The sequence below is a fragment of the Mus musculus genome, chromosome 4, assembly GCF_000001635.26.
Source record: "Mus musculus strain C57BL/6J chromosome 4, GRCm38.p6 C57BL/6J".
In the NCBI taxonomy this organism is placed as follows: Eukaryota; Metazoa; Chordata; class Mammalia; order Rodentia; family Muridae; genus Mus; species Mus musculus.
In genome coordinates this window covers 41,654,327-41,790,671 of record NC_000070.6, presented here as the reverse complement: position 1 = coordinate 41,790,671, position 136,345 = coordinate 41,654,327, and the positions used below count along the sequence as shown (strand labels likewise).

The following is a 136,345-nucleotide window of genomic DNA, read 5'->3' as shown; positions in this document are numbered from 1 at the left end:
CAGCAATGCTTTGTGCTTAGGAAGCTTCCTGGGTGTGACCTCCAAGGACCTGTCCGGTGGGAGAGGCAAGTCTGAGTTGCTAAGGTCAGATAGAAGGTCAGATTCTCTTTCCCTTGTCTGGGGAGAGAAGCCATCATTATATCTGATATACATCAGCCAATAACCAAGCCAGACCTATCTGGGCAAGCCTTTAAAAGGAAGTTGTAGGGGAATTGTGTTCCCCCTTCCCGCTCCAAGTCTCAGGCCTCTCCATCTTTGCTGTCCCAGACAGGTGTTCAAACATCCAGATGTCTGAGAGCTCAAGTGTCAGTAGGAGAGGTGGCAGGAGGGAGTCACAGTGGGGTGAAGAGGAGGGGCAGAGATCCTAGAGCGACGGGAAGCCTGGTGGCCTCTTCCTCTTCTCCCACAGACAGGTGTTCAAAACCTCAAGTATCTCAAGTCTCAGAGTCACAAAGGATGGGACAGATGGGAATAGTTTCCAAGAACAGTTGCTATGGAGTGAAAATTGTTTCCACCACTTGTGGGAAATTACCCACCCATTCAAGCATCCACACATACACTTACCCAGGTGACCTCCTTTCATCCACCACCCCCATACCCACTTCCCTGTACCAATCCATTAATCCCTCTGTAAAGTCACCCAGTCATGGACAACTCTGCCTCCCACAGACAAGAGGTTAAGACATATGGGGAGGGAGATGTTGCCTCAGATCTTGCTCAGGTCTCAGGGGAACCAAGAAGCCAGCTTGCTTTTGAAGCAGACACAAATCCTCCCTCTGGTGCCTGTAGCCCCAGAGAAATATAAAGAATAGAAGAGGCAACCATGGGAGCCCTGCCCAAGGTGCTACCAGGACAGAGGCCCTGGGACATTATTAACCCCATAGCAAGTCCTAGTGTCTGGACCTGTGTCACAACCCAGTCTCCCCCATCACTGAGTGACTCTGGGCAGGTTCCTTCAACATTCTCCAACCCAGGATTTCCATGCCATGTGTCTGATTGCAGGAAAGGGGCGACTTTTGAGTCCTTCCAAAGACATAACTCTTGGATCTTCAGATCTCAGGCTAAGCTTCCAGCCTTGTACAGGCTCCCCCAACATCCAACATATCCAGAAATGTTCCTGCTTCTTAGCTCCCCAGAGGCCATCCTCTGGAAACTAAGGGGAGGCTAACACTAAGGAAGAAAGAAAATCTAGGAGCCAATGGCACACACAATGTGGTCTCCTGCTTGACTAGGAAAGCCTAGGAAATCAGAAATGTAGGCAGTGAACACCCCATTAGAAAGAGGCACACAACCTCCCTCCCCACTCCTTTAGCTACTAGCTTCCACCTTAGCTTCTTCTGTTACCTACAGCCAAACTGTAATGACACCTTAGCACTGGGTCTTGCTCTCTCTCATCTCTCTAGCAGCAGGGTGGGGTGAGGGGCATGCCTCCTCCTGCCCAGCTCCTCAGCACAGTGGCCCATCTGTCTCCTGCCTCTCTAGAGCTCACCGATGAGGATTACATCTCCGTTTGTCCCAAGTTCTGCTTCCTGTCTGACAACGGCAAAGTTGCTAGTTCTCTGGCAGGTAGCATGGACTCCTAGCTCCTCAGACAGGCTAGTGGCTTGTTATACACTCTATATGGAACCTTCCTCCCTGGGCACACGGCACCTACTACACAGGGCATGACATGGGTTGATGCTCTAAAGACTCATAGCCCCTGAAGCTATCATCTCCCTGCTCTCCCTGCTCAGGGAGCTCCAGCCTTTCAGACAAAGTTTCTTGCCATTAACGTCAGCTGAGAATCCCCAGGGAGAAGAGATTGGGTTTTATCCATCTTCACTGCCAGCTTTGCTTTGCATGGCTGGCACAGAATAAGCCCCAACATGTAATTAAGGAAAACAAACAAATTGAGAATAGTCCCTTCCCAACGCATGTGCACACTCACACAGGCACACAGACAGACAGAGAGAACACACAGCACACAGAACATAGAGCACACACCCAGTTCCCGAGGCAGTCGGAGCTGCCTCTGTTGTGGAATAGAGTGCTTGGCTAGAGTCAACTCCAGAAGGTTTTGATAAGCTGATTTCAACTTCTCGGCAAGCCCCCACCCCATGCCACCCACTTCTACCCTCCGGGAAATTCAGAATCAGCAGAAAATCTTGGAAATGGTCTCATAAAAAAGGCAAGTTTTCCAACTGGGGAGTTTTCTCCAAAACCAGGCATTTCTCTAGATACCAACCTTCCTAGGTGTCCTCTTTCCCAGGCTTGGTCTATGTGGATGAACATGGCTCTGTAGTGATAGCTAATTCTCTATGGGAGCTTTCTAGGTGCTGGGAACTGATGTAAGCACTAGGACCGATCTCAAGCCGTAGGTGGGAAACATGAGGCACAGAAGGGATGTAAGCTGCCCAAGCTAGACAGCTAGGAAATGTCAGAGCTAGGGTTCCAGAGGGGCAGTGTGGCTCCAGAGTGCTACAACACATACCGCCTTTCTGAACTGGCCCATCCTGGAGACAAAAAAAAACCCAGAACAGCAAGACAGGACCAATCTGAAGGTATAACCATTACTTTCACATGGTGAGCATGTAGCAGTTCAGGCCTTCATCTGTGTTATATCATTGTGCCCTCAAATAACTCATAAGGTAGGTATCATTCCTGCCGTTGTGCATACACGGAAACTGTGGAACAGAAAGGGGGCATGGCCTCTCAAGTCCACACAAGCAGGAAGCAGCAGGCCGAGACTGAAGCCCATGTGGGCCTGTTCAGTAGTTGTGATTGATGTCTAGTTGGAGTGGAAAGACTTGGCTTTGCTAGGAAGACCTGAAGTGGGGGAAACAGGAAGAAGTGAGTCTGGGAGACACAGGCAGTGCTTGAACTCAGAAACAGAAATGGCCCCTGGAGAGCAGCCAGCCTCTTGACACTCTCCAGCCAAAGGGCAGTGAGACTCTCCAGAGCTTCAGTGAGGGAATCTGCTCAGGGTTCAGCTGTCCCAACGTCAGCACAATGGAATGTGGGGCTAGAATGTGGTGCTCGCCCTCTCCTTATTCCCAAGGCCAGGACCTGCTGAGGCTAAAGGGAGAGGAAAATGGAAGAGCGGGATTGGGGAATCCAGGGGACTAGGGGTTCAGTGTGTATTGTTTCTAGAAAGGGGCGGCAGCCCACTGGTGGGACTGAGCGTGCCTACATGCTAGCCTGCCAGGACCGGGTCTGAAGGTCAGTGGATTGGCAACATCCCTTGAATGATACACTTGCAAGAACCATTCTACTTCCTGAAGGGTTTCAAGCAGGCAGGCAGAGGGCAGGATGCAGGAACTACCTCTGAGGACCAGGGAGACAGTATCCTGTTTCTGTGCCTAGGACCTTGGACTCTTTTCCTTTGGCTCCAGTGGGAAGAAAACGAGCCATCCTGGCCCCCAACCTGGTATAGGTGGGAAAACTTAAGACCAGATGCAGTGATGTTAGAGTTCTAGGTCAGTTAGACACCCCTCCCCACCCCACCCCACCCCACCCCAGTGCTTTGGATCTCAGACTCTCCATACCTGGAAGTCTGAGCCCATTTCCATCAACACCCCTGTCACTATAATCTCATGCCCATCAGGCAATCAAGTATCCTCCCCAAAAGAAAGTCAGCCTCTCTTGTCAGGATCCCAACACTGTAAAGAACTCAGTGATATAAGAACACCTATCCTTGACAAGAAGTCCCAACTCCTGTTGTATCCTCATCCGTGACAGCACCACCATTAACGTCAAGTTCTCGTCATTGTCACCAGGCCACCACTTCCCTCAGTAACACACAAGCCAGATAAGGAAGGCCAGAAACTCTGTTCCACTCCATGGCCACCACTTTAGCAACTATATACATGACACCTCCTAGTGTGGCAGTGTTGTGGGTCAGAGCTCGTGACTCTCCATGTTAAGTAGGGCCTCTGGGAGTCTCAAAGCTGTCATCATAGGGGGTCCCATCAAACCTCTTCTCATTAAAGTACTGCTTTGCCACTGGCTGCAACCCACCATACTTATTCATGCCAAGCTCTCTTCTGATTACTGGCAACCCATTAATACACTAGATGGATATGGTCTCAGGCCTCATGGAGAGCCCCCTGCTTTTAGAAAGCAAACAAATGTATCATTAGGACTCTTACATGCAGGTCACTGATGCTCACTGACAGAAGTAGTGATGGGGAGGTCCTGGGAAGATGCAGAAACCAGCAAGATGAGGGACCGCAGGAGGACCACTCTCCAGCCACGCAATACAACTAGGACAAACATGGATAGTTCTCTGGGACAGCATGGTGCCTTGACCATTCTCCAGTCATAGTTTTAGACAAAAGACAGAGTCCCTGGGGTGAACTCACTTCCCATTTGTCTTATTCTTGATCTACAGTCAAAGAACTAAAATCCAGTGGATTCTCTGCCCACTGGGAGGAGCTTCCAGGACTATCCACATGAGCCTCCTCTTCTGTTCTTCCTAGGATGGACCAGGTCACTGATGATATATCAGGTCCAGAGGGTGGCCAAGAAGTAGCTATATGTAAGGAATATGGAGCTTGTACTTAAGCATGAAACTGGAATGTTTGCCCTTGGGATTATGAGGCCCTTTAACAAAATAAGATAGTATTCGAGTAGGAAGAGGAAAGGAACAAGGCTTGGGTGGGAACTGGACCTCCCCTTCTCCTCTCAATGGCTTGAGTATGGTTTCCTATGAAACTTGTGTAGAAACATAATCCTCATGGACAGATGAGAAGGCAGAAACAACCAAGCTAGAGTGTTGAGGTGAGGTCCTTGTGACATGATTAATCCCAGCACTCGGGAGGCAGAGGCAGGTGGATTTCTGAGTTTGAGGCTAGCCTGGGCAACAGAATGAGTTCCAGGACAGCCAGGGCTACACAGAGAAACCCTGTCTCAAGAAAGAAAGAAAGAAAGAAAGAGAGAGAGAGAGAGAGAGAGAGAGAGAGAGAGAGAGAGAGAAAGAAAGAAAGAGGGAGGGAGGGAGGGAGGGAAGAAGGGAGGAATGAAGGAAGGAAGGAAGGAAGGAAGGAAGGAAGGAAGGAAGGAAGGAAGGAAGGAAGGAAGGAAAAGAAAGTCATCACTAGATGTGAACCATTCGCCTTGAATAAGAATCATAAGTCACAAAATGACCTTTCTTCAGAATTTAACCAGTGTGTGATAGTGTCCAAGATGCAAAGAGCCCAGACTCAAATTTGCCCTTCAAGTTGTTCTGAAAACATGTTTTTCAAGATAGGAAGTCACTCCATTAGTTTGGTGTGTTGTTTTTAAATAGATAGACCAGGGCAATAGCTCAGAGGTAGTACATGTACTTAATGTATCCTCAGTGATAGATAGATGACAGATTAGATAGATTATAGACAGACAGACAGACAGACAGACAGACAGATAGATAGATAGATAGATAGACAGACAGACAGATAGATAGATAGACAGATAGATCCTCCACTCGTATAGATAGCCAGACTACCATCTGTCACCTCTGAAATAACAGCTTCGACTACCATGTAAGATGGACATTATTTCTGTCACCACTTCTACCACCTCCAAAACCAATTCTCTGCTAACCCTGCTCTTTTTCACTGGGTCTAGCTTCAAATCCTGGGCCTTGAAAAGTCCGTCTGATTAGCAAAGACTGTGCTGTGTCTGTGTCTCCATTGCAGAAGGAACTGGAGAAACGAGTCTGTGGCCTTGGGGTTCTAGGGTGCAGTAAGCAAGGTTAACAAAGCAGGACATTCCTCAAACATCAAAAGGTGAAGTCTGAGCAGTGAGACAGCGTGATGTCTCAACAGTTGGCTGTCCAACATGGACACATCCCTATCTTCCCCATCCTTGACTTAAAATGTTAACATAGTATCTATCACCTTTGCTTGTACAACTCAAAACCACCTTCCCCAAGACAGACAACTCAAAACATTAGCAACTAGCACATCTTTTAAGCTCAGGTTATCATTAAAACACACACACACACCATAGACAAGGCAGCTTAAACAATAGAAATTTATTTTTTCACAATACTAGACTCTGAAAATCCAATATCTGGGTACCAATGTGGTCAGTTTCTGGTAAGGGCTCTCTTTCTTGGTGCCTTTTTCGTGTGTGTGTGTGTGTGTGTGTGTGTGTGTGTGTGTGTGTGTGTGTGTTTGTGCAAGAAAGAGAGAGAATACTTTCTTACAGGGCCATGCTCCCACTGTATTACGGCTCCTAGTTTTATGAGTTCATTTAACTCTTTTCTATCTTTGAGACCTGTCTCATTTGCCCAGGATCACCCCAAACTCACTATATAGCTGAGGATGGCCTTGAACTACTAATCCTTCTGTCTTCACCTCTTGAATGGAGGTGCTTAAAATCCTGTCTTTAGATATGGTTGTGGGCTGGAGAGATGGCTCAGGGGTTAAGAGCACTGACTGCTCTTCCAGAGATCCTGAGTTCAATTCCCAGCAACCACATGGTGGCTCACAACCATCTGTAATGGGATCTGATGCCATCTTCTGGTGTGTCTGAAGACAGCTACAGTGTGCTCATGTACATAAAGTAAATAAATAAATAAATAAATAAATAAATAAATAAATAAATATTTAGATGTGGTTGCACTGTGAATAAGACTCCATTATATGAATTCAGGTGGGCATGATTCGGTCTACAACAGTATCTAAATCCCAGATCTCAGGGTGGCATTCTTCCTCCTCTTGCTTTCTTGTGATCCTATCTCTCTATTCTGTAACCACCAACCTGCCTCTGATTGGCAGGATAGATTGAGTTACGCTGTGCTTACAAGTGACACCAAAACCCGAGCACTTTAACAAAACAAAATTCTGCCCCCCACACAAACACTGAGTGGCTCTGGGTCCAGGTAAGCACTTAGTACATCTGTGCTCCATGCGGCAGTGACATCCGAGCTGCTTTGCTCTCGGCACACACATCCCCATCCCCGCTCCCACCCATCTCAACACACATCCATGATCAGTCAAGGAAGGCGAGGATGTGGGCAAGGGAGAACACTTTCTTAAACATTTTTGATTGCAAGTGACATGTGCCACTTCTGTCCATGTTTGTTTTAGTGGAAAAGTGTCACATGACTTTGAGAGCAGAACTCGGGGAAAATAACTAAATCCAACTCTTGGTGGGAGGAGTAACGGCGCCATAATAAGCTACAATCAAGAGTGGAAGAAGGAGGGTGAAAGAGGGGGGGAAGCTAGCAAGCACAGACTGAAGGGAAAACTCATTACAAAAAGCTACAGTCTGGCAGGATGGGGTGACACACACCTTTAATCCCAGCACAAATGAGGAAGGGGCTGGCAGATATCTGAGAATTCAGGGACAGACTGAGGCCCTGTCTCTTTAAAAAGAAAAGCTATCTATAGGTCTTAGCTGGTCCTAGGGTTTAGTTGGTGTTTGCTATTCTCTTCTGTTAACCTTTAATTGTGTGGCAATTGACACAGACACTTCAAGCCCTTCTGACCAATTTCACTATTACCATTAGAATAAAATGCCTCAAGGGACCCCTCTTTGAGGAGACTTAAGCTATTGCCTAAAGGAAAAGGCAGGAGGGAGAGGGGAGAGGGAGAGAGAGAGGGCAAAGGGAGAGGGGAGAGGGTAAAGGGGAGAGGGGAGAGGAGAGAGGGGAGAGGGGAGAGGGTCAGGGGAGAGGGGCAGGGACAGGGGAAAGGGGAGAGGAACAGGGACAGGGGAAAGGGGAGAGGGAGAGGGACAGGGGAAAGGGGAGAGGGGGAGGGGGGAGGGAGAGGGAGAGGGAGGAGGGGGAGGGGAGGGGGCTGGCCTGGCTGAGGTCTAGGAGACTAGGAGGGAAATCTATAAAATGGGGGGGGGGGGACCTAGGAGGCCTGAGGAACGTGACCCATGACTTTACAGGCTACGGAAAGGAAGCGGGGATTTGATTTGAAGTACTATGAAAGATTTTAGCCAATGAGTAACATGATCACGTTTAAAGTTTTAAAAGACCCTTTTGGTGGCCTGGAAAATGGATAATATAGAAACAAGTGAAGAGTCAGAGTCGTGGCCTGGAAGGAGATGATCCTGCCTTAACCCAGGAGGAAGCTGTTGGAAACGAGTTGGGGTTCTAGACGTAGGTATGAAACGCAGCAACAGATTGAGCGGAGAGGTGCTATTTATGAAGCATAAAAGGAAAAGAAAAACCCAGGATGACAGCAGGCTTCAGTCCAGAGCCCCTGGAGGGATGGCAGAGGGGCGGTGACATTCTCTGAGCTGGGTGGCTGCAGGAGGAGACAAGCTAGGAGGGAAGTGTTGCGAATCTAGACGTTGCTTTTGGAATTAGACTTCTGTCAGAATGTGCAAGAAGAAAACCCAAATAGGCAGTTGGCTCCACAACCTGGAAGCCAAAAGTGGATCTCTATTTCCCCCGGTTCATCCATCTGTTTCTTCCTCAGCAGTTGGCTGAAGTCATGGATTTCTTGCTCTTAACTTATCTCCGGGGTCTGCGCAGCCTCTCCTGCCCCTGTCCTGAGCGCATCCCTGCCTCCATCCCTGTCCAGACGCCCCCCCCCCCCCGTCCCCGCCCTTTGCAGGGCAGTTGCAGCACTGAACCCACCGCTCTTTAAAAGTCCAGGCACTAGCTTTTTAGCCTAGCATCCAAGGCTGCACACTGGCGTTGGATCAGCCATCCCCTTGCTTCACCCTCAGGAATGTGACCAGAAATAGCTCCCTCAGCCCCCATGTCCCGCAGCCTCTCTCTTTCTCCACCGCCCCTCCCGCGACTTACCACATTGGGATAACTATTCCTATGTGGTAAGTAATTCCTTTGTGTCTCTGACTCTTGGTGCTTGCTGTTCAACCTCCCTAGACTTCTCAGCGCCCCACTCATTTTCAAAGCTCCCTCCTTCACGCGCTCCCCTGCCTCTCTCTAGTTCTCCAGAACAACACCTTGCTAGCTAGCAACGGTCATTTCTGCTTCGTTCCCAAGGGCCCCAGTTTCCTGAATTTCTCCCAAATGAGTTCAGTCCAAGATCAAGCACCTCGGGGCTCTGAGTAGATAGCAAGTGCTAAAAGAGGAAGAAATTAAGAAACAAACTCTGGCCATGAGCTACTTCAGGTTCCAGAGGGATGGGGGGGGGGGCGGGGGGCGCTGTGCTGTTGCTCAAGACTTCCCCCATCCTGGTGTCCCAGCTCTCCTGGAACTCTAACAACGTCCCGCCCATTCAGGGCCTGCGGAGCCAAGCGCTGCCCCTGGGCCTGCTCCAAGACCCTCTGGACAAGATGAGATTTGGAGAAGCGCAGGAAGTGAAATGGACCCCTCCCCAGGGCCGGGGACTTTCAGAAAGCTGAGTCACTTGCTTTCCTGCTCAGTTCTTTCTGGAATATTACATCTGTGTTCAACTAGAGCCCAATGCTCCCGGGGCCAGGAGCATCACACCTCATTTAGCCCATTCACTGGACTCCCTCTGCGGGCCTCAAAGTTGAGATCTTAGGCCAGGCCTGTGTCCTCCTTCTCCTAGGCATAGAACGTCCCCTGCAGGTCCCGTGAAGCTGAGTTCCACAAAAGAACAAATTGAAAAGAGCATCCCCAGAATTTATCTCAAAAGACACAAGCCAGGAATGGAAAAACAAACATCAGTTTTCCCCACTCAGCTAAGAAAACCATAACCGTGTAGAAGTACAGAGTAGGCACATATCTATAATACCAGCACTTAGGAGCTGAGGCAGGAGAATTATAACTTTGAGGCTACCCTGTGCTACATAATGGATTACAGATAAGCCTGGCTACAAAGTGAGACATGTATCTAAAAAATAAACACACACACACACAATTCTTGAGCTGGAGAGATGGTTCAGAGGTTAAGAGCACTGGTTGTTCTTCCAGAGGTCCTGAGTTCAATTCCCAGCAACTATCTGGTGGCTCATGACCATCTATAATGAGATCTGCTGCCCTCTTCTAGCCTTCAGACATACATCCGTGCAGGCAGAATGCTGTATACATAATAAATAAATCTTAAAAAAAAAAATCCTTGTCGTGCTGGTCACTAGGAGTGGGGAAAGGAGAATGGGAGGAAATTAAGGTCATTTAGGGACCAGGTGCTAGGAAGAGAGCAGAGAATGGAAGATAGCCTCACAGAGAAGTGGGGGTACACATGATCAAGGCACAGCACATACACGTGTGAAGGATTAATTATAGTGAATGCTATCACATTCACCAGAGTTGTGGTAACTAAACATAGAAAAGAAGAGCCCAAGGAGGTGGATCATGGCCGTGATCTCAATGCTGAGGAGAATAAGACAGGGAGCTGCTAAGTCAGGAGAATTAGAATCGTCAGGAACTGCTCAGGACTACACAGGGAGCTTCAGGTTAGCCAGACCCTGAGCGAGGAGAGAGAGTTAGGGGAGAAAGAGAAACTCCCACACAAATATACAAGTGTTGACACCTTCAAAGGACCCTAATATGTTCCATACATATGTACATATTCACAATATATACATATACACATGTATATGCATATATATAAACTCACTATACATATATGTATATAGTGTATATATGTACATAAATGTAATGTATTGATTCAAGGGATTTATACATCTCATGCCAGAGATGTATAAATATATAGTCACAATACAGACTTACACAGACATGTACACAAAAGCACACACAATCACAAAAGGACAACTCTCTTTTCCTAAGAGGAATGTTTGGAGGAATATTTTGAGAATCTATTTAGAAAGCACAGTAATATACCAACTTAATAAATCGGGCAGTAGCCGGGCGGTGGTGGCGCACCCCTTTAATGCCAGCACTTGGGAGGCAGAGGCAGGTGGATTTTCCAGTTCGAGGCCAGCCTGGTCTACAGAGTGAGTTCCAGGACAGCCAATGCTACACAGAAACCCTGTCTCAAAACACCCCTCCCCCCCAAAAAAAGAAAGAAATCAGGCAGTCTAATGGAGCCTGCTGGCTGGATCAGGTTGTCTAATGGAGGCTGCTGGCTGGACAGCCCTGTGTTTTGCTCAGTACTCACTTGGTTTTAGGTTTGGAGCAGTGCCGATAAAAATCGAAATAGATGCCTCAGAGGCTAAACACATTTACTCCTCTTGCAGAGGACCCTGGTTTGTGTCCCAGCATCTGCATGGTGGCTCACCACCATCTGTAACTCCAGTTCTTGGGGTTCTGATACCCTTTTTCTATCCTCCATGGATATGGCATGCATGTGATACACATATATATGAAGCAAAACATTCATATACATAAAATAAAAATACATCCTTTAAAAAGGGCTGGGGTAGAGGATTATTTTGCTCTGGTTATTGTTGTTGTCTTTATTTGGTTTTTGAGACAGGATCTCACATAGGCCAGATAAACCTGGAACTCGCGATGCATTTGAGAGTGAAACTGAGCTCTCCTGAGAAGCTTCTCCTGCTTCTCCTGCTTCTCCTGCTTCTCCTGCTTCTCCTGCTTCTCCCATTTCTCTGCCTCCCAAGTACACGGTACTACAAGCTACCATGCCTGACTTGTGAGGTGGTGGGAACCAAAACCAGGACTTCATGCATACTAGGCAAGCACTGGAGTAGGAATATTTAAAATGACAGACATGAGTCAAGGGCCCAGTGTTGGACAGTTCCAAGCACTCAGGAAACAGAGTCAGGAGGATCAAAAGGCTGTCTTCAGAACTGGAGAGCTGGCTCTGTGGTTAAGAGCACGTACTGCTCTTGCAGAGGATCAGAGTTCAATTTTAGCATCCAGGCCAAGTGACTCACAACCGCCTGTAACTACACCTCCAGGGGATCTGATATAGTATCTGGGCCACAAACACACACATACACACACCAATTTTTTAAAAATAAATCTTAGAAAGGAAGAAGATGGCCTTCAACCCTGATTGAATCCAGGTGAGCCAGTCAAACATAGGAAATAATTTAGTAAGCTGGGACTCGATTTGGGTTATTCATAGCCCTCCCCTTGTAATAACGCACTTGGTAGTTTAACTGCTTTACCTGTGTGTACTGGACATGTGTAGCCCTCTCCAAACAATGCACTTAGCAACTGCAGAGCACCCTCAGAGCTCCACCGGTACACCTCCCTCTCTGAATAGCAGATGTCTCAGCTCCTGGTAACAATCAAATTTAGACTGTTCCAATTCACTCAACTGTATCCCCAGTGTATCCAGTTTAAAGGCAGAAAGGCTGATCTAGTCTGAATCAGTCTGCGGAGTATGTGGAATAAGTTAAACCTTGTCTTCAAGTAAACTCTGAGGGAGAATGCCCTATTTACCATCTTCTTCCTGTGTGCAATGAGATGTGAAATGATTAAAATCAGGGCATTATGGAAAGGCTCATGTATATAAGGAAAATGATTATATAGCCTAAACTCTCAGTAACAATAGAAAACCACCCCACTGTACCGCTTGTGACCAAACTCTTCATCTTTAACCCCATAAAAAAGAAGCCACAAATAAGAATTAGACCCTTCAAGAACACCAAGCTACTCAACCCTAACAGTCCCTGACTCTTGCCTACTCGTGGGACTCTTTCCGTCCTACTGGGTTGCCCCATCCTGCCTTGATGTGATGTGCCTGGTCTTATTGTAGCTTGTTATGCCTTGTTTGGTGGATGTCCCTGGGAGGGCTGCTCTTTCCTGAGAAGAGACAGAGCAGGGTGGATCTGGGGGAGGAGGGATAAAGGGAGAGACTGGAGGAAGAGAGGGAGGGGAAAGTGTGTCCAGGATGCAATATATGAGAGAAAAATATTGGGGCCCTTGTGGACCTTCACTCGTGGCTGGCTGCCCTCTTACAGTGTATTTGGATCTTGTCTACTGCTTTGTTCTCAACCCTTGCTACTTGTACAAACCTGGGTGAGTGCCCATCTTCAATTCTTTGGATAAGAAGCCAAGGACCTGGAAGGACCCGGCCCAGACCCTGACCACCAGTAATATAAGGATGCAAATGTTTTCACCTCTGCATTCTATCACCATTCCCCACTTAATGCCTTTTGTGGATGGGGTCTTATTCTTATTGTAGATGGCCGTTCTTGTCATTTACTGATTTCCAAGCAACAGCAAGCATGGCCCCTAGACACCTGAGGTCTGAGGGGTTGTTTTAGATCTATTTTTAATATTATTTTAATTGTGTGTACAGGGTGTTATGGACATGTGTGTTCTGATGCCCTCAGAGGTCAGAGGCAATGGATCACTTAAAGCTGGAGCTGCACCCACAGGCACTTGTGAGCCCCATCAGACATGGATGCTGAGCACCAAACTCAGGTCCTCCGCAAGAGCAGACTGCAGTCATCTCTCTAGCTCCCCTATTTTTTATTTCTCTTTATTTTTGAGACTTCCATACAGGCATAAAATGAAATATGATCATATTTATCCCCATTCCTTCTTCCAACTCCCCCATATCCTTCCAACACATCTCCCTCCCAACTTTTTTTTCTGTTTTCTTTTTTGATAAACCACTAAGCCCAGTTAGTGCTGCCCATATGTGCATGGGTGTGGGGCCATCCACCGGAGCATAAGAAACTGGCCAGTAGCCACATCCTCTAAAAAGAATGATCCCTGCCCCACCCCTCAGCTATCAACTACCAATAGCTCCTCGGTAAGGGGTGGACCTAGAGTTCATCTACCCCATCTATGACAGAGTTTTGGCTAGCTGATCTTGTGGAGGTCTTATGTAGGTAACCACAGCTTCGGTGCATTCATGAATAGGCTAGACATGTCATTCATGGTGAGAAAACTGCATTTTACAGCATACCTCCCCATCCCCTGCCTCATCTACTGTGATCCCTGAGACATAGCAGGGAGAAAAGGGTTGATACAGGTGTCCTGATTATAACTCAACAGTCAGTCTATTTCCCGTCTAAATTCTCACAGTTACTGGTCTAGCATCCAAACATCAAATCTCATGAGAAGCTCTGGTTAGTTGCTCAGGCCTTTAATCAATCACAGTGTCCAAGGATTGGCATACTGGAATCACAGCAGTGTGGTTGATAGCCCCACCACCACTACTATAGAAAGTGGCAAACGCTGTAATGCTTCACTGGAGAGGCTGAAGCATAAAGAGTGCCATAAGTCCAAAGCCAGCCTGGAACACATAGCAAAACCTTGTCTCAAAAACAGTGAGTCAGAACCAGGCACAGTGGCACAGGCCTTTAGTCCTAGCACTTGGAAGGCAAAGGTAAGAAAATCTCTGTGAGTTCAAAGCCTGATCTTTGTAGCAAGTTCTAGGACAGCCAGGGCCACACAGTCAGTCCCTGTCTTTGATGATGATGATGATGATGATGATGATGATGATGATGATATAGTAGTAAAAATAAATAAAAGAGAAAGAAAAGTGGCCTGTATGAACAGAAACAGCCCTCAAGAAATCTACTTCATAGAGCTATCATAAGACAACTTAAAATATTTAGTATGGCACCTGGTACTTAAGGATCAACAAATATTAATGTCATATCTGATCACCTTTAGAAAGGTAAAAGAAATAATAGAAGAGGAAAGAAGGTGGTCAGTGGGAAGAGAGAGTCTGAAAAATGCAGACCACAGTTAAGTCCATCAGATTATATATCCCAAGGCTGAGAAACAAAAAACAGCCTAGCATCCCACAGTAGGCCTTGCATCTCACAGTAGGCCCAGTGTCCCATAGTAGGCCTGGCATCTCACAGTAGGCCTGGCATCTCACAGTAGGCCTAGCGTCCCACAGTAGGCCTAGCATCCCACAGTAGGCCCAGTGTCCCACAGTAGGCCCAGTGTCTCACAGGAGGCCTGACATCCCACAGTAGGCCCAGTGTCCCACAGTAGACCCAGTGTCCCACAGAAGGCCTGGCATCTCACAGTAGGCCTAGAATCCCACAGTAGGCCTGGCATCTCACAGTAGGCCCAGTGTCCCACAGTAGGCCTGGCATCCACAGTGGGCCTAGTGTCCCATAGTAGGCTACCTAAGCGACTCCCACTCTGAGCTTTCTGGAGTCTTCTTCTCCACGTGCCCTTGGATTATGGATTCTCACTCACCCTCTCACTTGTTCCCAAGCACAGCCACAGGACATGCTAGCAAGGAGTTATCTTGAGACAAGCAGACCAGAACCAGGAAAGCCTCCCATGCTATGGCACGGCAGATCCCATCACCTCAGTATAAAATTCAGAGTGGCTTCCCTTCTTGGACCTCTCAACTGCCATGGAATCTGAGAAGTGACTTCCTCTACCCTTGCCCCGCCCCTGTGATTGTGCCCCCAGAATATGAGGGGCAGTATCTTCCCTCCTCCTCCAACCCTCACAGATCTCAGAACCATAGGTCTCTTTTCTGTTGCTGTCATAAAACACTGACAGAGTGACTTAAGGGAGAAAGGGGTCTACTTTTACCTCACAGCTCACAGCAGTCTGTCACAGCAGGAACGTGAAGGCAGAGGGATGTTGCTCTTCACCCTGACTCCCAACCTTGAGAATGGCAATTTTTAAAGAAAATATATTTTATTTTTAATTATGAGGGGGTACATGCACATGAGGGTTAGTGCCCTTGGCAGCCAGAGGCGTCAGCTCCTCCTGGAGCTAGAGTTACAGGTGGTTGTGAGCAACCAATGTGGGTGCTGGGAACCAAATTCTGGCCCTCTACAAGAAGCTAAGCCATCTTTCCCACCATACCTCTTACTCAAACTCCTGACTGCTGTGGTTGTCAGAACTGAAACCAAGCAAGAATTAATGCTGCTACTAAGAAGTCTAAAAGGGAGCTGGAGAGATGGCTCAGCGGTTAAGAGCATTGACTGCTCTTCCAGAGGTCCTGAGTTCAATCCCCAGCAACCACATGGTGGTTCACAACCATTTGTAATGGGATCTGATGCCCTTTTCTGGTGTGTCAGCTACAATGTACTCATATACAAAAAAAAAAAAAAAAAAAAAAAAAAGTTTAAAAGGGACCCTCCCCCTCAAACCAGGAAGACAATGGGGAATCCACCCGATGAATAATCTTGTTAACCAGCTTACTGCATTCATTTCTGACAGCTCCACCCCAAAGTTAGCCTCAGGCTTCATAGGTTTAAGAGGTGTCTTCACAATTGTTCCACTCTAGATGTCCGTACATGGTGTGAAAAAAAAATTAGATGATTTGGCCAAGGCCACTGAGCTAAGACATTTCCATACCTTAGCCTGCTCTAGGCTGTGTTCTCGCTGCTGGCCTATTCCTTCTGGTCTGAGGTCATTCAAGAACTGGGCAAGGAAGAAAAACAATTGGCAAGGTAAAAGCCAGGCAAGTGGGGGCACTGGGGAGAGAGGCACAGTGAAGATGATTCCCAAAGCACTTTTACTGCTGTCTCCAATCAAGGTCACAGTCTACCAACCTGCCTAACTCTAAAATCTGGCTCCATCCCAGAAAAGAGGGTCCTGCGTGTCTGGCATCTTAATAAACACAGACTATGCCCCTTAAGCAACAAAAATACAGTGCCACTTTTTAACGTTACATTTTGATCCCACCTCCTCTGACGAAAACCTGGTTCCTCCCCTTCCGGGTGATACGCAAGCCCCACCCATAGAATGCGAAGGTATCCCTGTGATGTAATTGTTAACGGTCCGTTTCCGGGGCGGAGCCAGGGAGGGCGGGGAGTTTAGGCTGTGCCGACCCCTGAGCCCCCCTTCAGGTGACTCCAGCCCCTCAAAATCTCCATCCAGGGCCTAAATGTCCCAGCTCCCCTGCCGCTAGACCTCCCTCTTTGGTGACTCCAAGTTCGGGTCCCTAGATAACCCTCCTCCTAACGCTTTAACTTCTAGTGATTTCCATAGCATCCATCCCATCCTGTCCCGATGTGACAATTGGCTTCCGGGGGTGGGGGCCACCTGCCTCAGTGTACCTGAGGACTATTCAGACTCGTCCTGGAAATGATGGCGAAGGGGACTTGCGACTGGGAATAAGTGTTCCTATCATGCTGTTCCACAGGAACCGTTCGGAGCCCCGGACATGTCGCGATTGAGGAGATACGAGGTGGCGCTGGAAGCGGAGGAGGAGTGAGTGGAGGCGGGAGAAGCGGAGGAGGGATGTGAGGCCGGGGGTGGGGGGAAGGTGAACGTCCCGGGGCGGGCAGAGCGGGCCCTCGAGGGGCGTGGGCTGCTGCTGTCCAGCCCTTGGGGGCGGGGCTTTCTGGAGGGCTCGGTTCCAGAGGTGAGGTCTGTGGGTCAGCCCCGCCCCTCCCGGTCCGGCTCTGCCTTGTCTTTGCAGGATCTACTGGGGCTGCTTCTACTTTTTTCCTTGGCTGCGAATGTGGCGCAGGGAGCGGAGGTGAGGGGGCTGCGATCTCGTGGGGGCATGAACGAGGTTCAGTGTCGGTGGACGGATGTGGGGGAGTCCAGGCGCCCCTGCCCCGCCTCATGTCATTGTCGGGTCGCCCTACAGCTCGGCGCACCCCCGGGAGCAGAAGCTGGAGCCTCTGCGGGGCCTAATGAGCTGTTTGTCGAGCGGCCTGAGGCCTGCTCCCCAGCGCTCGGGTCGTGGTCTCCTCTGTCGCACCCCCACCGCTGCTGCACAGACAGCCGGTGCATTAAAGATTTAAAGTCACGCCCACTGCCTCCCTGACTTTAGCGCCGCAGCCGCCTTTGGTGCTGGGAATCCCACTCCACACCTGCTGTTTGTTAACCCACAGGGCATCCCTCCCTGGTAGGAAGCCTTTGCATGTGTAGGACTCCATTGCTCCTAAGGGTCAGGCTTGTAATTACTATCAGTGACTGGCTCTCTGCCACGCCCTCCCCAAAAGCACCCACACTGAGAGTAGGCCACATCTTTCCCCCACTTATCAGTGTTCCCACAACTTCAGCTGTTACCACCTAACTCTAGCCATAACTTTGCCAGATGTCTGGAGAATCCTCTTTTCCTGGGAGTGGATATAAAACATTTTAGCCAAAGTTGAGGAGTCTGCTGTCAGTGAGAGGAAGGACCAGTTTCTAGAAGCTGTCTCCAGCAGTGTACCCCAGGAGAGTGACAAGGGTTGAGGGTCCAAGGTCCTTTCTATAGTTAAAACCCCAAACTGGCTCCCCCAATCTGATCCCAATTTTTTGTTTTTGTATTTAATTTTTTAAGTGTGTGTGTGTTTGTAATGTGTGTGTGTGCCCACCACAATGCATGTGCATGCAGAGATCAGAGGATATGACCCTTTGTGAGGGTTTTTTCATCCATATGGCTTCCCGGGATGGAATTCAGGGTTTCAGGCTTGGCACCATGGCCATCCTGCCAGCCCCATCACCGTTTTAAAAAGTCCTTGGTATCAGCAAGAACTAGCAGTTTGCTAAGAATCCTGCTACCCTAACCCCATGATTACTTTGTCCACCGAAATCACTCTGGAACCCGTTAACCCTTACAGTGGGTGAGAGTCAGACTGTCCTCATAGTGTCCACCACATAGACACACTGACTCCCATTCCAGAACAGGCACCTGAGGATTATGCTATGGAGACAGCCTGGATCCTGGCTGAGCTCAAAGCTGACTTTTAGCCTGGCACTGCCTCTGTCATAGCACACTGTGCTGGAAAAGAGGACTTGGCCTCCATATCTTTGGAGAAGCCAAAATTAGGAGAGAAGGAAGCCAGGAAAATGTTTCTGCCTTCCAAAGATCTCTGGATTGACAAACCCAGGGGAGCTCACATGGCAAGCAGTGTAGACAGGATGGTGGAGTGGGGTGAGCGGGGCAGGCGAGGTGAATTTCCTTAGAATTTCTTTTTTGGTGAAACACCCAAGCCCTGGGACAAAGATCTAGACCGGGCGTAAGAGAGAAGCTTCGGGTACCAAAACTTGAGGATGCATGGCCTCTGGCTCGTGGGTGACCTTCAAGTGTGCAAACTTTTAGCCATTCCCTCACAATTTCTGCATCGAAGACACCTTCAAATGCTTTGACTAGCCCTGGGTCCACATCTTCCCAGACTGTCATAAGACCTCTGAGAAAATGTCCAAAAGGTGCCTATGAGTCTTAACCCTGGTCAGGAGGAAGCAAGGCCTTTTCAGTTTAGCCAAAGAAACTGCTCGGAGGCAGTGGAAGTCCTATCCCAAGATCTCTACTCCAGAGGATGGCTGGCCTCAGAGCAGGAAATTCAGTCTCCAGATAAGGGATGGATTCTTGGTGTTATGACTCGGTTTATATTTTAAATCCAGAGCAGAACTTGAGAATTGAAATCCCCAGATTAGGAGCCTAGGCCATTAGCCCAATAAACACACCCCTACTCTAGGCCGTTTACAACTTTCCAGAAAGCATTGACTCAAAATGAATAGGAATTTTGCATACAGATCCAGGTATACCCCAAGGCCCCACTGCAATAAATTTGGATTTCCACATTGATTCCACCGAACCATATTAGTACATACTTATTTCTGATGGAAGGAAGCGTAGGGTGGGTACAGGTGTTTGGGGTTTGGGGAAATGGGTATTTCTGAAGCTGGGTTCGGAAGGGTATGTTCCTTCAAGCCCAGAATGGAAAGACGGTAGAATTTGAATCAAACGAGACGACCTAACTTTGTTCTTGAGTCCGATGTCTCCAACAAGCCAGAGACTAAGTCTGGAAGCCCCCAGCCTCCCACTGAGAAGCTGGCATCCGTGGAACAAGACTAAGCAGAAGCAAGAAGGTGAGATTTGGGAAAGGGGCTTTGTCTTCTTGGAGTTTTGTTGATTTGTTTGTTTGTTGAGGCAGGATCTCACTACGTAGCTCAGGCTGGCCCCAGAACTCACTGTGTAGACCAGGCTAGTCTCAAACTCACAGAGATCGATTTGCCTGCTGAGTACTGGGGGACAAGACGTGCTACCATACGTCCACCCACTTTCACCTGTTTTAACACCAGCAACCTGGCACCAAAGTACTTTTATTTCTCTCCCGCATCTGCCTCAGTTTCCCTCCTTAATGGTAAACATCTCCCTATTACCCAAGAAGAGTCTGTTTTAGGGTCCCATCAATTTCTCCTGATTAGAAAAATGCAGGGCGGGGCGGGGCGGGGAAGGTAGTAGGGAGGAGAAGATGAAGGCAGGTCAGTGCTGGCCTGCCTTCTGTTCCTACCCACTCACAAACTCCCATCAGAAGTGTGTATGTGTACTAATATGGTTCAGCGAGATGATTGTGGAAATGCAAATGGATTCCAGTGGAGCTTTTAGGTATAACTGGATCTGTGTCATTTCTGTCCGCGAGCACACATTCATGGGCGTGACTTCATGAGTTACATGACCAACATATGACTGTGAATGTGTGGTTATGGGTGTGAGCATAAATGACTATCAGGAGACGCCACCGTGAACCACGGCTGTTCTGAGCTTCTGTAATGTCAGCCCCGGATACTATTCGCTAGCTCTCTCCATTCTTCTCCGTTCAGGGCTTAGAAGCCCATGGGGAAATGGCAGTCCAGGCAGGGGATTGGGTCACTGACAACAGGCCAAGAGTTAGAGCTCAGCTTCACAAGATAAGCAAAGCATCACCACCTGTGTCTGACTCACCTAGTGCCCGAGGCAAAGCACAGCTAGATAAAAGCTGGGGAGCAGGGGAGAAAGAAAGGAAGGAAGGAAGAAACCTCTAGGCTGAGTGAGCATGATGGAGGGGCTCTCCCCCGCCAGCAGCCTCCCGCTGTTACTGTTGCTTCTGAGCCCGGCTCCTGAAGCAGGTAAGTTCTCAGAGGCCATAGAATGAATGCTGAGCGAGGGGACTACAGGGAACAGGGCCCAGAAAGTTGGACCTCTAGCTATGTAATCAGAGCAGCTTGTGGGTCCAGACCTCTCTGAAGTGTGGCCCTATTGTTCTCCAGCCTTGCCTCTGCCCTCCAGCACTAGCTGCTGTACTCAGCTCTATAGACAGCCACTCCCAAGCAGGCTGCTGAGGAGGATTGTCCACATGGAACTGCAGGAGGCCGATGGGGACTGTCACCTCCAGGCTGTCGTGTGAGCTCTGCCCCCAACTTTGATACCTCTAACTCTGCCCTCAGTCCGAACCCCCAATATTCATCCCTAGCCCCTTTACTAACTCTAATACCTACCCGGATTTTCATCTGGCTTTTACCCCTAGCCCCTGAACCCTACCTAAGCTCATCCCCCAAATGTGAGCCTAGCTTTGGACTTTTCCCTTCTCAGGCTTCACCTGGCTCGGCGCAGTGTCTGTGTTCATCCCCAGAACCGCAGCCTGGCTCGGTGGTTAGAACGCCAAGGGAAAAGGCTCCAAGGGACTGTACCCAGTTTAAATCTGGTACTACAAAAGAAAATGTACTCAAACCCCCAACAGCAAAACTAATAAAGCAACATTAGACGACAATCTCCAAAAACTTCCGTCTCTTTTATTTCAACTCTTCACACTTCCCAGAAGGGCCAAGCCCAAGACCGCACACACTCTCCAATCATCTGTACACACATGCAGAGAACTTTTGCTCCCTGTCTCACATACACACACGATCACAGGAACACAGACTTCTGTACACATTCCTCAGGTGGACTTCCACCTCAGGACATCGGAAGTCCAGACAGCCTTCAGCCGGCAGCAAGTTTGGAGTATAGGTGTCAAAGAAAAGAGCTCAGACTTTCAGCTGAGACCTCCATCCACAGGGATCCACTGCCCCGCCTCTTTCTGCCTGTCCTTTTAACCACCCAAGTCTGACCGGGTTACAGATGAAATCAGCTGAAGTTCTCTGGGGTCCTCTGCAGGTTTGGAATTCCTAAAGGAACAGAGAGCATAACAGGAGGACTGGATCCAGACCCAACACAGGAGCCCGCTTCTGAGGGAGCCCTAACACTGAAGATAAGGCAGCAGATGAAGTTCTGGGGCCAAGGGTAGGGGTGGCAAACAAGCATGATGACCTGTGTTCAGCCCCCAGGACTCATGCAAAGGTAGAAAGACTCCCAACACATGACACGTGTGTGTGCATACACATACCATACACACACAACAGTAAGATTTAATTTTTTAAATCTGGGAGAGGAGCAAGCATTGATCCAAGACATTTAAGTGGGGGAAGGGTAATATCGGTTCTGACGCCCTAAAAATGAAGGGAGCTACTATAAGTCCCAATCTTTTAAATGGGAAGAGACCCATTTCTGAGAATAGGCACTTGGGAGGAAGACCCAACTCCAGTGATTCCTGGAACCCACAAAATTAATAGGGTGTCCGGTTCTTAAGTCAGACACTCAACCAAGCATTTAGATTACCAAGTGCTACTCACCTGGAAGCTTTTCCACCGGGATCATGGGTGCCAAGAGCCCAGGTTTTTGCGGTCCATCCTTCCCACTCCGTCTCAGCCTCAGCCTGAAGCATAAAAGAGCAGCTGTCTCCCTAATACCATGTCTCGTCCACGAGGATTGATTAGCAAAGGAAGAGGAATCATGACAGAGAAGACAGTCGGGTGGGGAGACGTGGTTCCAAACTCCAGCAGGCTCAGCGGGCAGTCAGCAGAGGGTGGGAATGGCTGTGGTCCCTGGGCATCAAAGTGGCTGCGGGGCAGTACAGCTAAGGAACCAGTGGAACTCACTCACCAGAGCCCCAGTGCCAGAGCTCCAACAGCCAGGCCAAGGCAAGAGAAGATTCCCAGAGACGCTAACACAGCTACTTGCTCCAAGGGGTCCCTGTGATCTAAAGAGAAAGGCCACATGTCCCTGGGAGAGCAATGATGCCACCTTCTGTCTAGGACTTTAGTCCTCCACATGCTCTGTCAATCCATCAGACTTACCAAGTGGCCTTGGGTCCGGCTGCAAGGAAGGCCTTGCAGGAGCCGGGCTGTCCTCCTGAGCTACTACTGCCTCTAGCTGCTGTCCGTGTCCCTGGCTCCAATCAGGTATCTCATCCTGCAGGGGACCTGAAGAAAGATGAAACCTGAGAGGTGCACACAGAAGCCTCTGCCTTTCTAGGGCAGGAGCAGGGCTAGAACCTAAAGCTGAGGTAGGGGCCTAGGAGGCAGTTTCAAAGGGTGTGGCCAGCTTCTGGGGATCCGGCTTGTAGACTTGCAGACACAGGGTCTAAATGTGCAGAGGTGGAGACGTGGAGACGAGGGACTAAAGTCAGAGGAGGCTGCAGACCAGCAAGGCTATTGAATAGGACAGCAGTGCTGAAGGCCCCTAACAAGGGGATGTGTAAAACTGTCCAGTGGATAGTTGCTTTGGGGTGAGGGCCCCACCCTTTGTCTTTGTTTCTGTCTCTCACCAGTGCTAGGAGTACCCCAGGCCTCTGGGCTCCAGGCGCTCCAGGTGCCAGCATCCAGAAAGTCCCTGGCACTGACTCGTACCGCGTGTGGCAGCCCAGCCACAGCATCTGTTATCACTTCCTCCAAGCCAATGGGCTCCACCTGGAGGTAAAGACGGCTGTTCAGGGTGTGGTCCCAATGTAAGTAAAGAACCCGCCCAGCCCCGGCCATCGAAGAGTAGCCCTCTCCCACGCTGCCATCCCTGTCCACCTGCAAGGGAGGGTCTAGACCCCACGTTGGGTGGCTGATGGGACAAAACCTAGGTCTGGGATTTGGAAAATGGAAGCATGTAGAGGTTACTTAGAGGGCCTGTGGTGTCAGCCAGTCTGTGTTCAAAACTCTAAGTGACTTACTGAGTGGACTGTGGGCCTCCATGTCTCAGCTTCCTCGTTTGTAAATAGGGGTGACTATACCTAACAGAGATAACCTGTCAAATGTGTATTGAGGTACCCTGTAGGCAGGCAGCTCTGAATGCAGATTATAAACTAAAGGGACAGCTTCCTAGGACAGATGCCAAAAAATCTTTGACATTTCTGGATGTGGAGATAAAACTATTTTCACCTAGACACAGGAGTATGGATACGAGGAGGGTCTTCTAGGTAAAAGGTATGCCCTTTCCTAGAAGTTATTCTCTCCCACCCCTTCTCTTTCTTTGTGTGTGGGGGTGGGTTGTGTGTTGGTGTGATGTGGTGGTGTTTGTGTGTGTGTGTGATGTGTGTGTGTGTATGTGGTGGTAGTAGTGGTGGGGTATGTGTGTATGGTGGGATGTGTCACAGCATACGTGTGGTGGTCAGAGGAAGAACGCAGGATTAAGTCTTTCTGCCTTCTGCACTGTTTGAAGACAGGTTTTTTGTTGCTCTCGGCTAGCCCATGAACTTCTAGGCATTTTCCTGTCTCTGCCTCCCCTCTTGCTGTTGGAGCACTCAGGTTACAAACTCTGCTATTTCACCTGGCTTTATGTGGACTGAGGATTCAGACTCAGGTCCCCTTGCTTATAAGTGGCTGTTCTGTAATACACTAAGCCATTTTCCCAATCCCTCCAAGTGATTTTTTAAAAAGCCATTTCTATTTTCCACAGACAGGCTTGCATTATGGTTAGTTACCCAGGACAGCAGTCCTACCCGCTACAACTCCAGCACCCAGCTCAACACCTGGGGAACACATATATAGAAAGGGAATCAGGTCTTCTGAGACCAGCCAGTGCCTAGAAGCGATGCAGAATATCTGATCTCTTAACACCAGAGACAACACTAGAAGATGAAGACCGAGACACACTGCAGACCTCACCGTGGACCAGGCTGGATGCTGTGCTGGTCGGTATTGCAACCGGAACTTGAGCAGAAAGTGGGGTTGGCGACGCCAGGAGGCAGGGTATGTCCAGCTGGCATGCAGGCGTCTCGGGTAACCAGGTACGGATTCCACCCGCAGTCCTTGGGGTGGATCAGGACGCACTAGAGATAGCCAGACACAAAGTTCAGGGTAAGTGATGGGTACTCATTCCTTCCCACAGTGTGTGTGTAAAGGTGCTTTTGTCAGATCCGTCCCAGGAAGGAGGGGAAATGTCGAATTTGATCACTCATTGAGCCTCAGGACCTGTCTGTCATTATTATAAGCAGCAATGCTAAAACAGAGTTTTGATAGCTTTGAGTGATAAGCAGATTTTTCTTTCCATCCACAGAAGATTCGCTGGCCCAAATTCCAACCTACATATACTGCCTTCTTCCCTCCCACACTCAGATTAAGAAAATAAAGGGGGGGCAGGCTTTCCCCTAGGCGGGGAGAGCATGAGAACGGGCTGCCTTCAGCATAGACAGGGTCCAGAAACAGGAGTGAGCTAGGCAGCTGGGAAGGATGTGTAGGTAATGACGGGAGCCTTTAGGGTACAGAGCCATCTGTGACGACTCTGTCTTTATGAAAAGGAGAGGACCAGTTGGAAGCTGGGGCAAGGTGAGTGTAAGTCTGTGCGGAGTCTCTGTGACATGGGTCTGGAAGGAGCCTGGGGTACTCACAGATGCTCTGTAATCTCACATCCAGTAGGCACGTGCTGGCACCCAGTGGGTTCACCTCGGTCACATTGATCCGGTACTCACTCCAGAACTCTGCCCCATGGACCACACATCGGGAGGCCTCCAGAGGGTCCTGTGGACACGGCCAAGGCCCGGTGGATGGACTTTCCCTAGAATGGAGGATGTCGTCTTGGGTTTTGGAAATAGGTCACAAGTTAAGAGTCCCCAGTCTCTCTGTCATGTCCTACCTCTGACTCTCAGCTCCTGGCAGCGTCTTCTTCCTGGTAAAAAGGTTACCATCTGAGGTTAGGAGGGAAAGAAGGCCCCTACCTTCTCTGAGAATTTGTCAGAACCTCCCTCCCTGCTTCCCATACCCATCTCATGTCAGCAACCCCAATTCCATAGGCACACATACCAAACACACCCACACATACCTGTAGGAAGTAAGGTAGCGGGTGGGCAAACCGCTGACCTGGCCTGGACTCCAAGTACAGGAGAAGTTTTCATAGTCTACCGCTTGGCAGGAGACTTCAGGACGTGCTGGGGGAACTGGAGACAGAGGGCACAGCTGGAGACCAAGACATCCCTAGCTCCATCCTATCCCAGAGGGCTTGCACGAATCCTAGGTCCCCTTGGGGAATCCCATGGCCCCTCACTGCCACCTTCCACTAACTCACAGCCCAGCTTCAGGGTCACCATGCCCCCTGATACACCATCCAGGGTCTGGCAGACATAAGTGCCTTCATCAGGGCTGTCCACCTGGGCCAAGACCAGTCTGTGTCCTAACCCAGAGTCAGGTCCCTGGAGCAGCCTTGAATCTCCATCCCGAAACCAGGACACTGGAGTCCTGGAGGAAAGATGAGGAGATGAGTCAGAGAGAGACGAGGTTGGGCTGTACAACTGTTCTCTGAGCACACTTGCAATCAAACCACGATTCTGTGCCTGGGGTGGTGGTGTGTAAGAATCATCCCAGGAGGCTGAAGCAGGGGGTTCATGAGTTTGGGGCCACTTGGAGCTACATAGTGAGTTCCAGATCACTCTCAAATGCCAAGATAAATAAACGAATAAAATAAAAACAAGAAAGAAAGGAGACTAAGCCCAAGCCCAAATTCCCTTCACATAGTCCCTTGTGGTCTCCCGTGGCCTTCTTTACCTTATCACCCCAACTTCCTCCTGCACAGGCCGCATTCTCTTCTTTCTGTTCCTTAGCACTGAGGTCACCCCCACCTCAGGGCATCTCCACAAACTGCTGCCCGTCAGGAGCTACCCTAACCTGGCCATTGCTGCTCCTTTTTGACCAAGTTTCTTGAGTGCTTGCTGCCTGCCTTCCCCACTAAGATGAAAGCGCTTGAAGGCAAGCGTCTTGCCTTTGTCGTGTCTCAGAGCCTACGGCAGGCCCGGCACTTAGCAGGTATTTAAACATACCGGCTGGTTCACTGAGGGATGATTTTGGGTACTAAGGATCAAGCCACCGCCCACCCCCAAGGCTTTGTACAGGCCTGGCACCAATGACATCCCCAGCATTAGCAGCACTTTCTATTGAATAAATACATTTGGAGGGTTAGGACACACAAGCAAGGATTACAGCCAGAAGAAGCGAGTTTAGGAGGGAACATAAGAGCTGGGCAGGGTCAGGAAAGGATGAGATGAACAGACAGGTGGACACTTACCCAGCACTCACTCCGGGGCAGCACAGCATCACGGGCCTGCCAGGTTGTCCATACTGGACCCCTATAAAAGGCGGTTATTACCTCTTTTATACCCTCTCCCATTTACGAGAACGACAGGGTGAGGAGCAGGCTGCCAAGCCCTGGGTGGGGTCATTGTGCCCAAGCATGAAGTTACACTTGGGAGCCAGAGAGGCATTTTCTTACCTGGAGGACCCCAAGCTTGGGGGCAGGGGGAGGAGGAAGACACCAGGGCTGTAGCCACGGCCACCAGGACCCTGGTCAGCCCTGAGCAGCTGCTGCTCATCTGTGGAGAGAGGGACACTTAAGGACTTACCCTTCTATGAACTAAAGCCCGGCTTATCCCTCTCCAAAGCTGGGGCTTCCTTAAGGAAAACTGAAATACCAAGAGAAATGAAGCTATTGAAAATGACTGAGGAACCTAACCTGAACTCCCATTTCTCGCCATATACCCAGTGTTGTATTTGTCCTTGTGTATGTGTACACACACACACACATACACACACACACACACACACACACACACACACGTTCATCCCAGTCCTGGGCTTAAGGCCCAGAACAAAAGCCAGAGGCAACAGACTGTGCTAGCACTCACCCCCCACCCCCGCAACACAACACACCATCCTTGGCGCCCACCCCTGGCACCAAAGATTGGCACCAGCTCCTCCACTCCCATTAACCCATACGATTCAGCTGCTGGGAATTCTGGCATTCACCTTTAACCTGACCAAGGCTAATTATCACCTCTGGCCAACATACAGCAAACCTCATCACCCGCAGGTAGGGAGCTGACATGATGGGCCCAAATGCCCCCCATATTCCCAACATGAGGCCCTGCCCTCCTCTAGCTGCCAAGCCTCTGGCCTAGGCCTGGCTTCTTGCTCTCGTAGTTGGGCCACTCAGATGGGCCTGGCTTGAAATCTTGTTGGTCTCAAGCCTGTGAGGCTGGATGGAGCTAGGGTGCAGGCTGGGGCTGCAGAATTAAGCGGATCCAGATGCCCTGGCTCCTGCCAGAGGCTGGGAGCGGGCGAGGAGCCAGCAGATGGAGATGGAGACGCGGTGGCTGAGAAGGGAGGGGAACTAGGAGCCTGCAGGAGCAGGCGCCTGATGCAGGGGGCCACAGTACCAAGTGCAGGGGGTGGGGGAAGAAAAGTGTTCATGAGCAAAGGCAATGGAGTCAGGGGCCAATATGCAAGAGGTCTGGTTTGGTGCAGCAGGGACTCCAGAAGGAGTTGGGGCTGGGAGAAAAGACTCGGGTGGCGGGGAGCAGCAGCAAACTAAAGGTAGTCAGAAAGGGGTAGATGGTAAGCTCTCAGTCAAAGCGCCACAGGACCTCTCCAGAGCAGGGCAGAACAAGGCCTTCACATATCTGTGTCCCCCTGACTGTCTTATTGCCCCCACCCGGGTCCCGCCCCATTTACCCTGGTTAGTCCCACCCTACCTTGATAATCACAGTGACTGAGTGCCCATGGCCTCCAAGACTTCCTCCTACAGGCTAAGAACTGTCTCCCGCTCCACTGAGTTGTGGGACCCCAGAACCATCCCCTCCTTCCCATGTCGAGCCCCGCCCCCTCTGGGCCTTAGAGCTGAGCAGGCCCCCTCCTCCACCTCTTCCTCTTCCCTCTCTCATTCCCTCCCACCACAGGGCCTGGGAAGGAAAGAGGCCTCCCACCTCAGGCTGGAAAGGAAGCCAGAGACACAACCAGGACTAGCAAGGAGGAGAGGGGGGTAGCTCTTCTAGAAATCTTCTGTTGCTGGAAGATTTCCTTTGTTTTCACAGAGTCACCAAAGCCTACTTACTCAGGGAATCACTAGGTAGTTGACTAAAGCAAAGATATTCACTTGAACACATGTGGACATAATAAAAAGAATTAGCACACAGACATACTCCTTCCTGTTCTTTCCACTCTCCAGCAATGTTTCCTTGGGGCACAGATGGCTGTGTTTCCAGGGGAAAACAGGTTTCACACTGGAGAATGTAAGGAAAGGCCAGAGACCAGCCCCCCCCCCCCTTCCCAGGAGGTTGCAGCCATTTCTATTTTCCCCCTCCACCAGTTGGGCCTCAGCACCAGGAAATGCCTTTGATCCCTTGGTGCCAGATACACAAGACACACAGTTACCCTCAGATACAGTCACACACAGAGACACACAGACACATTTAAACAGCTTAGCCTACTAGAGGTCCTATTGACACAGAGACACACGAAGCATGTGTGTATGTGTGTGTGTTTACCCTATAATCCCTAAAAGCAACTCCTCACCATGAGGAGCTCATAGGAGCTCTTAGTAAAGATGGACCAGTGTCATAGCAAGGCTACAAGTCCTTGTGTGGCCAGAAACAAAGAATAAGTAGGAAACTCAGACAGAGGGACACTGAGGGACAGACAGCCTGTAGACAGAACCAGAAAAGCAGAAACATGAGACACCTGGGGGGTAAGGGGGAGCTGCGAAGAGACATAAAAATCTCTCCAGGAAGATAATCATGGGAACGGAGAAAGAGATGTAAAGAAGCAGAGCCAGGCATGAAAACAGAAACACCAGAAGACCGGGGCACCGGGGATATAGCTCGGTTGGTGGAGTTTGCCTAACATGCCCAGAGCCCTAGGTTTGACACCCAGCGGCGTACAAAAACAGATGTGCCACATCTGCAACCCCAGGAATCCAGAGGCTTTGGATACATGTGGCCCAGTGATGGGACTTACTGTCTCAGCCCTGGAGATGGAACCTAGGCCCTGGCTCACACCAGACAAGTGCTCTATCACTGACCATTCTCAGCCCCCACCAGCTCCTGAACAGAGGAAGAAGGAAAGCCATGTGGCTTGGGGGGTGGATCTTGTCTGTTGCTGCAGGCTGGGTAGAAAAGTCAGTTTCCCTCCACAACTTAAGCAGTTCCTGAACAGAGGAACACAGCTTCACTCCCACACAGTCTAGGCTAGGACACAAGACACATCATGGTCACAAGTCTCACTGTTGCACTATTACTGAAGTCACACATTAGTACACACACACACAAACCAGCCACCCTGACAGACAAAATCTAGACCCTACAGAAGCTTCCCAAAACACATCCCCCGGTGTGGTCACAGCCCTTCTCCCAAACAAACACCTAAAGAAAAATTGCCCACTGACAGACGCTGACAGACACACCAATGACACCAGTTTCTGAGCCTCACACACACTGACATCGCCACACACAGAGACACACTCATAGTCCATCTGTCACTCCCTGCCTTTCAGATCACACACCACCCTGCCCCGCCCCCTCTTGGCAGGACTTGGGAGTCAACACCCGGGTCCCAGTAGGGCCTCTCACCTTCTGCGGCAGCCGCCGCCAGCGCCCTCCGCCCTCACCCTCTGCCCCGGCCTCTGCTCCCTCCAGTGCTGAGCGCAGGCAGTGGGGGCGGCTCCTCCCAGCGCCAATAGAAAGAGAGAGGTGAAGCAGGGGGGTTCTCGGCCCATTGGAGCCTCCAACTGCCAATCACTTCCACCTCCTCTGGACACTTCCTGTCCCGTCTGGAACTTAGAGGAGGGTGCCAGAGTAGGATTCCTAGGACAAAACCTGAAACTGCTGCGTTCCTTAGACCTCTCCTGAAGGCCTGTCCTCCCAGGGACTTCAGGCCTGAAAGTGTCCAGGCCCTTGTCCCTGGCGTCCACACAGCCTCAGGTTCCCTAGTGAGCCACTGGGCAGCTGACTGTATTCGATGAAGGTGCCCCTGACTCCAGATAAGATAGGGAGCCAGGGGGTTGGTCTAGTTCTCTTAGACTTTTAAACAGTCAGGCCGTATCCCACGCCACTGAAATCAGAATCTCTTCTAGATTCCCGCAGTGTTTTTTAAAACTTTCCAGGCATTTCCAAACCTTAGGCAAGGTTAGGGGGTGTGTGTTTATGTATGCCCTAAGAAACCAACCACCTACCTAGCAAGCAAGGGAAGTGCCTGCTTTGTCTGATTTTCCAGCCCCAGGCAACATTCCCAATCCCTGGCACCCATCCCCCTTCCAAGCCTCCAAGGTCTCAAGAAGACAGCAAGGAGAGAGAACCAGGGTTTTCTCAGTCAGGCCCAGTCACTTGTCCACACTTAGTGTGACTTCTCGACCCCAAGACTCACTACCCCTGGAAAAGAATGGATGAAAGGCATTCTAGCCATCTCCACATCTGCCACAGCTCTTACTTTTGCTTTAGAATTTGGAGACCACCAAGTGGTATCTGGTCTCAAACACCAAATGCCCTGTGGTTCCTCCACTATCACAAGGAAAAACAGATTCAAAGAGGAGGCGGACTCAAGGTCATTCTAGGTCCTGGGGCTCTCTCTCTCTGGCTGCCCTCGCCATGCTTAGTGCAATTCTTGTAGCATAGGTACAGTACTGAAGCGACATCTGCTGCACATGGAAATCCAGGAAGCCAAGAACACAAAGCCACACGCACACTCCCAACCCGCCCCTTTAGCCCCTGTGGTCTGGAGCAGCGTCTGACTGTGGCCACTCACAAAACCAGGGTTCTGGCCAGCAGCCCAGTGTCTGGGGTGACCATGGGACTAGGACTTTGCTCACCCTCTCCCCACCAAACTTTGAGGCTGAGACTTGGTGAGCTGACAGGCTCAGTGATACAAACGGCTCTGGGCTTCCGGTTGACGCTGCCAAGCTAAGAACATAAGATTTTTTTAAACAGCCTCCTAAATTAGCATGCTATCCATATCACAAGTGAAGAGGATTGGAGACAATAGTGAACATTGAGCAGAGGTAGGATTTTCTTCTCTATAGTTAGGGCTGAACACAGGGCCTTACATGTGTCAGACACCCACTCTACCACTGACCTATTTCACAGGTCCTTTGTACCAGACAGTCTCACCAAGCTACCCTGACTAGCCTTGAATTTGCAATCCTCCTGCCTCAGTGTCCTGGGGAGCCAGGATTACAGACCTGTAACATGAGATCCAGCATGGCTTCGGTTTCAGAGACTAGGTCTTGCTAAGTAACCCACACTGGCCTCAAATTCGCAATCCTAATGCAGCTGCCAATGTGGTGGAATCACAGGCACACACCATCATGTCTGGCTTGGTGAAGGGGATTCTTGCACCAAATTTTTCAAAGTCCGTAGGCAAGAGTGTTTGGAGTCACACTTAGCCTTTACCCAAACTCCGGAATGTAAGAGTCCACACTACTCCTCTGGTGTCAGAAAACATGGTTAAAATGTGAGACGCAGTTTTATTGATGTCACATCTGCCCGAACTCCAGGTCCCAGGTCTGTCAGGTACAAAGATTCAAGGCCCTGATGTGGTCACAGTCAAGCAATGGCTGCCGTTTCCTTGTCTTTCTGCGCCAGGCAATAGTGTACCTCGGGAAGCGCCCTTAATCTTTCTGCGGCCTATAAAGGGACAAGAAGCAATCAGGGAGAGTAAGGGTCACCTGGAATTGTACCGAGGCGTTCTGGGCCCAGGAAATACTGAGGAGGGCTTATGGGATGGGAAGATTAGTTCAGGATAGCTGGAGTCACCAGGGGGTGGAGTTGAGTGGCGACTGAGTTCTAGGAATGCAGAGATTTTTATGAGGCTCTTCAGGGTCAAGACTGCTGAGATCCCGTGAGGAAATGAGGTGAACGGATATGACGACCCAGGATGTGAGTCCTGACCTGTTCGGGAGTGAGGTCACGCTGGGCCTGGGCAAGCATTTCATAGCCAACCATGAACTTCCGGACAGTTGCGGATCGCAGAAGTGGGGGGTAGTAGTGGGCGTGGAGCTGCCAGTGGTCACAGGTGGCTCCAGTCTTTAATCCCGTGGGAGCCCCTGACAAGAAGAAGACAGAGGTGATCTGGGAGGCCCTTTGTCAGCCTTCAGTCTAGCCCCTCCCCTAAGCTAACCCTGAAGATTATTACAGCTCCAGGTATTTTCCACCAGGGAGCTCAGGCATTAGGTAGCAATCAGTAACGGGGTCACCAAATCTCTCTTCTCTCAGTCCCAGCACCCATGCGCTGGACAGTTGTTTTAAAGCCAACAAGTGCTTTAAGGCCTCGTAGGGATTCTAGTTCCCTAAGCCGGAACCTAGAAGCCCAGAAACACTATTGGGGCTATCCCAACCCCAAAAGCCTTACCATGCCAGCCCATGGAGTAGGGAAAGGATGTCTCAAATAGATTGTCGTACTTGGTCAAGAGCTTCTTCATGATGGAGGCGAGATCTGGAATCAGAGCCTGATTTTCACCCCCAGGGAAGAGACGCTGGTCCCATCAAGGCCATTCTATCCAGCACCCAGTCCCACTGTCCTACCCAGGAGACTCACCATCACGCTCAGCGGGGTTCAGCTCAGGTAGCCGCCGCACGTGCCGCCGGGGCAGCAGAAGTGTCTGGAAAGGCCACACTGCCCAGAAGGGGACCAGAACTATCCAGTGCTCACTGGTTAGGACCAGACGTTCCTGGACGCACAGAATGGAAGTGAATCGTGCATGTGAGAGGGGGAAGGGCACAGGCCGCAGGGAAACAGAAGGCTCTCACTAGCACCTACCCTAAGCCACCATAATATTCCTTTAGGTGGCTGCTAATGTCCTATCCCCCTTTAAAGCACGTCTCTCTGTGAGGGTAAAAGGTCTGGTCTACCTTCCTGAGGAGCTCTTGGTGACCATATTCCAATAACAAAGGTTTTCCATGCTGGCTGTGATAGGTCTGCTGGGATCGCTCTTCACGCTGGGCGATATCTGGCAGGAAGCTGCTAGCCCAAACCTGTCAAAGGGCAAGCACAAAGAAGAGCAGGCCAGCCCATTATCTCTGAGCCTCCGAATTACCAATGTATTTCTTTTGCCCTATCTCTTAATCTAGTAGTCCTGTCCACAATGCCGGTGGACTCAGCCAAGAAAGCCATTAAGGCCTGTCACATACTTGCCTGGCAGTGGGGATGGGGGTTAGAACAGCCCATCATGGCTCCTTTATTTTCAAAGATCTATTGGGTAGAAAGGAGAGAGATATTCAATAGTCACACAGACATCAAGTCAACCCCTCCTCACCATACCCTGTGGAAGCAGTAATGGTTCTCCCCCAAACCAAAGTTACACCTCCCCCTCACAGACCTGCACCCAAGGGTACTGGGCACCCAGCTCCTCTGTGACTGAGGCCCATGCATCGATGACAGCTCGGATCTCAGGGACAGACATGAGTGGCAGCGTCACATCCGACCAGGGGTGGAAGCACATGACCTTACTAGGTGGTGAGGGAAAAATGACATAGGGAAGTGGATTGGGTGCTAAGGGCAGGGCCCAAGCTCAGGTCTTCGTCTTCAGACCTGGGCTGGAGGTTGTAAGAGGGGAAACCCAAAGTTACCAAACTCCTCTGGCGGCCTCTGCTCGGAAGAGAGGGTGGTCACTGGGTCCTGGAATAAAGGAGTATTACTCTCTGTAGCACAGGTACCCGGGTCAGACCCAGTCTCCCTTCTCCCCAACAGTGGTTAAATTGAGGGTACCTGGATCCGGAGCATCGGGCTGCAGAGCCGGGAAGTCATTGTCAAACAGAAAGGTACCATCATAGTGGGGATTCACCTACTGACAAGAATAGGCTAGAAATACTACCTGACGGAATTCAAGGGCTATCCAGGCTGCAACGGGGGCGAGGAAGGCCCCACTCAAAGGATCAAAATTGCTTGCCCGGAAATGACCCAAAAGGAGGCGCACTGCTCCCCCTTGTGGGCGAAGGGTAGTAATAAGGAAGAAGGATTTTTTTCCTATCCCAGTTGGTGGCTGTGTATTCGGGCTTACCTCCCCATTAGCTCGTGTGGCCCCGGGACACAGAGGGTTGAGTGGGTCGTGGCGGGGCACTGTCTTCAGAAGCTGGGGCTCCACTTGTCCTTGCCAGGGCCGCTTCATGCGATGAGCCGACACTAACACCCACTCGTCCTGGAGCGGGTTGTAGCGAATATGCTGGTGTTCTGGGGAGAGACAAGGATCAGTCAGCAAAACTCCCTGTCTCTCTCTTCCCCGAGTGGCTCTAATGCCCTAGCAGGCCCAAGTACAGGGACGCTCGGTCGGCGCAGTGTTTCTAGAAGCTATAGGCTGGCGGAGGGGAGTTAAAGGGTTAAACGCTTTCCGTGCCACACGGCCTGCAAGCCCCTCCTTCCCTCGCCCGCCACCCTGGCCTCGGGTAGGAGTGCCGACCTTGACTCTGGGACTAGAACTTCCTACGGAAAAGGAAGGCTCGGCTCCGCACCGTAGCGGGTCCAGGCCGCCCAGCAATTACCGCTCGCCCGGAAGGTCGCTGCCATGGCGTCCGCCTCTGAAGCCTGCTGGCGCTGCTCAGGATCGGCTCCGCTATGCGACGTGAGGCCACACGAATTGACCTAAGGTACACAAGGTGAGCGCCCCATTCCATGTCTCCCCCCGCCCACCCTGGATGATTGGCTAGTCGCCAACACGTGACGGTGGGGGCACAGCCTGCCACTTGAGGGCGGGGCTCGGGACCGCCACGCTCACTTCCCCAGGTTGTTTTGATGATTCTCCTGCACACCGGATTGTAGCTACTTCTCTGGAGAGCATCTGTGAAAACTGGTTGCTGTGTCCATTCGTCCCGCCACGGATTCGGGTTGCTTGCACGACATTAGGGCTATTTATTGGAGCATGACATATCAGCTTCACCACTCAAGGACACTCCTGCCAGCAGCCTTTAACTGCCAATAGTCCATCAGAAAGGGCGGAGCCTCGTGAGTGCACCGCCCCCCAAACCGGTAAGAAACCTCTATGGGTCCATTCTCATGTTTTGTGCAGGTAACCACAGGTGTAGTGAGTTCTTGTGTTTGCACATCAGGCCCTGTCCTGTTCAGAAGACATCGTTTTTACTGAGCATCTTAACCGTGTGCCAGGCACCTAGGTTCTGTGTGGAGCATAGAGACGCCCTGTGCAAAGACCAGCAGCATTCTGAACTCATGACCTGGGTCACCTGCGGAGCTGCTGTGTGTGGTTAAGATGCAAGTTGTGGAGAGGGGGTGGAGGTGAGGAACTTGATCATACTATAGATGAAGCCTGCAGCCTGGCCCTTCAGGTATTGCCCGGATGTGTGAGTATTTCACTGTAACTATGCCTCTAGCCTCAGGAGCAGAAATAAGGTTAGATAAAGAGAACTGAGTAAGTATAGGGTGTGGTGGTACACACCTGTAATCCCAGCACTCCAGAAACAGAGACAGTAAACTTACAAGTTCAAGTTCAGCCTGCGCAGTTATACATAACAAGGCCCAATCTATATAAAAGTAAACCAAACGGCCAGTGGTGGTGCACACCATTAATCCCAGCACTTGGGAGGCAGAGGCAGGCAGATTTCTGAGTTCGAGGCCAGCCTGGTTTACAGAGTGAGTGCCAGGACAGCCAGGGCTACACAGAGAAACCCTGTCTCGAAAAAAAAAAAAAAAGTAAACCAAAAGACAGTAATGTGTGTGTGTGTGTGCGCGCGTGTATGCGTTTGTGCATACATACCAGGCACAGTGATGCATTTGCCTATAGTCTCAGCTACTCTAGAAGCTGAAGCAGAAGATCAATTGAGCCCACAAGTTCTAGACCATCCTGGCCAATATAGTGAAGCCAATTTCAAAAACAAGCAAAAGGCCATCAGTATTTGAAGGGCAGAGACAGGCATATCAATGAGTAGCCTGGCTACATAGAACATTCTAGGCTGTTGAGGTTTGGTCTGTTGCTATGTATTATGATGCAAAATACTGGCTGGGGAGGTGGGGAGCTGGAGAGATGGCTCAGGGATTAAGAGCACCAACTGCTCTTCCAGAGGTCTTGAGTTCAATTCCCAGCAACCACATAGTGGCTCACAACCATTTGTAATGGGGTCTGTTGCCCTCTTCTGGTGTGTCTGAAGAAAGCAATGGTGGTGTACTCATATGTATAAAATAAATAAATAAATAAATAAATATTTTAAATACTGGCTCCCAAGGTCTGGTCACTCCCACAGACAAGGACATTCTCATCTATACCAAGTGATGCTATGCATCCTTGCCCCTCAAGTTATCCCTGATTGGTTAACAAAGATGCCTACAGCCTATAGCTGGGCAGGAGAGAAGAAGAGAAATAGGCAGGACTTCAGTTCCCCCAGCTTGAGGGTATATAGCAGAGGGGGGTATGGGGAGGAGAGGAGAGGGAAGGGGAGGGGAGGAGGAGGAGGCGGGGGGGGGGGGGGAGGAGAGGGAGAAGACACTATGGGGTAGGATCCTGAGAACTGGCCATGAGGGCAGACCAGTTGGAGTAAGAGCAGCCCAAATGGGACTTAGCAAGTCACATCCCTTAGTTTAGACAAAATAGCCATAGAGGGTTGATATGCCCAGCTCTACTGCTGTCTTAGGCTTATTACAAATATAAAGGTTTAGTTTTTGTTATCTGTGTAGCAGGAACAGTAGGGCTACCTCTATGTAAACGCTGGGGTCAAGGCAGCCACAAAAGCACCTCCTGCAGGAGGACCTAATTGAGGACTGCCTGAGAGACCAAGGATTGCTGGTGCAGACAATGCCAGCCAATCAGGAACTGCTGTTTAGAAGAGATGCTTTCTTGAGACCAATGGGGCACGGGTGGAGTGTGTTAAAGGAGCTTGCAGCAGTGTTCAGATGAACTTGCTGAAAAGATTCTCACCTGCTCCCAAGGTCTGTGTCGATGATGCCACTGTGACACCTCACCTCCAACCCTCAAGCAGGTTGTGAGCAGTCCAGGGCACAGGAAACATCTGTTGACTAGGATGGTGAATGGATGACTTCGTCGCCCTCATTTTGTGACTGCTTGCAAACCTCCTTTTCTGGGGGTTTGTCTTTGTCTGTTGATGCCAGGACTGTGCTCTTGGTTTGACCTGATCTGCTCTTTCTTCTTCTCCTCACTGTGCCCCGTTCTGTTGCTTCTTTGGTGAGCTGGCCCCTTAGTGTTTTATGTTTTCTGTTGTGGGTTTCTGAGAAGGTGAGTGCCTGGACCTCATTACTGTCTTCTTTGTCTTCTCAGTCTATCTGTCCCAGTGACCTCACTTTTGGCCTCCATTCAATTTGAGGGTGAGCTTATGGTGGCCATCTCTCCACTTTTCTCTGTCTTTGGTGAGCATGCAGTGCATCTCACCATCTTTTCTGTCTGTCTTTGTCTGCTCATTTTCACTGTTTGTCTGGATTCATAATGGTACCTGACATAGGGTCTGTTTTCCCAGGTAATGGTACCAGGGATCGGCTCCCAAACACCTTTCCTTCCTGGGTACACCGTCCAGACATAAGAGCTTTGAGTTACACCTAAGGGAATCCCCTGCTTAGTATGTGACTTTCGTCACCTCTTCTGTCATGTTTGTCATATCTGTTTGTCATTTGTTTCCTTTGTGCTTGTTGACATGGGCTCTCTTCCCTCCACCATCAAGGAACCCCAGATTAGGACTCTGAAAACTCTCTGGTTACTCCTGGTCTCAAGGTTAAGATTCATGACCTGGACTAATTTTGGGAGGAGGCCGCTATATTGGCCCCCTGGATATCGCCGGAGAACATGTGGGACCCTGACCTCTGGATGTGTGTTCTCTTCCTCGCCCACAAGCTTGAGGTACAGTCTGGGATCACCCCTCCCTTGTTCTTTGTCCCCATCCTCCTTGCAGTCATCGCCAGTCTTAAGAATTCTTCCCCAGAGGAAGTGGTGGCTGTCCATAACAATCACTGCCTGGATCAGGCTAATATTCACCTTTCCATTACTGACCCCATCCCACTTCCTCTAGGCAAACAGGTTTGATTTTAGTGATGAGGATGAGAGCGCCTCTGCTCCAGCCCTCCAGCCATAAGGCTTCAAGCCACCCTCTAGCCCTTCTGTCCCAGGTCCCTCACTCATAAGCCCTTCTTCTCCTGCCCCATTGGAGGTACCCCCAGCTTACCCCTGTGGTGGTTTAGGGGGACTTTGCCTTCCATTGGTCACTCCTGTGCCTCTCGCCTGGGGGCCTCATTCCCCTCAGGCATATAGTGAGGCTTCCCGGTCAATCTTGGCCCTGATGTGGAGACTAAGCCCTGGATTCCCATGCCTCTGGCAGACTTGGCATTAATCAGAAAACCTGCCAACATTCTGGCCCAGATTCTACTTATTTTGAACAAGTAGTGAAGCAATGGGCCATGCACCTCCAGAGCTGTGACAATTGGTATAATCTCCTTAAGGCAGTGCTCCACCCTGCTGTGTTTCTTAATGGGAGGTCTGCCTATCATGATTTAGCTGAGAATTAGACTAGGATTAACCTGGAATATAAACTTAACATTACCTTTGATATGCTAACTGGCCATAGGGCATACATTAACCCTGTCACTCAGGCCACTATCAGGGATCTTTTACACCTGTTGCAGCCAACATTCCCTGCAACCCTTGGGGAAGATATATTCTGGAAGACATGGGTGCTGTCCTTACAATGGATAATAGCACCTTTTTTGAGGACATAATGCAAAATGATCCACTAGACTGACCATTTTGGAACCTAAGCTTTCTGCTCTCAAGGAACTGTTCTTGGAAGAATTAGCTTTGGGTCACTTGGAGCCCTCAACCAGCAGACATAATATTTCCATTTTTGTCATTGAAAAGAAGTCAGGGAGATCTAAGCTTCTACAGGATCTGAGAGCCATTATGAACACATGCACAAAATGGGGACCACTCAAAAGGGATTGCCTCATCCTAGTGCTATCCCACCAAATATAGTGTTATCATCCCATATATTAAGGATTGTTTTTTTCCAGAGACCTTTGTCTCCCCAGGATAGATGCCATTTTGCCTTCACAGTATGAGAGCCTAATATGAATAAGCTGATTAAAACATCTCAGTGGACAGTCCTGCCTCAGGGCATGATAAATAGCCCACCCATTTGTCAGCTCTATGTGGCTGAAGCCATACAGGAAGTCCCTGAGGTGTCCTTGTAACCCACTACAGGGATGATATTAAGCTTGCACACCCTGGTTGTCTGATCTTGAAGGGTGTCCTCTCAATTGTTGGTCAACTTGGAAAAACTCAACTTGAAGGTTCTCCCAAAAAGATTCAGAGAGTTCCCCCATATGCCTTCCTGGGCTTTTCTATTTCTGACAAGATTAAGCCCCTGGCCTTCTCCATTGTGGCAAAAGACTCCTACTCCCTCGTGGAACTACAACAATTATGTGGAACTGTTAACTGGCTCAAACCTTTCCTGCCTATTCCAGACCAGGAGATGAGGCACCTTTTTTCTCTCTTGGGGAAGCCTAGCAACCCCTCCACCAAGGGTAAACTAACATCTGAGGCTACCAACCTACTACAGAAAGCCATGGCTCCATTCTGTACCACCTCTGGCAAGGCATAATCTGGGGAAACCCCTTCTGTGGTCCCTTGAGGGCGTCCTAGGAGTGTTATGGCAGAATGGGCTTCTCATGTGGTTGCACCAGGCCCACTCTGATTTACTTAAGGCTTCCTCAAAGTTTGACATTGACTTCCACCTTTCCCTTAAGGTGAGAGTCTTAGCAAGGAGAACTTACAACAGGGAACCAGACAAGAATAATTCTACCATTCTCATTAGGATATTTTCAACCACTCTGGGCAGATTCCATCAGCTTTCAATAAATGGTAGTGGGGTGCACAGGCTTGTTGAATAATTACATGCCATCAGACAAGTGTCTTACTGCTTTGTTCCAGCTGCCAATTACAGTTAAACCCCATAGCATACCTAGCTCTTGCCCCATTCTCAAGGCAACTGTCTTAGTAGGGTTTCTATTTCTGCAGAAACACCATGACCAAGAAGCAAGTTGGGGAGGAAAGGGTTTATTCAGCTTACACTTCCATACTGCTGTTCATCACCAAAGGATGTCAGAACTGGAACTCAAGCAGGTCAGAAAGCAGGAGCTGAGCAGAGGCCATGGAGGGATGTTCTTTACTGGCTTGCTTCCTCAGCCTGCTCTCTTATAGAACCCAAGACTGCCAGCCCAGAGATGGTCCCACCCACAAGGGGCCTTTCTCTCTTGATCACTAATTGAGAAAATACCCCACAGCTGGATCTCATGGAGGCATTTCAACAACTGAAGCTCCTTTCTCTGTGATAACCCCAGCCTGTGTCAAGTTGACACATAAAACAAGCCAGTACAGCAACTATGGCCTTTTCTGGTGCTAATAAAATCAGATATGGGGTTCTTATCCAAAGATGGGAGAGAGGAGACACAACTTACATTCTCCCTAATTCTGGCTCAGTGCAACTAGGTGAATTATTTGGACTCCTGAAAAGTTTTGAGAGTTGCCAACAGGAGCCAGGTAATATTTTCTCAGATAGCCAATATGCAGTACAAGCTGTCAGTAACCTATCTTTCTCCTATATTAAAGAGCAAAACAGCCCTGTACATGTCTGCGTGTGATCTATTCAGAAGGCTCTTGAGAATAGGGCACAAACATGGTTCATCTCACACATAAGATCACATTCTAAACTGCCTGGCACATTAGCAGAATGCAAGGAGAGAACCAATGCCCTGACTATGGCTGTAGGCATGGAATTCCTGGAACAAGCCAGAATGTTACACCAGAAATTACATAAACTCTTGTCTGAATTGCCTACATCACAATGTAAACATCTTGTAAGCTCCCATGCAACACGTGTACCGCTTGCACCATTGGGCCCCTTGGCAGATCAGGAGTTAACCCTAGAGGTCTACTCCTCAGTGCAGTCTGGCAAATGGATGTCACCCATTACTCAGCCTTTGGTAAGCTTAGGTATGTACATGTTGTGGTGGATTCTTGCAAGGCCCTCATATAAGAGGTGGCCATGGCAGGTGAAAAGGCCTCTCATGCTATTAAGGCCATGAAATCAGCAATGCTTGTAATGGAAGTGCCTTGGACACTCAAGACTGACAATGGACATGCTCACTCATTGTGATGGTTTGTCTAAGCCTATGGAATAGGTGTGTCACTGTGGGTGTGGGCTTTAAGACCCTTATCCTAGCTGGTTGGAAGCAAGTATTTTCCTAGCAGTCTCCAGATGAAGATGTAGAACTCTCAGCTCCTCTTACACCATGCCTGCCTGGATGCTGCCATGCTCCCACCATGATGATAATGTACTGGACCTCTAAACCTGTAAGCCAGTCCCAATTAAATGCTGTTCTTTATAAGACTTTCATTGGTCATGGTGCCTGTTCACAGCAGTAAAACCCTAACGAATATGTTCATCTCAACAGTTCATAGCCTTCCTACCCTCATGGAGGATCAGCCACTTCTTTGGGATACCCTATAATCCTCAAGGCCATGCAGTTGTAGAAAGACCAGATCACTCCTGGAAGGGAGCACTTGCTCAGATCACCTCCCCAGAATCCAAAAGAGATCCACACCTAGCCATGGTGGAGAGGTCCTGTTCCATGTGAACTTTCTCTCCTTCTATGAGAAAGGGCTGAGCCCGCTCACAAACATTGGGCATTTTTGCCGAGGGACACTCCTCTCCCATTGGTTAGATGGAGAGACTCAATATACTCTCAATGGCAAATGTCTGCTCCCCTTCTGACAAGAAGCAAGGCTATGCTTTTTTTCCCCTCAGGACTCAATGGCATCAACATGGATACCCTTGAGAGATGTTGCCCAGCTATGGACCAGGAGGCGATGAAGGAGCCAGAAAAAGACCAGGATGTGGAGATGTAATGTACATAATATACATACTATGTTTATTAATTTTTCTTCAGCATGGTTGGGCCGATGAGCTCTTGGCTTTGGTGTCCCTGCCCCCCATTCTTTTGCCTGTGGCAATTAACTCCCCAGCCTACCCTGTTCCTTTCTCTTCCAATGTGAGTTTGGGTTTGCCCTTCATGGACTTAGTCACTACTACATGATGATTAGAAGACACCATGTGTGGGAACTAAAAGGGGGCTGCCCAATGCCCAACAATAATGGAGGAAATTCTCTGCTTTACCACTAACGTCTTCTCCATCGGCCTTTTGTATCCAACTACACAACATGACCACAGGGGACCTTCATGGTAATCTAACCTATGGCACCATGTTAGGCATGGAACTTCATGTTCCCCTTACTGATCCCAAACCCCCAAAGGATCCGCCCAAGCATATCATGTCCAACCCTGCCTTGTTGTCTTAGGTTCCCTCAAATGCCCACTTTTGTGGGACTTCCTATCCCTTAGGAACACTGACAGCCTGCACTAGGTGTAAAATTTCCTAGGGACTACCCGATATTGTCATCTAACCCCACATGGCATGTGGAGGTTTACCTCACATGATCCTTCCCATGTTAACAGGGATCCCATTAGATTCCACTATGACCTCATTATGAGCAATTGGGATTCTTGTAGCCCCTCTAATTGTCTTGATTTATGTTCCCTTACTCTCCTAAAGCGTGACTGTCTCTTTAATGGGACATCTTCCCACATAAACCAGTCCGTGAAAATGTGGACTGGGATGAAACCCCATGAATGTGACCATTGGCAGGCAGGTTGGCTGGAAAGCCACCCCAGTCTGTGTCCAACCCCTCTTTTTCTTTCTGGTCACTGATACCTCCATTGTCAGAGACAGCCTTGACTGCTCCAGTGAGAAATGTCTCCTGACCATCTGCTGGATGGAGTATTTAACAATGGCTATCCTGATGAGGGAACCAGCTGCTATTTGGATGCCTGTGGTAAATACCAATCTTACTTCCATGTTATCACTTTGATGACCCAGACTCAAAACTGCTACACCATGGAAAGAGGGAATTTGGTATTAAAGCTGCCCTCACTGTAGTCATTACTGCAGGCATTGCCGGGCAACAACGGCTGCTGTTCCCTTGACCCAGACAGCCATTACGGCAGAGACTGTCAATGCTGTAATCTCTAAGTCAGCTGAGGTACTGCAGGCACAGGAGGTAATAAAATCAACATCTCAATCACGTCATCACATTTTACAACAATATATTGATGTACTTGCAGAAGAGTTGGCCCTTATTAGGGACATGTCTCTACCGGCATGTGAACCCAGATTTCACTCAATCTGCCTAACTAACCCCTTACCAGGTACATAACTCCTCAAAGCCTCACAACAGTTGGCTCAGTATTTTAAATGTACCCGGTCAGACAAATCCCTTAACTATTATGGGCTGTTAAGGGAAAACATACCCAGCCTCAATGTGACCAAGGTATCTGTGCTCTCCCTAGACGCTGGGTTCTTGAGAAAAGTGCGGGACAATATTAAGAGGATGTTTGACTCCTCGTGGATAGCCACTTATGCTATGATGGGAGGAATCATACTAATAATTATTTTGCTTAAGTGTCTAACACAGCATATCTCCAGGCAGCACTCCATAAATAAGGTGACCCTCCAGGTGCTGAATGCTCTCAAAAATCCTGATTGTGACCTTCCTAAGGAAGTGATCTAAACATGGATGGCAGAGATCCATGAGACCACCATGTAGGCTGTTCCTTATCTCCCCTGTGTGTGACATGCTTCTGGACTGATATCTCTTTTAGGGCTGGTATTCAATGACAGGTAAGATCCTGGAAGACAGGACAACCTAAGACAGGCACAGTCCAGTATACTGGGAATCCTCCAAGGTGGGGTCAACAATGTTGAGGCAATGGCATCCCAGCTCCTACTAGGCTGTCAAAATCTAAAAACAAATGGCTGGATTTGTAACAGGAACTGCTGGACCACCTCTATGTAAACAACGGGTGCCACACAGCCACAAAAGCATCTCTTGCAGGAGGACCTAAATGAGGACTGCCTGAGAGACCAAGGATTGCTGGTGCAGACAATGCCAGCCAATTGGACGCTGCTGTTTAGAAGAGATGCTTTCTTGGGACCAGTGGGGGCACAAGTGGAGGGTATTAAAGGAGCTTGCAGCAGTGTTCAGATAGTTTGCTGGGGCATTTCTCACAGTTCCTGCAGTTTGTGATGTTGACTCTGCACCACCTCACCTCCAACCCCCAAGAGCAGGTAGGGTCAGGCCACAAGTAGTCCAGGGCACAGGACACATATCTGGAGACTAAATTATCCAAGACAGGAAGAAACCCCCAGTTAATATTAAATTTTTATCACAACACTAAGCAGCTAAAACTTTTTAGGAGAGACCCTGTCCCAAACAAATGGGGAAATAAATAAACAAAGAAACAAATGTGATGATCCCTAGACTGAAAAGTCTGGAAGGCATCATATGTATTTTCTCTCTTTATGATTTATTTCTTTGTGTGTGTGTGTGTGTGTGTGTGTGTGTGTGTGTGTGTGTGTATTTCTAGCATCTATGTCTGTGTATCCTTGAACTGGAGTTACTGATGGTTGCAAGCCATCATGTGGGTACTGGGAATCCTCTGCAAGAAAAATACATCCTCTTAACCACTGAGCCATCTTTCCAGGACACCCAGAGAAGGTGTGTGTGTGTGTGTGTGTGTGTGTGTGTGTGTGTGTGTGTGTGTGTGGTGGTGTTGTTGTTGTTGTTGTTGTTGTTATATTTTTCTTGTTTTGGAGGGAGCTTTTTTTGGCATTGTTGTTTCCATTCCTTTTGAGACTGAGTCATATATCTCCAAGACTGGCCTTGAACTCTGTATATAAAAGGACAAGTTTAGACCTCTACTCTCCCTGCTTCCATCTCCCAACTGCTGGTATTATAGATAGGTATCACCATTGTACTTTGGCAGGCCAAGCAGAGCCAAGCATACTGGCAACTGAGCTACAAAAATTGGGTCATTGGTTATTGATCTCTGCCCTAGAATTCTCAGGCTGAAATCTGAAGAGGCCATTATGTGAGGCCAGAGAGCAAGAACTGAAATGTGAGTTTAAGCAATCTGGTGGCTGCTCAAAGTACAGCAGAGAATGAGGGCAGGAAAGCAGAACAGGCATTCCTTCCTGCTGTCTTTAGTGACTAGACGGTGGCACTGTATCTCCACAGGAACACCCATGCTTCTACATCACTCCTAGATCATGCTGACTCCTGATGCTCTTCAGGTGACATATCTCTTCCTTTTCTGTGTCTTTCCAGATCCCTTGTCGGAGGAAGAATGGTCTAGATAGGGTCTACTTGGTGCTCTCCCTCCCAGACCCCAGATATAGGACCTCTACTGTGACATTTGGAGAAGATGGCTGTCATTCTCATCCCCTCAATTCCCTCCATGAGTCACTCAAAGCTATAGGATCTTTTTCTTTCCTTTCTTTCTCTCTCTCTCTCTTCCTTCCTTCCTTCCTTTTCTTTTTCTTTTTTTTTTTCTTTTTTTTTTTTTTTTTTTTTTAGTGGACTGTGTTTGAGAAGGTGGCTGAAAGATCAAAGAGGGGAGTTGTAGGTCTGGACATCTCAGAAACCGTTTCTACATGGAATGAGGGGCAGAAGCCTGCTACAGAAAGGCCCTCTGAGCTCTGGGTATTGTTTGCTTACAGCAACTAAGATTACATACCCTAAGTCATATAGACTGGAGCCATGTTACTGTCTATCACACAGCTAGTGGTTAAGGCTGAGAGGACGGGATTATTTATTTATGAGGAACTGTATTTATGATGGAATGTGAAAGGGCAATGAACTAGAGAGGTCTCAGTGGTCTTAGAAAATTGTCAACTTAGGGATAACATAGAAGCCAGCAGCTGTTTCAAAACACGTTTCCTCAACCTTTCATCCTCAACTAGATTACTCAAAACTAACAAATACACAACAGTTCACCTCCCCAGCCTCTGGTCTCTGTAGCACAATATATTGCAACATGGGCAAGTGAAAGGCAACAGAGCAAAGACTTATTAGAATGGCTTAAAGGCCCAGATAGTCCAACAATGGCTGCCTACCAATGGAAGGTCCAAGAATTCAGTTTTTCAGTCCATGAGGCTGATATCTCAGCTTGTCTTCAGTATATGCTGGAATCCCAAAGAAGTAAGCTCTAATGCCAGAGAAGGAATGGACTTGCCATCAAGAGCAAAGGCAGGTCTGCAAAGAGGAGGCACATCTCCTACTTCTGTGTCCCTTATATAGGCTGCCAGCAGAAGGTATGGTCCAAAATTAATAATGTATCTTCCTATCTCAACGATCTGGCTCAGAAGTAAGTCTTCCCACATCAGATGGGGTTTTTTTGGTTGTTGTTGTTGGTTTTTTTGTTTTGTTTTGTTTTTTGTTTTGTTTTGAGACAGGGCTTCTCTGTATAGCCCTGGCTGTCTTGGAACTCACTTTGTAGACCAGGCTGGCCTTGAACTCAGAAATCCGCCTGCCTCTGCCTCCCGAGTGCTGGGATTAAAGGCATGCACCACCACGCCCGGCTCACATCAAATGATTTAATTAAGAACAAAATAAACCCTCACAGGTGTTTTTTGAGTTTCAGATGTAGTCAAGTTGATGACCAAGAAGAACCACTATATTATACTTGTAGTATTAAAATCCATCCTGCAAGAATTCCTTTAGCAGGATGGAAACCAACTCAAAACAGCTTCAGGAAGTCCCTGAAACTGACCAAATTTACTAGACTCCTCCCTGCTATAGTAAGCAATAAATGCTGAGAGTCCCATTTAGACAAAGTGAAGCCAAGCTGCAAAAAAGTATCTTGAGACCAGACTAGTCCTGAAGAAACAGACTAGTCAAGCTGCTTGGGAGAGGTTTAGACTAGAGTCTCTTGAAAAGGACACTACAACCTGTAGAGCCTTCAGGCTGCTTCCAGGTTTTGTGAGCTGTCACCCATGCTGGGCTGGGCTTTGGTGATGCAGCTGTCTTTGACTCTGATTTCTGTTCCTGCAAGTAACTCCTCACCCACAGTCCAGCAAGTAACCCCAATAAAACTCATTAGTTCACCAAATTGGATTTTGGTGGTATCTGTACTTTCAATTGTCATAGGCTCCCTATCTGAAGTGTGTTGTGTTTCCTCAGGAAACATTTTGTCACACAACAATAAGTCTTCTGAAATTGGCAAAGGTGAAAAGAGAGAGGACAGAATTTCTTTTTTTTTTAAATATATGTATTGGTGTTTTGCCTGCATGTATGCCAGTATATCATGTGGGTACAATTCCCACAGAGGCTAGAAGGAGTCAAATCTACTGGAACTGAGCTACAAACAGTTGTGAGCCACCATATGCATGCTATGAATCAAATCAAGATCCTCTGGAAAAGCAGAAGAGCAGCTAGTGCTGTTAACCACGGAGGCATCTCTCCAGCCTCAAGATTTCACATATTTTTAGAAACTAGACCTGAAAATGTCTTACAGCATTTCTGTTTCCATTTTATTATCTGGAATAAAACCACCTGGTACATGGCCCCATATACAGAGATTATAGAATGTATTTTGGTCGCTCAAGAGCAAAAGGAAAGCCGGGCATGGTGGCGCACACCTTTAATCCCAGCACTCAGAAGGCAGAAGCAGGCAGATTTCTGAGTTCAAGGCCAGCCTGGTCTACAAAGTGAGTTCCAGGACAGCCAGGGCTATACAGAGAAACCCTGTCTCAAAACAAAACAAAACAAAACAAAACAAAACAACCAAAAAAAAAAGCAAAAAGAAATGTCTCTGCCACATAAAAATGCCATGAAAAGCCATTCCCCATGTTTCGTGAACCCCTCCCTTATATTTGCCTGATGGATTTCATTCCATCAGTTCTTTGTGTTCTAGCTCCTTTATGGGTTTGGCTGTTGTTCTTGTTGTTGCTTTAGACATGGTTTCCTGAGGCCTCTGCTGACTTTTGCTATGGTGACCTTGAACTGATCTTGGTGCCTTCCCACGTTCTAGAATTACAAGCAATACATGTCTTACATTGTCTTTTTCTAACTAACATGTATAATCCTAACCATGTGCCAGGCACTAATTACTTTAAAAAATTAATTCATTTAATGTTAATCATAATGAAGGTATGGGCTACGAAGCAGATACTTTTTAATTTAGTCTATGTTACAGATAAAGCTATCAATGCATACTCTTAAATGCTGACACATATGGGCTCTCTGTCTTAGATCTTAGTCCAATTTTGCTCCCCTCCTCTATTTAGCCCAGAATCATTCTGTGTCAACATCGAATCCCATAGCTCCCCAGTGGACAAATCTATTGGTTTTCAAGGTCTTTCACACTTTTGTGCTTCAGAACATAGAATGAATCATAGGATCGGAGAAAACACTAAGCTAAACATGCATGGTGGTGCGCGCCCCTGATCCCAGTATTGGAGAGGCATCGATCGAGGCTATCCTAGTCTATAGGCTAGCTAAAGTTGTCTAAAATATTACAAATATATGTACACATACATATATACATAAATGCATGTATGCTGTCTCACACTCCTCTGCTCTTTGACTCCTGGAATAGTTCCCATTGACTCTCTCTCTCTCTCATGGACACTTCAGATATCACCGCTTCTTTCCTAAGGTTCCCAGTGGCACTATCTTCAACCTGCTTCTGTGCTAGCAGACCTAGAAAGCTCTACTTCTGGGCTCGCTAGCTCAGGTGGGCCAATCCATTCTGGGTCTCCCCGCTTGGGGACACCAAGATTGAACCCAACAGGGTGGCAGCCAGGAGGCGAGGCCCCGCCTCTCACCTCTCTTGCAGACCAAGCCACTAAACCCTACGCTCTCCCCTCTAGAAAATGGTTCAATCCAGAGGCGGTGCTAGGTGACCCGGACGTTCCGATTGGCCCCGGCGAGCCGTACCACGGTGGCGGGGGCGACCGTAGGCAGCGGCTTTTGAGTCGTGAACCCACAGCCTGTGGCCCTAGTTCGGTCTTACGTTGGTGGTGCCAGGCTGCCCGCTAGAATGCCGTGGGCCGCGGGACGGCGGTGGGCATGGATCACCCTGATTCTGACTATTATCGCAGTGCTGATCCAGGCCGCCTGGTTGTGGCTGGGCACTCAAAACTTCGTCTTCTCTAGAGAAGAAATAGCGCAGCTTGCTCGACAGTATGCGGGTGAGCCGGTGAGGGCGGAGAGTGGGGTGGGCCGACACGGAGCGGAGCCGCGCTTTCCGAGGGCTGGTCCTCGCCAAGCTCAGACCGCGGGCTGGTCTCACCCGCGCTTCTCCTTTTTGCACCAGGGCTGGACCATGAGCTTGCCTTCTCTCGGCTGATCGTGGAGCTGCGGAGGCTGCACCCAGGCCACGTGCTGCCGGATGAGGAGCTGCAGTGGGTATTTGTGAACGCGGGCGGCTGGATGGGCGCCATGTGTATTCTGCACGCCTCGCTGTCTGAGTACGTGCTGCTCTTCGGCACCGCCCTGGGCTCCCATGGCCATTCGGGTCAGTGTTGGCGGTGGGTCGGATTGGGAGGCTGGGACTGTTCGAGGGCCGGTGCCCTCCATTCCAAGGTTTGGCTGGGCCGTGTATTGACAAGGATTCCCTGATGGTCGGTGTCTATTTTACTGTCAATCAGGACGATACTGGGCTGAGATTTCTGACACCATCATCTCTGGCACCTTCCACCAATGGAAAGAGGGCACCACGAAAAGTGAGGTCTTCTACCCAGGTGCGTAGGGAAGTTCTGTCCGAGGGGGCGCCCTCTAGATAGGGACGGGCATAAGACTTGGAAAGGGCGTGTTTAGAAGGCCTACCAGTGATTTCCTTCCTTCCCTCCCTGGTAAGCCACAGGTGTTTCGTTAGGGTCGAGCTAGGAACCCTGATGCTTTCGACTGTTAAGGGAAACAGAACACGGCAGTTTCCAGTCATAGAGAACTTGATTTTTTTTATCAGCCTGTTTAACCCAGCAATTATCTGGGTTATACCCAAAAGTTAAGACAGGCATTTGTTTCCTTAAACTAGAGTGGCAGTTTGGGGTTTTTGTATTTTTGTTATTGTTTGTTTTTATGCGTCTGGGTTTTGCTTACACACACCAACCCCTTAACTGCCTGGTGCCTTAAAGGCCAGAAGAGGGCATCTGATCCCAGAGACTGAAGTTATAGACTGTTGTGAGCCTTCATGTGGGTGCTGGGAAGTGAACCTGGGTCCTCTGGAGTAGGAGCCAGGGCACAGCTGAGCCATCTGGCTAGCAAACTCCTGGTGGTGTTTTTTTAATGTACCTCTGAATCTGTTTAAAAGAAAAAAAGGCGTGGGCTTGCTGGTGTAAGGTTAAGCATCACACTTTGTGACTGAACAGGCGCATTTCTCAGAGAGCCTGGCAAGCCCTGTAACCACACAGAATTTCCACCAGATATGAGTGCAGCTTGGAAATGCAGATGCCATAATTCTATACGTTAGCCTGTAGCTGGGTTGGGTGGCCTTCCAGGGGCCAGGTGATGCCATTGGTATTAGGTGTTTTGGTCTTTGTCCTCTGATCAAGCAGCTTGGCCAGTAGGGTAGAAGAACTTTTTCTTTTCTTGAAACTGTCTTTTCATTCCCCTCCTCTCCATAGATAGCCCATAGGCTAGACAAATGCAGTATGGAAGGCCAGGGCAGAGCTGGGCTCCTCATGAGGTTTCTTATCCTGTCTGTCTCCCAGGAGAGACAGTTGTACACGGGCCTGGAGAAGCAACGGCTCTGGAGTGGGGACCAAACACGTGGATGGTGGAGTACGGCCGGGGTGTTATTCCGTCTACCCTGTTCTTTGCACTAGCCGACACTTTCTTCAGCACCCAGGACTACCTCACACTCTTCTATACCCTTCGGGCCTATGCCCGGGGCCTCCGGCTTGAGCTTACCACCTACCTCTTTGGCCAAGACTCCTGACCAGCCAGGCCTGAAGGAAGATCTGTGGATGGACAGGAGCGCGGCAGGACCACATCCATCTCTCTACTCGCTGGAACTCATATTCAGACAGCAGCGTATACCATGCAGATATTAAGTACCTGCTGTATGAGGAAGGACATACATACTTGTACATCCAGACACAGCTCTTGGGAAGCAAATGAGACACAGAGATGCTAAGACTTGTATGTACTGTAAGATCATGCACTCACATCCACCCAGAAAGGGTCCTCTACATATACTCCAGGGGGCCAGTCATGTTTGAACACACATCACAAGCTTGACTCACTGACTCAGGCTTTCCTAGAGCCTCCTGCTGGCATTCAGGGCTCTGGGATCAAGGGTTGAGGTAGATGTTACACACTACCTCACTCTGATGCCTCATTCCTGTAGTAATCTCTGGTGAAGGGAAAGAGGAGCTGCCCTTCGGAGGTCCCCTTCACCTGCAGCTATGATGCCCTTCCCTTCATCCCTTTCCTCACCATATGCCTTATCTCCATTCCACTCCCCTGCTATGCAAATGCCCCCCTGGCTTGTCCTCCCTGCCCCCCCCCCCCGGCAACCAGTTCAGCTGGGAAAGCAGAGGCATGTAGAGGATGCTAAAGGGAAGGGAGGTCCTCCACTACGGAGACCCTTGTTGGGGTTAGAATGGGAAAGCTGGCTAGTGCCCCAGGGCCAGTTCCCAAGGAGAGGACCTGGAGAAGTAAGCCGGGGTCCAAGGAGCCACCCCATTCCAAAAGAAGCCTTTAGTGTGTGTGTGCACACCCTATCAGTTTCCAGACATATCTGTTGCAATCTCTGTCTTCTTGTCTCTCTCTGTTAATAAAAACATATTAAACAGTTTCGTTTCCTTATGTGTCTAAACAGCAGGGAAGCCAGCTGCCTCCTGGGGCACTAAAAGGCCTCCTGTACAATCCAGTTTGTAAGACAAGGTTTAGACAGAAGGGAGTGTGCTAAGAATTACTTTGAAGTCAGCCTTCTAGGGGTGGTGGTGTTAAACCTTTGGCTCTAGACTCAGCTCTGCCTGCTGTTGGCATCTGAGTGTTGGAACTGGAAGTGAGCACCACCACACCCAGAGTGCCCCCCCCCACCCCCCGCAATATAAAGCTGACTTAGAATTTACGATGTGATACTGAAATTCACCGTGAACTTAACCTCCAGCTTCCACTTCCTAGGACTGAGAATTAAGGCCAAGGCTTTGTGCAGTCTGGGCAAGCGCTGTGCTAACCACACCCTTAGAAGACAGATGAGTCACTGAGGCTGGCTGGCTTGCATCTATAGAGATAAATTTTTTTTTTAATTTTATTTCTTTTTTTATATGAGTACACTGCAGCTGTCTTCAGACACACACTAGAAGGGTGCTTTGGATTCCATGACAGATGGTTGTGAGCTACCATGTGGTTGCTGGGATTTGAACTCAGGATCTCTGACAGAGCAGTCAGTGTTCTTATCTGCTGAGCCGTCTCTCCAGCCCCTCGAGATAAGTTTTTGAATATGAAAAAATGAGACCCGTGTGTCTACTTTGCTAGTCTGTCCTAGAGGTGGTCCTGAGAACTTCACTGCACATGGCCATGGGGTGGCACTGTGCTCCCACATTTGAGCTGAAACAGACCTCAGCTGGTTCTTCCGGGCTGACAGAATAGAGTACACCACTAACTGGAACAAGAGTTCCTCTGCTCTGGTTTGCCTTTGACCCAGCACTTATTGGGGAGCTCCTGCCTGGGGCAGGATCAGGCAAAATACACAAGGCAGATAGAGCCAAAAGTACACTCATTCCTAAGGACCTTGCTCATGGCTTTTTTGCCCACAGGTCACCAAGCTCATGCCACCTTCATCCTGGTCCTATTTAGGTTGAATAAAGTCCGGACCCTTCCTATTTCTTGGAGTTGTTAAACTAATATTGGGAGAAACAAGGTTATATAGTTAAACAGTCTAACGAACACAAATACAAAAGGCTACGTGCATAACCTTATTTGACAATGTCATCAAAGGTCTAGCCAGGCATAGTGAGTGGCTCACGCCTATAATATCAGCATTTGGGAGGCAGACGCAAAAGGATCTATGCAAGTTCCATGCCAGCCAGGTGTCCATAGTAAATGTAGACCAGCAGGACTATAGGATGAGACTGTCTCAAACAACAAAAAGCATCAACAATTTGAAACCCAGGCAAATTGGCTATCTTGATACCTTCTCTGAGCTCTCATTACCACCATGGTGGCTGTGACAAGCCCTAGCTGCAGCCTCTTGATCTTTATAGACAAATTCTGCATGGTACCCAGTTCTACCTCTAGTCTAGGAACACATGGATATCAGGGATGCCCATATGTCCCATCACCTGTCTTATAAAGGACTATCCTCCCTGCCCCCATCTCTGTTGTTAAAGCCAGTGGTCATTCCATAGTTTTTAACTTTCGTTGTTGGTATTGGAACTCAAATCTGAAGTCTTAAACATTCTAAGCATGTGTTCTACCACTAATCTAGTCCTGTGGCCCTCAACTTTTGATACAGATAAATCTCTTAAGACAAATTTGGGCTTCAAGGATTCTTTTTTTCTTTCTTTTACATATATGAGTACACTGTAGCTGTCTTCAGACACACCAGAAGAGGGCATCAGATCCCATTACAGATGGTTGTGAGCCACCATGTGGTTGCTGGGAATTGAACTCAGGACCTCTGAAAGAGCAGTCAGTGTTCTTAACCACTGAGCCATCTCTCCTGCCCTCCCAATTCTTTTTTTTCTTTATTGGTACTTTCCCCCCTTTATTTTGGCAGATCCTTATCCCTTTGTAACTTTAAATGCCGTCTACAGGGCTGAAGGGATTGGTCAATAGGTAAAAGTACATGCTATAAAATATGAGGCCCCATTTTCAGATCCCAGCACCCATGTTAAAAGCTGAGCATAACCACCTATGTGCTTATAACCCCTGCAATGCACAGGGTGTATAGGGGGTCAGGGGGGGCTTGCTGGGGTTTGCCAATCCATAGCATACTTTCGAGTTCAGCGAGGCACCCTGTCTCAAGGAAAAAAGGCAGAAAGTGTTGGAGCAGGACCCCTGTGTCCTCCACTGGCTTCAGCATAGATGTGTACAACATACACTCAAAATAAGTAGCATCTATGTATCCTTTTGTTTCTTTGGGTTTGTTGTTGTTGTTGTTGTCTTGTTTGTTTCTTTGTTTGATGAGACAGGATTTCTCTGTAGCCCTGGCTGTCCTGGAACTCTCTAGGTAGACCAGGCTGGCATCAAAGTCACAGATCTGACTACCTCTGCTTCCTGAGTGCTGGGATTAAAGACTTAAGCCACCACTGCCCAGCTACATATCTTTTTTTCCCTTTTGTTTGTTTGTTTTTCTCTTATACAATACATCCCAGTTTTTCCTCTCTCAACTCCTCCCAGTAGCCCTCTCTCCCCTCCTCTCTCACCCAGATCCTCTCCTCCCCTGTTTCCCTTCAGGAAAGAGCAGGCCTCCTAGGGATACCAACTAAACACAGCATAACAAGATACAACAAGACCAGACACCAACCCTAATATCAAGTCTGGACAAGGTAACCCAGTAGGAGGAAAAGGGTCCCAAGAGCAGGCAAGAGAGTCAAAGACAGACCCCAACTCCTCCTGTTAAGAGTTTCACAAGAACATCAAGCCACACAACCATACTTATATGCAGAGGACCCAGCACAGGTCCATACAGGCTCTGTGGTTGTCACTTCAGTGAACCTGCTCAGTTGATACTGTGGCCATGTTCTCCTGGTGTCCTCGACTCTTCTGGCTCCTACATTCTTTCCTCTCCCTTTCTCTGAGCCACATCTACACAGCTTGACTCCTATATGTGAGTTAGCCTAAATCTCTTCCCCAGGGTTTAGCTTTGGATACCTTATTCCTCAACATCTCCACCTGGTTGTTTAATAGGTGTCTCAAACTTAAAATGTCCAAAGCAAACTGAATTGTTTCCCAAGCTATGTGACCCCCACCACCATGCAGTCTTTACCATCTTGGACTACACTTTGAAGTTCTTATACACCTAATGGCTCACATTCAATCCATCCACAAGCCCTCAGTTTATCTTGAAAATATATCCAGACTTCACCGGGCATGGTGGCACATGATAGTCACACAGAAGCCTGTAACCGCAGCCTACTTCTGGGTCCAGGTCTTGTACGTTCTGGTGGTCTGTTAAACCTTCTGGGCACCCTCATTAGCACACTCAAAGGTATGTTTCCATGGTGATTGTTAGTTCCCCTAGCTGCTATGCAGGTGCTGGGAATCCACCATAGATCCTCTGTGAGAATGGCCAGTGCTCCTAACAGCTAAGCCATCTATCTCTCTGGCTCCTCATCTCTGTTTCTTCACTGAGGATACAGTGTGACCAGCTGCCTCACCCCCATAACTTCCCTTCCATGATAGACTGGACCATTTTAGGGAAAGCCAAACAAACCCTTCCCTTGAGTAGCTCTTGTCAGGTATTTGTCACAGTAACCAAGAAAATACTAATAAGAACCCCACAGGCAGCCAGAGAGATGGCTGGAAAGTTAAGAGCCCTGGCTACTCTTCCAGAAGACCCAGGTTCCATTTCCAGCACCTACAAAGCTCACAACTGTTTGTAACTCCAGTTCCAGAGGATCTGATGTCCTCTCTGGCCTCCTAGATATCAGGCATGTATGTGGTACATAGACAGGCACACAGGCAAAACACCCAAACACATAAAATAAGATAATAAAATAACTTCATAAGCAATGAGTTACAACTCCCTGCCAGCTAAACCATTCTTGAATCCCTGTCCACGAAAATGTGAGAAAATAATCACTTCTTGTTTTGTTTCTAAACTGGAGAGACTGATAATTTCCTATACGACATGTAGGTAATTACCAACTTGTTCTTTCCCTTCCTAGACTCCAAATGCAAGCACTAATTTTTTTCCCTCCTGATACTTGGGATTTAACCTAGAACCTTAGAATGTTAGCAAAGTACCACCAAGCTACACCACCAGTCTTTTTATCTTTTCTCTTGAAACAGATCTTGCCAAGTTGCTCAGGCTGGCCTTGAACTCTCTGTTGCCCAGACAGGCCTTTAGCTTGGTGTTTCTCCTGCCTCGGCCTCTCAAGTAGCTGGGACTGCACGTCTGTGCCACCAGGCCCAGCTCCAATTACATTTTTCTACAACAAATACCTCCGCCTGACACACATATATTTCCTCCACTAGAACAATACCACGTAACAGTGACACTGTTTTATTTGCCCTATAGTGCCTGCCATAACGCACTCGATAAATGAGTGTCAGTTTCTGAAGGTCTAGGTCATTTTGCCTTGAGGTATAGGAAACCTGAATGTGGAGGGGGTAAGAGGCAGCCTTCCTTTAATGTAATTTTTGTTAAAGATTTCTTTTATTTATTCTATGTAAGTACACTGTAGCTGTCTTCAGACACCAGAAGAGATCATCGGATCTCATTACGGATGGTGGTGAGTCACTGTGTGGTTGCTGGGATTTGAACTCAGGACCTCCAGAAGAGCAGTCAGTGCTCTTAAGCGTTGAGCCAACTCTCCAGTGGCAGCCTTTCTTTAAACCCAGGTCCCAGCCATCTTTAGCCCCTCCTTCACTGCTTCCTAGCTGTATTCTTCTGGACCAGATTCCAAAGGTGGGTTCATTTTGCTTGACTCCCAGTATTTGGAGGTGAGGGAGGATGCTCATCTCCATGCCCCCCTCTTATCAAGACCCACAAAAACTCATTTTGAACCTTTCAGAACTACAGTATCCCAAGTCACTACACCTACTTCCCAGAAGGGAATCTTACATCACTCTCTTCAGGTACCTCTCAACAGCCAGTGGCAGCAGGGAGAGACAGGAGCAAGCTGGACCCCAGAGTTCTGTACATACATCTCTACCCCTTACCCTCTGGGTATCCACAACACCCCAGGACATGACCACCTGTCTCTCTGCGTGCGTTAATTCCACCAGCGAACCACTCTGTGGTCCTAGCATGGTGGGCGGTGGGAGCTCTGCAGGACGAGAGTGTCCATCCTCAGACACCCATGAGTATAGAGCTGGGGCGTCTTAGTGTTGAAAATGAATCAAGGATCGAAGGAGTTGGAAGGGGTTGTGGCTGACTCGGAGATCTGGTACGGAAGAGGAAAGGTTGGGGGCAGACGATGGAATAAATGGTGAGCCTCAGCCCAACCAGGGATAGCCATAGAGAACAGATACAACAGCGGGAGCTGGGTTTTAGAGTAGGGATGGTGGGAAACACGTGGTTTGGCCCAGCGTAAGCTGAGACTGGGAGGCGCTAATGAACCAGAGGAGGATGAGGGAGGAGACAAAGGCCATGCCCAGATTACTGCCATGTAGGGGCATTTTTATCCTGAGACATGTGTGTCCCACTGGGTGTAAAGGGTTTGGTGACACTGTGCATATGTCACCCCCACAGGCACCTGCTGCTCACCTAGCTTATGGCGGTCCTCATACCTTTAGCAAGTAGGTCTCCTTGACCACAGAGAGAGGCTTGGAATGCATGAGAGTACCTGAGAGAAATAGGGTCAGGCTGCTCAGAGGGGAAAGAGTGGCCTGCCACCCGGGACCCCCAAAACAGAAACAGCATCAGGGGATTGTGGTGTAGGATAGGCCCAGTTAGCTCAAGGAGATTTGGAAGTCAGGGCACATGGATGGAGAATGTACGTGAACATGGGCAAACTGCTGATCACTGAAACAAAAGAGATACTGAGAAGCCAGGAATCGCTAAGCTCTTCATTCTTCCTTCCACACATACTTGGAAATCCTTAAGAGAACAAACGTCAAATGAGGTTTTTAAGAGGGAGGTGCCGGGCAGTGGTGGCACACACCTTTAATCCCAGCACTTGGGAGGCAGAGGCAGGCGGATTTCTGAGTTTGAGGCTAGCCTGGTCTACAAAGTGAGTTCCAGGAGAGCAAGGCCTATACAGAGAAACCCTGTCTTGAAAAAGAAGAAAAAAGAAGACAGAAGAAGAAAGAAGACAGAAGAAGAAAGAAGACAGAAGAAGAAGAAGAAGAAGAAGAGGAGGAGGAGGAGGAGGAGGAGGAGGAGGAGGAGAAGGAAGAAGGAAGAAGAAAAGAAGAAGAAGGAAGAAGAAGAAGAAAAGAAGGAAAAGAAGAAGGAAGAAGAAGAAGGAAGAAGAAGAAGGAAGAAGAAGAAGAAGAAAAAGAAGGAAAAGAAGAAGGAAGAGGAAGAAGAAGGAAAAAGAAGAAGGAAGAGGAAGAAGAAGAAAAAAGAAGAAGGAAGAAGAAGGAAAGAAAGAAAAAGAAGAAGAAGGAAAGAAGAAGATGAAGAAGAAGAAGAAGAAGAAGAAGAAGAAGAAGGAAGAAGGAAGAAGAAGGAGGAGGAGGAGGAGGAGGAGGAGGAGGAGAAGAAGAAGAAGAAGAAGAAGAAGAAGAAGAAGAAGAAGAAGAAGAAGAAGAAGAAAGAAGGAGGAGAGGAGGAGGAGGAGGAGGAGGAGGAGGAGGAGGAGGAGGAGGAGGAGAGGTGTGTATGCCTGTATTTCTCATACAATGTGTATATCCCGATGTGTGTGCTTGCAGGAGACTCAAGAGACTTCTGGGGGTGTAGGTGCATAGATATGGGGGCCACTGGCATGTGCATACCTGTGCCTAAACTGACACATATTTGCAGTTGGCGATAGCACGTGGGCAGGGCATGAAGGAAGGCAAAGCTCTGTTCTGGCCAGGTGTTCCGCATTCATCCCCGCATCCTTCAGAGCGATTCCAGTGTGACAACAGCTTGTTCAGGCCCTAGATCCCTCGAGTCACCTTTAAACGGAATGTGTAAAATTGGGCCCGAATTTGTGACAAGGTGTGAACGGCGGGTTCTGAGTGTGGGTTTGGGGGACACGACTTGTAAGGCTGGGCGGGGCCATGGGCCGGAGTTTACTAGCCGTGGTCTCCTCTTTCTCCCACGCGTGATTTCCCCATAGCTCTCCGGCGCCCCCCTCGAATCTGGCTGGTGGGAGACACCTGTTGGGGGGTTAAGAGGAGCCGAGCCCACCCCAGCCTCTTCCGCTGCGCCCTCCCGCCCTCACCCGCCCAGCAGGGCTCGGGTCCCGCCCCCGGGACCGCAGGCAGCCAAGCGACCGCCAGTGAGCGCACGGCGGTCAGAAGAGCGCAGGGCGGCAAGAGCGCACAGCGGGGACCCTGCGCAGGGAATCCAGCTGAGACAGGAGCCGCCCGAAAGGCGGCAGAGCAGACGGACCGCCGTGGAGACACCCGGGGCTTCGGGCGGTGCCAGGCAGGTGAGTGTAGCTGCAGGGCGTCCAGACCCCGGGATCCGGGCTCAGTGACTCGCCACCTCATGCCCGTCTGGTCCTGTCCCTGTCCCAGACCCAGACATTGCTGCCCTCTTCTCTGTACCTCTTGGATTCCTGATTCTTGTGTTTTATGTTTTTACCCGGTTTTTACACCAGTGTCCTCTATTTTCTGTCTCTTTCTAGTATTTTCTCTCTCATGCTGCGTCGCTCTTCCCGCGTCTCTCTCAACCTCATCTTGCTATCTCTTTTCAGGTGTCTGTCCCTCTCTTGTAGCTCTCTCTCTCTCTTTCTCATTCTCTCTCTCTCTCTCTCTTCCCCCCCCCCTTCCTTCCCTCCCTCCCTCCCGCCCTCCCTCCCCATCTTGGTCCTCCTCAGTCTCTATGTCCCGCTCCTGTCTCTCTTCCAGTCTCTGTCTCTGTATCTGCCTGTCGTCCCGTGTTCTCTCTCTCTCTCCCTCTCTCTCTCTCTCTCTCTCTCTCTCTCTGTGTGTGTGTGTGAGAGAGAGAGAGAGAGAGAGAGAGAGAGAGAGAGAGAGAGAGATCTCCCTGCACCACTCTCCCTTGGTTTCTGTTACTCTTTCCAATTTGCTTGATTCTCCCTATCCTCAGTTCCTGGCCATTTCTGACTCCCTATGTGTAGTCTCTGTCTCTTTTGCTCCCTCTATCCCTCTGTCTCTGTTTTCTTGATATATTAATCCTTCCCTTATAACTCCATGTATGTCCCTGAACATGTATGTCCATGAGCATCTCCTCTTGTGTTGTAGGGTGTGGGTGCAGCAAGGCCCTGCACCCATAATTCCCTCCCCCACAGCCGGCCCTTTCCTCGGGGCCCCGCCTGGTACCAGGAGCCCCCCCAGCAGGGGGACTGCGCCTGGAAGCTGTAATGGAGGCCCTGCAGAGGCAGCAGGCAGCACGGCTGGCCCAAGGGGTGGGGCCCTTGGCCCCTCCACGCTTACCGCTTCCACAACCTCCTCTGCTTGGCGCCCGGACCCTACAGGCTCCTGAGGGGGCTATAGGGGTGGTTGGGGCTGAAGAAGAGGAGGGTGCTGAAGATGAGGAGGGAGAGACACCCTTAGCAGAAGAGGAGACAGCTGAGCAGAGCCATCCAGGAGCCCGATGTCCCAACTCACCTTCCAGCCAGTCTCCTGGAATCCAACCACATGAGTGGACCTACGAGGAACAGTTCAAGCAGGTAGGCACCCTCTCTCCACCACCCACCACGGCCAAGCTGTCACGCCTCTCTCCCTCTGGCAAAAAATAGTCTACACATTCCTATCACCCTCTGAAGGATGTTAACAGAGACCTAGGGAGAGATAGGAAGACTGCAAGATGGATAATGATCAATCAGCAGAGACACCCAGATATGTAGAAAGTACACAGGAATTCATTAAGAGGCAATGGAGATCCTCAAAACATAGAAAATGACCATTGGTCACCATAGGAGGCCATCGATGAGTTTGAAAGGGAGATAAAAAGGGTGTAAGGGTCTTTGAGAGAAGGGGATCCCGAATTCAAGGAACCCATAACAACTCTACCCCATCTACCCTCTCACGTATCAAATCACATGTACCGAAGGGAGTGTCTCAGGCTGGCTAATGCCTTTGGAAGCGGAATAGATTGCTGCTCCTTTTGCAGGCTGGTACGCCCATCCTCTTTCCTGCCACACTGATCTGCCATCCAGTGTTTTCACCTGGCCTAAATTTCACGAGTGTCAGTTCCCGGCTTGTGCTTGCTACTTCAGCTGCAGTGTAACTGAGCCCCCCTCCCCCAACCTCTCCGTGCAAACTGGGTCTTTATGTATATGACCTTAATCCAAACCCTTCCCGACTAGAGACAGTAGACCAGGCTGTCACCACGGTGTTACTCGGAGCTGTGATTTCCAGCTGTGGCATTCTGGTGGTATTACTCATGGGGCATTGGTTTGGGGGTGTTTTCTAGAAGTGCTAATATGTAGCTAGTGTCCTGCAGCACTGGTGTAAGACTATGGATGTCACTCAGGGCCTTGCCACTCTGGAGATTCAGCTCTAGTGACTGTTTCTCCAGGGCACTGCTCTGGGCTTATGCTAGACAAAGTCTGGGTATCATTGTAGGTACCCACATGAGACTTAGAACTCTGGGTCATGTGTGTGTAGCTCCAAAGCTGGGTCTCTGGGGGTTTGATACTCATGGGAGGATTTTTACAAGGTTCTTATTGAGGGATGGAGTGTTACTTATATGTGTGACTCATATCAAGCTGAGGCTGAGAATCTGTTACTCCAGGTCAATGGCTCCATTATTCTGGAACTGTTCGTTTTTTAGACTTGGGAGGCAATGTTGGGGGTGGGGGTGGCCAACTGATTCCTAGCCTTCTGACATCTCAGGTTCTGTGTTGTATGGCCGGTGCCTGTGTGATAGCTTCTACAGTAGACACTGTAACCACCTCTGGAAGGAGATCAGACAAGATGGCTCCTATAAGGAGTTCCCCAGCATCCTGCCTGCCTGAACTCACCCCAGTTCATGTCCTGGCCCACGAGGATATGAATTGCATGAAGCCCTTATACAGATTAAGGGGAATGAATAAGTATCCATCAGTCTACGCAGTGTGGAGCACAGCCCCAGCCTGCCACCCCCCACCCCTGGGGCTCTGAGTGTCCATCCTCAGAGTCAAGACTCTGCCCGGAAGAGCAGGCTGAGCCATGGAAATACTTCCCTGATTCTCCTCTCCCTGTATTTGCCACGTGCAAGGTCTGAGCTACCTAGAGGCACCACTAGCTAGGACAGGTCGCGTAGATAGATTAGATAAAGGCACCCTGCCTGTCCCTGGGGGTAGGCCTGGTACCAGAGAATTGACCTTCAAACTCCATTCATGCCTTCACCAAATACTCTTGCCCAGAGTACCACCCAAATTGGGGCTCCAGAGAGAGGTAAGTAGGGGCAGTGGAGCTGGAGAATAACCTTGGTTCTTCCCCAGCTGTATGAACTCGATGCGGACCCCAAGAGGAAGGAGTTTCTGGATGACCTATTTAGCTTCATGCAGAAGAGGGGTAAGTAAGCAAAGTGATGTGGGGAAAATGCCTAGACATTTCTCCTGCTGACTAGGTTTTGAGGAAGGAAGACCTCAGGATGAGGACCCCAGGTGAGGCCCTCCCTGCAGAGGCCTGAGGTTGGTGGCACCTGTCCTTTGGGCCCTCAATAGCATCTTTAACCTCTGACCCTGCCCCCCTTCTCCACCAGGGATTAATTAGTGGTGGACCCACAGGCAGGTTAATGAGTGTGAGATCAATTAGGAAGGTGGGAGGGAGAACTGGTCAGGACTGGTTTGAGAGAGCAGGGTCCCAGGAACGCCTTGATTGTATACAGTGTACCCTTCTTCCAGCCTCATCTCCCCTCCATTTCCTTTTGCTTTAGCCCAGGGCACTCCCCACCTGTCCTGCAGCAGGAGGGAATACAGTTAGACTGAAGGAAGGCTTTCCTGAAGGATGGGCCGGGGCCTTGTGAATTGGGTAGTGGAGAAGGGATTTCTCCCTAGAAAATTTCAGTATTGAAAGCATACAGAAGGGGTCCAGGGGGGACGAGGGTGGGCAGCAGTCCATCACTTCCGCTTCTCCCCAGATTCATGGGTCTGAGCACTGACTCATTATCTCTCTCTACAAAGCTAATTAACTCACTCAGAGCGCAGCCTGATAAGCTGCTAATTAACTGGCTGCACTGCCCCCCTCCCAGGACAGCTTCTGGCCCAAGTCTCCCCAGTCCCCAACACAACACTCAGCAACGTTTTCTGGCCCCTCCCTTCCCAAGAACCTTGGGTGAGGACCCCCGGTTTCCTTGTCCCCCAAGTCATGGTAACCTCAGTGTTCCTCCTCTGCACCTTCTTGGGGACCTTCTCTCTCCCGGTAATGGGGTGGCTGTGGTCTGACAGAACAGCCCACACCCTGAGCCCTGCCTCCTTCTGCTCGACTGCAGGGGGAGGAGGTCTCTCGGGGCCGATAATTTCCCCCCATTAATCAGGCCGCAGCTAATTGTTCGGGTCCAAAGGCGCCGGTGGAAGGGGTTGGGATCGGTAAGGAATTAACTGGGGCCCATCGCTCAGCTCCGACAGGCCCCTTTGTCAGGACTGGCTGGCGGGGGTGGCTAGGCTGAGGAGGAGTTGGCTGGCCCAGGCAGCATCTGATTCTTCTGCACCTGCTGTCCCCTGGCTTCCTGCAGCCTTTGGGGGTTGTCCGTTTGGGGAGTATAGCTCTTCTGCGCATAAAGAAGTCCTTCCTACAGCCAGACAGCCCAGCAAACTAAAGAGTTAGGCGAATCTGGCTGTCTGGTAGATTAGAATGGCTTTTCCTTTTTACATATTCGGAAAACAGAGTTAAAACAGGCATAACATTTCCAGGCTGTGAGATTCCTATCTCAGCGCCTGTGAATAAAGTTTCAGTGGAGAACAGCCATGCACATCCTCTTAGATATCATCTTAGGCTGTTCTCAGATACAGTCGCAGAGCTGGGTATTTGTAACAGGTACCCTTTGGCCCACAAAGTATAAATATTTACCTTCTGGCTCTTTACAGAAAAACCAAGCTGATTTCTTGTCTTAGTCTCCTGTTCTTCCTGCTATAGGTGGTGTGAGGTGGGGGTGAGGTTTTCTCAGCCTGTAATCCTACCCTTCCTCTGTAGTCCTTTCATGAGACCTGTCCTTACCCAAGGACATACCTAAGAAGTCCTCAGACGCCTAATCTTACTGTCCTGACTTTGACTTTCTACCCACTTCACACCAGGTACGCCAGTGAACCGGGTACCCATCATGGCCAAACAGGTGCTGGATCTGTATGCGTTGTTTCGCTTGGTGACAGCCAAGGGAGGCCTGGTGGAAGTCATCAACCGAAAAGTGTGGCGAGAAGTCACACGCGGCCTCAGTTTGCCCACCACCATCACCTCTGCCGCCTTCACGCTCCGTACACAGTGAGGACAGCAGAGGACCAGAGGGGCTGGGTGGGGCGCGGGAGTGAAGGGAGGGGCGGGGGTAGGACCATCCGCTGGGTCCAGCCTCCCACCGCCCATCCGTCTGCCCCTAGGTACATGAAGTATTTGTACCCATACGAGTGCGAGACACGGGCACTCAGTTCCCCAGGGGAGCTTCAGGCTGCCATAGACAGCAACAGGCGTGAGGGCCGCCGCCAGGCTTACACCGCGGTCCCGCTCTTCAACTTAGCAGGGCCCACACCTCGGGGCGCTCCTGGCCCCGCCTCGAGTCATGGGCCCGCCCCGACCGCGACCCCGAACTGCCCGGGTCCCACCCAGGGTTCTGCTTCTGGTTTACCAGCGCACGCTTGCGCTCAACTGAGCCCGAGCCCAGTAAAGAAAGGTATGAGGGGGAGAGGGCGGAGTTTGGGGTCCGGCGTCTCTGAGAGCTGTGCACAGGGGATATCAAAATGTAGGGACTCAGGTGTGGGGGGCATTGCGATATGAGAGCAGCAAGATCTGACGAGGCTCAGGGGGGTTGGAATCCCTAAGTTAGTGATCCTGAGCCTTGAGGTCAAGAAAGCCTGTGGAGTTTCAAGTCGCTTCATCCCCAGCAGTTTTATTCCACAGCTATCCGCATAGGGATCCCATTTGGATGTAGTTTGCAACTTCTGTGACTTATTTAACAACAAAGAGCAAAGAAAGCGTGCACATTCTCTGACCTAAACCAGCCCGGACCTATATATGCTGGCCCCTTTTTCTCCACATCTTCATTCTCTAGGCCAGAGTCTTTGGATGGGAGGAGAGACAACCTGGCTTATCTGCCGGTACCGTCTCTATTGGTCCCAGGTCTAGGGAAGAATCAAATGCAAACACGGGTTGGTTGGACCAGAATGGCATGTTTTTTGTTTTGTTTTGTTTTGTTTTGTTTTGTTTTGTTTTGTTTTGTTTTTCACCAGAGGAGAGTGGAATCCCACCCCCTCGTCTGGCGCTACCTATGGGCTTGGCCTCGGAAGCTACAAGGGAGAAGCTGGCACCGGAAGAACCTCCGGAGAAGAGGGCTGTGCTAATGGGCCCCGTGGACTCACCTCGACTGGGGGCACCCCCCAGTTTCCTGCCCCGTGGCAAGGCTCCCCTAAGGGGTGAGGAAGGGCTTGTTAGAGAAGGGCTTTGGGCTAGTGAGTTGAGGGAAAGTAGACTCTTCACATGCTGAATGCTGGAGGTGGTACAGGCAGGTCCCTTGATAGACAGACGCATAATTATGGTATGGGGTTCAAGTGCAGGAATGAGGAAGGAGTCTAAGTGTGAAATCTGCTTCCCCCCAAATGTGACTTCCCTGCCTTCTTCTGGACAGAAGAGCGGTTGGATGGGCCCCTCAATCTGGCAGGCAGTGGCATCAGCAGTATCAACGTGGCACTAGAGATCAATGGGGTGGTCTACACTGGTATGGGAATTACAGGGTCTATATTGGCATGAAGTTGGCTTTTTCATTGGCATGGGGGATTTTAGATTTTCTCTATGAGCATGACGTTCAGGAGTATCTGAACTTGCTTGGGGGTTTAGAGGATTGTTACATTAAAATGGATTCAAGAGTTTGTCTACAAGGCATGGGGTCCCAGCATGGTCTATGCAGCATGGTTGCCATGGGATGTCTGCTTTGTCACAGATCTGTGAGTATTTATTGCGCACCTACTTCAAGCTACCCACAACGGCATAGGAGCTTCTCACTGGTCAGAGGGACTTGTCCGTGCTTTGTGGGAGTCCCACATTCTCTCGTTTATTTTTTAATTTTACATCTCTTATACCCTTTATCAGGTATCCTCTTTGCTCGACGCCAACCTGTGCCAGCTTCCTTGGGTCCAACCAATCCTCCACCTCTACCCTCTACAGGGCCCCCTTCCAGTACCTTGCCCTGAAAGCAGCTACTGAGAACCAAGAGTCCCAATATCATTGCTTAGGGGGGGAGAAGGCACCCTCCTACCTTGATTCTTTCAGGATGTGACGCCCACTCTGGGATCCAGTCCTGGTTGATGTCAGCATGCCACCTCCACACCAAAGGGATTTATATTACGTTCCATCTACCTCACCGTAAAAGGCAGACACTGTCTCCCTAGCTAATTTCAGCAGCATCTACCAAAGAGCTTTCCCCCGAGAACCCCTATCACTCCGTCATGTAACCCCTATGTCAGTGTCACCTTTGGTACCCCACCTCTTTGAGTCAATTCTGCTCCTTTTCAGGAAGCAGGTGAAGGATTGGATTTGAATGTGAAGATGTCCCTTGGGTTGCATCTGGAAAATAAAATTGTACTTCCCGTGTCTCCTGTGCCTCCTCTTCTTGCTTGGGTCTGGGAGGTGGGGGATCCACAGACTACATTGAGCTGTCCAAGTGGAAGCAGAAGAACAAAGCTCTGAGAGAATAGAAGAGCACTTTTTTTTGAAGGGAAGCAAGCTTTCTCTACATTGTTCCCTGACTGGTCTTGAACTCACTGTGTAGAGCAGGCTGGCCTCAAACTTACAGTCATCCTTCTGTCTCTCCTTTCTCTCCTAGCACCACCACACAGAGCGCGGTCACAAATCAGACTGTTTGGGTGTACGTCCTGACAACAAGAGGCTTACGTACAAATCACTTGATCTTTAAAAGATTCCAAAAATGTATGGTGTCTCTCCCAAGAAGCTGCCTACTGATCTATGGGTATAAACCTATCTTGGAATAATAGGTATATTTATACGCTAACTCTCAGGGAATGGGGGAGGGGAGGAAATCTCTTCGAATCTTGGATTTAGAGCACTAAAAGTCTTGACAACCAAGTCCTGGAAACCAGGGTAGAACTAGGACCCAGAACGTTACCTAGGTAACCAGATTGCTTTGACATCGGTTATTTCCGACATCCAAAGCCTAAACAGTGACGTCACTTCCTACAAGGCGTGACGGTGCTCTCGGATTGGCCAGTCTTCTTATTTAGGCGGACGTCCCACCCTCAGGCTGTTCCGGGTTGCTGCGGCCAGGCTGCAGAAACGATGGCGGCTCTGACCGATGTGCAGCGGCTACAGTCTCGAGTGGAGGAGCTGGAGCGCTGGGTGTACGGGCCGGGCGGGACCCGAGGCTCCAGGAAGGTGAGGGGTCCGGTCTATTGATCCGTTTGTGGGGCAGAGCGGGACAGGAGCGGTCCACTGGCCCTGCCCTAGGGTCGGATGCTACCACTTCTGTCAGGTCGTCCTCAGCCCAGGCTCTGAAATAAATAACAAAGATCTAGAACCTCCTGGTACCAATCGGACCCTTGAGGTCCGTTCCCGAGGGGATTGGGATGGGGGAGATGCTTAAGCCTTTTTAAGATGGGTTCGGTGACAACTTTCACAAAAACTCCGCGCGCTCACAGGCGTTCTAAGGAGACCAGACGCATTTAAAAATTGATTAATGGGAGTTTCAGTAAGAGCTGAAGCCCGCAGTGGAGTGTCATCCTAGAGCCATGCAAAATTAATTGCTAAATGAATTACGCGTAGACAGGAGTCCTAGAGGAGGCAGAGCACAGGTGCTACAGGCTCCAAAGGGTGAGCGGTGAGGTCTGAGCAGGCCCAGAAAAGGAAGATTAGTAATTGAGCCCTAAGTGTCCAGATGTGGGCGAACATCGTGTCTGAATTTTGACAAAAATTTAGAGGTGCCCTAAAATCCCTTTTTACGATGTTGAAACCATTTACTGGAGCGCTTCTGGTAGAATTAAGAATGTTCTGGAACAAAGGTAATGATGTGTCTCTGTATTTTTTTGTAAAATTGTCACCAGCACATTCTGTTCCAGTTTGAGAACCAACTTTTCGAAACACTCTCCCCCTTTGGCATCTATTTGTGTGCCTTCCCTTGTGTGTTAGTCCCTTAAATATTAGTATTCACCTTTTACACAAGCCTTGAGTGAAGTCGTTCATTTCCTCAGCCTCCGGCTCCAGCTGACTCTTGACTGTTAGAATCCTAAGTCCTAGGCAGGCTCGTTCACTGCCGTGATTTCAGTTACTCATTTCACGTCTTTATGTTTCCAGTGTGTAGCTCTGTTTCAGACTTTCCGAGAACCCGATTGATCTTTGTCTACTGGTCTCCTCCACTGGGCTATCCCGCAGACATCTTAAGCTCAAACCCTTAACTACTAACTGTATTCTGCCTCTAAACTGATTCTCTTCTGTATTCTCTACGATGGGGATTGCACTGTCTTTGGGATCCCAGAGTGTTCCGTCTCCTGTACTAGACTTGATGTGGAGGGTATGAGGCTAGAGCTAGGCCAGCCAGTTCGTTCCCCAGCCTTGAGCTAAGAAAGACCTGGGTGAGGGTATTTGCATATATCATGCCCAAATATAGGGGTTAGGAACCAGGAAATATATAGTATGTAAGGATGCCCCATTAAAGCCTAAATTAGTTTATTATCTCCCCAAGCAGACAAATACTCACACCCTATCCTGCAAAGGAGAGCATGATTCATTCCCTCTCACATTAAAGGCACCTAAAGTTGAAAGACCTTCAAAGACTTGAAAGTCTACAGAGAGATAAGGATCCTTCTTCCAGGTCTTCCTTCTTCCTCCTCTCCTCTCCTCTCCTCTCCTCTCCTCTCCTCTCCTCTTCCTTTTTCCCTTCCTTCCTTCCTTCCTTCCTTCCTTTCTCTCTTTTTTTTAATAAAGATTGATTTATTTATTTATTTTATGTATGTGAGTACTGTAGCTGTGCAGATGGTTGTGAGCCTTCATGTGGTTGTTGGGAATTGAATTTTAGGGCCTCTGCTTTCTCTGGTCAACTCCTCTCAGTCCCTGCTCCATCCTGCCCAAAGACTTAATTATTTATTATACATTAAGTGCACTGTAGCTGTTTTCTGATACACCAGAAGAGGGCGTCAGATCTCATTACAGGTGGTTGTGAGCTACCATGTGGTTGCTGGGATTTGAACTCATGACCTTCAGAAGAGCAGTCAGTGCTCTTACCCACTTAACCATTTCGCCAGCCCCTCTTCTCTCTCTCTCTCTCTCTCTCTCTCTCTCTCACTGTCTGTCTCTCTCTCTGTGTCTCTCTCTGTATGTCTCTCTCCCTCCCTCCCTCCCTCCCTCTACCCCACCCCCACAGACTTTATTAAATAGCCTTGGCTGTCCTGGAACTTGTCATATAAACCAGGGTGACCTCAAAATCCCACAGAGATCTGCCTTCATCTGCCTCTGGAGTACTGGGATTAAAGGCATGGACCATCACATCCAAGTTCTTCTGAGTTAAGCCAAGTGGTATACCTTGGAATTAACCTCTGCTTCCTTTCAGGTGGCTGACGGTCTGGTCAAGGTGCAGGTGGCTTTAGGGAACATTGCCAGTAAGAGGGAGAGGGTGAAGATTCTCTACAAAAAGAGTAAGCACTTGTGTTAGGTTTCTCATTGCAGTGCCTCCCGTGTCTGTACCCCTTGAAACCTGACCCCGCCTGTCAGCCTGTGTGTCTGTTGGTAGAGTAGCCCCTCGAGGAATGAAGGCATATCACTGCTGATGTGGTAAATTGAGCGTGCTTTCTTGTAGGTAAATCTCAAGCCTATGCCCAGTGCCCATTGTTGGGGACTGAAACTTTTTCTTCGAAGCTCCCCTTGGTGGATAGGATTCCTCCTTGGGGGATAGGGTATGATATTTCTCTAGGCAAGTTTGAGAAGGAAACTCAGAGCCCCAGTGTTGGTTTAGCTGAACATTTTAAATTATTGAAGCTTGTAACTTTCTCAGTAGTTAGAAATTAGACAGAAGCTTAGGTTGTCCTATGGCATTGAATAAAAAGGTGCCTTCTACCTTGGTGAGAATAGGTGAGTGGGGATGCTGGGGTTGGGGCAGGGCCAAGGGGTGGCAGCACTTGGGTTTCTGGCCCCAAAACATGAGGTCAACGAACAGATGATGATAGCTGAGTAATCTGGGGAACAGAGCAGGGAACCAGTGGATGCTGGCGATCCGGTGCTGTGTGGTCAGCTCATAGTCCAAGGATCTCCCCAAGGACTAATGCGCCCCAACTGTCATTTAACATTGACTTACTTTGTGTGTGTGTGTATGTATGGTTCAAGGACAGCTTGGGGGGCTCAGTTCTTTATATCATGTAGTCCCAGGGATCAAACTCAGGCCATCAGACCTGTGAGCACTTACTTTACCTGTTCAGCCATCCTGCCAGCCTCCAAACTTCATTTATAAAACAAGGTTCCATTTCTTTTTTCTTTTTTTCTGTCCTGCGTCTTTGGTAGTTGAAGACCTGATTAAATACCTGGATCCTGAGTACATTGATCGCATTGCCATACCTGAGGCCTCGAAGTTGCAGTTCATCTTAGCAGGTAAGGCTAGACCTCAGTGCACAAGCATCGAGGATATCAGGTGTGGAGGGGTCAGGCACAGTGATGGCTTCCCTCCGCTATTTTGCTATAGCTTCTTATTCTGGCCCGGCTCTGGACTAAGGCCCAAGGTGGGATTCGTAGTCAGCACTGGGCGTAGTATATACTCTAGGCCAGCTGCATACGTCAGGGCCAGGCATATGGATGCTACTCCAACACTCTATCAGAGGCCCTCCTGGGATTTTCCTTTAGAGTCTTCCTCAGTGGTCATGGGGCAGGGGCTCTTTCCAGACACAACGAGCATTACCATCCAGGAGAACACTGGCATGAGAGCCGTCCTGTTTTTATTTTACAGTCTGTATCTTTTCTTTTTATACATTAAGTCACAATACATTCCTAGGGAACAGGCTTGAGCCGCTCAGCCTCCTCCTCTCACGTTCTCGTGAAGTGTGCTTCCCTGGGTGGGGCCGCCTGGTCCTTCCACTCACACAGGGGCCTTTCTCTAGTATCTTCGTTTTTGTTTTTATTGTGGCCCTTTCTCTTCACTCTTTTCAGGAAGCTGTCTCAGCTCTTAGAGTACCACATATGCAGGTCACACATTGATTCTCTTGGCAAGAACATTGCCCTTAACTGCCCACAACAATGGGCAATGTCAATGGTATGTGGAGTGGCACTGTGGCGCTCCCTGTTTTGCCGTAACACATGGTATTCCTTTCTGAACTGTACCTATTATCCTGATGTCTGCAATGTCACCCTTACAGATTCACATATATGTGACCAAAGGAACAACTTGTCAGTGGGGTCTTTTTTTTTTTAAATATTTATTATTGTGTAACCATATGTACCTGTCTGAGGAAAGACCTGCACAAAGGAGGCGGTGCACACAGAGGTCAGAGTCATTATATCTCCCTGGAGCTGGGGTTAATAGTAGTTGCAAGCCACTCAGCATGGGTGTTGGAAACTGAACTGGGGCCTCTGGAAGAACAGGATGCTCTTTTCCACCAGCCGAGCCATCTCTCCAGCCCCAGCGCTTGCTCTCTATAGAGAACATACATCAGGAGCAGGTTCCTTCCCTCTTCCCCTTGCATTTGTCATTGTGGCTGGGGCTTCAGCATTCTAGGCGGAGAATCTAGTCAGTCCGTCATCCTGCCAGCAGGGTTTTCTGACCTCCTCTGTCTGTTCATTCATCCAATGGCAACCACACTAGGCACAGCGGTCCTGCGTCTAGAGTCCTAAGAACTTGGGAGACTGAGGAAGAGGATTACAAGCAGCTCAAGGCTAGCCTGGGTCACATAACACGATTCTGTCTCAAAAAAGGATAAGGAAAGAAGAAACTTGTGAAGGGAAACAGGAAACATTTATTGATCATATGTTGTGAACTAGGCTTTATTCTGGGCACAAGGCATACAGTGGTGAACCAGAAAGTCTTTGTCCTCGTGAGCGCAAGTACAGGGAGTTGTCCCTGCTTTAGGAACCTGAGCTTGTAACCTACCTGAGAGAATGATGACTGTGTGACACTGTGTGACACCGAGGACTGGGGAGGAGAGGGGCATCAGAGTTCCCACAGGACCATAGCTCAGACACTAAGTTCAAGGACTCTTATAGCCTCCCCATCCCTTCTGTGCTCTGCCGCAGGAAGCGTGCATCCACTTACACAAAGACAGTCGTATACCCAAGTTCTCCCTTCCTTTCTGCATGTCACATCTTCACGGGCATGTCCATCATCTCTTGGCCTGCGTAGGAGCCCCAGTGTCGTCTCCTTCCTAGGATAAGATCCTTCCGCTTTAGCCTCTCAGTCTTCTGGGCCTGCTCTCCCCGCCAGCTCAGTGAGTTCTTTCTGACTGGCAAGTGTCCCTTTCTCCATTAGTTTGCACACGACAGCCTTGTCCTGAACACCTGCTCTGAGGATTTTCATACACTGGAACCCTTTGTATATGGGAAACCCAGACCCCGCTTCTGCTCGCACTGGCCTCTCCCGCTCTGTCTCAGCTCCCTTGTCATCTGTACTTACTCTGAGAGCCAACGAGCAGAACCCACCCGATACGGTCTGCCACGTTTCCTCTCTCAGATTTTTCCTGGGGTCCTTGGCTTAGAGAAAACAAGCCTGAACTACCCTGTCTCCCATGGACTAGGAGCACCTGCTAAGTTATTGACAAGAGTGGAGAAGGAAGATCTGGAGTGAAAACTTGAGGGCAGGGATTTTTAGAGACCAAGATGCTCCTGAGGCCCATGAAGAGTCAGGCAGAAGCATCCCGGAAAGGTGGGGCAGGGTGGAAATGAACACCTAGAGAAGGGGCCAGTGAGGCAGGGCTGCTCAGCCCTAGTGCCCCGCCTCCTACCGGCTTGTGTAGCGGTGCTCATGGCTGCTTCCCTCCTGTCATCTTGTCTTTGTGCTCCAGAGGAGCAGTTCATCCTCTCCCAGGTGGCACTCCTGGAACAAGTGAACGCCCTGGTGCCTGTGCTGGACAGCGCTTCTATCAAAGGTACTCCTGTGGGGTTGCTGGGGAGGTGGTTGGTGGGGCCAAGGCTTCCCTGTACCAGTGCTGGGTCTGCTCCTTAGAGCTCTACCCTGTGGGAGCCTACTACCTGACTATGGTTACAGTCCCCAAGTGAGAGCCTAGATCTAGGACCTCAGGCGGTTTGGCCTAAGACACAAGCCTAAGTTCTAGCCCCAGACACCTTCTGCTTTCCCCTGCCTGCCCATCCCTTCATGTCTCTCAGGCTGCTACAGAGCCCACATTTGATTGTCAGAACTCCTGCCAGGCGTGAGACGTTTTCCTGCTGCACTGCTAAGAGTCCCCGGGCCTGGGCCTTGGCAAGCAGGCAGTGGCTTTAATTGAATCCAGATATCCATCTTGCCTGTCTCTAGAGGTATTTCTCTCAGCTCCCGTCCCTTCCCTGATCAGCTACCCACTTGAGTATCTGACAGCCTAAAGCTGCAGGCGTTGCATGGTGGGCAAGGCAGTCAGTGTGTGGGGGAGTCCAAGGGGCCAGTGTAGGGACCTGGTATTCATTCCCAGCCCACCTAAGCTCCCTCTCTCATTAGGCTGACATTATCCATTAGCCCTGCTGGGCTGACAGCAAAGGGGCAGGGCCTGTAATAAGTAAAGTCTCTTTACTTGGCCCTGCTCGTAGCAAGCAATACCGAGGACTTTAAGGTTCTGTCTTCTGGGGGGCACCTGTTCTACCCACCCCCACCTCATGGGTCTTGGAGTGAGGCTGGGGTAGGTAAGGAGCCCCCTCCAGCTACAGCAGTCGGTCGATGAAGCCTGGCGTTTGTTTAGCTTCTCTACTCAATACTCTAATCCTGCGGAAGACCTAATAGACTATTGAGCAGTCCCGGGGGAGGGCACAGACATCAGGCAGTGTGCGTCGTGTTTTACAGCTGTTCCTGAGCATGCTGCCCGCCTGCAGCGCCTGGCGCAGATCCACATCCAGCAGCAGGTATGGAAGGAGAGAGGACCGGAAGGGAAGGCAGATATCATGTCAGCTGTGTCCCCTCCCCACTGCCCACTGTCACCCCCCACCGCCCACTGTCATCCCACTACCACTCATTGTCACACCCCACTGCTCACTATCACCCCCCACTGCCCACTGTTACCCCCACTACCGTCACACCACTGCCCACTGTCACCCCCACCGCCCACCCTCACACCTTCGCCCACTGTCACCCCTCCACCCACTGTTACCCCCCCCATGGCCCACTGTCACCCCCACCAAGAGTCCTAGACCTTTGGTTGTCCATGGAGGTTTATCCTCTATTCCCAGTTGTCCCAGGGAGGGGAAAGGTTGCCTAGGGCCACAATAGAGCTTTTCTGTGATAGTAGAAGGTTGACATTGAGAGGTAGGCAGTAGTGCCTAGGGCTCTGTTTTTGACTGGGGGTGAAACACCTTTTCTCAAGCTCAAAGACTGTTTAGAAATAGAGACTGAAGTGCTGGAGAGACGGCTCAGCCCCTAAGGTTACCTGCTCTTTGCTGAGGGTATGTGAGTCCCCAACACTCACATGGCCACTAACAACCAACCTCTGTACCTCCAATTCCAGAGGATCTGATGCCCTCTTCTGGCATCTTTGGGTACCACATATACATGGTGCGCCCACATACAGGCAAAATACCCATACACATAAAATAAAAATAAATAAAGCCTTAAAGGAAAACTAGGGACAGAAGAGGAGAGGTGTGTTAATGAGTGAAAGCAACCGCTCTTGTCAGTCTGTGGGCGGCTGTTTCAGGATCGGGCCTAGGATGGAGAGTGCCTGTTTTGTAGTTTGCTCCTCATACTGGAGGTTATTCAAGCACCATGTCTTGTAGGTTTAGAGGGAATAATGAGGCAGGAAGTTTGGTGGGGCGTGGCTATACTCCTCAGCTATACGTTGGCCTACAGGACCAGTGTGTGGCGATCACTGAAGAGTCTAAGGCTCTCCTGGAAGGGTATAACAAGACTGTATCCTTTGTGCTTCGTGCTCCTTAATGGGTATCTCCTCCCTCCTACACTCTCATCCCAGTCTCTTCTCCCCCTCACCCCTTTGGGCACATGCAAAGTCATTCAAACCCCTGTTGTCACCTTGACCTGTCGCCAGACAATGCTTCTCTCCAAGCAGTTTGTGCAGTGGGATGAGTTACTCTGCCAGCTAGAGGCTGCCAAGCAAGTGAAGCCAGCAGAGGAATGACAGCCACTCCCCACGTCCCCACCAGGGGAAGGCAGGCGGCTCGAGGGCCTCGCACCAACCTGTCTCTATAAGGCAGAGACAGCTTCATCTCTGAATTCAGATACTACCTGTCTGTGTTCGACTGGCGGCTCTGAGGTCAGGGTCAGGTTGACCTTAGAGTCATGATCTGTACTCCCTGTCAATGTATTTATTCCAGTGACAATAAACTTGAACGACCACTAAAGGAGCCTGTTGGCCTGCTGATGTAAGACGGGCTCAGCTGTGAGGATTTGGGAGGTGAAGGGGAGAGCTGTCAACCCCTTGGGGTGGGGCCAGGAGCTATACTCCTGATCTGGTTTGCGGAGAGATAAAGAGTTCTTACATCATTTGACTGATACAGTGGGGCATTGTATATTTATTTACCCCATACTTGCCAATTACCCTCTAAATATCATCCTATGGTAAGGAGGGCACAGGAGGGACGCCTATACCTCACAGGGTTTGGGGAAGACCAGGTGGGCCCACATGTCAGATGGTCATGGAGGAGCAGGCAGGGACGTTCAGAACCAAGGCAGCACAGCCTTGTGTCTACATTATACCAGTAGCCAGAGAAGGAGCCCAAGAGGTTTGGATGTAGGAAATTTTAGGAATGGGGGAGAGAAAGCAGGGAGAAACAGCTATAAAGCAACGCGCTCCACCAAATGTATGCTGCCCTCTTGTGGTCTGAGGGAGTGCCTTGGCGCCTTCAAGTGCCTGTATGGCACCCAACCTGTGGAGTTGTCAGCATCTCAAATGCAGCGTGTCCAAACTGATCTGAAACTAGCATTTACCCTAGACTATTCTACCGGAAGAGTCGCCCGTTCTTCCCCAAAACTTCATCAGAGTTTTCTCTCTCTCTTTTTTTTTGAGCTTTTCGAGACAGGGTTTCTCTGTGTAGCCCTGGCTGTCCTGGAACTCACTCTGTAGACCAGGCTGGCCTCGAACTCAGAAATCCACCTGCTTCTGCCTCCCAAGTGCTGGGATTAAAGGCGTGAGCCACCACTGCCCGACTTCATCCAAGTTTTCTATCAAGTTTCTACCATCCTCAATTCTTGCTGTTTCTGTGGTTAGCATATCATCGGACAAATATTGGAGGGCCTATTTTACTCTGGATACTGAACTAGGCTCTGTGGGCACGCCCCCGTGGCCGAAGCGCTACGGTGATGTTGAGTACAGCCCCTTCCAGGGTCACCAGTAGCTGTTGCCCCGACTACCGGATCCACCCAGCTTATACACCAATCCTCTCAGCCAATGAGTTATGCACTCGCTTAGATCCTCCTGAAAACCGCCGGGGTCGTCCAGTGTCCCAGGATGAGAAGAAAGCTCAGGACTCCGTAAATAAGAGTCTCACCTGCTTTTATCCACCAGGGGCTTCGCTTTCGCTGCTCCGGTGTGTCAGCAGGTGACGCATGCCGTCCATCTTTTAAAGGCACAAATCTGCGTTCTTCGGGCGCAAGACTCCTCCGATAGCCGTTCCTTTCCCGGGTGGGCCCTCTGCAGGTAGCGGGGTGCTCCGGGATCAACGCGCCGACCGCTGGAGGCCGGCCAGATGCCACCATCACAGGCGAACAGCAGCCCGGGTTTCTCTCAGGCCCCGCCCCCTGCGTGCGCGGCCCCGCGGCTCCGCGCGCTCCCGGTCTGCGCGCCATCTTGGCTACTCCGTGAGGGTCGAGCGTCTACTGGCGACCGTGGTAAGAGCCAAATCCCAGGAGATGGGGACTCAGAGCTGGGGAAAGGGGAAATGCCTGCTGCCTGAAACAGCGGCCCACGATTGGGGAGCCCGCCAACCGCTCACGAGTGGTCCGAAGCAGCTCTCCGGTCGAGTTCCCGAGTGGCCCTGTTCAAGCCAGCCTACTCTATTAATGTGGGGGTGAGGTCTTCTCTGCCCCCATGCACCCCGTGCTCGTAGGCAGGGTCGATTCTTTCTTTGGGGAGTACTTTCTTGGGGAGTGAGGCCTCGTGGCTGTGCCCCAGGGAGTTTGGAGCCAAGAGTCTCTGGAAGCACAAAGTAAGGGAGCCTTGTCCCAGTCCTTGCAGCCTTGTGAGGAGAGCCCGCCTGTTCTTGGCAAGTTGTGGGCGAGGGGTCTGGGACCTAGCCCCCAGGAGCTTGAGATCATAAAGAAGTACAGGCCTACCCACCAGAGAGCCTGGTTTGGGGGAATTTGGTCTTGCCCGTGTTAGAAACTCGTGGATGTATTTAGAAAGGGGTCTAAGGACTCGATAATTCTTGGCCCCAGCCTTGAGACGCTGGGGTGAGGAACAAGGCGATAATCTGGAGGGAGTGATGGAGGATGGACCTGGTCATGTTCCCGCCACTCATCTGACTCTTACCCGCAGTGCATATCCAGAGAGAGACCCACCAACGTCGCGAGGGCAGAATGGAACAGTACCGGAGGGCCGGCTCTGTAGAGCTTCCAGCCTCATCACCAATGCCCCAGCTACCTCCTGACACTCTGGAAATGCGAGTCCGAGATGGGAGCAAAATCCGAAACCTGCTAGGGCTGGCGCTGGGTCGTTTGGAAGGGGGAAGCACCAGGCACGTGGTGTTCTCAGGCTCTGGCCGGGCTGCTGGAAAGGCTGTCAGCTGTGCAGAGATTGTCAAAAGGCGGGTTCCGGGCCTACACCAGCTCACCAAGCTCCGCTTCCTGCAAACGGAGGACAGCTGGGTCCCAACTTCACCAGACACGGGACTAGACCCCCTCACAGTCCGACGCCACGTGCCTGCGGTGTGGGTACTGCTTAGTCGGGACCCCTTGGACCCCAGTGAATGTGGCTACCAACCCCCAGGTGCACCTCCTGGCCTGGGTTCCATACCTAGTCCCAGCTGTGGCCCCAGACCCCGAAGGAGGGCTCGGGACACCCGGTCCTGAAGATCTGCTGCGCCTGACTGTTCTCTAGACCTGAATATCTGTGCCTTCTCTAAGAAGAGCTTGTGCCGGCAAGGCTTAAGTCTACCGAACTTGCCCCTCCCCTCCGGAATGTGGGGTGGAACTGTTAAAAAGACTGGCGTGGGTCAGTGCTGAGTTAAAGACTGCTTGAGAAGGGCTCACTCTGTCTCTACATCTCACTTGCCTTTTCTGACGTCCGACTAGGGAAGGGAAATAAAGGTTATGCCTGTTTGTTTGGCCTGTTGTGTAAGTGGGACTGCTGACTGGGGGGCCTGGCTTTATCCCAGGAGCTCCTGGGCTGGAAGCAGGAAGGATGCGGATAGGTTGGCACTGGGTGACGGGTCTGGTATCAATAAAAGTTGCAGCAGTAACCTGGGTGGCTTCCTGCCACCTGCTGTAAGCTGGGTTGGGGCTCGGCCAGCTCAGGCATTTCCCCCATCTGTGGCATATGTTTTCGTATAGTGGATTGTAAATGCAGGCTGGCAGTTCAGGATTTTAAGCCTGGTTCTCCTACTCCCAAGTTACTGTTCTGGGTCATAGCGCTCTCATCCGTAAAGTGAGGAATAGGGTGCTCACCCCATTAGAGTTGAAAAGCTTACAAGGAGATGTACACATTTGACACTCAGATACCACCAGAGCACTTGGTGCTGTAATTGATCAACTCCGCTTGCTGTGAATCAAGGTTTTCTCCAGTATGTCTAGTAATCTGGATGCCCAATTATGAGCAAATAAAATTGGGGCTCTTCTGGATTCAGGCTACAGCAGGACCCAGCAAGTTGAAGGTGCTCTCAAACCAGGGAGGAGAGATTGGGATGGTGGGAGAAAAAGTTGGGGAACTTAAGGTCTTGATATGGGATGAGTGAGATGTGGCCAGAAGGCTATCCTCCAGCTGTAGCCTGAACTTTAAACACTACATCCCTTGCTTTCCAATGTAGGGCATCTCAGTGAGGGGACGGGGACGGGACAGGTGGTGAAGATTCAGGAGATTGGGAGAAGTGAAACAAGTTACTCTAGGAGGCCCTTTACATACAGAGGGTCCTGAAACATCTAACAACTGCTGGAGACCGCAGAACCACTGTGATGTCTCACACTGCCAACCGCCTGGCCTCCATTCTCTGTTCAGCTAGTTCAAGGCTTCAGCTCCTCAGCTTCTACCTACTGTTCTCTGTCATTGCTCTGTCACGTGTGTCTCCATGCCCTTCTCTGACGTCAGCAGTTCTCAGTGTCACCAAGTCTCCAGAACTTTGGGCCACATTATTGTAAATTATTGAGTCGTTTTGATCTTGCAATCCCATCCCGGTTGCTGCTTTGGCCAGGTTAAAGCAATCACATATAATAAAGGCAGTAACTTACACTGGATGGGTGATTCAGTGGGGCATCTTCGTTAGCTTCAGAAACTGGGAAGAGACTTCCCGGTGGGTTGCCTAATTAAAAATCATCTGCGATTTCCAAAATGATTAGAGAGAGAGTGTGACGGGAAACACTTGTGCTCAGAATCCCCTGAGAGGACAGGTTTTAGGGTACTCTCCCTAACCTGTGGTCCCTAGGGAGTCGGCCTGACTGACATCTTCAGGGAGAGAACCAGAGGTGAAGCCTTGGAGTGAGAATGTCTGCTCAAGGTTAGGAGAGAACCTGAGAGTAGGGACCTTTCAAAAAGTAGGAGCAGTGAGCAGGGTTGTTGGCACAGCAGTTAAAAGCACTTGTTCTGGGGCCGGAGAGATGTCTCAGCAGTTAAGATTGCTTTTCCAGAGGACCCAGGTTCAATTCCCAGCAGCTACATGGCATTTTACAACTATCTTTAACTATAGTCCCATGAGATCTGATGCCCTCTTCTGGTGTCCAGATGTAAAAGCAGACAAAACACCTATATGTGTAAATAAGGAAAAAAGCACTTTGTTCAATCCCTAGGACCCACCTGGCAGCTCACGACTGTAACTCCCATCCCGGGGCATCTGATACCCTCTCCTGACCTCAGCAGGCACCAGGCACACATGTAGCGAAACACTAACATTTTTTAAGTAGGAGCATGGGTTGGTGAGATGGCTCAGAGGATAAACACTTGCCACCAAGCTTAACCCGAGTCCAGTCCCAGCACCAACACGGAAAAAGAAAGCGGACCTCTGTTCACATGCACACATAGACAAACAACAACCACAACAACAAAAATTTTTTAAGTAGGAACAAAGATGACTTCCTGCAGTGGGAGGGTCTGAAGAGTTGAGGACGAGCAAGGGTGCAGATGGTGTTGGAGGTGCAGGTAGGATATAAGAATCCAAAAGTCCTCTCCATGAAGCAGGAAGAAACAGAGCGGATGGGGTCAGGATGCCTGAGACAGTTGTTGCGGCTGAGAGATATGACAAGATCTGGCACGGCAAAGCCATAAGTCCGGTGTAGGCTGACAACTATGAACTTGGAATGTCTTTAGCAGAATGTGGGATCCAGTAGTCTCCACTCTGAGACTGCGACAGGAACAAATGAAGACTGAATAGTAACAGGAGAGTAGGGCCATGGTGCCCACCCTGAGTAAGAAGTTAAGTTAAAAGAGCACAGGGTTCTGTGACCCGGAGTCCTCACGAGCTGTCTGGGGTGGGTGACGCAGAATGCCACAGCGATAGGAAAGTGTAGCTTCCTGGGGCTGTTAGAACAAAGTGCCACAACTGAGTTGCTTACAACAGCAAAGAATTCCAGAGGCTAGCCATTCAAAAGATGTTTTTCTATTTTATTATGTTTTATTTAGTGGATGTGTGAGCATGCATGCACCGCAGCTCACAGACAGAGGTCAGAGGACAACTTGCAAGAGTCAGTTCTCTACTTCAGCCCTGCCCGCTTTGATGTGTGTTTTCACCCTCTAAATATAATTGGCTTCTTTAAGATGGTATTTTGGGGACCTGGAGAGGAGGGTCCATAGATAAGAGCACCCAGGTTTGATCCCTAGCAACCACATGGTGGTTGACAGTCATCTACTACTCCAGTCCACACCCTCTTTGGCCTCCTCGGGCACCAGGCATGCATGTAGCACACACATATGCAAGCAAAACACCTATATACATAAATGAACTAAAACTTTTATTTATTGTCTCCTGGTGAGAATGTGGGTACCAAACAGGCAGATGCTGCTTTCTCCACTGAAGTGACCTAAGAGTCTTGAACATGCTTTGCACACAGTAGGTATGTAATGATCATTCCGATGGATGAAGGGATGACTGTTGAGCCGCTGTTGGGCCTCCGAGTGTGTGGACACTCTTAGATCCCACGCCATTCCTTGTTCCCTTGGCCCTCCGTTCTCAGATTAGAGGAGAAGATTCAGATTTATTCACAGAGTAACCTAAAAGGACCTCCTTGCCTGCCTGCCCCACTGACTCTGTCCATCTTTGGCTTGGTTCTGGGACTCTGGCTTTCTGACCACACTGATGCCTCCCCTCCCCCGCTCCTAATCATTCAATCTTCTTCCTCTAATCTTTGTCTCTTCAAATTCAAGACCACTCAAAAGCAAGACTTGGAAGTTTAGATCTGTAATCCTAACAGCTGGGGAAGCTGTAGCAGGGGGCTGCCATCTAAGGCCACCTTAGCCTACATAATGATTACCAAACCAGCCTGAGACACAAAAACTAAGTCATAAAACAAAACAAACAAAACAAACCCGGAGAGAAACCTATTCAAAACACACTAGTATTAACCTCAGGGAACTTCTATTTTAAACCACAGGGTGGCAGTAGTCACAAAGGGATAGCCCACGTATACTCTGTAAAATCTACTTTTCAAGAAGCCCCAAGGCAGAAGGAAAACAGTCTAGTCTTGAAATTTGGTCCTCAATAGACTAAGTGACAAGTGACATCTCGGCAGTTCAAAAGGCAGCTGATAATACCCAGTGTGACAAACCTAGTCACTGCACTTAGAGCCTCCGGTCTCAGGTGAGCGATGATGTCAGCAGTTCACCTTCAGGAATGTGGCAGGCGCAGTAGGTTCACAGAGTAAAGAAGTTCCTCGCTGCAGAAATAAAAGCCCCGAGACAAGCAAAATCTCAAGGAAAAATGAGGTAATGACTGTGTAAAGCTTGAAGACTAATGGGCTGGGAGAGTCCTGGGAAGGGCAGGGATGGAGGGGAATCATGAACTGAGACATAGGAAGACGCAAGGAAAGTAAACAGTCTGGTGACTGAAGGTCAAGGAAGGGCCAACGAGGAGTGAGTCTCAGGGACCGCGGCTGTCTACCTGGCCAGGGAGTTTGGATTTTATTGTGGGAGAGATGAGAGGTTCCAGAATTCTCTGAGGTGGAGCACAAGGTAAAATGCCAGACTGTTTAGAGCGAGAACCCTGGGTGCTACAGCTTGCTGAGAAGACGGAGCACAGGATTGGAAGAGCAGCAAGGAAGCCAGGAAGAGATCATGGGCCAAAATCACGGCTAGGGTAGGCCCTGGGAATCTTTCCCAGCCCACAAAGGCTCTCAATGCCTGTTACACTGCAAGCATTCCTAGCCCCAGGCTCCCTCTGCCCCACCATATGAGCTCCTGTAACCTTTCTTCATTTGAACTGTAGCCTGGCTTCTCTGGTTATTTGTCTAGAACCAGGGTCTTGGTCAGCTTCCATATTGAGAGACAAGAGCATCCAGGTTCCTTACGGCTAGGAGAACTCTCTCTTGGCTTTCGTTTTCCTCCACTATGCATTTCTCAGAGACCCTTTCATGTGTCCTCCTTCAGTGTGGCTAAGGGTCCTTCCATAGAGGGAGCTAGCTAGCGTCACTCCCTCACCTTCAGCCACCTCCTACCAGACAGAGTACACTCATATGCCTACGTGTGCATGCATATTGATGTCCAGAGGGCCATCCCACTAGGGAGAGAGTCACATGTCTAAGAGAAATGCCTGGAAGTGGGAGAATAAAAGGCACAGCTGGGAGTGGGAGCAGGAGCGGGAGGCGTGCTGTCTGCCAGGTCTCAGGTTCCGGCTGGAGCCACAACCGTGTACGGCAAGTAGGGGGCACCAGAGTCAGACTTTGTGTAGGAATTGCGGAGTCACCTTCATTCCGTCTCATGAATATGCACAGAACCTGTTGAATTATGCAGATAGAAAGGATGTAAATGTGTATGCAAATTCGGTGCTACCCTTGCTGTTGCTATGGAAACAAGTGACTAGCAAGGAGGGGCACACCCTGGGGAGACCTGGGTGGAGAGACTGAGACCTGGAGACTGGGCTGGGCCACCTGCTCTTCTCAATCACGACGTTTTGATCTCTTTCTTTGCTTCGTTTTGTCTTTGTCTCTCTGCCTGGATCTCCGTCCACTTCTGCACCTCTTTTAACCTCTCTCTTTTCAGCTGTTTTATTTCTCTCTTTCTCTCTCTGAGTTTCTCTGCCTGCATTTCTCTGTGCTGTTGCATCTCTGACAGAAACATTACCTGGCCTGCCCCTTGTCTGTAATCCCATGACTTCCCCTCCTGCAACTCCCTGTCACTCTGTCTCACATCTCTGGGTTTTGTTTCTGCATCTCTGAGCTCTTTATTCTCAGTCTGTCTTTCTGAACCTCTTGTCCAACAACTTGTCTCGGATGGGAAAGACAGGAAGCTGCACATCTGTCCTTACCTGATGGGATGCGCCACCCCTGTCCCAGACGCCCACGTGTTCAAGGATTCCTAAGCACTCCCGCCCTCCCGAAATAAAACCCTGCTTTGAATCTGGCCCCTGTCACAGTATTGACACAAGATTCCCATGACAGGCCCTGGCTGGCTGCCAAGGTATCAAATCTTCTGTCCCAGACCCTGCCTGCCGTGGGACTATGCCCTGTCAGTATTCCGGCCTCTCTGAGTTTATCTTCCTAGCTTTCCTTGAAGCTGGTGGGCACCTTGAGGCAATGATGTGTTCAGAATAGGAAAATGAGAGAAGAGCCTTAATTAATTTGCCCATCTGGCCCTCTGCCCAAAAGCTGACGTGCGGGGTCTGGCTTAGGCCCAGGTGTGGGGGTGTTTGGGACCAGTTGAGACCTATCCTGGTCCCCAGTCAAGACTCCTTGCTGAGCCACATAGCTGCGTGGCAGCCGCTTGGTGGTCTACCAATGCTCCTTCCTGCTATGGCCTCAGTCATCCAGTTCCTCACTCAGGGCCTTCCGCCTACCTGTCCTTCGGCTGGCTTCTGTTCGATGAGCACCTGTTCTTCCACGCGGTGCCCCCTACCTGTACAGATGCTCACGTTACACAGAAATGAAACCTGGGCGTGTTGTGCCTCCACCCTAGGAAGAGGTCTTTGGTCAGATGAAGAGCCCCTCACAGCTTCCTCTCTCTGGCAGCCTCAGTTTGGGAGTGTAAACTTAATGCAAGTGCAAAAGTCATGGCTCAAATGTAAGCAAGATGGAGGCAGAAGAGAAGGATGCCTCTATCCAGTGTCTGCAACGGGCTGTGGGAGATTGCAGAGTGTTTTGAATGGAGGTAAACCACTCTACAGGAAGGTGGAGGGCTTCCCCCTTTTGGTCTTCGGCTCTGGGCAGGTTGCCTTACCTCCAGGAAGGCACTAGTCGTGGGGGATCTGGCCTGGACCCAGGTGTGGGGGCGGCTGAAGCAGTCAGGACAAGTTCCTCTCCTCCAAGAGGTGGTGGGGCCAAAGCCCCCAGCTCTCCTACCCAGCCAGGAAGGACCATAGACTGGTATTCCCACCACCAACTGTGTGATTCACCCATGTTCAGGCCCAGGCGTGATTCTGCTACCAGGAATCCTGTTTGAAGTTTTAAAAGTCTACCCCCTTGCCCCAGCCCACCCTAGCTGTGCCAGGGGCTAGAAAAGAGTCACCTGTGGGTGAAGCCGCAGGTCTGGAGAGCCACATACAGGAAAAGCAAAAGATCTGGAGAGAGATGGAGAGATAAGAGATGGTCAGAGACAGAGATGAGAACTGATACAGACAGCGAGAGAACAACCTGACAGAGAAGAAGGCACAGAGACACAGAGGACACCTGCTTGGGAACAGACAACAGTATTGGCCAAACCTAGTGCTAAGTGCTTGGCTGGACTGTCTCATTTAACTTAATCTTTATAGTCTTAGGAAATAGATGGTGCTGTTATGATCCCATTTTACTCCTGGGATAATTGAGACTCATTTTGCTGAAAGTAATTGAGACATTAACTCACTCGCCTGAGGCCTCAAACCCAGAAAGCCGTGGAGCAGGTATTCGAATCCTTCGGTTTGACTGAGAGCCAAGGCGAGAGACAGACAAAGAGCCAGCAGTGGGGACAGATAGATTCCCATACCAACCCTCTTGGGTAATCTGGAGATCTGGGAATCTTCAGGCAACTGTTAGGGGAGGGCCTTCCCATCAAGCTAAAAGAAGAAAAACAACTTCTAGGTCTTCTTGTCAGCTATGAAGGAAGGAAAGGAGAGAGCTATCAGGACTGCGGATCGGATCGGGAGGAAAGGCCCCGCCCCCATCACGGAATTCCTTAGCTGACCCTCCTCCCAAGCTGCTTCCCATTAGTCAGGCAAAGCCTTCTTGTGAGCAGCTACTGTCACTACCACCACCATCACCACCCTCACCACCCACTCCCCCACTTTGAGACTTCTTTCTTCTCCATGTGTTTATTGAGCACCTGCTAGTTGCAGGGCACTCCTGCCCCCACCCACCTCTCCTCCCCCTTTTTCTCCTTCACTGTGGAAAGACCCTTATTGTCTCCCTCCAGCCTCCTAGGATAGCCTCTGCAACTAGCAATTAAGGCTAGAATCCGAGACACTGCAAAATAAGGAAGTTAGCCTCGTATACACCAAGGTTCTTGAAGCACAGAGAAGAGGTCCCCAAAGGTCTGGCTTAGGTGTCTCTGCCTGGAGGTCCCTTCTAGTTAGTTTGGAGAGGAGGGTCAGCAGCCCAGCTGGTGGGGGCCTGAGAGAGCCAGGCTGTCAACAACAGGGGGGATCGGGGCGAGAAGAAAACCAGGAGCTATCCTGGGGGAGTCCGGGAGTTGGCGTTATGGTTTCTAATGTCTTAGCCCTGGTTTCAATTACTCACAAGGTCCCTAGGGTTCTCCCATGACCCCCTGCAGGTTCCTGAGCTTGAAGAAGGCTCGGGAGCCTCTGGGGAAGACCAAGAAACTAGGGGCTCAGGGGTAGCAGTCCACAGCCTGGAGGGAGCTTTTGCATACTCTTCCACCCCTGTACATGTCGGTGTGAGGCCCCCCAGACCACACAGAGATCCCAGAAATAGTGGGAAGCTGGGAAGAGCAGTGTACACAGCTGCTTATGAGCTCCTACACGGGTCCAACCAGTTCCTCAGCTCCACCTTGGTCCTGCTGCCTCCACCTCGCTCCTGCCCCTGAGAGCCAAGGCTTGGTCTCACCACTCTTTTTAAAACCTCATAACAAACCCCGATCCTAGATTTTTTTTCACAACTCTCTTGTTTATCTTCGAGTCCTGCATCTTCCTTTTTTTTTTTTTTTTGGTTGTTGTTTAGTTGGTTGTTCTGAATTTTTAGGCTTTTAGGTACGATCTCATGTAGCCCAGGCTGGCCTAAAACTCACAGCAATCTTCCTGCCTCAAGCTCCGGAGCATTGTGGATTGATTATCTACTTTGTTACATTTGCTTTGAGAGGAGTCTCATGTGGTCCAGGCTAGCCTTGGGACTCACTGGGTAGCCAAAGCTTGCTTTGAATTTCTGATACACCTTCCTTTCAAGTGCTAAGACTGCAGGTGTGTTCCACCATGACTTTCCAGTGAGCATGTGGGGGAGGGGCGCGCGCGCGCGCACACACACACACACACACACACACACACACACACACCCCACCATCATCTCTCTCTGTCTCTGTTTCTCCATCTTGTAATTAAAACCCCCAGTTTCTATCTCAGCCCTCACCTCCTTCCCCTGTCTCTCATCACATTCCATGCCTGTTCTCTTAGATCAATCTTGCCACCCCCCAGTCCTGTCGTAATGCCCAGGTCAGCTTGGGACTTTGATGAATACCCAAGGCTTCCCATGAGCTGGCACTGAAGGTCCTGGGAACTGATGAACAGATTGAACACCTCCAGCTAGCTTGTTCTCACTCTACTTGAGGACACGTCTCCCTCCCTAGACTTGTCCCTTCCTACCCATCATCCCACAGACCCTTCGGCCGAACATGTCAAGGCTTTGTGAATGGCACCATCGTCTCCCAGTCACCCATGCCAAAAGCCTGGGAGGCGTCTGCGCTTTTGAACACAATGTTCCCTCTGGGCCTGGCACACAGTAGGCGCTAATAAATGTCTGTTGAACTGAATTTAACTCAATTTTCTCTCTTGGAATTCCTCTTCTGCCTCTGCCTATTCCCTGGTCCTGGGTGTCTGTGGCAGTAAGTCTCCAGATTTTTAAATTGTCTAGGTCTTCCTAGTCACCATAGTTGAGTTTGTGGGGGAGTTGGTCCTTCCTTACCCATCTATTTCTGACCCTAAGTGATCACAGGCTCTTCAGGAATGAAGCCATGGGAGGTGAAGGGAGAGAAGCAGTCTTGGGATAACATCGGGCCTTCTGGGAAACATGGGCCCTATTATCAGCAGCAGGGAGTCACTGGAAGTGGACAATCCTTTGAGGACAGATGTCTCCACTGTGAAGAACAGGAGGGGGGTCAGAGCCCGCTGGGGTGGAGAGGCGATTTCCGAGTAGTGAATTAGTTTCATGCGAATTTTTGCAAAATGAAAAATTGCATCTGTGATTTTGCAAGTCTGTGTTGTGTCCCTGTTTTTGTCTTCAGGAAACACAAAGTCCCCTGATCCCAAATGTCCTTGTCCTCCCTGGCTCTCTCTACCCTCCTTCCTGTGCTCCCAGTGGCTTCATTCTCCAAACTTAACAGGCCCCAGGGTAACCATGGGGAAGGTCCTTTGACGAGCAGACGTGTTCAGGGAGCCTGAACTCTGTATATACCTGACATGGGGTCCCCTGGAGGGGGAAGCAAATGGAAAGATGACTCCAAGTGGCCTTCTCTACACTGAGGCACTCTGCTTTCTTTCCAGCCCCAGGGCCTTGTCCCAGTCAGGATGAAAATCTGACCTCCTATGCAGCAGCTCACTAGCAGGAGCTGGAAAGAGGGTTCAGTGGCTAAGAGCACTTACTGTTCTTGCAGATGACCCAGGTTTGGTTCTAAGCACCCACAAGGTGGCTCACAGTCATATAACTCCAGTTCTGGGGGGATCTGATGCCCTCTTCTGACCTCCACTGGCTTCTGCATGCATGTGGACGTATACATACACTCACACACGAGTACACATAGATAAATTAGTTTTAAAAAGATCTCACTAATAGGGAAATGTTCTGTGCTCTTAACTACTCTACAACACATTCCAGACCACCATGGCCTTGGAACCAAAGGGGTTTTAGGATGTAGTTTCTGAGCCACTGCCGCCTCAGCCTGCCTCCCAGAATTCTGCTTAGTCTTCCCTGAGGTTACCAAGCCTGCATCTCATCACTAAAGGCTGAAGGGCTTTTCCAAGGCTTGTTCCCCTGTGCCTTGAAGCTTAGATTCACTTTTTACAGGTTAAGGTTTGTCCCGCTTACCCTAATACACCATGTATATATTTGGTCTATTTTAAAGGACCTACATATAAATATTGATAAATCTATTTCCAACTAGGTCTGGTGATGAAAGTTGGTGATCCCAGATACTCGGAAATCAGGGACAGGAAGATCTCAAATTCAAGGCTTGCCTGCACTAAAAAGTGAGTTCAAAGCCAGCCTGAGCAATTTGGTGAGCTCCTGTCTCAAAATAGAAAGTTAAAAAGAAGCCAGGCAAAGTGCCACATGCTTTTAATCCTAGCTTTAAGGAAGCAGAGGCAAGAGGATCTCTGAGTTCAAGGCTAGCCTCGTCTACAGATCAATTTCCAGGACAGCCAGGACTACACAGAAAATTCCTATCTTAAAGAGAGAGGGGGCAGAAGGGTATAACTCCATGGTAGACATCTCCTCCAGCATAACACACAGACACACACACACACAGACACACACACACAGACACACACACACACACACACACACACACACACACACACACAGAGTCTATTCCAACTGTTAGAATCACCTGTTTTATGCCTGACCCAGCATCTCCTGATGGAGGCCAAAAGAAAACCCTCACAGAGCTTTGAGGCACCAAACAAAACTAGACAACTCAACAGATATCACATTAGCCATTAAACTAGACATCACACTAACCATATCAGGCAAAGGAATATGGTACCATGAGAGAGGAAAGAAAGGGGCGTAGTCGGCGCCTCTCTTAGGAGACATTTAGATGTCACTTCTTGGCTGAGGGGATTGGGGTGTCAGATATGGGAATTTTACACGGGCTAACTGTACAATCATCTTCATTTTCTTTTTAAAGTATCCATCTTTCTTGATTAGAATGTGAGCCCTAAGAGGGTGGGAACTTAAAACAAGTTTGAGGCAAATTGTAAACAGCAAAGTGCACGAAATTTAAGGGTATATAGTTCAAATTACAGGTTCGACTTCAGTCTCGCTTGTCCCGAAGTTTCCTAGAAATGAAATAGGTCGGTGTGTCCTCAGAGCCCCTACCCCTCCCTCCCTCTCCCTCAGCGTTTTGTCTGAGCTTTACCATGTCGGTATGCCGGCTGCAACTGGCTATTTTACATTGCTGTGACCATGTCGCTATTTATCTATCTGGGTTATTCCTAACTGAAAATATAATTAACAAAGCACTCCTGATCTGTTCTTTGAGGTATGCATTTGTAAGTAGAATTGCCAGGTCCTGGGATCTATGTATGTTCATCTTAGTGGACCCTGCTATTTCCTAAGCTGTTGTACCGAGTTACACGTGTGTGAACCATGCATGGAAGCTAACCCTTCTACAGCTTTCTGAAGCAGCGTCTGGCTCACTGCTGTACTTACACCAATGCCTGGCACACAGTACGGTGCCTGGCACACAGTAGGGCACACACACACACTTAAGAACAAGAGGTGCCATCACCACTGCCTGGCTGCGGCGTCGACCTGCTGAGTGATTCTGGCAGATGTCTGCCTGGCTTCAGGATCATTCCCTATCTGTAGCACAGCAACCGATACCAAGGGCCCTGCTGGCCACTGCCAGCTGGGTGCCGTGAAAACTAGCCACCTGCTCACTCACTTGTCTCACTCGTATTGCTTAAGGATGGCACCTACTGTGCGCCAGCACGCAGAGGGTGTGATCTGTGACATTCCACTTACGGCCTCTTTCGGGTCAGCCAAGGCCAGGGTCACTAACTATCTTGTCCCCAACTCGTCTTGCAAGGAGCTCGCTTCTCCTCCCTGTCCAGCCCTGACCCCAGGCGGGGGGGAAGGGGTCTGGACTGAGTCTGTGAATGGAAAATGTGATTAATAATCAAAAAAACATCCAAGAGGAAGAGACCAGGAAAACAACTTCAGGAAGGCTCCTTGCCCAGGGGAGGGGGGCCGTGTCCTGGGCCTCGGGACAGCTCCGGCCACCCTTTCTGGGACACAGCCACAGGAGTGGGTAATTTTAGCCAAAAGCAGAAGGGGGGAGCCATTTCAATGACTTATTTTCAAAGATGCCCCCAATGTAAGTTATGCTTTCTCTGGGAGTTCTCTTCATTCTGATACCCCTCCTAGTGGTCCCCTAGCCCAGACATATTTGGTGGGGGAAGGCAGAGACTCTGGATTGGGGGTAGAGGAGGAATTTCAACATGAAATGTTTTGTTCATTAGCAGAGAAAGCAGAGAACATAGGGGGAAATTCCCTTTCTTCTTGGGCCTGGGCAGCCCAATTGGACACTCCAAAGCTGTTGTGAAAACTAGGGCCTCAGGCTGCAGGGTAAGAGTGCTGACCAGGAGCTTGTACCCTCCATGTGGATTTCTGACTTCCAGGGGGTTCGTCTTTCCTCCTTCCAGGGATTTGATTCCCAAGGCTTCCATCTGTCTTCAGGATTCCTTCTTAGCAAAGCAGGAGGGACTGTGATTAGACTAGGGTTAGAACTTCCTGATGGGAGGGAAGGAGGCCTTGGCCTATTGAATACCTTGGAATTTTGATAGGGTATATTGGAATTGGTAATCTGGTAGGTAAAAGAAGTCTGACATGAGCCTGGGGCAGTAGTGGAAGCCCCTCTATCAGTGAGGGCCCTAGTGGGATGGGAACCTGGAGGATTTCAGTGTGACTGGTTAGCCTCCCTAGTGAGACTCCATCTCTTCCCCCATCCTCCACCTTCAGAGATTGCCTGCCCTTTTCTAGTACTAGATTGGGAGGGTCAGGGCACAGAGAGGCAGTGGGCTCCACCGTAGGATTCCAGAAGGAGGGGGTTGTTGTGAATGTGTCCCAGGTGCTGTCCCGAGATGGTGCTGGAGCTGTTTCAGGATGGGGCGGGGGGTGGGTGTGAGTCGCCTATGGGGGTGGCTGGGCTGGTCCCTGACTTGGGGGGGGGGCTCTGGGCCCCCCTCCCTGGCTCGGCCCCGGGCTGTGTCGGGATCGGGTTTCTCGGCGCCTGGAGCCTCCGCGAGGCCGAGCTGTTCCCGGGCCCCGGCCAAGCCGCCCCGGGCGCTGGCACTGTGCGAGGAAGCAGGGGGGGTAAGGGGGAGCGAGGGGGGGCTGCGAGGGCGTTTACGTAACTGCCTTCCAGAGCCCGCCCCGACCCGCCAACCCCAGTGTGATTGAGAGCGTGTGTGACTGTGTGTGTGCCTGTGAGAAACACGTTGCACTATGGCCGTGCCTTGTGTGTGTGCTATAGATGTGTGATTCAGAGTTCTTCCCGGAGCTCAGGCTTAAGCTAGAGTCCCATGACTCCTCAAGTACCACCGTGAGGCTGAAAATAAGCACTTTATTCAGTGAGACAGGGTGTGTGATTTTATGTGAACCTGCGTTTGGTGCGGCTAAGGCAGCCTGTGTGAGAGTGTAACTATTAGCCAGGAGGTTGCCCGGCCCTGGAACCTTCTGCTTAGACATGGGGCTTTTCTGTAAGAGCACTTGGGAAGCTGAGACCACATCGGTAGCTTTCCTTCCTGGAGACAGATCAGTATAAATGGGAAAAGTGTCATTGCAACCTAAAGGCCGAAATGACACAGTTAACTCTGGGGGTGGGTGAGTGAGCAGGATCAGTTTAGTTCATCCTGCCAGGACAGCTAAGTCCTCACAGAAGCCATAAAACCCCAGGACAGTTAGTGATGTGTCTTTGCTCAGTGGTAGAGCGCTTGCCTGGAATTTCCTGAGTGGGTTCCATACCAATCACCACAATAACAAATGAGCAGACACCTGAAGTCAAGGAAAACGTCTCCAGTGTCCCAAGGTCTCGCAAACTTACTAATTCTGGGATCTCTATTATTGTGGGGCTTCCAGTCTGGGGGTATGACTTCCACTCTGTCATGGGTGAGGCACGTGGTGAAAACGGGTTCCACTGAGGCACGGTTTGAGTGAAGGTGTCCATGAGTGTGGTCTACCTTACCACCGCAAGAGAAGGGGCTGGCGCAGATATGGGCTGGCCTGCTCTCTTACCAGACCTGGAAATGGAGTGTGACCAGAGGTGAAGGCCTGTCTAGGAAGCCTAGCTCTACCCATAGGCCGCTGTTGGCCCAGCTCAGTGGGAAGAATTTAGGTTCTGAGCTAGGTGACCACAGGATGGAAAGGGGACAGATCCTTCCTTGTTCCGTGGGTCCTCAAGGCCTGAGCGCCAAGCCGGAGTCGCAGCCCAAGAACACACATCCCCATCTTCCCGCCAGGTGTCGCTGCGGCCCCGGGGAAATGAACGTGTTTGCTGGTTCCGCTCCAGGAGCTGCCGTCCGACACACCACCACCACCACCACCACCACCACCACCACCACCACCACCACCACCACCACCACCACCACCGTGGGTCCGACGTGTGTCCCTCCTCATCTTCCCCCACACTGGGTCGTATTCCTGGACTTGTGTCGTCTGGTGCGAACAATGAGCCTGCATCAGGTGGCTGCGGCAGTGATGATGGTAGCCTCCCTGTGCCCTGGTGTCGTTTGTGTGTGTGTGTGTGTGGGGTAATCCTGACTGCCCTCAACCTGCAGAAGGAGCATCTGAAAAGTCAAGATGACCCACTCAGGACTTGCAGATCTCCGTGTCCGTTTGTCTGCCTGTCCCCAGACCGGTGTGAGCACGTAGTCTCATCAGCATCGGCTACTCCTCCAGAACCTGACCTGGTCCAGGCCTACCATCAGCACAGAAAGACAGTTCGTGTGTGTGTGTGTGTGTGTGTGTGTGTGTGTGTGTGTGTGTGTGTGCGCGCGTGCCCGCGCCTGCGTGTGTTCCCATCACCAACGCTCCGTATTTCGTCGCCCTTCCTGCATTCCTTCCCGCAGCCGACTAGTTAGGGTCTGTATCCTGGGGAGCTGAGGTGGGTGCAGAGAAGCTGGTTGTGTGCTCTGACCTGAGCTTCGCTGTGTGTCCTTAAGCCCTGGCCCACCTCCTCTGAGCTCCAGTCCAGCCTGACTCCAGACCGTTGGACGGTGGAGCCATGGAAGTGAAAGCGGAAAGCCCCAGCAGTGGCGGGAACGGTTTTTCCTCTGCAGCAGAGTCTCTGAGGCATTGGTTGGGAAAGGGCCCGGGCGCTGTAGGCAGCCTGCTGGGGAACGTGTGAAGAAACGATATTTCCCTCCCCTAGCCCTCAGCCGGGGAACAGTTCCTTGGAGGGGTAAGGCCCAGGGATTATGGGTCAAAGGCCAGTCGAAAAATCCAAGGGGGTGGACCTCCGGTTCTCTGCCTCTGCCATCCCCTTTGCTAATGCGCGTTCGTGTGGCCTCAGAAGTTGATCAGGTTGTCTAACCTTAATCTCCCATATTGCAGACAGAACAGGGGCCTACCTAGGTCCAGTGAAGTGAACACCCTGCCCCCGCCCTCCAAGGCCCAGGCTGCGGGGTGTGTGTGTGTGTGTGTGTGTGTGTGCCAGAGCCAAGCTCAGCTCACAGAGTGTTATGCCCTGCCCTAAAACCGTCCTACCAGGCAGTTAAGTCACAGCTTCCCTAGCTCTCTCCTGGAGGCCGCTTTCCGCTTTCCAGGCCCGGTGGCCTAGGGAATGAGTAGTAATGGCAAGGGCCTGGGTATCCATCCTGGTCCGCTGGAGTCATGGAAGCATAAAACCCGTTAACTCCGGACAAGGGACCAAGAGGGGCTTGTTGATGGGGGTGGTAGAAACAGGGGAGGAGTGAGCGGGCTGATTTATGGGAACTGGGGGCTCTGTCTGGTACTCCTCTCGAGGATGCTAGAAGGACCCCAGAGTTGGTCCCGGGTGTGCCAGAGTGTCCGTGTGAGACACTGAGGGACAGAACGGACGACCGTGTGTGCAGGAGAGACCTGGCCAAAGCTGAGAGTGTGATGAGCGATCACTCGCGGGTGGGTGCGCTCCCGGCCGCCCTAGGAGAGCGGGCGGAGTGGGTGTGGGTGTGCGCGCGCGTTTGCAAGACCCGCGGCCCGAGCGCGCGTGAAGCACGGGGTCCATAGCCGTCCAGAGGGCGCGCCGGAGAAAGGGCGAATGCGAGGGGGCCACGCGTGCCAGTGCGGGCGAGCGTGCCAGCGGGGGGTAGGGCTCCTGCCTGCGCGGGGCGAGTGGGAGTGGGGGCTCACAGGCCGGCGCGGGCGAGCGTGCCCCCGAGAGCGTGCCGCGCGTGCCAGGCGCGGGAACGTGCCAAAGCGGAGGCGCGCGGGGGCCGTGGCGGGGAGGGGGGGTCGTGGTGCGCGGCAGCGGAGGCGCGGGGAGACAAGGCGAGAGGGGGAGGGGAGCAAGGGCGCGCGCGGCCGAGCGGGCGCCCGCGGTCACATGGGCGAGGGAAGGAGGGAGGGAGCGCGCGAGGGAGGGAGGAGGATGGGGGGGTTAAAGCCGCGGAGAGCAGAGGAGCCGGTGCAGAGCGGGCGGCGGCGGCGGCAGTGGAGGCGGCGGCTCCAGCCGGCGCGGCGCGGGGTTCGGCAGTGGGATCCGGCCGCAGTGCTCGCTCCGCGCTCCTGCCTCGCTCCCCGCCTGCAGCGGCCGAAGGGCGCGGCGCGGAGCCCGGGTGGCCCGAGGGCGCGGTGAGTGTTCCGCGGCGGTCTGCGCGAGGCTTGACCCTCGAACGCTCAAGGCGGACAGACCGGCGGCCCTCGTGCGTGCGGGTAGAGTGAGTGAGGGGACACGCGTGGGCCCCGCGGTCGGGGGAGGTAGGAAAGTTCACGAGAAACTTTGCCCGCAAACTCGGGGGCGGGGGCGCACGAGCAGCAGCCCCCTACGTCCGGACGCGCCAGGGGTTGGGCGTGGTGGTGGTGGTGGTGGTGGTGGTGGTGGTGGTGGTGGTGGTGGTGGTGGTGGTGGTGGTGAAGCTGGGCGATCAGGGCTGGAGGGAGGTGGCCAGGGCGGTTAGTCCTAGTGTCCCTGTTCTTCCCACCCTTGAGCAGCATGCGCGGGGTCTGGGAAAATTCCAGAGCTAGGGGGTTCGCAGTGACCCCCCACGCACCCAAAGCTTGCTTCTTTCTCGAGGGGGAAATATCTGGACTTCAAAGTGCCCGGGAGTGTAAAGGGATGGCTGCGCTTCTGCCAGTGCCTTGGGTATCCGTATGAATCCGCTTGTGGGGCGTGTGTGTGTGTGTGTGTGTGTGTGTGTGTGTGTCTCGGTGTGATCCTGCCTATGGTTTTCTCATGAGTCCGCCTGGATGTATCTGCACGCAGTGAGTCCCTTTCAGTGTGTCTCTTTGTAAGTCCTCTGGTGTGTGTGATTCCAAGCCCGTGGCATATCCCCAAGTGTCTCTTTTGTGAGTCTGCCCATGTGTGCCTTCTCCGGTGTTTCTGGGTGTCCCCAGGCTGTATAGAGTAGTGTATCTCCCGGTGCGTGGGGGGCTGGGCCGCGAGGAGGTCACCAGACGGACAGCTCTCCACGACTCCTCTCCTCTGCGAGCTTCTCCAGCGTCTAGCTTTCTGGCTCCCTGGCCCCCCTCCCCCCTCCAGTAGCTTCAGGCGGGCAGGACTATTTCACGCCTTGTTGAAAATTCAGGATTTTCTTTCTTTCTGTCTAGTCTCTCTGTTTGAGAATTCATCCCCCTCACCCCCGCATTTATGTATGTATGTGTTTGTGCACGCAAGTCTAGCATCTTGCCGGCAACACTGGGCGTGTGTCTGTATGCTGTGTGTCTTTAACACAACTTGTTCTGCCTGTGATATATTTGTCTGTGTCACAGGATGTATTTGTGTACCCTATCCTCTGAGGTGGTAAGAGTTGAGAATACAGAGTGTTTGTGCGTTAGTCAACTGTTGTGTGTCCTGCGGTCTGAAACATAGGGTGTATTTTTGTGTGTCTGACCCTGGGGGCTTGCCCAATTGGCTCTTCGTGGAGATGCAGAGCTAGCTTGGATCTGGGAGGTGAGGAGAACAGTGAGTCTCATATTTTGTCCCTGTCTTCACTCTGACAGCCCACACAAATCCTTTCTCTCGGTTTCTGAGGCTCTAGGATTAAGATGGAGCTAAAGGTTCAGACTCTGTCAGAACTGATACTCCAGTCGGGACGCTGACTCTACCCAAAGACTAAGAGTTTAAAGTTCACACTCAAGACTTCCTGGGGCTCTAGAATTCACATTCAGATTCACACTGGAACACTTAAGCTCCTTCCAGAGACTGGGGGTGGGGGTGGGGGGTTACACTCAGAGGGCTTGCATTCAGAGTCACACCAGGGGAGTGGGATTCACATGTAGATTTACACTTCCCTTCTGGGGGGGGGTGCTTGAATATCAGCTCTGCTCTCTTCGGGGGCTCACACTTGCATATCTGTATCCTTTCACTCACGGGTTCACATCCCAGACTTAGAACTGGCCCACAGAAGCTCCATGAGGTTCATGAACTGGTACCCCAGTTCTTGACTCTGTAAGACCCCGGAGACCTCAGGTTGACTCATTCATTCAGGGGCCCTGCCACACTGAGATTAGAGGCCCATATTCAAACTCAGACTCAGCAGGAAGAATGCTGAACTCCCGTGTGAATGCAAGGGCTCTCTCAGGACACTGCAGTTCCTGTCAGGCTGCCATGCCCTCTGTGCCAGCCAGTCCCACTCTGACTCCCAACTCTACAAATGGGGCTCGAGTTCAAGTTCAACAGCGCTCACGTGGAGTCATGTGAGGACCTTTGGTTCACACTTAGATTCACCTGGGGAATTGAAGGGTTAGACTCAAGGGGCTAACCTTGAACTCATACCAGGATCTGGGTCACTCACTCAGATTCACAGGAGGATCTGGGTGTTCCTGCTTAGACGCGTATTAGAACTGTAGTGGCCACACTGTGGATTCTCACTTCTTCCTGTAATCAAGTAGATTATCTTGCTTGGATTTTGAAACACTTGGGTTTTTAGAGGCACTGAGGGCTTGACATTCATACTTAAAAGGGAAACCCGGACTCACACCCAGAAAGCCCCGAAGGCCAAGAATTCACACTTGGGGCTCAGCCGGTCTCTGAGCCTACTTTCTGACCCTCTCCGACCCACAGTCAGGGACACACCTCAGGACCTTGGTTCATGCACCCATCTTTCTTGGCTCTCCCTCCAACACTGCCAGAGAACCATACAACCCCACACTTTGATCTTAGAGTTCATGCTCAGACTGACATTAGATCCTGACGCTCGCACGAAACTCCCACTTCCATCCTGTGGCTCACATGCAGACCCACACAGTGCCAGGGGAGTTGAGACTTTGTCATGTGTTCCCAGGCATGTTCTTTGGGTTGTGGTGCTGCATCAGGGGAATCAAGGTGAGGAACAGAGACATGTCCGGGGTGAAGACGGGGCGTCCGCTTGGTTCTGTTTATTTCTGGTCTTTTACACGGGCTGTGATCTATCTGATGAACAAGATGGTGGGAGACACTGTGCAAGTCAAGCCTTTCTACCAGCCAACTAGGCTCTTGGCAGAATGTCTGAGTGGTTTGATGGTACAGGGGTCAATGAACTGTCAGATTCCTCCATGTGCCATGAAATATTCCTTAAATAGTTGTGGGCACCTTTTCTGTGGTGGAAAGGATCAGGGCGGCGGGGAGGTGGGGGTGAGAGACTCAAGTCCTTAGACAGCTTCTCCCCTCAACCCACTCATCTTCCAGGCTGGGGCTGGGACTTCAGGAATGTTCCCAGGTGCATTAGTGATTCTGGGAGAGAAGAGGCTGTCTCTAATTGCACCCTCTCTACTCTCCTCTGCTCCGGCTGGAGAAGGGTAGGGGCCATGTTATGTCTCATGGCTCCAGTGTTTACCCAGGAATACACAACATCCCCCTCCCTGCTCCCTAAAAGAACACTAGCCCTAGGGAGTCCAGGCTGCAGCCCTTCCCAGGACTTTACCTGCCTTAGAGAAATGGTCTTGGACTTCACCAGCCCATGGTGGGGACCAGTGGTGGGACCACCTGAGGCATACTACCCCCACCCCAGCCCCATAGATGCTTACACAGTAGGGACTTGGATCATGGAGGGGGCACATCAGGCTGAAGTGGTCCGGCTTTAACTGCTCCATAGCCTTGAAAGATGTGTCCCTTTGGACACATGCACTCCAGCCTCCCTATGGGGGCAGTGGGGGGGGGGGCTTGGAGGCAAGGCGTTCTGCATTCTGCCCCCCCATAGCGAGTTGAAGTGTAAATGAATCGGAAACATATGGAGTGAATTTTCTTTGAAATGCAGATTGGTTGGGGGGGGGACCATGTGTGCGTGGTTTGGGGAGGGGGTCCAGAAAGCAAGAAGATTGAAGTGGACTGACCCCCCTCCTCCAGAGCCCACTGTGGGGTCAGGGGTGGGGGGAGGGAGGGACAGTGAACTCCTGTGGCCCTGGGTGACCACACCCACATTGGCTCTGGCTTCCTGTGGGGAGGAACTGTGGGTAGAGAGCAAGGGGTCATTGTCCCCCTTTATTTTTGCAGCAGGCAAAGGGAGCCCCTAAAGCCTTGCTGGGTTTGGGGAGGGGGTGTCATCAGAGCCAAAAGCAAAAGCTGCCCAAAGGCAAAAGGAGGAACTGGAGCAGATGTTCGACCCCACAGCTGTAGGGACCCAGTGCCCAGAAGTTGAGGTTACGACTACATCAGAAGGAACTGAAGTCAGGCAGTGGTGGTGACTTTTAAGCAGCAGGGCCTATCTGTGTCTTGGGAATGTGCTGGAGAGTCCCTGGACTTGGGGACAGATTCCTGCTGATTCCAGGCAGGGTCCAGCCATACCCTTATGTGTTCTTTCCTTGCATTGTACAGCAAGGTGCTAGTGCTGCCTGTGTGGGTTCTGGGTCTGCCACGGTCACCGCTGTACCCTGCCTGTGATGCAGAAAGGACGAGTAATAAAAAAACAAAGCCTTTTCTCTTCCATCAAACAAGCGGCTTCTTGTGGGCAGGACTATGTTCCTGGTGCTTGGCCGGAAGTGGATTCTCCACATGGAGGCATGATTGTGAGAGGGGGACCCTTCGGGGTTTCAGGTTCGAGGCCCAGGGGCTCCTCTTTGTGCCGCTCCCTGGTTCAAAGGGTCAGTGAGTCATTTGAAAGATGGAAATAAGGAAAGCCCCTCTTCCCTCAGAGAGACAGGGAGAAAGAGAGAGAGAGAGAGACAGAGAGAGAGAGAGAGAGAGAGAGCGAGAGCGCAGCAGACAGTAACCTGGTCCTGAGGCAGTGATCGGAGGTCTTTCTGCTCTCTCCCCAGTTTCTATTCTCCTGTGGTGTAGAGTGTGTCCTTAATTCTCTGTAGGTCTGGAGAATGGACCCCCATATCCAAGTCACCGAAGCTCAGGCAGGGTGGACTGTCTCTTGGTTGGTTATTAATGTTTGTCTGAAAACACGGACCCTAAAACATGTGCAGCCCTTCCAGAGGCCTGGAGTTGCTGTTGGGGTCCTGTGCAGCACCTTAGCTGGAGAGAGATAAGGAGAGACCCACACCCACTTCATGGTGAGAGTCTCCTAGGAGAGGCTGGGAGTGAAAGTTGAGCAGGGGAAACTGAGGCAGGCTTCGGTGGGCAACGCAGGAGGGGCAGGGCCTCTAATCCATACAGAGCAAAGCTTTATTAGATCAGTTGTGTGTGGTTAGTTAAATGAAGGCAATACTTAGCTTAGGGCTACTGGTAATCCTAACACTACAGGGAGTTTCCTCCTTAGCAGGGTAAGAGCACCCAACACCAGAACGAAAAGTCAGTGGCGGCTTTTCAAGTTCCTAGCAAGTGTGTGTGGTAAGTAAACAGTGGCTTCCTTAAGTACCCTCTCCTGAGCCACTGGCTCTCCCAAATGCCTTTTGTGCAGCAAGTCCTAGCAAGGATTTCAGTAAGACCCCCTTTTGTAGACTTGTACCTCACTTCTGACCCCAGGCCTTTGTGTGGGCCCTCTCCTCAGGAGGAGGAACAACACTGCATGGTGGTCCCAAAAACAGCAAAAGGAGTCCAGTATGGGAAGGCAGATGCCACGTGACCTTGGCCTGTGAGCTGACCTTTCCACGCCCCTCCATGAAATCGCAGGATTTGGGGGGGGGGGCGCTGGGCCCTGGCCCAGGCCTGGAGAGAAGGCGGTTTTGGCACCCATCCAGACTCCTGACGTCAATGTCTCTCCAAATAATGGAATCAATATTGGGTGGGGGGTGCAAGCGTGAACCAGGCCCCAGCGATTAGAAACAGATCGGCATAGAAGCGGCTGATTCTGATAGAGATGCTTTGGTGGTGGGAGGCCTGGGAGGAGGTAGACTTGGGGGCACGTGGGGGCAATGGGGAACCAAGGAGACTGGGATGTTTAGAGCCCTGAGTGGTGAGGTGGAAGTGGGGGAGTCCGTTGTCTGCGTTCCTTTTGCCTTCAAGCCTCTTGGGTTTCCAAGGGTAAGTGGCTTGTGAGTGGTGACATCTTTGGCAAGAGAGTGAGGGTAACTGAGGAGAGCTCACCTGTGTGTCTCTCTAGCCATATTGGAGTGCCAGTGACACACAGGTGTGGGGGTGGGGGTGGGGGGGTGGGAGCTGAGAAGGAAGGAATGCAGAGGACAAATCTTGCCTGGCACCTAAGAGCATTCATCCAGGTTAGAGAGCCGGGGAGCCCCTGCAGAGCGGGAATCTGGCCTGTCAGCTCACATTCTCTCCTTCTTCTAGAAAGCTGCAGGTGAGGACAGAGAGGGTCATGGGAGCCATGATGGGAAGGGAGGGGGCTGGCCTGGCGGCAGCTGACAAAAAAAAAAAAAAAAAAAACAGGAAGAAGGGCTGGGGGGAGCAGCTGTAATTACAGGGCATTTATTATTAATCAGATGAGATTGTTGGAAGCAGCTGGTGTAATGTGCGTGGAGATACTGCATGCTTCCCCCAACACACGTACACACGCACATACATGTCACACACAGCCTAAGTCTGACTTGTTTTTTGTTTTCTTGTGAAGGTCAGATGGGTCTATAATTATCTATTCCGCTGTGTGTCAGTGTGTATCTGTCTGTGTTTTCATGTAGCCTGTCCCCTCTCTACTGCCATTGTCTTTATTTCAAGCTACCTGTCATTCTTTGGCCTGATGTCTGTCTGCCTTCCCTCTATCTCCCTGCTTTTGGGCCTGTGTCTTGGTGTGTTGGTATCTGTCACCACCAGCCAGCCTGTCTCTCTAACACACTGTTTTCGTTACTGGCCTTCTCTTGTTAGTGATGGTTCTGGTTTCTGGGCAGGGTTCCATGACAGAGTCCCTTTTCTTTCTCATGAGTGTGCATGTAGGCCCCTAATCATACCTTTGGCAGATTTACTCTGGGACCTGTTGAGGAAGCAGTTAGACCCTTAATATCTCCTGGGGACTTGTAGAAGGTGAGGGGTCTATTGAGTGGTCAGAATTCATTGAAGGTTTTCTGAAGTCCCAGGGCCCTTGCCAGTGGCCATTTGCACCGTTTGGGAAGAACAGCTTTTGCTGTCTCAGTGTTCTCACTACTGAGTAGAAATAAGGCTACCTCAGAATGTTGTTTTGATGATTTGGCACAAAAATGTAAGTTAAGGAGCTGGAGAGATGACTCAGCGGTGAAGAGCACTAACTTGCTCCTGCAAAGGACCCAGGTTCGGATCCCAGGACCCACATGGCTTGTAACTTCAGCTAAAGGGATCTGACACCCCTGACACTTCTGCAGCCTCCTGCACACATGTGGTGCACACACACACACACACTTAGGAACATGCACATACACAACATACAGTTTTGTTTTTAAATGTAACTTAAGGGTTGTTCTGGCAGAGGACCCAGGTTCAATTCCCAGGACCCACATGGCGGCTCCTGTAACTCCAGTTCTGGGCATCCAAACCCCTCCTCCGATCTCCAAGGGCACCGTGTGCTCATATGATGTACATGTGTACAAGCAAAACACATACATATACCCAGACAGAGTACTCATGCACATAAGGTAAGTAAGAATAAAGGAAGGGTGTGTGTACGTTAAGCTGGGTGTAGGGGCAAACACTTTGACTTCCCTGAGGCAGGGGCCAGAAAATCTCTAATCTATACAGGGAGAGCCTGTCTAAGGGGGTAAATTAGCCGTCAGTTAGGACTTAATGTAAAAACTGCAGAGCCAAGGACCTGGGCAGTTGTGAGCTGATGCTGCAGATAGGCTTAATGAGTTAGCATGGGTCCAGCACGACCGAAAAGAATAAATACCCTTAGCACTGTGTAAGTGGGTAAGAGCTACAGAGGCAGGCTGGCATGGAAAGGTGGAGGGGGGAGGGGTACGGATTCCGTTCTGGGCTCCAGGAGTGGTCAGACCTACAGTCTTGTGTAAGTTATTTAATATCTTTGAATGCCAGGGTTTTTTTGTTTGTTTGCTTGTTTGTTTGTTTGTTTGTTTGTTTGCTGTCAAGTGGCAATTACGTTAGCACCCATCTCATGGAGGGATCACCAAGAAGAGAGGATGCTGCAAATATGGCTGCTTAAACAATTCCGGCACATGCTGGATGCTCAGGAAGTCACGGTGGGGATCTGGAGGATGTGGGGATGGTGGGCATCGAGGCCAGCGCCCGTGACACGTGTGTGTGTGTGTGTGTGTGTGTGTGTGTGCACGCGCGCGCGCGCTCGCGAGCGTGTGTGATGTGGGGGCCTTTCTGCCTGAACCCTGCCTGTGTGGGAATCTGTGGTATGTATCTGTGAGTGGTGTCAGGCCTATCTTGTGCCCTTTGTTTGTCCCTGTGGTTTAGAACTGAAGTCAGCAAAGAGCTGGTAGAAGAAGACTATACTGCTTTTTTTCCTCTCCCAGGCATATCTGCTTCTGGCAGAGATATGATAATAACAGCTAGCTTTGGGGGGTGGGGTGTCATGCTGGGGAACCCATGCTAGGTGAGCAGTCTCACTTAGCTGTGATTGAGGCCCACCCGCTAGCAACTGCTCAGGTGCTGAGTCATCAAAACGGTGCGCCGAGGTAACTGTTCCCATTTAACAGATGAGAACACTGAGATGCTGGCCTCCCTTAAGAGTGGGCTTGTGAGTGTGGGATGGGCTCCAGGAAGACCTGTGGTTTCTCTGACCTGATGTATGTCCTTTGCCCTTCCAGAACCCTGCCCCGTCACATCATCCCAGGAAGACTTTGGTCTGGAGAGGAGGATAATATTGATGTGTGTGGAGAACAGCTGGTGGTAACGAGGTAGGTGCTGGGAGCCCATGCAGAGCAAGCTGTTCTTGGGGCATCAGGCAGGTGCACTGGGCCCTGAGTGACAGACCTGAGACCTGCTCCTGCAGCTCTCCTGTCCTGTCTCCCAAGACCTGGGGCCTGAGACTCCTTGTGGCCCTATATTAGTTCCAGAGGAGGAAAGAAACTCATCCTCCATCACACAGGAAAGGGCAGCACCAGTCAGGATACCCTTCTGTGTGGAGGATGCTGAATGCCAGATTTAGGAACATCTTGTTGCTATCTGTGACTTCCCCTTCCTTCACTCTCTGCCCCTAAAACATCTCTCTGACTCCACTGGGGGAGCAGCTGAGCTTGAAGGAGTAGCTGAGCTTGAAGGAGTAGCTGAGCTTGAAGGAGATGGAATGGCAGGTCCAAAAGTCTTGTGGGGCCAGCAGTGGGGCTGAGTCTCGCCCTCTTTGCCTCTCATTCAAGCAGGCAAGGCCCCTGGATTGGCAGCCCCAGGGTGGGGGCATCTGAGGAATTGAGGCACTGGAGCGGAACGGAAGGGCCTATTGTCCAAAACCCGCCAAAGGCCCACAAAGGCCAGAGGCCCACAAAGGCCGGCTGGGCTTTTCATCTCAGCTCCCAAACAGACTGGCCATTTTCCCGGCTTGGGGCAGCGGGGCAGGGAGGCGAGAGGTGGGGTGGGGGGCGACCAACCCTTCAAAACCAGGAGTGCATGTTGTTAAGGATGGAGTGGGGTAGTCCAGGCTGACACATGGCCTTCCGGGGAGCTTAGATGGTTCAGGGGTCCAGAGGAGGAAGGAGGAAGAGATGCTGTACTGTAAACTAGGCTTCCCACCTCATTCCTCCCAGAGGTCCTAAGGACATGGGGTGGGGTCTATGTTAGAAGTGTGTTCAAACTAGAGGGGCTATGAAATGGGTTTACAGAATAATAGATGGTATTTATTGGAGTATATCTGGGAATCTGATGTCCTACCAGAAAAACAAGCTACTTGGCCATAAGCACCCCCAAATTGGGAGCACTGTAGGGAGCTAGAAGAGAGGCTTAAGGAGTGAAGGTCGTGCTCAGGAGAGAGAGAGAGAGAGAGAGAGAGAGAGAGAGAGAGAGAACTCCTTACAGCAAGAGAGACTGAAGCCAGACAGCAGGAAGGACTTCCTGCCAGTGAACAGTAGCTCAGATGCCCTGACCCTGTCCCTGGGGATCTCAGAGGATCGCAGAGAGCAGGGGAGCTGGAGACACCCCAGGGGCTCAGGCTGGAGCTGCTTCTGTGGGGCTGAGGAAGGAGGCCTTGGCAGTTCTGTCCACGCTCCCCGCAGCACCTCCAGCGCCACTTTAAAAACAGCTTTTTAATTTAACAAAGTGGATGAAAAACTGTTTTTGGAAATAAAAGATATCTGCTGTCTCCCAAGCTAGCACTCAGCCCTTGCAGAGAGCCTCTCTCTGGGCTTCTGCTGGCTGCTGGTGCCTGCTCTCCTCTCTCGGTCTTTCTGTGTTTGTTTCTGCTCTGCAGCCCCCACCTTTGCTCTGGCCTCCCATCACCTCCCTCGATCTCAGCCTCCACGGGAGTCTTACCCTCAGCCTCTCCTTTCTCCTCTGCCTCTCTCTCTCTCTCTCTCTCTCTCTCTCTCTCTCTCTCTCTCTCTCTCTCTCTCTCTCCCTCTCCCCCCCACTGCTGTCTCTCTCTTCCGGGCGTCTCTCTCCCTATTTGTCTCTGTCTCCTTGCCCGTCTCAATCTCTGTCTCCCTCCACCTCCCCCTTCTTCTCCCCCAACCCGAGCTCTAAATGGGTCTATTTAAAACGCGCGACGCTGCCAAGTCAGAAAAACGTCTCCTGATAAAGCGCATTAGGCGGAGGGAGGGAGGAGGAGGGAAGGAGGGAGCGGCAGGCGGACAGATTGATCCAAGCCCGTAACCCCATTAATCAGGCAGCGTGGATCCCCCTCCCTCCCCCGGCTTCAGCCCCTTCTGAGCTAAAAGCCCCTTAAATATTTATCACCCCTCCCCCACGGGGGCGAGGGGAGGGGCACGTGGCCCCTCGGTGAGAGCATCCCTAGCCGCCTGGTCCATCCTTGCGCCCGTCCGCCCGTGTGTGCAGATGTGTGCATGTACTTCTGTGTACACGCCTGGGTGTGTGAGCCTCACCAGCCCGAGGCCTAGCTGCTGACTTGCCCCACTACAGTCTGAGCAGCTGAGTCCTTTGGGTAGCCTCCTGGTGCTCCTGGAGACTGGCCCTGCTTGGCCCTCCTGAACGAGGGAGGCTTGAGCAAATAGAGCAAGAATGGGGGGGGGCGTTTATTGGGATGGGGGATCTTTGGTCTCTGCACGGTTCTTCCCAGAGAGCAAGGCCGTGACTGGGGCTCAATTTCGACATCCCACCAGATTACTAGTGCAGGTAAACTTGGGAGAAGAGTCCCAGGCCCATTTTCCTGAAGTACACAGAGACAATGTGGAGGGCTGAAGTACACTCTTCTTCCTTGAGGGCAGAATTATGACTGGGAGTGGCGCGGGGGGTGGGGGGTGGAATGTCTACCATTCCCTAAAAAAATGTGGAAAGATGACCCGGGCTTCAGCAGGTTCCCATCACTCCCAAGAGGACAGGAAGGTGGCCCAGAGCTGGAACTGAGATGCGCGTCTCCAGGCTGGCTGGCTGGTACCCGGGCAGCAGAGGTCAGCTCCGAACCCCGCATCCAAGCCGCGGGTTTGGGGGAGCGGAGCCCGCCACCCCCGGCCGTGCCGAGGGTCCCCTCCCCGCCCCTCCCCCAGCATCAAGTGCCACATCTCCTCCTGACTCAGACAATTAGATTCAAAGGATGACCTCACTGCATGCCGTCCCTCACTCGCTGCCTCGGCTCGCTCGCTCGGCTCCCGGCGCGCTGCCTCCCCCTCCCGGCCCGCTCGCCTCCCCGCTCGCCCTCTCGCCCTCTCGCTCGCCCGCTGGCTCCGGCGCGGCCGTGGCTCTCCGGCCCGGCCCCTCGGGGGTGGGGAAGCCCCGGGGACCGATGCCCGCAGGCTGCCGGTCGGACCCACGGAGCGCTGAGCACCGGCCGGGCGCCTGCGCGGGGACCCAGGTCAGTGCGCGCGGCCGCGGGGCCGAGAACTTGTCACCCCGCCGCCCCGCCGCGGCGGGGACCCCCCACCCCCGCCCGCGCCAGCCCGCCAGCCCGCCGCGGCGCTTCCCGCTCCTTCCTCGGCCCCCGCCCCCCGCGGCTGCTCGGCGCTCCCCCTGCCAAGCTGTCTCTCTTCTCTGCGCTTTCTCCCCAGCCCCCCTGCCTCAGCAGCCGGTGGGAGGGACTGGGACTTCCTGAGGTCTCAGGGATGGGGCCGGGGCCCATTGGCTGCAGGCGGACCAGGCCTCTGAGAGGGGAGGGGGCTCTGGCTGTGTCCATCGGCCTGGGGGAGGGGGCTACCGAGAGAGAGGCCTAGGGTGTGGGGGTGACATCTAGACAGGGGGATGAGTTCCTGATATCTCTCTCTTCTCACATCCTGTGGGCCTCTTGCCTAGTTTCATTTGATCCCCGAAGCCTGCCTTCATTTGTCCACACCTCCCAGCTCTCTGCAGTCCCCAGTGCCTGGCTTTCCTTTGGCTCCAGTATCTACCTTCTTTGGGGCACTGTCATCTGGGTTCCTTATCCCCCACGCCCCTGGCGCCTCAGTCTGATTTCTTCTGCTTTCCTCAATTCGTGATCACCTGGCTTTTATGGGATTGTCCGTGCCTGGCTAGTTTCCTTAGGTGTTATGCCTGGTGTTTGCTGTCAAGCCTGGACCAGAGAGCACAACAGGGTCTTCCTGGGATGCAGGCAACAGGGCCAGGGCTACAACCAGAGAGGCAAGTGCTGAGAATGTCAGTTGTTCCAGGCTTGGGGACTGGCCAGCTCAGTCTGGATTCCCTTCTGCCTGGACAGCGCCTTAGGACCTAGTATCAGGACCTCCCATCCTGAGATAGGATTCGAGGGTGGAACTACAGTGCCCAAGAACACTTTAGGGCTCTTGTCCTTAGTGGCCAGTTAGGTGAGAGCCTACTTTATCCAAGGCTCTGCCTCTGTCTCCACCTCTCTGCGGGCCTGACAGTGATAGTGAGGCTTGGGTGTGATTGTTTAGGTGACAACTTACTCATCTCCTTCCTACCCACCCACCTCCATCCCCCATCTCTCATCCAGTCTGTCTGGAGGCCTGCTATCTGGATGTACTAGAGACAGGTAGGGAGCATAGAGCACAGAGGACCAGGGAGAGGATAGGCTGAAAGCTGTTGCTTCTTAGCCTGGAGAAATCAGAGAAGGCAGTGAGGCATGGGGCACGGGCATGTTTGGAGCTTTTCTGGTACCTGCTGTCACCAGTGCCACCATCTCTCACCCCAGGGTTTCCCCACCCCTGCAGCCTTCCTGGATCTCCCACCATCCCATAATGTTGTTGAAAGCAGGGTCGGAGGAAGAAGGAGCTGCTTGGGAAATAATTGTAATTCTTCGTCTTTTAAAGAAGCAAAGGAGTGAAGTACTCCTTCCTTTTCTCAGTCCTGGCTTCAGCCACGTTGCTTTATCTCCTTTCCTCAAGCGCACCCAGGTTCCAGCCCAGTGTGGCTGTCATGAGTGTCTGTGTCTTTCCCATTGGGAGCATAGCGGGCTGAGAGTGACTGGAGAGCTCTGGGTTTTCTGGAAGCATATGGTGGCATCTGTGTGGAGGGTTGACAGCTTTGAGTGTGATAGTATCCATATGTGAGTCGGTGGTCGTTCTGTGTGAGGGAGTCTCTGTGCGCAACTGTGACGTACGTATATGAGAGAGAGAGAGAGAGAGAGCATGCACATGTGTGTGTGTGTGCACCAATGTATGAGGCATTGGCAGTGCGTGTCTGCAGGGGAGGCCATGACACATGCTTGTGACTGGATGTCAGCGTGTATGTGAGGCTGCTGGTATGTCTGCCGAGCACTGGCCGTGTGTGTGTGTCTGTGTGTGTGTCTGTGTGTGTGTGTGTGTGTGTGTGTGTGTCTGTGTGTGTGTGTGTGTGTGTGTCTGTGTGTGTGTGTGTGTGTGTGTGTGTGTCTGTGTGTGTGTGTGTGTGTGTCTGTGTGTGTGTGTGTGTGTCTGTGTGTGTGTGTGTGTGTCTGTGTGTGTGTGTGTGTGTGTGTGTGTGTGTGTCTGTGTGTGTGTGTGTCTGTGTGTGTGTGTGTGTGTGTGTGTGTGTCTGTGTGTGTGTGTGTGTGTGTGTGTGTGTGTGTGTGTGTGTGTGTAGATGGGGTCTCTGGGAGGCTCTGCTGGCTGGAAGCGTTCTCTAGCATGTGCCTCTTCCCAGTGTGAGGTGAACACTGGGTCCTGTGTCATCCTGAATTGCTGGTGTGTGTGAACATGTGGGCATGTGTACTCACGCCTGTGTTTACCATCAGGAACAGATTGTGGAGAGCAGGGAGAGGGAGGGAGGATGGCTTGCTCTTACCCAGCAGAGCAGAAGGTTCCTCAGAAGTAGCATGCATGGTACACGTGCATGCTAAGGGGGCAGAGAAAACAGAACATTGTTCCATAAGGAAAAGGAGACTTCTCCCCCCACCAACTCTGGCTCTGCCAAAAAGACCATCTTCAGTTCTTCCTGTTACAAACTCATGCTTCGAGTGCCCTGCTGGTGTGTGTGTGTGTGTGTGTGTGTGTGTGTGTGTGTGTCCCTGCATGGATTTTCTTTTTTCTTTTTTCTTTCTTTCTTTCTTTCTTTTTTTTTTTTTTTTTTTTTTTTTTTTGACAGTCTCTTTACATAGCCCTGGCTGTTCTGGAACTCGCCCTGTAGTCCAGGCTGGCCTCAAACTCATGGAGGTCTGTCTGCCTCTGCCTTCTCAGGGCTGGGATTAAAGGCATGTGCCACCATGCCCAGTCAATGTCTATAGTTTCAAGGGTGTGCTGTACTATAGTAGTGATCTGGTAGGGGTGGGGGTAAAGAAACAAGCCTTTGATCTAGGCTCCCAGTCTGAAGAGCCATTTTGTCTGTTCTGACTCCATGGAGGACACTACAGTGCCCTCTTCTTCCTGCGTTCACACTTGCTGTAGACCCTTTCCTTCCACCTACCCCAGCTAGAGAGAGTTTCTTTCAGCCATATGTTCTTGCCTATCCCTCCCAGAGATCATGGCATTCCGGCTGTCTACTCTCCCCATGTAATGAGTGCCCCCACCCCGCCCCGCTGCCCTTCACATGACTGGTATATTGGCCCTTTTTGGGTGGAGGGCTCCTTCTGGTTCTTCTGTAAACCACAAACTTTGGACTGAGCTTGGCCGGTAGGAAGTTTGTCACCTGTGCCTCCGATTCTGTGAAGCTGTCCAGAGCATGTGCCCAAAGAGAGAACATGAATTCCTCTGCTCTTTCCTGCTCCCCGTGCAAGAGGCAGGGGCTGCTGGAGCAAATGCCTTCTGAAGAGACAAGCCCAGACCTCCTGCATCTAGAGGTCTGCTCCGAGTACAGTTCCAGGGCTCTGAGTGGACCTCTCCATGTGGGCTCAGGCTGGCGGGATGGATTCTCATCTTCCCAGGACATGTCCCCAGCTGCTCAGTCAGACCCATCGTAGGAGGGCCCCAGGCTCTTCTAACACGCCTGTACACACGTGCAACAAGCAGGGCACGCACATGCTGAACTCAGGGTCCCCACGGTACAAGAGGCTGGGGGTGGGGGTGTGTGAGCACTTAGAGTCCAGGCTGCTGCCAAAATCCATCGGAATCTCTGTGTCCCCCCCCCCACGGGCCCCCATCTCCGGCTCTGGAGGTCACAACAGCAGGTGCGGATACCCACCCCCCCAACTCACTCACATCGGGGCGGCCTCCTTTTCCACAACCTCAGCCAGAGGCTGGAGCTGGGAAATTGCTATTGCTGCCTCTGTCTTGCCCTCCCTCCCACTGGTGCTCAGCCGTATCCTACCCCTTCTAAGCAGGAGGGGGCACACATACTGGTGTGGGGTCCTTTCCCCTGGGCACTCAGGCTTGCCGTGGGAGGGACTGTAGCAGCCCAGAAGGAGAAGAAGGCTTGAATCCCAACCTCAGTCACAGCTTCTGGGTCCTATGTCGCTTGGTGGCACCAAGAGGTGAGAGGAAGAGGAGGGCTAGATTCAAAGGAGGGAAAGGGATAGAACCAGAGACAAGAGAGTCAGAAAGACAGGAGGGAGGCATGCAACTATTAAGTGGGAGCCTATAGCCCAGGAGTGGCCCTGACCTGTGCCCCCTCTTCCTTTCTCTCCCCTTCCCCCCCCCCCCCCCCGGGTGAGGGGACCTGCTGGCCAACTGCCAGGAGCCAGGCCTCCCTCCTTGGCCTGGTCCTCCTCCAATCCAGCCTGTGAACCATTCAGGCCTCTGCACCAGCCCCCTCCGCCCACACTGTCCAAGCTGTCTAGGCCTGGTGGGATCTGGGGGCCTCCAGCCTAGACTCCTCCCCTCCTGGAGCTTCCTGCCCTGTCTCTCCCAAGCTCCCCCTTGTCCAGGCCAGGGCTAATTTTCCCTGCTCACCCTATCCTTGTCCCCATGTCTCCTCTCTCTTGCTTCATCCTAATTTCTCCACAGGTTGGAGGCTTGCTGATGTCCCAGACCTTTAAATCAGTGTCCCCTTTGCCTGCCTTATGCCCATATGTAGGACCTTTAGACTGCTCTGAGGAGATGGGAAGGGTGCCCTTTCTACTCACGCTGTGCGAGTTTGGAGTTGTCAAAGCTGTGAACGAGTCACTTCAGTCCTGTTCAGGCACTGCAAGGAGTCCTGGCCAGTGACCACTGGATCTCAGTTACCCAACTTGGAGATGGATTAGTAACCTTGCTTTGAGGTCACTTCGTGAGGCAGCCCTTCTCCTTCACGGTCAAGGGCAGAGTGAACATTCCTAACCCTCACGCCAGCCTCCACCCATAGCTACTACAGATCACACACACCCAGCTGGGGCTGAGACCCAGGCAGCACTCAGCAGTCCTCCCAACCCACAGCCCAATCTGTTTTTAGAGGGATTCCCCAAACTTCTGGTTGTAGCTCTGCAGACATAAGGGGGGGAGTTTCCAAACAGCACCCTCCCTCCAGATTGTCCATTTAGCTAGGCAACAGTGAGGTGGGGACACAGAGCATCTGGGACATTGCTGGGGCTGGTAAGAGTGGTCTTGGGGTCCAGAATCCTAAACCAGACTCCAGTACTGGGTAGTTGAGGTCACCAGTGTGTAGCTTGTCGCTGTCTGGCAATATCACTAATGGTTACTGCCAGCCTCCATGGGTGATAGCATTTCTGTGAACTAGTATCATTCTGTATGCCATTGAGTCTGTCACCATCTTTGTGTCAGAACTGTATCCATGTCAACTTCTCTGCTACTCTGTGTGACTGTATCCATTTCAACAGGTATCAGTGCATTGTTGGTGTTGTTGTGATTGACTCTTACTGCAACATTGTTACTGTGGTGACGTGCTTGTGTGTCATTGTGCAAGGTGCAATTGTATCATTTCCTCTGACTTATTAACATTGTGTGGTAGTGTCTTTGTGTCACAGTGGGACAGTGTCACTCAAGTGGAGCCCTAGGATTTGTCTTATATGTTGTTTGTATATGTAGGTACTGATGACACAGGGTTCCACGTGAGAAATGGTACTGGAAGCTTGTGTTATAAAGCACGGGGCTGCTTTCATGATGTTTGGGCACTCTGTTCCATTCTTATTCTGGGGCTGACCTCTGTGTGGTCCATAAAGGAGCCTAGGCTGGGGTACAACCTTCTCTGGGGTTGTATGACGTTTATCATCTAGATCTATCCTGGAGTCCTAAAGTAAGGATTTGGGAAAGGAGCTGTTTGTCCTGAGATGGGAGTTGGTGGTGATGGAGGGCAGAGAGGTGGTGGCAGTTTTTGTTTTATTTTGTATCAGCAGAAGCAAGGGGGGGGTGAGGCTTTATTCCCCCCCTGTTTCCTAGAGACTGATCCCCAGCAAGAATCTTTCCAACTGCAGGAAGAACCTGCTCATGCGTCTTACCAGTCCTGGTGGCTGCACTGACTGCTCGCCGTCTACCAGCTACAGGAGTCACACGGGCTTTTGAGATGGTCTAGGGTGGGCATAGTGAGCCTTTGTGTTTGTCTTCTCATTTGGAATAGCTGCAGTTTCCAGCCAGGGTGCCCTGTCTTCTGCCTCATGTCTCTTCTTCAACTTCTGTCTCCAGTCCTTGCCCCTATCAGTACCCACTCAGTGCTCTGCCTCACCAGGCCTGTTTCTCTTACCCAAGGCTCTGTGTGCCCAGACCCTGCAGTGTCTGTCTTGATACCCCACCCCCACTCTCTGCAGCACTAGCTAGCTCACTAGCTCTCAGCAGCACCCGTCTCCTGTGGCTGCAGCCCCGTTGGCCCAGGGCCCGGCCCTTACAGTAACTCATCGGGCTGATGGAGGCGACTTTGATGAAGAAGCCTCCCCTCCCCCTGTGGGGGCCTGACTCGTGTGTGTGTGTGTGTGTGTGTGTGTGTGTGTGTGTGTGTGTTTGTACGCTGGGGAGGATGCATGTGTGCCTGTCTTGGACATCTTCCGCCTCCAGAGCGTGACTAGGACCTAGAAGGAGCAGAGAGCAGGGGCTTTGCTCTCTTGCCCTGACACTCCCTCCGGATCTAACCTCTGACTGGTCTGCTTGCTTGTCTACCTGCCTGCCTGCCCATGTGCTGCTTCTTGTTCCCAGGTGGTGGTCAGTGGACTGGCACTGAGGCGGAAGATCTAGGCGAAAAGCATGGACAGATGGCAGAGAGAGAGGGAGGGAGGGTCTAAAGGCCACCTTCCAAGGCTGGGGGTTGGGGGAGCCAGGTAGGATTCCTGCCCCCACCCCGCCCTCTCTCTTTCTCCACAACCAGCTCAGCATTCTAGCTGACTTGGGGTCATTTTGTGATTGGCTAGTTCTGTCTTTAGTCATTGTCCTAACCTCCTAGACCAGAGGAGTGGCTAGAGATGAGGAATGATTGAGAGTCATTAGGGACCTGCCCAAAAGGGAACCCAGGCCCTAGGAGGCACTGGTGTGGAAAGGGGTCAAGGTCACACCAGCAGAGAGTACCTGTGGCTATGGCCATAAGGACAGGCAGGCTCAGAAGAGGGCAAGCATCTAGGGTGAGCGGAGGATAGCCAAGAGGCAAGTGGGAGCCGGGGGGCCCATAAAGGAGCTCTCAGGAAGGCAAGCTCACTCCCACCCTCGTCGCCACAGCCCGATGCCCACCTTCCTCTGCCCTTTCTCTGCGTGTACCTGGCAGTGTGTCAGCTTCTCTGGCTGTGTGTCTGGCTGACTCTTCGGCAGTGTGTCTGATGCTATCTCTGGCTGTGGCCCTGACGGTGTCTCTGGCAATGCTCTTGGTGGTGCAGCTACTTCCTGACTGAGCGAGCATTCGGCGGCAGCTCTGGGTCTCTCTCTAGTTTCTTGTCTGAGTGGATGCCTGTTTGCGTCTAGCGTTTTCTCTGCTTGTGTGTCAGACTTTCCCTGGCTGCGTTTCTGACGGTGTCTCTGGCTGCTGCTGGTTTCTTTGCCCGAGCTCTTGTTCTCCCTCGCTGGGGTCTGCTGAAGCAGCTTGCTGTGCTTTTGGCTGCTGCTTTGGTGTGCTGGCTGTACTCTGGTCACTGCTTATCTGGCTGTATCCATCTTTGTCTGATGGGCTCTCTGACAGTGCTAGTGTAGAGCTGATTGTTTGGGTCCGTATCTGGTTGTTTGGGCCTGTGTTTCTGGCCAAGGTCTACTGCGAGGCTGGCTGGACCTGACAGCAGCCATGGTTAAATTTCACAGTAGCCCCTGGGGTCTATCTTTGGATCTCTGCTTCTGCATGGTTGGTAGTCCCCCAATTTCCATCCTCAGAGTGGAAAACAGAGAGCCTGTGCTGCAGGAAATCTTTCCTTGCCTCAGGTCTGCACTTGTGCTGTGGTGGGGGAACTGGACTGATTCCGGGAGGAAGGATATTAAGTGGGGGAACCACTGGGTTCTTCCTGGCTTCTGGGAACATATCCTGGATGTATTTTGTGTACCTGCATGAGTATATGTAGACATGGGGCTGGGGTACCGGGTTGTTGAGACCATGTGTCTAAGGTAAAAGGTGTTCTAACACCTTTGGTAAGGACTTACATTATGAGCAGTCTTCATTTTCTTTTGATCACTGATACACAGTAAAGTCGAAGCAACCTCTGACTTAGCTAGCATACACACCACTGTCTTGCTGCCCTGAGTTTCCCAGAGCCCAGTAGGAGTCTGTGTGGAGGCCAGTGATAGATCAAAGGGGCTCTTGAACATCCAGGTTTCAGGCTTTCTCCCCGGGAGTATAGCAGGTAGCCTTATAGTCAAGGCGATCTAGAGACGTGCAGACCCTCAATTAAGCTAAAACATCGCCCTTTCTATTTGTGGTGTGTATACCTAATTAGCTAAGCTCACTGGTAGAGAGATGTTTTTTAATTTTGAAAAATGGCCCTGGCATTACCAATGTCCTATAACTCATCCACGGCTGACTACATTCTGTAGTCAGCAGTCTTTACTGAATGACAAACCGCTGTAGTTGTCTTTTAACCTCTTAGCGAACCTTTCCTATGGGAGCCAATATCCCGGCTTCCATTTCTGGATACGGGACACCCAAACCCCACAAAGAAGGGTGTTTTGGGGTCAAGGTGCCCTAGTCCAGGGACTGAGGTTTCCCAACATTCCTGGAGAGCAGCACCCCCAACCCCACCCAGAGGTGCCTGCCCTGGCTGATGCTGCCCCATCCCCAACCCGTTTCTCCCCACAGATGGCTGCTTCTGTCCCATGGGCCTGCTGTGCTGTGCTTGCCGCTGCCGCCGCCGCTGTCTACACGCAGAAACACAGTCCACAGGGTGAGTGCTTGGGAGAACGGCTTGCCCATCCCCCCCCCCCCAGAACCGTACATGAGCCCTCGTTGGCACACCTGCACACAGATGCCCCCAAGAGCCACACTATGGCACTGTCCCACATACATCACCCAAAGGACCTGTAGTGACAGTGGGTAAGCAGGCTGACCCACCAATTCTCACAGGCACTACCCTCATCTGGGTGGTCACATGCAGATTGTGTCTCTGGCTTGAAATAATTTGTCCCATAGGGAAGGAAGGTAGAGGGTCCAGGCAGGAGGAGACAGGCAGGTGGGATAAGAGTTGGGAGTGGAGGCGAACGGGGATAGGGCCCTTGTAAAGTATTTGGATAAGATGTGTATGGGGTGTAGAAGCATTTAAGAGACTGGGCAAAACTTCCAGGCTACTTACTCCCTGATGTCAGCTTTATCCTTGAAGGAGAAAAGTGACAGAGATGGTGGACAGACATCAAGATAGATGGGACAGGGCTGGTGACTAAGGTGGGCCGGGTATTTGGAGCGGCTGGAGGAGGGAGACACTGCTTGGAGGTTGGGTGATTGGTAGCCTCTCTACCCACCCACCCCCACCTGTTTGTCTAGGGAGGTCTGAGTCCCCATATATCTTATAGGACAAGGAGCTGCACCCCTGCTGGAGGAAACACATACCCTTTTAACTTGACTATCAGCCCTTTAACTACATTAAAGTCTGAACTGGCAAGTTGTCTCCAATTAGGTTCCCCAAGTTCCTTCATTGACATTCAGTCCTGCCTCTACCTTGGCTGGGGGAGGCAGAAGCAGGGCATAAGAGGGAGTAACTTTCGGGCCCAGGCATTTAACAGATCTTAATAGCTGATCTCCATCCTCCTCAAGACTGTGCATGGGTTGAAAGGGTAGTGATAAGGCCTCCATGGCAATTAAGGCCCAGAGAGAGCTTGGGCAGTTCCAGAACTCCTGGCTGGATCGGCACAGGGCCTAGCAGGTGCCTCTGCCTTATGTGCAAAGGTCTCTATGTACATTACAGTCAGGGCTGCATATGGCCAGGGTCCTGGCATAAGGTCACACACAGTTCCAAGTGTGTGAGACTTTTTTCTAGGTAGGTGAGAGCATAGCTCTGTTTGGGTGACTCCGAGTGCCTGTATCCTTAGGCTATGTATTACCTGAGTGAATGCCCCTGTAGGGGCTGTTATCAATGTATCTGAGACCATGTCCTGTGTACAATAGTCTGTTTTTCTTCTTATTAAAACTCACCCTGTCCATGAGACCCTGTCCCCATGAGTGATTGTACCTCTAGGTGATAGTTCCTTTTTTTGTACGTGCCTTGTGGTATTGTATCGGGTATAACCATCCCTGGAAGGGCAGAGCTAGCGTCCCCCATGAGACTGAAACCCAGGTGTGACTGTAACCTTGTGATGAGCAGACAGTGTATGCTGCTGCTTGTGGGTGACCGTACTCATCCTGCATGTGTGGCGATATGAAGTTGCTTTGGACGCCCCGGGGGGACCGTTTCCGGCACGCAGTCCCCATGTGAGTCTGTGTGTGCAGGTGTGAGCGAGCCATCAGTTCTGTCCCTCTGTGTTCCCCTCGTCCATGACCTCATCCTGTCTCTGTCTCTCATCTTGGCTTCTAACAACCTTTTCACAGCTGATCCCGTTGGAGCATTTGTCACCGCGTCAGGGCCAAGAACCCCACCCTCCCCCTGCTGCTTGATTTAATTTTTGAAACGGACAGCACATCAGGAGGGGCACCTACGGGGCTGTCCAGAGACAGAGGATCAAGCCCGCTCTGTTCCCGAAGCTGTTGCGTGGTCATGCGTATTGCAGCTGTGTTATTGTGACAGTCGTGACACTGTGTGATTGTCATGCAGTCGTTGTGTATCTCCTTTGTCCTTTGTTGTTGCTATTGGATTGTGTCTCCATGTTTTTTTTTTCCTCCCAAGGCAGACAAAGTGTGATGGGTGAAGTGTTTAGTCCGCCGCTATTGCATTTGTTATCAGGAGGTGTCTCCTCATCTGTGGCTGTGCCACTCACCCCCTGACCTGGTCCTGAAGGGCCATAGCCATACCAAGACCAGGTTTGTTCTGAGCGGCTTTTGGTCACTGTTGATATGTTACCGCTGGGACCCCAATGGCCACGCCCCCTCCCCAACGGTCAGTTTTCAGCCTCCTCCTCAGGCAGCTGGATACAGAGTCTCTGTTGGGGGGGTTGTGTGGAGAGAGGGGCTTGGCATGTTTCCTGGAAGCTCCAGGTTTTTGGAAGGGAGGTTGGAAGGGGGCTCAGTGGCCGGAGCTATTTGATTGGGGGTGGGGGGGGCTAGATGGCCTGAGTCTTGGACACTGGGCCTCTCTGGTCAGGGGGAGGCCCCCATTCAGTCTCTGGTCCAGCTTCACAGCTGTGGCCTCCAAGGCCCCCAGCCACCGCCCTTCCGCCTGTTCATCCTCTGTTCGTCTGGTCCCAAGCCCCACAGACAAGTGGTCAGGGCTGGCTCTGTTTCCTGCTTCCCCCTCCTCCGGACAGGGACAGAGAGGCTCAAAGAGGGGCAAGGCAGAGGGAGGCAGCAAGAGGGAGGCAGACACAGAGACCTTGGCCAGGGAGGGTGACAGAGGCAGCAAACTAGACAGATGCTCCAGCCCAGAGACAAGCAGTCCTGGGGAAGGGGCTACATTGAGGGGGGTGACTGAGGAGCCCTTGGGGGAATCTCTCCCCCTCCCCCAGCAGTCCTGGTGGTGTTAACAAGTCTAATTAAGAGGCCACTGGCCCAACTTAATTGGCTCGTTAACAGGAATTGCCTCTGAAAATCCCCCAACTCAGCGGGGTGGCTCTCGGGAGGGGAGCCATGAGCGAGTGTTAACGAGGGATCCCGCAGCCCCCCTGCCCCCTCCCCCTGCCCCCTCCCTTTCCCCTCCCACCCTCACTGCACAGATCTGGCTGGGATGAGGGAAGCATCTGCCCTTCCAGGCTCAGGGGGCAGGAGGTGGGGGTGTCTGAAGATTCCGATCCTGCATGCTGGCCCCTCTGCCTCTGCCTGTGGATCTGCCTCTGTGACTGTCCCATTCGCTAGCTGGCTCTTCCACCTGGTGCTCTTTCTGGACAGGTGCTCCCTCGATCCTTCTATGTCCAGTCTCCTGGGTTCTGTCCATCACGCCTGGGTTGGCCTGGGCTGGGTTTGGTTTTAGTTCTGACAGGCCTCTCCTGGGGGCAAGTGAGGAATGAGCAGATCACTCCCTCAGTCCCGGCCCCCGGCCCACCCCACTCCACCCCACGCAGTTTCTGCTTCACAAAGTTGACAGTTGCCAGGAGTTCCCCAGGGCTTCCTTCCTCAGGGTCTGCCTGCTTTCCCTTCTGCTATTGCCCACAGCCTGGATGGTTAAGGTGGGAGTTAAGGAGGAGCTTGTGTGGAGTGGGCTGGGCTGCGGTGTGTGTGTGTGTGTGTGTGTGTGTGTGTGTGTGTGTGTGTGTGTGTGTGGTGGATAAAGGACAGAAACAGGACAGAAAGAATTTGCCTCTGTAATGTCAGAAAGGGAGACAGACCCAGAGATACAGATCATGGCACAGGGAGGGTGACAGAGGCAGCAAGCAGGACAGATATTCCAGCATGGGACTGGGCTTGTTGGTGGCAAGAAGTTAGAGCCATAGAGGTGAGGAAGCGTAGTAAAAGATTCAGAGACAGAAAGGGAACTGGATTTTCACTTAGATTCTTCCAAATGCTAAACGATCTCTCCCCACAGCTCCCCCCCCCTCTCCTTCCCTCACCCCTCAGAGGGTCTCTGTACACGCATGTGTACCAAAACAAAGACACTCACACACTTGCACAACCATGGAGAAGTTCTGCATGGGCCAGCCCCATCCCTCCGGCTCACGCACCTCCGTCTCTCCGGTGGCGCATGCTCACCTGAGTGGCTAGGCAGGACTGTGACCTGTGGATTCTGTCTTGTGCCCTCCCTGCCCCCACAGAGGCACCCCACGTGCAGTATGAGCGTCTGGGCGCAGATGTGACGCTGCCGTGTGGGACAGCGAGCTGGGACGCAGCTGTGACATGGAGGGTAAACGGGACAGATCTGGCCCCTGACCTGCTCAACGGCTCTCAGCTGATACTGCGAAGCTTAGAACTGGGCCACAGTGGCCTATACGCCTGTTTCCACCGTGACTCCTGGCACCTGCGCCACCAAGTCCTTCTACATGTGGGTTGTAAGTATTGCTATGGACTCTGACCTCCTATTGGATGCCTTAGCTTTGTTGAGAACCAGGCCGCATCCCCTTCCCATTGGGAGGGGAGGAAAGCGGAGAGCTGCCACCTGACTTTTGTCTTCTGATCCTACCCAAGCCTGTCCCTCGGACCTCTTGAGTCTCATCTTGCTCAGTGACTCCAAACCCCTTGTCACTTTGCCTACCTGTGTGGAGGTCTTTAAAGCCTGAAGTCCCTGTGGCATAGCCGGCACAGGAGGGCTAGCAGTGTTTGGCGGGTAGAAAGGGATCCTAGGGTCACAGCTCTGAGCTGGAGTTGTTTCGCTGGGTCTGCTCCCACAGGAGACAGCCAAAGTGCCCGAGGAAGGGAAACAGGGCATAAGGTTATTCCACGCAGGAGCAGTCTGGGAGGCCCCAGGGGGGAAGAAGGCTTCCTACAGGGGGAGATGGGTGGAGATCTGGAATTAGAAGATACATGGAAACAGAATTTCTTTCTATTTGTATTTTTGTTGTTTTTATTCTATTCTATTTTTATTTTATTTTTGAAACAAGGTCTCACTCTGTTACCCTGGCTGGCTAGGAGCTAACAAAGTAGAGACAAACGCTGGCCTTAAATTCACAGAGATGGGCCTGCCTCTGCCTCTGGAGTGCTAAGGTCAAAGGAGTACATCACCACACCTGGCTGGGAACATGTCTGACAGAGCTGACTAGGCCACAAAGCCACTTGGGTTGATGGCAGTGGGGATGGGGGAAGTGCCAGGAAATTGCTGAGTAGTGACATGGTCTGAGTCAGGTTCAGACAGTGAAGCACAGAGGTGGGAATGAGGGAGAGGCAGGAAGGAGGCCACCATGGTGCAGGAGACATGCTGAGGAGCTAGGACCAGAGAATAGAGTTGAAGATGCAGGGATGTTGAGCGCTCAGAGACTGTGGGAAGGTGGAGAGCAAGGGCTGGCGGGAAGGCGGAGAGGAATGGGACGGGAAAAAGCAGGAGTGAACTGTGTGTTCTGTTTGGACAGTGGCTGGGCTTCAGTCTCCCTAGACTCAGATCCAAGATGTGAATCTAAAGACAAGCTGTTTAGTTTTCAACTGATGGAAACCTCGAGGAGTGGCGAGGAGACACAGAGGAGGGAAGTTAAGTTGTTAATAAAATAAAAAATGAGTAGTTAGCAGGAAGGGAAAGTGGTTCAGCAGGTAGACTCTGTCTCACACGGCAGAGAAAGAACCAGTTCCTGCAGGCTGTCTTCTGATCTCCAAACATGCGTGGCATGACACAAATGCACCACACATGCCAAATATGATGATGATGAAGAATGAGTTATTAGTGGGAATGATGCACATATAATAACCTCAACACTCAGGAGACAGAGCAGAAAAATTCCATTTTGAGGCTGACCTGCCCTATCCAGTGACAGCTGTCTCAAAAAAAAAAAAAAAAGCATGTTATCATGTGTTTGTTGTCTCTTGATGATGAGAGCCGAGCCGCCAGTGAGGGCACTCTGGGTTAGGTGTGAAAGTCACCCTCAGAGTCGCCCTCCTGGGGTAAGGGAATTAGAGTGTTTAACTCTCCTGCCCTTAGTGATGGAGGAGTCTCCTGGGCTGGGGTGCTTTTATTACCTCGCACTTTTGGGGCAATGCTTTGGTGGCCAGAGAGGTCTCTCCAGAAAATAATTGCAGAAGTTGGCAATGGAGCAAGCGAGATCTACAGCTCTGTAGACATCTGCTATAGATGTCACTAGACGGTCCTTGTGAGGGAAACCTCAAATTGGTCCAGAGCAAAGGCAGGGGGCTCAAGGGCTCAAGTTCAAGGCCAGGCAGCTCCTGGAGATGGAAATTCAGTGCTTGTCATTGTTACAACTGAGAGGGGATGAGATGGGTAACGGACAGACTGTAGAAGACAGAACTGAACCCTGAAGATTATCAGTAAGGTGTTGATGGAGAGGAGGAGCCAGCAGGAAGGAAGATGGGAGAACAGTGTGATTGGTCAAAAGAGTCAAAAAAATGCAGCATGATGAGGTCATCAGCTTGGGGGCTGGTGGGCAGGTGCCCAGCATGGTGATGTCACCAGCTGCGGGGAGGGGGGTAGGTGGGCAGGTGTACAGGTGTTAAATCGTGGTGAGGTCATCAGCTGGGGGGGGGGCGGTGGGCAGGTGCCCAGCATGGTGATGTCATCAGCTGCAGGGAGGGGGCTAGGTGGCAGGTGCACAGACAGTATGGTGAGGTCATCAACGAGAGGGCAGGTGGGCAGGTGCCCAGCTCTTGGCCAAGAGAGAGCGATTGTTTGGAAAATCCTCCATCTTTTCCCCTGAGCTAAAGATTCAAGCTCCTTTGGCCTCATTACATTTGGATTTAACTTACTTGACAGCCAAAAGATAGTTCTTTTTACTCCCTGGAAGCTACCTGGGAACAAGCCTTTCCCATCGTTCAGAGACCAGTGTAGACAACCACGTGAAATGTGAGGCTGAAAAGTTGCTTAGGGCTGCCCACTAAAATACCCACCACTGGGGCTGAATGACGTGTGAAGTAGGTTAGTATAGATGCCCTTTCCTGTGAGAACATTGCTATCCCTTTTTTTTTCTTTTTCCTTTCTTTTTTCCTTTCTTTCTTTCTTGAGACAGGATTTCTCTGTGTAGCCCTGTCTGCCCACTAGGATTAAGGGTGTGCAGCGCTCTGCCCACCTGAAAAAGCATTCCAAATTGTGTTTAAATTGAAGAGATGGCACTCAGGCCAAATGTCTTAAATGTGAGCCAACGATGGAGTGACCCCTGTTGTTGTTTATGGAGAAATGCAGGACCAGCTTAGCCCTCCTTGGTTTAGCACCTGGTAACAGTGGGAAAACTCAAGATTGGGCCCAGGCTCTTATGTGGGAAAGGGTCTGCTCTTTGAGTGCTGTAGAATGAGACCATTGGACCACAGTTCCCCTCACCTTCCTGACAGCTCCCCAAGTGATGACTAAGGCTGGTAGTAATGGCTGGTGTCTGGTAACCCTCAAGCCAGTTTCTGGTGCTGTGATCTTTGAAGAGGAATTGAATTTTGACGCAATGTCCCTAGTCCTTACTGAAAGGATATGGCCACATCATCTCTTTTGTGACCAGAGTCCAGAGCACTTAGATACGGCCCACTATACTCCCTTGACCTTGCCCCTCAGGGGAAAAGTGGCCGTGAATGGGCTGTAGCATCTCTAACAGGTACTTATCTCCCGCTGCCTTATTTCCGTCTAAGGATCTGGTTAGAGGAACGGGGTTATTAATTACGATCATCTTGATCACTTTATGTTAATAACAAGAGGCTGGATTTGAAAACACTCAATTTCAAAGTATTCTTCTTGCCAGCTTCCCAAGAGCATGGTGATGTCACTTGTGGTCTGTGGGTCCTTTAGACCAATAATTATTATTTAATATTTATCCTTAACATGTACAATTTTTTATTTCCAAGTTTCCAAAGGAACTTGGCCATAGTGATATTCTGGTAGGAGACTCCCTAACCAGGCATTTCTCCTGACCCATCTCCCTGCCCTCAGGTGAATCCCCACAGCAGCAAGGCGGCTCCTGCTGACATCTTGGGAAACGGGATCACAATGTCCCTTTTAGTAGCATATTTTTTCTGTTTACTGGACAGTGCCTATCATTCCAATCTTAAGCTAAAACAAACCAGAGATTAAAATAATTTTTAAATGGACAGTTTCTTGTTCAGCCCCTCCCATCAAGAGTCATCAAGATAGAGGCTCCAGGTTCAACAACTGCTGCTCCGTCCCCCCCTGCCCCCCCCCCCAAGCTCTGTTTGGCTGGGAGGGAAAGACTGTGGCTAAAAATGTCAAGGAGAAGTGAGTGGGAGGCAGAAGAGGGTATTTGGGAGTCCAGAACTTAGGGTACCTCAAGGGATCCCACAAGCAAAGGTTAAGACAGGCCATGAGCCTTGAATGCCAGGCGGGAGGGGTGTGGGTGTGGCGTGGGCAGGGCCGCAGCGGAAGGGTCAGCGCGCCCCACCCTGGCCTGATCTGGCTTGGCCCAGGGTGTGGGCAGCCTGCCTCTTCTCCTCTCTAGGCCAGCGGGCAGGCCTCATGCGTGCTGGGGGCTCCAGCCCAGGCGGGCTGGCTAGATGAGAGGAAAAACATGCGGTTTGGTGGGCTGGACATGGAAAAACAAGCCAATTAGGAGGAAAACAAACAAACCTCAGGCCAGCAGAGGCACACGCACACATGAACACGCACACGGCCCTGAATGGGATTCAGACACTGTCCCCAGCTGACACAGTCACTTAGGCATCTCAGGAACCCCACGAGAGGAAGTCAGGGTGCTCGGGTATCTGAGCATGCTGTGTCCCCAGGTGTGACTGTCGAGTATACGTGTAAGAGTTTGCTCAGTCACCCTGTTGTGGTCCAGCCCATTTGTGGACATGCCGGGAGCTCAGTGTATCTTCTTAGACCCATCATTTGGAAAGCACATGCAAAGCCAGGTGTGACGGCTCATGCCTTTAGTGCCAGCATTTGGAAAGCAAAGGCCTTTGGGCCTCTCTGAATTTGAGGCCAGCCATAGTGAGTTCTAGGCCAGTCAGGGCCACATGAGACCCTGCCTCAAGAAAGAGGGAGAAGAAGAAGAAGAAGAAGAAGAAGAAGGAGAAGGAGAAGGAGAAGGAGAAGGAGAAGGAGAAGGAGAAGGAGAAGGAGAAGGAGAAGGAGAAGGAGAAGGAGAAGGAGAAGGAGAAGGAGAAGGAGAAGGAGAAGGAGAAGGAGAAGGAGAAGGAGAAGGAGAAGGAGAAGGAGAAGGAGAAGGAGAAGGAGAAGGAGAAGGAGAAGGAGAAGAAGAAGAAGAAGAAGAGGAAAGCACACTGAGCCTTAAGTTCCATCATATAGCCAGTGGCACACTGGAGGACGTAAAATCACAGCCTTGCCCTCATAGACAACCTCTAATGAAGCAGTGGTCCCCCAAGGCACAGCCATGCAGCATGTCCCACATAGCCTCCACGCCACCAAGAGTCTCCCACGTGAAGCCACCGTTGCAGTCACAGTGACATAAAAACCAGCTTTCTGGAGCTCACAGCACACTGACAACAGGGCCTCCCGATCCCACAGTGTCCCACAGCCTCACTCCTGGTCTCACACAGCACCCCCATCTCCGCCCACCCGGCCCCTCAGCTGGGCTCCAGCTGCAGCAAGTCACTCCTTTTCTTCCTTTTCTTTGTTTTTCTTTCCTTCTTTTCCCTCTGAGAAACCTGGTCCCTGTCAGGAAACCCAAACCCTTCTCTGCTCAGGGCCCTGGGCCAGGCAGGAGTAGCCAGATGACAGACCAAACCCTGCCTGGCCCCTACCCCCCTGTGACCTGCCCATTCAGAGAGGGGAACTGGACCGTGGGGGTGGGGGGGGAGGACAGAAGGAAAGGGGTGGAGATATGTGATCCCAGCCAGGGGAGGGGGCTGTGAGGCTAGTGCCATGGCCTGCTCTGCCCTCCACAGTCCGGGCAGGCAACAGAGAGCTGACTCTGCAGCTTCCCCCCCCCCCCCCCGCCAGCGCTCTTCTCCTTTGAAGCTGGGGGTAAAGGGGGGGCAGCAGCAGGAGCGGGGAGTGGAGGTTTCTCAGCGACCTCGGAATGTCCTTTCCTCCTAGAGCTGATGCCAGCTCTGGCCTGGCCCACAGGCCCCCAGAAGGCACTTCCTGTGTCCTTGGCCACCCCCACCCCACCCCCATGCAGTGCTCAGGCACCCTGGATGGACAGGCAGTCAGTGGCAGGCAGAATGCAAGGCGGGCCCCTGTGTGTCTTCCCCTGTGAGCTGGGGAGGGGTTGCAGTTGCCCACAGCACTGCTCCACCTGCTGCAGGGGAGTTCTCCTGGTGCCTTCCTGCCCTCATCTCTTGCTGCAGAGCTAGGCTTGGGCTCTGGCATCCCAGGTTCGTCCACGTCTTCGCACAGACTGTACATACTAGGTGTGTGCATGAAGTCACCCCAAATCATGCATGCTGTCAACGGAAGCCTCAGTCCCCTGAGGGTCACCACCGCCACTCAATGAGCCTACAAGCTAGCCTGTTCTCCCCTTCACTGTCCCTGGCTTGTGGAGCTACCCCTCCCATTTCCTGTCCACCTGTCAGGCAGGGGGCGGGGAGGAGCACGGAAGGGAGGTGTCCTGTCTGCGGAGCCACAGACATTCCTCGCCTGGGTCAGATCACAGAGGTTGCCTCCTTCCAGGAACTTGAGCTGCCTGTCCTCACGCCTTGCCCAGTGCCTGAAGGTGGGGCAGCTGGCCTATATGCTCACAGCATCAAAAACCACAGTTAGACAACAGCAAGTACTTCCCCAATGTAGTCCTGTAATACCTTTCTGAGATTAATTCCAGTGTGGTTGCTCTGTGACCTCAGGCAAAATAGTATCCTTCTTTGTACCTCTTCCGAGCATGTCATGGCCTTTCTTCAGGTGCTGGTAGACTTGGCAGCTGGAGCCAGGAGCCAGTGGGGAACACACCAAGGGAACAGCCGCTTTCTTCCAACAGACACTTTGTACACATAAATATTCACATATGGTCGTGCATGGATGACATGACCAAGCCCTCCATAGTTGCTTTATGTCACCAATCACTCCGTCATGTCAGAGACATGTGTGTCACATACACTGATGCCTGCAGGTATGTACACACATGGATGTGCTCATGACTAGTCATCTTGCACTCCTGTGTGGCTACCAGGCCTGTTTGTCTATCAATCAACAGATGGGAAGCCTGGGGGGGGGGCGGCGCAGGGGGCATGCATCTCGTCTACAAACCGTGCAGGGGTCGCCCTGGCAGGTAGAGGCCACTTGGATGCCTTCAGTCTCTATGGCGCTCCTTCCTTCGGAAGTGGACACAGTGTGACAAGAGACACGGACAGAGACAATTCCCTGAGACATCACATCCACGTGGTGATTGATGAGCTGAGGCCCACAGCCCTCCCCCTGCCCCCCCCTCCACACAGTTCCTGCCTCCATTGAGCAGGTGTGGGGGGGGATCCTCCACACAGCCTTGTTTTTCTTTAATTAAACATCTGGCTCTCTGTGGCCTGGGAAGCCTCAGACCCTCGCTGACAGCCCTCCCCCCACCTTTGGCATCGATGATAGGCTGAGAGGGGGAGTGCTGGGGCTCTGGGGCCCACCTGTCCCCTGACTAGTACAGGGGACCGGAGGCTTCAAGAGGACCCTGACCTCCCTGTCCTGTCCTCACCCCCCTCAGTGCCGCCGCGGGAGCCTGTGCTCAGCTGCCGCTCCAACACTTACCCCAAGGGCTTCTACTGCAGCTGGCACCTGCCCACCCCCACCTACATCCCCAATACCTTCAATGTGACTGTGCTGTGAGTAACTGCGCTCTTGACCCGGTCCCAGCCCTGACCTTTGACCTCCCCCTCTCCTCATCATGTCCTGAGTCTAAGACCCCAGCCCAGCCTTGGGCTTGACCTTCCCCTAGCCTGCCCCAGCCTGCCCCTTGATGATGGTAACAGTACCTGGGCCTCATTCCTTTCCAGGCATGGCTCCAAAATTATGGTCTGTGAGAAGGACCCAGCCCTCAAGAACCGCTGCCACATTCGGTACATGCACCTGTTCTCAACCATCAAGTACAAGGTCTCCATAAGTGTCAGCAACGCCTTGGGTCACAACACTACGGCCATCACCTTTGACGAATTCACCATTGGTGCGTGTGGTCGTGGTGGTGGTGGTGGTGGTGGTGGTGGGGAGATGCTACATGTTCCAGGAGTGAGTGTGTCAGAGGCATGCACGAGTGAGTCCTGCTGTGGATGCTCACACGTGTGCATGATGCCTCCATATATACCCAGGACCATATAAGCAGCTATCCTTTACCTGCAGGGCAGACTTCCCCCATCAGCTCTTTTCATTGTCTCTTTGGCTCAGAGAACATGCAGCAGGCGGAAAAGGGAGCGAGCTGGGCCAGACTCCTGCGCAGCTGCAGGCTCCCCGCACCCCATGCTAATGGCTTCCTTACGGCCTGTGATGAATGAGGTGTCAGAACAGGAGACAGGAGAAGGACAGACACTGCCCTCTCCCCACCTCTTATCCCATCCAGACCCTCTGCCTGCCCTCGCCCTGCTCCAGACAGGCACTGCCTGCTCGTACCCCACCCCGGACAAACCCTTTATTGGTCTCGGAGACTCTCTTGCCTTCCTCTATTCCATCTTCCCTCTCTGTCTTCCCCACGAGATTCACGGCTAGATATTCAGTCAGACCATTGCTCTAGAGCTGAGCCCTCAGATGCCGCCACCATTAGATCCCCAGCTTACCACCAACCCACAGAGCATCCTCAAACCCAGACTCTTCTGAGGGAGCCCAGGCTCAGTTGAGAACTGGGAAACACAAAACCTGAGGGGAAGCTGGCAGAGGACGTGTGTGCTGTGGTGTAAGAGGGGTGATCTGGGTGGCAGTAGAGGTGAGCATGATCGTGGTGCAGGTATCACATAGGCTTTGGGATGCTGGACACCATGAGAGTGGAGTAGTGATAGTTGTGACAGTTAGGATATTGCTACCAAGTGCTGGTAACTCTGCCTAGGGACAGTCAGTGGTGATGGTGGGAACACAGCAGAGGTGGCAATCAGATGGTGTTCAATGTAGTTGCCAGAGCTGACAACAGAGAAGAGAGATGGTGACTGTCAATGGTTGACATCAGAGATGGCTGATCAGGGGCTGGAGTTGACGGTAAAGGGTTGTTCCAGAGCACACTGATGAAGCTATGTTTCCTTAACAGTGAAGCCTGATCCTCCAGAAAACGTGGTGGCCCGGCCAGTGCCCAGCAACCCCCGTCGGCTGGAGGTGACATGGCAGACACCCTCAACTTGGCCCGACCCTGAATCCTTTCCTCTCAAGTTCTTCCTGCGCTACCGGCCTCTCATCCTGGACCAATGGCAGCATGTGAGTATCCTGCCTTGCCCAGATTCCTGGTGCCTGAGCTACACAGTACACAGAGAGAGGAAACTGTGCTCCAGGCAGGATTGGCACCAACAGGGGACCCGATGTGAGTCTGAGAGGCTCGCTGTGGGGAGGGGCGGGGGGGGGGGGGTGGAAGGCATCCCGTGGGTTTGGGAAAATGGATGGGGCCAAGGGAGGCACCCTCATCAGAATACTGGAGAGAAGTGCTGGGGTGGGGGACAGGGCTAGCAGTGTTTCCCACTCAGTACCAACCCCCCAGCTGCTAGTCCCAGCCAGGCGTGGGGCTGTGCTGGATCCAGAGAACAGAATGGTCCCACTCCTCAAAGATTTACAGATGGGCCCAAGGGATTAGAACCAGACATTGGGATTGAGTTTAGATCATGAGGGTTATTTAGGCTCCAATCAATCAATTAGGCCTAGTTTAAAGGTCAGTTTGAGGTTATAGGTCAGGTGGTGTCCTAGGCTGGGAATCAAACAGTGGACAAGGGTCAGTATGGGGAGAAGCTACGGTCTGGATATTGATCAAGTTCTGATGGAGAGTCTAGGAAATGGCCAGAGATCTGAATGCTTGTAGGCTTTCTCATATGGAGAGCCCCCGGCCCTATAGGCTGTGGGCACTCTGGGTGGCCCTTGAGCTCTGGGCTAGTACTAGAGTTGGAAGTGTTCCGTGAGGCAAGCCAGTCTGTCTCCTGGGGGTCAGCTTGAACCCCCACCAGGCTCCAGTGCCATCTCCTTATGCCCTTCTCCTGTCTGGCCTTTAAAGTCTGTAATCTGATTCCTAGGTGCCTGTCCTGGTTGTAGGCCTGGCCCCCACAAAGGCTACTCACACTCTCACGTGTTCCCTGACAGAGTCCGGAGTCCCTCCTGCCTGGCCAGCTGCCCGAGCCTAATGCATTGCTAATAACCAGGGTCTGGTTTCACAAGCCCCCTCCCCCGCTAACGAGCTACAGGCAGCAGCTCTGCGCGATGCAGCGCACACGCCTTGCAGTGGAGCTGGCACACTGCCCACCACACATGGGAACACACACACACACACATACACACAGCTTCCAGCAGGAATCATACTGCAATCATGCATGGGGCCAACATGCCAAGGATCATACCGTGGGCAGAACTCACATCTACTCTGGGAACATCCATGTTCTATGGTATGAGAACATGCATGTACTATAGCACGTCACAGCCTTCTTCCAGGTTTCACAGGCATTGGAAATGGTTAGACTTGTGGCTCTTTTCAACTTGAATTTTGCATAGAATATATTCCCTGTCCTTGATCTTGGAGAGTAACAGGTGTGTGACTGTAAGAGGAGAGCAGAGAAAAAGATCGTTTGGATATTCAGGGAAAATATGAGCTGTGAATTATAAAGGTGGTATGTCAGAGACTGTCTCGGCATGGACAAGGTAAAGCAGGAACTGGAGCCCAGTATGGGAATCCGGTGTCACCTGCTCTTTTCCTAAGTCACCCAGGAGGCTTGAGGGCAGTGTCTGACATTTGCGGCTGACTTGGGAGACAGCTTCCAGGCTAGTGGTCGTCAGTAACAGCTCTTGTTAATTGAAGGGTCCGTCTCCTAAGGATCAGTGACAACCTAGCCAGAAGGGGCCAGGCCTAAGATTGTCACTATCCAGAGATCACTGGCAAGAAGTGTAGTGTCTCAAGTCCACCATTGAGGTGGCAGCTTGGTCTATGCCCCTTGGCTCTTCTCTTTGTCTTTGGGAAAAGACATGTGGGAATCTGTAGGCCAAGAGAGAGGGGAGCTGATTGGTCAGAGGGAATCTTTATAGACAGAGTAGACTGGGGTACAGATTGGGACTGGCACACCCCCCACCATGACAGGAGGGCTTTTGGTGGCCACTCATCTTCCAGGGCTGGGGGTAGGATTGGCTTGGGCAGGGTCTAGGCTCAAGTGTATTTCAGCATGACCCTGACCTTAACCAGGGTCTCCAGCATCAGGACCACAGACTCAGAACTAGGAGGGCTTCCTGCACACACACACACACACACACACACACACACACACACACACGGCACGCATGCATGTGTATAACAGACTAGCAGGTCAGGTGGCCTAGACCTTATATTTCTGGGGAGACGATTGGAACAGGAACCAAAAGGGCCCTAAAGCCAGACATGGCCCAAAGCAGCCCCCTCCTTCGCCCCCACCGGCTGCCCCTGTTTACGAGGCCGCTTAATGAGGCAGCGGGTGCCGCTGAGATGAACCAGAGCCCAGGCTGGGCTTGGGAGGGGCGCCGGACAGGCAGGCCGCCCTGGAGACTGGGGGGAAGACCAGCAGGATGAGGCCAGCAAGTGCGGGGGTGGGGGGGGGTGTAGTGATGCCATGCCTCAGGGAGAAAGGGAGCATCAATCCTGTCACCCTAGGGGCTGTGCCCCCCCTTCCCACTTCTAACACTTGAGGGGAGAGGCCCTGCTGGGGCTGGGTGGGGGGTACACTGGCTCTGGGCTGAAACCCACACTGAAGTCTGGTTGGTCTTTTCCTAGTGGCTTAGGCCTCATTCTAAGCCTAAGGCAGGTACTGTCATTAACACTTAGTTATAGAGAGGCAGTGCAGCTTGGCCTCTGAGTTAGGGAGAGATGGAGGCAAGCTTTTATTTAAGCATCTTCTCTCCAGCAGGCTTGGTGCTTGTGACCTTTTACTTAATGGCTCACTGAGAGGAGGTAGCCCACCCCCACACTGCTGCCCAGTAGTTTCCCCCTTGGCACCCCAGTGTCTTGGATTAAGGCATCACAGCTACTGAGCAAAGTCCTTCTGGAGGCAGTCTAGCCTCCCTCATGCCTGAGGCCCCTCCCCTAGTTCTAGGTCCTGATGGCTTTACTCTCCCACAGAGACTGAAGGACATTCACGGTGGCCCTCTCCCCGAAGCCAGGCCCTCACTCCCTCCAGGGATATATTCGTGTCCCTCTCCCCAGATGTGTCTTTGCTTCCCTTGTGGGGTCGGGGGCTCACGTCGACCCCGTCCCGTGCCTGGGCCCGCAGGTGGAGCTCTCGGATGGCACAGCACACACCATCACAGATGCCTACGCAGGGAAGGAATACATCATCCAGGTGGCAGCCAAGGACAATGAGATTGGGACATGGAGTGACTGGAGCGTGGCTGCTCACGCCACACCCTGGACTGAGGAACCTCGGCATCTCACAACAGAAGCCCAGGCCCCCGGTGAGCCTGCCTGTCCCCAGCCCCGCCCCGCCCCACTCCGCCCGGCCCCGCCCCGCTCCACCCCTCCCCACTCCGCCCGGCCCCGCCCCGCCCTGTGCTTTATGCCCTCCAGCTCCTCCTGGGAGCAGAGCCTCTGCCACACACCCTCTCTGGCTGTGACAGACATACCCATCTACCCAATGCCTGTGTTCCTAGTGTTGTTTTCTACATGTCCTTGGTAGGGATTTCTGGGTGCGGTAGTCACCTATGAGCGGGATGGGAGAGGCAACCCTAACCTCATCAGGAAACAGCAACAATGTAACTTCACAAAACCCCAGATCTGGGTGTGACCCAGCCCTGGCTCTGCCCTGAGTTTCCCCCATGCTCCCCAGAGACCACGACCAGCACCACCAGCTCATTGGCACCCCCACCCACCACGAAGATCTGTGACCCTGGGGAGCTTGGCAGCGGCGGAGGACCCTCCATACTCTTCTTGACCAGTGTCCCAGTCACTCTGGTCCTGGCTGCCGCTGCTGCCACAGCCAACAATCTCCTGATCTGGTAGGTGGGGTGAAGCTGGGGAAGGAGGGCCTTAGAGACTTCCACCTGAGCTGCTTCGGCCCTCACAGTCCCCTGCCTGTCTCCCCAGAGCCCTGCATCCCACGAGGACATGCCAGAGCGCCTGCGGAGGAGCAGGAGGCCGGAGCTGAGCCTGCAGACCCCGGTTTCTATTTTGCACACGGGCAGGAGGACCTTTTGCATTCTCTTCAGACACAATTTGTAGAGACCCCGGCAGGCCCGGGCCTGCCTTCCGTCCCCCCAGCCTCATCTCACCAAGCCGGCCCTCCTTTCCATCCAGAGAGGAGGACCATGCAGCTAACCCACCCACCAAAGACCCCTCTCATCTTTCCCCCCTCGGGCTGGACCCTCCAACGCCAGCGACTCCCAGGAGCCCTTGGGGGACCTGAGGGGAGCCCCCACCCCACATCCACAGTTTTCTCCTCCTGCCCCAGCCTCCTGTCTGTCCCAGGGTCTTTGTTGCCACCATCAGATTATAAGCTCCTGACACTGGGGGGGCCCAGCCATCCCCCTCCCCCCGGTGCCCACACTTTTCAGTCCTTCCACCTTTGCCCCTGTTTTGTACGATCCTCCATTGGCCCTTTCCTACCCCCCAGTATTTAATGTCCTGTCAGTCCCTTCTAGTCTGACTCAATGGTAACTTGCTGTATTTGAATTTTTTATAGATGTATATACATGGGAGGGAGGGGTAGGGAGTTCTCATTAAACGTCACCATTTCATGAGACCTTGGAGCTGAACCACTTTGGAAGGGAACCACTCATCTGAGGACTCCTGCCCTGAAGGCATGGAAGGAGAGAGAAACCAGGTTGGGGAGCATGGGAGAGGTTCAGTTTCTAGGCCATCATCATTAGGGATAATTCACTCAACTTCTTAAGGGTTTGGGCTCCTCTGGAGTATGCAGCCAAGGGCAAACTTGTGGGAAACGGGTCCAGATGCAGGGTGGACCCACATGGGGGTATTCAGCCATTTGTAGAGGCTGTGTTTGTAGGTTCCGGCTGGACTGGAGGCTGGTTTTGAGTGCCCGGGCAGAAGGCATAGTCCTAAGGAATGAGCAGGTCCGGTTAGCACTCAGCCAGGCCACAGAGATTCAGAGCACAGTGCCCTGGGCCTGGCCAAGCATGGCAGCCTGAAGGCTGAGGCTCCTTAGAACATGGATAGGGGTTGGACTTGGGCTTCAGAACTGCAATTATATACAAGGTTAAGCATCAAATTTTGATCATATATGTAGTACTCAAGGTAGAGGGTCTGGGCTTTGTTCTAGCTCCATATTCTTCCAGTCCCTAAACTGGGGTCTAAGTTCTGACTTCTGGCTGCTCCATACCTGTTCAGGGTCCAATCATAGCCAGGTATGGTGGCACTTGCATTAATCCCAGTACCTGAGAGGCAGAGGCAGGAAGATCTGTGTGAGTTTGAGGCTACCTTGGTCTCATAGTGAGTTCCAGGACAGCCAGGACTATGTAGAGAGACCCAGTTTTAAGGTCCAATTTCTCTCACAGAAGTCACCGTACTAAAGCTCCTTCACTGAAAATGTCCAGAGCTGGAGTCAGGTCAACAGACTTCTGGTGTATAACGGGAAGAGGCCAGAGCCCTGGCCTGGGAGGCAGGCTTGGTCTTCCTCTGCATGCGTAAAGGGAGGTGTGGTCAAAGCCACACACACCAGTGTCTAGGCCACATGCCCCATAGCAGGTGCTGGATGCCACCAAGAATCCCCCTGATGTCACCACAATGCCACCCTTCTCAGACCAGGTACTTTTCAGTAGCCTTGGCAGGCCCGCATGGGACTGTGTCCCAGGAGGGAGATCACAGCACCTGGAGCACATGCTAGCATCTGCTAGGCATGACACAGACTAAGTCCCCAGCAAGGGTCTGAGGACTGGAGATTGCCTGTTGCCCCTCAGGCTGGAGGAGAGACAATGTTCAATGTTGGACAGAAAAGGCCTGACACAGAGGAACCTGTGGCTTGTTTGTTTGTTTGTTTTCAAGATAGGGCCTCACTATGCATCTCTGGCTACCCTGGAACTCACTGTGTAGCTCAGGCTGGCCTCAGACTTGCAGAGATTCGCTTACCTCTGCCTCCTAAGTGCCAGGATTAAAGGTGTGTGGCATTGTGCCTGCCTAACCTGTGGCTTTTCAAACTATGGGAACCTGTGGCTCCTTGGACACAGAAAGAGACCCCCAGAATGGGCATCCCGAGAAGTAGCTGTGGACCTGCACCTGCACTCTGAACACCCCTTCCCTGCCCCCATGTTCTGCCTGTTGCTTTAGGGCCAATGAGGTGTGGCTCAGGCTAGGTCCAGCAAGGTTATAGAGAGATCAGGGGTTACCAACTCTCTTGCCAAGAATATTATATCCCTGCAATGTGTTAGAACCTTGCCCCTTGTCTATCTTTAAGGTGGGTGGGCCGAAGTTAGAGGGTGTCTAGCCTGTGTTGCCTTTCTGACTTGAGAGCCTTGGTCAGTCCTGACCCACCCACCGCCCACCCAAGGCTTGGGCATCAGCAATCTGGCCTCCATTAGCAACATGGGAAAGCAATTATGTTGGGCCTGGGAAGGAGGGGGGCAGAAAGAGGAAGGGGGGCCTGCTCAAGCCTGGGAGGCTGATGGAGGGAAGAACTGGGGTATCTCCCTGCCCCCAACTTCAAGGGATCACCCTTGTCCTAAGCCCTTCTGGTCAGTGTTATTGACTCTGAGAGTGGTTGTCCCTCTTTGCAAGTCCTCTCCCCTTAACCTCATAGACTATTCACTTCCGAGGGTTTTGACTACCGGCAGCCACCGCCTCCTGTGAGGGCCGTCTCTCTGCAATCCTTTGCAAGGTGGTTCTGGAAAGCCTGAGATGAGTATAAGCTTCATTTCTTGGAGCTAAAACAGAACTCAGAGAATCAGAACACTTCTGAGGGGGCCGGGTCCTCAGCCTATGTAGCAGTGGCCCAGTCTTTCAGACATTAGTTCTATTTGCTCCCCAAGGTGCCCTGGGAATGGGATACCCCTCTATGCCTTGATCAATCTATACTTGGCTACAGGACCTCTCCTCCCATGGTGGCTCTGTTGTATGCTTAGAACTCTAAACTCCTCCACCCCTCTCCTCTCTGACCTGATTCCTGTCTCTATATTTGTCTCTTTCCTATTCCTGTCTCTTTGTCCTGGTCCCAGTTTCCCTTTTTTTCAAACTTATTTTGTTTTAATACACACACACACACACACACACACACACACACACACACACACACAGAGGGCTGTCTGTGAAGTCAGAACCCTGGAACTGGAGTTGTAAGCTGCCTGATATGGGTGCTGGGAATTGAACTCAGGTCCTCTGAAAGAGCAGTGCACACTCTTAACTACTGAGCCATCTCTCCAGCCTCTGGTTCCAGTCTTGGCATCTCTGTATGTCTGTCTCATCTCTACCTCTCTCCTCCTCTGTCTTTTGTCTCTTCTTGGTGTTCTTTTCCCTCTTTGTCTCTTGCCCTCTAACTCCTTCCCTTTCCTAGCATTTATCCTCTCTCTCTCTCTCTCTCTCTCTCTCCCTCTCCCTCTCCCTCTCCCTCTCCCTTTCGCTCTCTCTCCCTTCCTCCCTCCCTCCCTTTCTCCTTAACTCCCTCTGTATTTCCATCTGCCTCTGTCTCTAAGTATTTCGTCCCTGTCTATGTGTCTATGTGCCTTTCTCCCTGACCAGCACAGCCTTGGTCCCTCTTCCCAGACTCAACCCCTCCTCTTTTGCCCCACTCTTTGAGTTCCTACCCCCACATCCAGACCCAGTCTGTGGCCTTTGCTCCTCTCCAGCCCAAGCCAGGGTCTGTCTGTTCTAGATTCTGCTGCCCCCTCTCGGCCACGTGCCTGCGCTTCATTTCTGTTCTGAGGCCAATGGCTATCAACATAAGAATCCTGTCTCTGCATCCCAG

At 51.3% G+C, this 136,345-nt stretch overlaps 8 protein-coding genes and 1 long non-coding RNA gene across 54 annotated transcripts; 7 read left to right on the top strand and 2 right to left on the bottom strand.

Moving 5' to 3' along the window:
- The first annotated feature begins 16,446 nt into the window (after nucleotides 1-16,446).
- Nucleotides 16,447-21,205, top strand: Ccl27a (chemokine (C-C motif) ligand 27A). Of its 14 annotated transcripts, none has more exons than XM_011249967.3 (6): nucleotides 16,447-16,502; nucleotides 16,869-16,936; nucleotides 17,148-17,207; nucleotides 19,437-19,534; nucleotides 20,696-20,828; nucleotides 21,018-21,197. In XM_011249967.3, the coding sequence occupies exons 2-6, from the start codon at nucleotides 16,890-16,892 to the stop codon at nucleotides 21,172-21,174; spliced, it is 495 nt and encodes a 164-aa protein (XP_011248269.1). In that variant the 5' UTR covers nucleotides 16,447-16,502; nucleotides 16,869-16,889; the 3' UTR covers nucleotides 21,175-21,197. The 14 variants fall into 14 exon arrangements, 13 of the variants coding, with proteins under 13 accessions (XP_011248269.1, XP_030109229.1, XP_006537768.1 ...); NM_001048179.2 differs by having other exon boundaries at nucleotides 16,496-16,572; nucleotides 21,018-21,205; NM_001347065.1 differs by having other exon boundaries at nucleotides 16,496-16,572; nucleotides 19,382-19,534; nucleotides 21,018-21,205.
- Il11ra1 (interleukin 11 receptor, alpha chain 1) lies at nucleotides 21,199-30,229 on the bottom strand. Of its 3 annotated transcripts, NM_001172054.1 has the most exons (14): nucleotides 30,121-30,229; nucleotides 29,510-29,595; nucleotides 26,991-27,090; nucleotides 26,787-26,847; nucleotides 25,794-25,963; nucleotides 25,551-25,665; nucleotides 25,365-25,397; nucleotides 25,120-25,286; nucleotides 24,398-24,561; nucleotides 23,071-23,212; nucleotides 22,601-22,726; nucleotides 22,407-22,503; nucleotides 22,097-22,179; nucleotides 21,199-21,592 (listed from the first exon to the last, which is right to left on the bottom strand). In NM_001172054.1, exons 3-14 carry the CDS (start codon nucleotides 27,088-27,090, stop codon nucleotides 21,552-21,554), a joined length of 1,299 nt encoding a protein of 432 aa, NP_001165525.1. In that variant the 5' UTR covers nucleotides 29,510-29,595; nucleotides 30,121-30,229; the 3' UTR covers nucleotides 21,199-21,551. The 3 variants fall into 3 exon arrangements, with proteins under 3 accessions (NP_001165525.1, NP_001156873.1, NP_034679.1); NM_001163401.1 differs by lacking the exon at nucleotides 29,510-29,595; NM_010549.3 differs by lacking the exons at nucleotides 29,510-29,595; nucleotides 30,121-30,229 and adding an exon at nucleotides 28,249-28,362.
- Nucleotides 30,230-31,428: 1,199 nt separating this feature from the next.
- Nucleotides 31,429-35,155, bottom strand: Galt (galactose-1-phosphate uridyl transferase). 9 transcript variants are annotated; one of them, NM_001369142.1, is made up of 11 exons: nucleotides 34,938-35,155; nucleotides 34,542-34,711; nucleotides 34,250-34,328; nucleotides 34,111-34,159; nucleotides 33,861-33,990; nucleotides 33,677-33,733; nucleotides 33,394-33,516; nucleotides 33,080-33,212; nucleotides 32,894-32,977; nucleotides 32,434-32,588; nucleotides 31,429-32,169 (listed from the first exon to the last, which is right to left on the bottom strand). In NM_001369142.1, the coding sequence occupies exons 5-11, from the start codon at nucleotides 33,981-33,983 to the stop codon at nucleotides 32,089-32,091; spliced, it is 756 nt and encodes a 251-aa protein (NP_001356071.1). In that variant the 5' UTR covers nucleotides 33,984-33,990; nucleotides 34,111-34,159; nucleotides 34,250-34,328; nucleotides 34,542-34,711; nucleotides 34,938-35,155; the 3' UTR covers nucleotides 31,429-32,088. The 9 variants fall into 9 exon arrangements, with proteins under 9 accessions (NP_001356071.1, NP_001356070.1, NP_001356064.1 ...); NM_001369141.1 differs by having other exon boundaries at nucleotides 34,990-35,155; NM_001369135.1 differs by having other exon boundaries at nucleotides 34,250-34,325; nucleotides 34,990-35,155.
- On the top strand, nucleotides 34,900-47,484 carry Gm42274 (predicted gene, 42274). The gene is made up of 2 exons (NR_155499.1): nucleotides 34,900-35,503; nucleotides 45,705-47,484. It is a non-coding gene; the product is annotated as a predicted gene, 42274 (long non-coding RNA).
- Nucleotides 47,485-49,312: 1,828 nt separating this feature from the next.
- Sigmar1 (sigma non-opioid intracellular receptor 1) lies at nucleotides 49,313-52,179 on the top strand. Of its 8 annotated transcripts, none has more exons than NM_001286605.1 (4): nucleotides 49,313-49,570; nucleotides 49,696-49,849; nucleotides 50,030-50,122; nucleotides 51,222-52,179. In NM_001286605.1, exons 1-3 carry the CDS (start codon nucleotides 49,420-49,422, stop codon nucleotides 50,043-50,045), a joined length of 321 nt encoding a protein of 106 aa, NP_001273534.1. In that variant the 5' UTR covers nucleotides 49,313-49,419; the 3' UTR covers nucleotides 50,046-50,122; nucleotides 51,222-52,179. The 8 variants fall into 8 exon arrangements, with proteins under 8 accessions (NP_001273534.1, NP_001273480.1, NP_001273467.1 ...); NM_001286551.1 differs by having other exon boundaries at nucleotides 51,092-52,179; NM_001286538.1 differs by having other exon boundaries at nucleotides 49,696-49,896.
- Nucleotides 52,180-59,529: 7,350 nt separating this feature from the next.
- Arid3c (AT rich interactive domain 3C (BRIGHT-like)) lies at nucleotides 59,530-66,841 on the top strand. Of its 3 annotated transcripts, NM_001017362.2 has the most exons (8): nucleotides 59,530-59,581; nucleotides 60,407-60,787; nucleotides 62,546-62,618; nucleotides 64,340-64,523; nucleotides 64,637-64,926; nucleotides 65,483-65,665; nucleotides 65,878-65,967; nucleotides 66,339-66,836. In NM_001017362.2, exons 2-8 carry the CDS (start codon nucleotides 60,479-60,481, stop codon nucleotides 66,437-66,439), a joined length of 1,230 nt encoding a protein of 409 aa, NP_001017362.1. In that variant the 5' UTR covers nucleotides 59,530-59,581; nucleotides 60,407-60,478; the 3' UTR covers nucleotides 66,440-66,836. The 3 variants fall into 3 exon arrangements, with proteins under 3 accessions (NP_001017362.1, NP_001239551.1, XP_011248379.1); NM_001252622.1 differs by lacking the exon at nucleotides 65,878-65,967; XM_011250077.1 differs by lacking the exons at nucleotides 59,530-59,581; nucleotides 60,407-60,787; nucleotides 62,546-62,618 and adding an exon at nucleotides 62,627-63,634 and having other exon boundaries at nucleotides 66,339-66,841.
- Nucleotides 66,842-67,508: 667 nt separating this feature from the next.
- Nucleotides 67,509-75,874, top strand: Dctn3 (dynactin 3). Of its 2 annotated transcripts, NM_016890.4 has the most exons (7): nucleotides 67,509-67,637; nucleotides 69,805-69,889; nucleotides 70,749-70,835; nucleotides 73,232-73,315; nucleotides 74,218-74,276; nucleotides 75,217-75,276; nucleotides 75,413-75,874. In NM_016890.4, exons 1-7 carry the CDS (start codon nucleotides 67,542-67,544, stop codon nucleotides 75,500-75,502), a joined length of 561 nt encoding a protein of 186 aa, NP_058586.3. In that variant the 5' UTR covers nucleotides 67,509-67,541; the 3' UTR covers nucleotides 75,503-75,874. The 2 variants fall into 2 exon arrangements, with proteins under 2 accessions (NP_058586.3, NP_001153037.1); NM_001159565.1 differs by lacking the exon at nucleotides 75,217-75,276 and having other exon boundaries at nucleotides 75,434-75,874.
- A 1,280-nt stretch (nucleotides 75,875-77,154) lies between these two features.
- On the top strand, nucleotides 77,155-78,639 carry Rpp25l (ribonuclease P/MRP 25 subunit-like). The gene is made up of 2 exons (NM_027278.3): nucleotides 77,155-77,211; nucleotides 77,858-78,639. Exon 2 carries the CDS (start codon nucleotides 77,899-77,901, stop codon nucleotides 78,388-78,390), a length of 492 nt encoding a protein of 163 aa, NP_081554.2. The 5' UTR covers nucleotides 77,155-77,211; nucleotides 77,858-77,898; the 3' UTR covers nucleotides 78,391-78,639.
- Nucleotides 78,640-93,580: 14,941 nt separating this feature from the next.
- Nucleotides 93,581-133,174, top strand: Cntfr (ciliary neurotrophic factor receptor). Of its 13 annotated transcripts, none has more exons than NM_016673.2 (10): nucleotides 93,581-93,694; nucleotides 103,786-103,875; nucleotides 115,568-115,652; nucleotides 119,596-119,829; nucleotides 127,015-127,132; nucleotides 127,304-127,470; nucleotides 128,536-128,699; nucleotides 131,711-131,891; nucleotides 132,263-132,431; nucleotides 132,520-133,174. In NM_016673.2, coding segments are annotated over exons 3-10 (1,119 nt in total). In that variant the 5' UTR covers nucleotides 93,581-93,694; nucleotides 103,786-103,875; the 3' UTR covers nucleotides 132,521-133,174. The 13 variants fall into 13 exon arrangements, with proteins under 13 accessions (NP_057882.2, NP_001366144.1, NP_001366141.1 ...); NM_001379215.1 differs by lacking the exon at nucleotides 93,581-93,694 and adding an exon at nucleotides 94,635-94,689 and having other exon boundaries at nucleotides 132,520-133,172; NM_001379212.1 differs by lacking the exon at nucleotides 93,581-93,694 and adding an exon at nucleotides 94,747-94,876 and having other exon boundaries at nucleotides 132,520-133,172.
- The last annotated feature ends 3,171 nt before the right edge of the window (nucleotides 133,175-136,345 follow it).

What these genes read in the sequence shown, in the direction of transcription:
- Cntfr (XM_006537596.4), top strand. Translation starts at nt 106,677, where the DNA reads ATGACCTCACTGCATGCCGTCCCTCACTCGCTGCCTCGGCTCGCTCGC. An exon ending in AGTCCTTCTACATGTGGGTT is followed by an intron (nt 119,830 to 127,014) that starts GTAAGTATTGCT and finishes CACCCCCCTCAG; the next exon opens with TGCCGCCGCGGGAGCCTGTG. An exon ending in ACCTTCAATGTGACTGTGCT is followed by an intron (nt 127,133 to 127,303) that starts GTGAGTAACTGC and finishes ATTCCTTTCCAG; the next exon opens with GCATGGCTCCAAAATTATGG.
- Sigmar1 (NM_011014.3), top strand. Translation starts at nt 49,420, where the DNA reads ATGCCGTGGGCCGCGGGACGGCGGTGGGCATGGATCACCCTGATTCTG. An exon ending in GGGCTCCCATGGCCATTCGG is followed by an intron (nt 49,897 to 50,029) that starts GTCAGTGTTGGC and finishes ACTGTCAATCAG; the next exon opens with GACGATACTGGGCTGAGATT. An exon ending in AAGTGAGGTCTTCTACCCAG is followed by an intron (nt 50,123 to 51,091) that starts GTGCGTAGGGAA and finishes TCTGTCTCCCAG; the next exon opens with GAGAGACAGTTGTACACGGG.
- Ccl27a (NM_001048179.2), top strand. Translation starts at nt 16,890, where the DNA reads ATGTCGCGATTGAGGAGATACGAGGTGGCGCTGGAAGCGGAGGAGGA. An exon ending in ATGTGGCGCAGGGAGCGGAG is followed by an intron (nt 17,208 to 19,436) that starts GTGAGGGGGCTG and finishes TTTGTTCTTGAG; the next exon opens with TCCGATGTCTCCAACAAGCC. An exon ending in GACTAAGCAGAAGCAAGAAG is followed by an intron (nt 19,535 to 20,695) that starts GTGAGATTTGGG and finishes ATTGTTCTCCAG; the next exon opens with CCTTGCCTCTGCCCTCCAGC.
- Arid3c (NM_001017362.2), top strand. Translation starts at nt 60,479, where the DNA reads ATGGAGGCCCTGCAGAGGCAGCAGGCAGCACGGCTGGCCCAAGGGGTG. An exon ending in TAGCTTCATGCAGAAGAGGG is followed by an intron (nt 62,619 to 64,339) that starts GTAAGTAAGCAA and finishes ACTTCACACCAG; the next exon opens with GTACGCCAGTGAACCGGGTA. An exon ending in CAATGGGGTGGTCTACACTG is followed by an intron (nt 65,968 to 66,338) that starts GTATGGGAATTA and finishes ACCCTTTATCAG; the next exon opens with GTATCCTCTTTGCTCGACGC.
- Galt (NM_001369135.1), bottom strand. Translation starts at nt 35,044, where the DNA reads ATGGCAGCGACCTTCCGGGCGAGCGGTAATTGCTGGGCGGCCTGGACC. An exon ending in ACCCCCATCCCCACTGCCAG is followed by an intron (nt 33,517 to 33,676) that starts GCAAGTATGTGA and finishes GCCCTTTGACAG; the next exon opens with GTTTGGGCTAGCAGCTTCCT. An exon ending in CTACTCCATGGGCTGGCATG is followed by an intron (nt 32,589 to 32,893) that starts GTAAGGCTTTTG and finishes TCTTCTTGTCAG; the next exon opens with GGGCTCCCACGGGATTAAAG.
- Dctn3 (NM_016890.4), top strand. Translation starts at nt 67,542, where the DNA reads ATGGCGGCTCTGACCGATGTGCAGCGGCTACAGTCTCGAGTGGAGGAG. An exon ending in GGACCCGAGGCTCCAGGAAG is followed by an intron (nt 67,638 to 69,804) that starts GTGAGGGGTCCG and finishes GCTTCCTTTCAG; the next exon opens with GTGGCTGACGGTCTGGTCAA. An exon ending in AGATCCACATCCAGCAGCAG is followed by an intron (nt 74,277 to 75,216) that starts GTATGGAAGGAG and finishes GTTGGCCTACAG; the next exon opens with GACCAGTGTGTGGCGATCAC.
- Rpp25l (NM_027278.3), top strand. Translation starts at nt 77,899, where the DNA reads ATGGAACAGTACCGGAGGGCCGGCTCTGTAGAGCTTCCAGCCTCATCA.
- Il11ra1 (NM_001172054.1), bottom strand. Translation starts at nt 27,090, where the DNA reads ATGAGCAGCAGCTGCTCAGGGCTGACCAGGGTCCTGGTGGCCGTGGCT. An exon ending in CCAAGCTTGGGGTCCTCCAG is followed by an intron (nt 26,848 to 26,990) that starts GTAAGAAAATGC and finishes CGCCTTTTATAG; the next exon opens with GGGTCCAGTATGGACAACCT. An exon ending in GGTGACCCTGAAGCTGGGCT is followed by an intron (nt 25,666 to 25,793) that starts GTGAGTTAGTGG and finishes CTCTGTCTCCAG; the next exon opens with TTCCCCCAGCACGTCCTGAA.